This window comes from Papio anubis, chromosome 5 (assembly GCF_008728515.1).
Source record: "Papio anubis isolate 15944 chromosome 5, Panubis1.0, whole genome shotgun sequence".
Lineage (NCBI taxonomy): Eukaryota > Metazoa > Chordata > Mammalia > Primates > Cercopithecidae > Papio > Papio anubis.
In genome coordinates this window covers 138,905,539-139,049,717 of record NC_044980.1, presented here as the reverse complement: position 1 = coordinate 139,049,717, position 144,179 = coordinate 138,905,539, and the positions used below count along the sequence as shown (strand labels likewise).

At 40.2% G+C, this 144,179-nt stretch overlaps 2 protein-coding genes across 6 annotated transcripts in view; one reads left to right on the top strand and one right to left on the bottom strand.

The window, feature by feature from the left end:
* Positions 1 to 36,584: 36,584 nt before the first annotated feature.
* On the bottom strand, positions 36,585 to 123,492 carry RBM27 (RNA binding motif protein 27). 2 transcript variants are annotated; one of them, XM_021939834.2, is made up of 21 exons: positions 123,223 to 123,492; positions 107,563 to 107,681; positions 103,195 to 103,319; positions 97,356 to 97,447; positions 96,507 to 96,700; positions 95,386 to 95,646; positions 92,540 to 92,833; positions 88,885 to 89,019; positions 74,036 to 74,200; positions 70,805 to 70,954; positions 68,023 to 68,167; positions 66,029 to 66,182; positions 65,118 to 65,414; positions 63,281 to 63,421; positions 58,578 to 58,697; positions 57,058 to 57,132; positions 56,755 to 56,919; positions 55,303 to 55,407; positions 54,675 to 54,866; positions 41,349 to 41,459; positions 36,585 to 39,854 (listed from the first exon to the last, which is right to left on the bottom strand). In XM_021939834.2, the coding sequence occupies exons 1-21, from the start codon at positions 123,279 to 123,281 to the stop codon at positions 39,771 to 39,773; spliced, it is 3,183 nt and encodes a 1,060-aa protein (XP_021795526.2). In that variant the 5' UTR covers positions 123,282 to 123,492; the 3' UTR covers positions 36,585 to 39,770. The 2 variants fall into 2 exon arrangements, with proteins under 2 accessions (XP_021795526.2, XP_031522381.1); XM_031666521.1 differs by lacking the exon at positions 74,036 to 74,200.
* A 19,900-nt stretch (positions 123,493 to 143,392) lies between these two features.
* LARS1 (leucyl-tRNA synthetase 1) overlaps positions 143,393 to 144,179 on the top strand; it is a 69,060-nt gene continuing 68,273 nt past the window's right edge. For 3 of the 4 annotated variants that reach the window (XM_021939833.2, XM_003900299.5, XM_017960013.3), the window contains exon 1: positions 143,393 to 143,680. In XM_021939833.2, the coding sequence (XP_021795525.1) occupies positions 143,675 to 143,680 (6 nt within the window). In that variant the 5' untranslated portion in view covers positions 143,393 to 143,674. The remainder of the gene's footprint in view (positions 143,681 to 144,179) is intronic. The other variant, XM_009209326.4, reaches the window with a different exon arrangement.

Sequence of the window (144,179 nt, the reverse complement as noted above, 5' to 3'; positions counted from 1 at the left end):
AAAAAAAGGAAATATCCATGTGGTATCAATTCTCTCACGTATTGCAGGGTAAATAAACTCCAAGCCCACACACATTTTTGGGTAAAAACTTTCCTGGGCCTGTAAGTTCTTATCAGGGCTTCTGTATATAAAACAAGTATATAGGAAGAAAGGAATGCTCCTTTTATTTATTTTACTCTATCCTTATAAAAGCAACTCTTCTTCTAAACTAGGATCCTTTGGTGACTGGCCGGACCCCTGGAAAATTTTCCTTTATCTTTATTCTGAAAACAGGCAACTAAAATGAAAAGCAATCCAGCAAAGGCAGAAATAGCTGGAACCTCAAATTGTCACCAACAATGCCAAAGCCTAGGCGCCAGTGGAACAGCTCCCCAATCAATGGTTAAGTGCATGGGAATGACTGATCTTTTGCCCTGTCATAAATGGCTTCCAACTCTACCCCTCAAAGGGACTTCTGGTTTGCCTACATCTCAAGGTCTATGACTAAGGTCAAAGCCAGACCCTGGTAGAGGAGGAATGAGGGGCTTCATTGTTTTCAACTATTTTCTCATGAGTCCATGGTAGATCTCTGTGGCAGTCCTTAAAATAGCCAGTGAGGAGTAGGTGGACTGGCAGCCAGTTATTGATCATTCAACAGAGTGCTAGCAGCTGTCATTAGGCCAGAGTAATAGACCAAGTACCCGCCCTCCCCTGGCAGAATACATTTCCCAAATCCTCATCACAGGCCCAGAACTAAAAGCCCTAACTAATTTGCTACCTCAGCAGCACCATGACTAATAATATCCTCTGATAAATTGAGATAAATGATGTTTGGAAGATGGACTGTGCTTTCTAGATTGACAACCCAATCCTAGGAGACACAAAGGCGTCAAGCCATCATCTGGAGTGAAAGTCTATAAAACTATCAACAGTAGAAGCTCTTTTCCACCCTGGACCTGTTTCTAAGGGCCTATTCAACTGCTAAATCCATCCACCCATTCATCCATCAAAACATAGTTTAGTGTCTATCTGTGTTAGCTTCCATTTTTGGTTATGGGATATGAAAATGACCGAGATTCTGCCCTGGAGGAGGACACAATCAATGTCGACCACATACACCACTGGAAATAGAACATGGCCTAAGGTTTCTAGGGGAAAAAAATCTCTCTCCAGCTTTAATATGCCAAGTTAACTAGATGATGAAATAATTGATGAAGGTTAGATAGTCTTGTCCAGGAATGACCAATAGGTTTGTTTTATCTCCTGTGCCACCTATATTCAATCGGTGGTGGCTGCCTGAAGAATTGTGATAAGAATGATTCTGAGCATGAGTTCACGTGGTAAGAAAGAATACTGTGATCAATCAGTGATGTCTGTTACAGGTGAAGAATGAGAGAGTGACTACACATATCTGCTTTCCCTGCCGTAGTAAAAAGATAACAGGCTAGAAGCTTTTGCCGGCATACCTGGGAGATATTACGGGTTTGATTCCAGATCACCACAATAAAGTGAAGATTGCAATAAAACAATTCACACAAACTTTTTTGGTTTCCCAATGCATATGAAAACTGCATTTATACAATACTATATTCTATTAAGTATGCAATAGTTTCATGTCTAAAAAATGTACATAACTTAAAAATACTTCATTGCTAAAAAATATTAACGACTATCTGAGCCTTCAGCAACTCATAATCTTTTTGCTGGTGTGTGACCTTGGCTCAATGTTGATGGCTGCTTACTGATCAAGGTAGTGGCTGCTGAAGGTTGGGGTGGCTGTGGCAACTTCTTAAAATGAGACAACAATGAAGTTTGCCACATGCATTGACCCCTTCTTTCATGAAAAGTTTCTGTATAGCATGCAGTGCTGTTTGACAGCATTTTACCCACAGTAGAACTTCTTTTAAAATTAGAGTCAGTCCTCTCAAAACTTGCCACTGCTTTATCAACTAAGTTGATGTGATAGTCTGTAAGAAATTCCTGTGGTCATTTCAACAATGTTCACAGCATCATCACAAGGAATAGATTCCATCTTAAGAATCCACTTTGTTTGCTCATCCATGAGAAGCAGTTACTCATCTGTTAGTGTTTTCTTATGAGATGGCAGCAATTCAGGCACATCATCAGGTTCCACTTCTAATACTAGGTCTCTTGCTATTTCCACCACACCTGCAGTGACTTCCTCTGCTGAAGTCTTGAACCCCTCAAAGTCACGCATGAGGGCTGGAATCAACTTCTTCCAAATTCTTCTTAATGTTGACATTTTCACCCCCTCCCAGGAATCACAAGTGTTCTTAGTGCTATCAAGAATGGTGAATGCTTTCCAGAAGGCTTACAATTAACTTTGCCCTTATCCATCAGAGGAATCATCATCTTTGGGTAGCTATAGCCTTGTGAAATGTATTTCTTAAATAAGAAGACTTGAAACTTGAAATGATTTCTTGATCCATGGGCTGCAGAGTGGATATTGTGTTGGTAGGCATGAAAACATTAAACTTTGTGTACATTTCCATCAGAGACCTTGGGTGACTGGATGCATTGTCAATAAGCAGTAATATTTTGAAAGGAATCTTTTTTTGGGGGGTAGTAGATCTCAACAATGGGTTTTAAATATTCAGGAAACCATACTGTAAAAAGATGTGCTGTTGTCCACGGTTTTTTTAAATACAAGTCTTGCTACACTAACCAGTCTAGTCTCAAATTCCTGGGCTCAAGAGATCCTCCTCATTTAGCCTCCTGAGTAGCTAGGATTTCAGGCTTGTGCCACTGCAGCTGGCTCACCCAGGCTTTGTTGTTCCATTTATAGAGCACAGGCAGAGTAGATTTAGCATCATCCTTAAGGGCTCTAGGATTTTCAGAATGGTCAATGAGCATTGACTTCAGTTTAGCATCACCATCTGCATTAGCCTCTAATAAGAGAATGCATCCTTTGAAGCTTTGAAGCCCAGCATTGGTTTCTCCTCTCTAGCTATGAAAGTCCTGGATGGCATCTTCTTCTAATAGAAGGCTATTTCATCTACACTGAAAGTTTGTTGTTTAGTGTAGCCACTCTCATCAATTATCTTAGATTTTCTGGATAACTTGCCGCAGTTTCTACATCAGCACTTGCTGCTTTACTTTGCACGTTTATGTCATGGTGATAAACCAACCTCTGCTAGCTTCCAACTTTTCTTCTGCATAGAATTGAAGAGAGTTAGGGCCTTGCCCTGGGTTAGGCTTTGGTTTAAGGGAATATTGTGGCTGGTTTGATCTTCTATCCAGATCACTCAGCCTCTCTCCATATCAGAAATAAGGTTGTTTCACTGTCTCACCATTCCTGTGTCCACTGGAGTAGCACTATTAATTTCCTTCAATACTTTTTGAAGTTCAAGATGAGTTGTGTGGTTTATGATCAAATGTAGCCCTGGGGCCTTGCCGCACCCTCAGCAGCAGGGTTCTCTGATCCCCCACATCACAACAGTGGCTACTTTCTGTGATGTTGACAATGATGATGAAGATGAAGATAGTGATGGATACTGTGCCAGGCACTGTTCTAGAGACTTTACTGAGATTTCTTTATTTAATCCTTCCAACAGTCCTAGGAGGTAGATTCTACTATTATTCATAACCAAGAATTAAGAGGCTGAACAACACCCAAGTCCACAGTGTAGCTGCCTTCGTCAATGAGGATCATCTAAAAGCAAAGTCCGTTGAGGTCTCATCCTTTACACTCTAATACCACTCATCCTAGAAGTCTCCAGGTAAAGAAGAATTTATACCTCAGGTTGGGAGTTAGGTTTAACAATTCTACATGCCTCTATAGCTTGGAATTCTGTAAATTTAGGCCCATGAACACAGAACATTGGTGTAAAGGGCCATTGCTTTAAGCCGAAAGGTTTTTTTCAGGAACAGGCAACTTGATGGAACCAAAGTGAGCACAATCAACCCTAGAATGTTGTACTTGTATTATTAATAATTTTAAAAAGTATTTTGGATTATTAAGTTATAACAATGCAGCAAAAACTAGAATTTTCCCCCATTTCACTCTCATCACCTGTTTCTGTTCCCAGAACTCGTAAAATTTCCATTTTCTAATATCACATTTTACAGAGCCCTTGTCCATAATGTAGACCACATCCTTTTAGCATTTACATCCTAGCAGGTAAATAACATTAATTTTAAGAAGTTCCCATCATATGCTTCTTAAGAACTAGCTAAAGTCTATATATAGTACAAATGCTTGGGCCCGTCTAGACCACCAAAAGGAACTATTCTGACATAGAATATTGGGGAAAGTTTGTTGAATTGACAGCCCCCTTATATCCATTGTTTTCAAAATATCTTGTTGAAACTTCATATCTTAAACTGTGTCCATTTTGCCCGCAAAGCAGTTATAGAGACCTATAGATGGACAGCATGGGCAAATGGAGCTCAACTGTTCGGTCCCCATATCAGCTCAAGCCTAGGGGCCAGAAAGTTCTACCCTTGCTTAGGAAAGTTACAGAGGGTAATGTGTCCGCATTTATAGAATAATATTTAGTATCTAAGCATGGGGCTGTTTTCAGGGGGAAAAATAAATGTATATCGGCAAAGTGCTCAGTGTCCAAAACATTTAGGCCCTCAATAAATGGTAGTTGTCACCATTTTTGTGGTGGTGACAGTGGCTATCATGGGCATTTTTCCATAACATGGTATCTTTCCCTCACCAGTCTTTTCCTTGGCCATTTAATGACTGCATAGTATTCCCTTGTAGAGATATTTTGTAGCGTATTTATTCATCTGTATTTTCTGAACGTCTTCGAGTATTATGTATCACATAAATAATAACATATTTTTTAACCGGTACTTGCAGCCACTTATTCTTGCTACCAAAAAGATAATAATCAAATTGAAAAGTTATCTATTGAGTACAATGTTCATTATTCAGATGATGAGTACTCTAACAGCTCAGACTTCACCATGACACAATATATGCGTGTAAGAAATCTGTACCTGCACTCCCTAAATATATTTTAAAATAAAATTTTGAAAGATAATCAGATATTGTGGCCAGGAGCAGTGGCTCACGCCTGTAATCCTAGCACTTTGGGAGCTCGAGGTGGGCAGATCATGAGGTCAGGAGTTCAAGACCAGCCTGGCCAACATAGTGAAACCTCATCTCTACTAAAAATATCAAAAAAAAAAAAAAAAAAAAAATTAGCCACGCTTGGTGGCGTGCACCTGTAATCCCAGCTACTCAGGAGGCTGAGGCAGGAGAATTACTTAAACCTGGGAGGCGGAGGTTGCAGTGAGCTAAGATCACGCCACTGCGCTCCAGCCTAGGTGACAGGGTGAGAGTCCATCTAAAAGAAAGAAAGAGAGAGAGAGAGAGAGAGAAAGAAAATCAGATATTGAAAGTAAAGTACTCATGGCTGGGCTCGGTGGCTCACACCTGTAATCCCAGCACTTTGGGAGGCAGAGGTGGGCAGATCACCTGAGGTCAGGAGTTCAAGACCAGCCTGGGCAACATGGTGAAACTCATCTCTAGTAAAAATACAAAAAGTAGCCAGTTGTGGTGTTGGGCACCTGTAATCCCAGTTACATGGGAGGCTGAGGCACTAGAATCTCTTGAACTCAGGAGGCGAAGGTTGCAGTGAGCAGAGATCGTACCACTGTACTCCAGCCTGGGTGACAGAGTGAGGCTCTGTCTGAAAAAAAAAGAAAAGAAAGTACTCATTAAACATACACATTTTTAAATACAAATGTGCTATTTTTAGGATTATTGAAGAAAGTCTCACCTAGCTGATCTTTAAATAACACCAAATTTCCTACGTTGTTACTAAACATCTTAGAGAGACTTAGCACCGAGTGACACCCTTCTAAATTGAGAACATTAAATCTCTTTGTATATTCTTTGCAATGTTTAGCAGTAATCAGACTGCAGAGATTAATGTTATGCTGGTTAACTCATGTCATTAAGAGCCCGAGTGAGAATTTGAGCCTGAACCCTTATGTAAACATGGGGTCCTCAACAGTGTCTCCTATTCTATACCTGGATGGGCAAATGAGCTATTTGAGAACCCGCAGAGACATGTAAATAGGCATAACTATTTGGGGAATCATGAGGGCACTGAAAGATAGTTTCTTATCTATTTTATTTTGAAAAACATCTAAAATATCAAATAAACTTTTTAAAAGCACAAAATAATTTCAAAGCTATTGTAATGGATCTCTTTTCACAATATACAGGAGTTTTTTGTTTGTTTGTTTGTTTGTTTGTTTCCTGAAACGGGGTTTCACTCTTGTTGCCCAGGCTGGAGTGCAATGCCGTGATCTCAGCTCACTGCAACCTCCAACTCCCTAGTTCAAGTGATTTTCCTGCCTCAGCCTCCCGAGTAGCTGGGATGACAGCTGCCCGCCACCACGCCCAGCTAATTTTTGTATTTTTAGTAGAGACAGGGTTTCACCATGTTGGCCATGCTGGTGTCAAATTCCTGGCCTTAGGTGATCCGCCCACTTTGGCCTCCCAAAGTGCTAGGATGACAAGCGAGAGCCACTGCACCCAGCCTGGAGTTTTTTGGTTTGTTTTTTGTTTTTTGGCAACTGGAATATATCACATATCCAGCTCTAAAATTAACTAAAAGCTTTTATTTTTCACTGGAAGTTTCATTGAAGATTTTCTGCAAGCCATGTTTCTCTTCCAAATGTGTGAATAAGTAACAGCTTTGCTACACATTTTACTGTGCTTTCCTGTTACTTTTGGTGTGACATTTGCCTTGTTTTGTTTTGTTTTAAGACAGAGTCTTACTCTGTCTGGAGTGCTGTGGCACGATCTCAACTCACTGCAACCTACACCTCCCAGATTCAAGCCATTCTCCTGCCTCAGCCTCCTGATGAGCTGGGATTACAGGCGCCCACCACCACTCCCTGCTAATTTTTGTGTTTTTTTAGTAGAGACAGGGTTTCACCATGTTGGCCAGGGTGCTGGCCTCCCAAAGTGCTGAGATTACAGGCGTGAGCCACTGCACCCGGCCTGCCTTGTTTTAATCAAACAGTTATTTCAAAGCTTTTGAAAGGCACTGGTGTGGAAGGGAGAAACTTTTTAGCCAGCAACTCAAGCAACACTTTGCAAAGGGCCATTTCAGTCCACCGCAGAGGCCATGAGAGCATGGAAGGATTGTGCCATCACAGTGCATATATCCCTGCCCTTACCCACAGGATCCATTCTACTGTTTTCTAAATTAAAATGTAACTGTTATACACTTTGTCTTTGGCATTTCAGACTTGCGTCTGTGAAACTATGGTGTGACTTAACTCCATCTGTGTCATGAAGGTGTGTGGGGTAGTAATAAAGTTGGTGCCTGAGTCAAAATGGGATGTGAGAGAATCGACGTAGCCAACTCCTGAAAAGAACTTCAGATACAATAATAACCTCCAAAGAGTTTTTCAGTTCACAGATTTGGAAAACAGAATGTTTGGATGAAATGTTCACGGGCAGTTAGAGTTGTTCCCCACGGACCCATCCATGGATGTTGCCCACCGTAGTGGCCGGTGCTAAAAACTGCAGGTGTAGATAAAACTGGAGGGCCTTCTATCAAACTCTGGCCAAGAATCTTGCAGTTTGGGAAATGCCACATGAGGATGTGTTTGCAACAATTCAGAAATGGCAGACAAGAAGCAAAAAACAGACTTTTCCTACACAGCGGTCCAGCAGGTACACGCAAAACACATAGTGTTCAGAGGGGATACACACATCAGCTCCACTGGGAGACGGTCTGAGATATTGGCTTAAGAGCACCAGTTCAGGCTGGTCGTGGTGGCGCAGAGCTGTAATCTCAGCACAACTTTGGGAGGCTGAGGCAGGAGGATCACTTGAGGTCAGGAGTTTGAGACCAGCCTGGCCAACATGGTGAAACCTTGTCTCCACTAAAAATACAAAAAGTAGCCAGGTATATTGGCACATGCCTGTAGTCCTAGCTACTCAGAAAGCTGAGGCAGCAGAATCGCTTGAACCCAGGAGGTAGAGACTGCAGTGAGCCGAGATCATGCCATTGCACTCCAGCCTAGGCAACAGAGCAAGACTCTGTCTCAAACAAACAGAAAAGCGCACCAGTTCTAGAGTCAGAGGGACATGAGCTGGAATTCCAGGCTGTGTGACCTAGGGCTAATTAATTAATCACTCTGAGCTTCAGTTTCCTCATTTGCAAAACAGGAACACTATTAGTACCTGCTTCACAGGGCTAGGTGTGAGTGCTTATTACGATTGGCACAGACAAATAAGCCGAGGTCACATATGCAGAGGCTATTCCACCATTAGTCATGTCCCCCAGATCACACATGATAAAACGACAGCAGCGACAGTGCTGCTGCAAGAAGAAAAGTATGAATTTTAAAAGACTATAGGAATTTGTGAGGGCCACCAGAGAAGTTTGATGGACTCCCACAATCCCCAACTTATAATTGGAAAAATACAACTTTTCTCTATAAAAGTTATTTTTCTTGGCCGGACGCAGTGGCTCACTACGCCTATAATCCCAGCACTTTGCAAGGCTGAGGCGGGTGGATCACCTGAAGTCAGGAGTTTGAGACCAGCCTGGTCAACATGGTGAAACCCCATCTCTACTAAAAATACAAAAATTAGCCAGGCGTGGTGGCAGGTGCCTATAATCCCAGCTACTTGGGAGGCTGAAGCAGGAGAATCGCTTAAACCCAGGAGGTGGAGGTTGCAGTGAGCCAAGATCATGCCATGGCACTCCAGCCTGGGTACAAGAGTAAGACTTCATCTAAAAAAAAAAAAAAAAAAGTTATTTTTCTTACTGTATGTTTATTATGGAGACATTAGAAAATATTCAGAAGTAAGTCAGACATGGTGGTATATACTTGTAGTCTCAGCTACTTGGGAGGCTGTAGTGGGAGAATCTCTTTAGCCCAGGAGGTCGAGGCTGCAGTGGGCTGTGATTGTGCCACTGTACTCCCGCCTGGGCGACAGAGCAAGCACTTGTCTTTTAAAAAAAGAAGAAGGAAAGAAAAGAGGCCGGGCGCGGTGGCTCAAGCCTGTAATCCCAGCACTTTGGGAGGCCGAGACGGGCGGATCACGAGGTCAGGAGATCGAGACCATCCTGGCTAACACGGTGAAACCCCGTCTCTATTAAGAAATAGAAAAAACTAACCGGGCGAGGTGGCGGGCGCCTGTAGTCCCAGCTACTCGGGAGGCTGAGGCCGGAGAATGGCGGGAACCCGGGAGGCGGAGCTTGCAGTGAGCTGAGATCCGGCCACTGCACTCCAGCCTGGGTGACAGAGCGAGACTCCGTCTCAAAAAAAAAAAAAAAAAAAAAAAAGAAAGAAAAGAAAATATGGAGAAGCACAAAAAATGCAGGAAAAGCAATTCACAGTCTAAAATTACTCTCACATTTTAGTACATATCACTTCAATGTATTTTTTTCTGGACATCCATATTTATTCATACAACTGTTAATTCCTACTACCTTCTTTCGAAGGTCTCTCTGCCCTCAATGTTTCCTGTCCCCAAAATGGTACCACCTTTGTCTAGTTGCTCAGGATAGTATTTAGAAATGACTTTTGGTTTTTCCCTTTCACAAATCTCACCACCTCCAAGGACATCACTCATGTCCAGCCAACCAACATCTCTTGGCTTCTAACTGAACTCCCAACTTCTGCCCTTACCTCCCTGTGTCCCTAGTCAATTCTCAAAATAGCTAGAGAGATCCTTTTTAAAAGAGTTTCATCTCATCATACCCCTGACCAAAACCTTTCAATAGCTTCCTAGCACACTCGGAATAAAATCCCAAGACTTTCTCAGGGCCTACAAAGTCCTGCAGGTTCTATTCCCCTACTCCTCACCCCTACAATATTATCTTCCTCTCCACTTCCCAGTCCATACCCTGCTTCCTGTTCTCCAAGCACAAGAATTGCAGGACCCCCATCTGAGCTTGCACACCCCTCTGTCTGAAACTGTCTGCTGCCAAGATGTGCACATGACTTGTTTTCATGCGGGTCTCTGTTCTTCTGGTTTATTGTCTGTCTCCATGCCAAGAACAAAACTCTGAGAGAGCAGGGGCTTTGTTTACCTCATTCACTGCTGTGATTCCAGGTTCTAGTACCGTGTCTGTCTCATAAGAAATATACACCATAAGGAGAGACTTGGTGGCTCACACCTGTAATCCCAGCATTTTGGGAGGCCAAGGCAGGAGGATAGCTTGAAGCCAGGAGTTCAAGACCAGCCTGGGCAATACAGCAAGGCCCTGCCTCTACAAACATTAAAAAAAAAAAAAACTTAGCCAAGGCCAGGTGAGGTGTCTCACGCACTTTGGGAGGCCAACGTGAGTGGATCACCTGAGGTCAGGAGTTTGAGACCAGCCTGGACAACATAGTGAAACCCCATCTCTACTAAAAATATAAAATTAGCTGGGCATGGTGGTGGGGACCTGTATTCCCAACTACTCGGGAGGCTGAGGCAAGAGAATCTCTTGAACTCGGGAGGCAGGGGTTGCTGTGAGCCGAGATTGTACCACTGCACTCCAGCCTGGGTGACATAGTAAGACTCTGTCTCAAAAAATAAAAATAAAAATAAATAAATAAATAAACAAACTTAGCCAAGCATAGTGGTGCACAACTATACCCCCAGCTATTTGAGGTTGCTGAGGCAGGAGGATCACTTGATCCTAGCAGTTCAAGGCTGCATAGAGCTATGATCACCCCACTGTACGTCAGCCTGGGTGACAGAGCAAGACCTTGTTGAAAGAACAAAAAGAGGGAGGGAAGGAAGGAAGGAAGGAAGGAAGGAAGGAAGGAAGGAAGGAGAGAAAGAAAAAAGAAATAAGGAAGGAAAGAAAGAAAAAGAAAGAAAGAAAAAGAAAAAGAGAAAGAGAGAGAAAGGAAAGAAGGAAAAGAAAGAGAAAGAAGAAAAAAAGAAGAAAAGAAAGAAAGAAAGAAAGAAAAAAGAAAGACACCATAGATGAGTGAGACATTGACTCAGAATAGCAGATGTAAAACTACAACTACGGTAAGTGATAAATATGATAGACAGGCTGATTTATGCTACAGTAACTAGCAGCCCTCAAATCTCAGTCGTTGAAAATAACAAAGAATTGTCCCGATGCAGTGGCTCACGCCTGTAATCCCAACACTTTGGAAGGTCAAGGCAGGAGGATCATTTGAGCTTAGAAGTTCAAGACCAGCCTGGGCAACATGTCAAAACTCTGTCTCTACCAAAAATACAAAAACTAGCTGGATGTGATGGTGCATGCCTGTAGTCCCGGTGGAGCCCGGGAGGTCGAGGCTGCAGTGAGCCATGATCATTTTACTGTACTCCAGCCTGGGCAACAGAGTGAGGCCTTGTCTCAAAAAGAAGGAAAAAGAAAGAAAAGAAAAGAACAAAGAATTGTTTGTTGTTTGTCACAATACATTGCATCATACATCAGTGGGATGTGGGGCGGTCTCTGCCCAGGTCACCCTACTCAGTGATGAAGGTTGACTGAGCTTCTACCATCGCACAGTTGCCAGTCCAGGAAGGGGAAGAGATTCGAGCAGATTGGACTGTTCCTCAAAGGCTTCTACATGAACTGATACTTGTCATTCCTGCTCCCATTTCACAGGCCAAAGCAAGTCACATGACCGCAGTAACTCCCTGGAGGCAAAGGAGTATGATTCATGTGCCTGGAAGGAGAATTGGAAGTTCAGGGTAAGTCAGTGGGGACAATGTGAATGTGACCTGGGACTAGACATGGCTTTCTTGGCTGGATCCCTGGGTCCCCTATTAGGCCATGCCTACAGGTCCACAGCGCTGGTGGGTGGCAGGTGGCTCCAGCCCTGGCCTGGCTGGGGCTCCCTGATGCCTGGGGCCTCCCCACCCAACAGCAGGCCTGGGGCAAGGCACACTAGGATGAGTGTCAGCTAGGCAACATCAAACTCAAGCACAAGCATGGCTGAATCTGGCAGCTGAGCAGGCCATAAATGCCCGTGGGTCACGAGTCACTAGGCCATTGAGATGCATAAGGCTGCCACAAGCAGGACCCCCATTAAATCAATTTTCTTGCTTGTTGCTGCTTCTGCAGGGTGCTGGGGAGCAGGGGTGGCTTTTACGTGGGTGCTCCCCAGATTCTGTGATTGGCCCAAGAGGGAGCAGTTTGGGTAAGACAGGAAAGGGGAGTAGGAAGTCATTTCTTGGCAAGTCCCTTGTTATGCTTTTGAATTAGGAAGGATTTTGAACACACTCAACACACCACAGAATGGCACAATGAACCCCTATCTACTCAGTACGATGCAGTGCTGACCACCAACTGCCCATAGCCTGCCCTACCCCCTTGTGTGTTCCTTTGAAGCAAATCTCAGGCATTGGGTTATTTTTCCCGTAAATATTTGAGAATGTATCTCTCCAAGATAAAGACTCTTTAAAATATAATCACAACACTTACCACACATAAAAAAATTATTAATACTTCCTTAATATCAATAAATTTCTAGGCTGGGCACGGTGGCTCACCCCTGTAATCCCAGCACTTTGGGAGGCCGAGGCAGGTGGATCACTTGAGGTCAGGAGTTTGAGATCAGCCTGACCAACCTGGTAAAACCCCATCTCTACTAAAAAAAATACAAAATTAGCCAGCTGTGGTGGCACATGCCTGTAATCTCAGCTGCTTGGGAGGCTGAGGCAGGAGAATCACTTGAACCAGGGAGGCAGAGGTTGCAGTGAGCCAAGATCGTGCCATTGCACTCCAGCCTGGGCAACAAGAGCAAAACATCATCCAAAAAAAAAAAAAAAGAATTCTACTAAATGTTCAAACAAAAGAAGTATCCACGAAGTCTGAAAACAGGAGAATGCATAATAGTTTATTGATACTACAATTTGTGACAGAATTACATTATCTTACTACCAGAGTTTTGGCTACCTGGTATTTGGTGAACGGCACTAATGACTTTCTCAGTGTTGTGCAGAAAATGCCTGTCTCCTCCACGGGGACTCTGAGAACAAATAATGGAGATCCTGAATCCTATTTGTGGGATCACGCTTTCCTGAGAAAGTGATATTTGAGCTGACATCTGAAGGATGTGTCACTAAAGGGACAGAGAGAACTTCTTGGGCAATGGATCTGTGGTGAGGGGAGTCATTGAAAGAAGAATCAAGGGGACAATAATTGGAGACAGGGGAAGAGAGGCAGGCAGAACCAGGGTTCTGCGTTCTTGCACATTTGTGTGATGGTGAGAGTGCGCATGTATGTATTATTTTTACAAAGCAGATATTGAACCCAAATTGTTTCACAGCTTGCTTTTTTTTCTTTAACTTAACATTATATCATACACAACTTTCCTTGTCGTTATGAATCCTAATATACATTCTTCTTTTTTTTGAGACGGACTCTTGCTCTGTTGCCCAGGCTGAAGTGCAGTGACACGATCTCGGCTCACTGCAACCTCCATCTCTTGGGTTCAAGCAATTCTCCTGCCTTAGCCTCCCGAGTAGCTGGGATTACAGGAATGTGCCACCATATCCAGGTAATTGTTGTATTTTTAGTAGAGATGGAGTTTCGCCATGTTGGCCAGGCTGGTCTTGAACTCCTGACCTCAGGCGATCCACCCGCTTCAGCCTCCCAAAGTGCTAGGATTACAGACAAGAACCAGCACACCCAGCCCACATTCTTTTTAATGACAGCATATAACCCCATTATATAGTCAAGCCATGATTCATTTATCCAATCTCCTATCGTTCAACTTTGAAATAGTTTCCATTTTTTCACTACAGTAAATGACACTAAAGAGAAGACCCTTTGTAATTCAGTCTTTGCACTCTTCTACTATTATTTGCTTTGGATAAATTACTCAAACCACAATTGCTGGGTAAATGGGTGTGCACACTTTCAAATTCCTTTCTCTGTCTTTCCTTCTCTCCTTCCTTCTTCCTTTCTTTTTGTGAACTGCCAAATCAATCTCAGAAAAATCTTGCGCCTCTTTGTACTCAAAACCAATATGACTTTTCTTTAAATGTTAAGACAATGGAAAGTCACTTTATTTCACTATTTTCTAGCACAATACATTATACCAGAAATGAGGGAAAATGTTGGGAGGAAGAGATCTCCAGTTGCTCAGGGATATTTCATTGAGACAAAACAGCAAAACTCATCTGTCAGGCAATAGTTTCCAGTAAGTACCCATCATCTATCCACAGTATAGATCTCTCTGGCAGCAAACATTTAGGTGCCATATAATTCAGGAGTCATTGTCGAAACCGATCAATGGGTCTTGTACATGATAACAAGCTTTCACCCGCAATTGAGAGCTGAGGAGTCTGTGCCTCTCTGTAGAGCAGCCTGGACCGTGAATGGCAAATCACCATTCAGCCCTCGGTGAGAGGCAGCACTTTCCGTTTCAAGACCAGCCCTGAAGCAGCGGAAAAGGGAAGTCGTGTGGCTTTGTGGTTTGATTAGAGGACTGGGCCATTACAACTTCAAGTTCTCTTTGGGCTCTGCCAATGACTTCTCCGATGGCCTCAGTGCAGTCTGTCTCTTTTTTCTCAGCAGTAAAATGGAGACAAGAATGCTAGCTTCTTCCACATAAAGAATACAACTAAGTACTTGAAGACTTCTAACACATCTGGGCATCCATAAAGGAAACTGTTGCCCAAGACAATTCATTTTTTTTTTTTTTAAATCACCATTGTAGAGGTTTTGTTGCTTCGGAGAAATCTAAGTTTAATGGTTATGTATAAGAAATGGGGCAAGCTGGGCACGGTGGCTCACGCCTGCAATCCCAGCACTTTGGGAGTCGAAGCGATCACTTGAGGTCAGGAGTTCAAGACCAACCTGGCCGACATGGTGAAATCCCATCCCAACTAAAAATACAAAAATTAGCCAGGCAAGGTGGCAGGTGCCTGTAACCCTGGCTAGTTGGGAGGCTGAGGCAGGAGAATCACTTGAACCTGGGAGGCAGAGATTGCAGTGAGCCAAGATTGTGCCACTGCACTCCAGCCTGGGCAATAGAGTGAGACTCAGTCTCAAAAAAAAAAAAAGAAAAAAAAAGAAATGGGGCAAATTGTCTCTTCCCTGTCTCCACTATGACCAAGTAAGCATAACACTTTATATTAATTAATTACATATTAATGTTTTCATATTAAAATATGAAGCTCGTTGGAAGCATGAAAACAAGGTACAAGAAATATGTGTTTATAATTAAGGAAAGATAATAACTTATTGTTGAATGAAAAAGATAATGAAAGTTATATGATCATTTTTGAAAATTGTGAGCACATATATATGTAATACATTCACATAATTTTAAAAATCTAGAGGCATACAAAAAAATTTCAGGTGGTTGTCTGTGGATTTTCCATTTCTTCCATTGGCCTGTCTCTATTTTCCGATTTTTCTACAATGAACACTTGAGTGCTAAATGAATTACTTGAGTGCATGTGAATTACTTGAGTGCTAAAAATTATTTTGAAGTAAGTGATGAATATTTTAGAGGACAATGATCTTTGTGAACCTAAATAGAAAATAAACCGGGAAGCTTTTATATTATATATATGGACACAATCCAAAACTGAGTAATATGAAATATTTGTTTTCGTTGGAAAGTAAGTAAATCAAGAGGAGCAAGCATTTCCTGACTTGAAGTAGACATGTTCAGAGACCTGGTTAGGAACAATTACTGACTTTTGTATAACATCTTAGAAAACTCTGTCTCTAACTGTTGTTACAGATCAGGTTCTCCTTCTCTGCAGATGATGCAGATTTTAGTTCCAACCATAGACCTGGTTGAAGGTGAGACGGAGCATCTAAATACTCATTTCCTCTTCATATTCTAGTAGCAGTAGACAACCCAGCACCTAGCACCGTGAAGTCTCATGTAACACAAGACTCTCCTGCCAGAACACACGGGCCCATGTATACCCAGTGCAAGCCTATTGTGCTAAGTAACATGGAGCCACATGGGGTCTCCATTCATGACCACCACGATAACAAGCCTATATATGGTGGCTGTCATAGACTGCTTGCTCATACCACTCCGGGGGAGAGATCAAATACAATACTGAAAGGATAAAATAAATAACTGCTTTTAGCCTACCCCTTCTACCGGTATGCACTCCACTTTTGCTTTGAGAACCAGCGCTTTCTGAGTGGAGACAATCTTGGTGAGCCTGTCAATCAAGAGTCCTACCCTCTTCTGGCTGATGGTTTGACATAGGCCAGGCCCATGTTCTCTACACAGAAACAGGATCTTGAGTGCATTGACAAGAACTGCAGGAGTTCAACCTGAAAGTACAGTCCCAGCTGGGCATGGTGGCTCACGCCTGTAATCCCATCATTTTTGGGAGGGTGAGGTAGGTGGATCGCTTGAGGCCAGGAGTTTGAGACCAGTCTGTGCAACATGGCAAAACCCTGTCTCTACTAAAAATACAAAAACTAGCCAGGCACGGTGGTGTACTCCTGTAGCCCCAGCTACTTGGGAGGCTGAGGCAGGAGAATCATTTGAACCTGGGAAGCAGAGGTTGCAGTGAGTCAAGACCATGCCATTGCACTCCAGCCTGGGCGACAGAGCGAGATTTTGTGTCAAAAAAAAAAAGAAAAAAGAAAGAAAAGAAAGAACATACAGTTCCTTTATTCCTGCTTCTTCTGAACTGTCTGCTTTCTGTCGTTCCTTGAGATTTTCAGCCTTTCTTAAATTCTGTAAGCTACTCTATATTTCTAGTAAATTTTCTTTTTGTTTAAGTTACACTTAGTTCCTATTGTCACAACCAAGGAACCCAAAGAAATACTAAGCCTCATTTATGGACTACTTTCCCATCCAGCCCTTGGATTCACTGCAAAGTCACAAGATGACACCAGATAATTGCATGTGCATTTTAAAAATGTGTGCCTGGAGGCTGATGACAAGAGGTCAGAAAATATCTATTATTCACTGAAAATGCAATGAATGCAAATCAATGTGTATTATAATACTCAACTACAAAAATAGCACACTTTTGAGATGAAGATGAGTCCCCACTACTATAATCTGCCATAAGAAGAAAAACATTCTGAAGTGTAACTAATGTAAAATAAGCTGGAATCCTGCAAAACATCCCCCAAAGCAATGATGATGTAGTAGCAAAAGTTTTAGTAACCCCCAAGTAAAGAGTGCTGAAAAGAGAGAAGGGGATAAAAGAAGCAAAGATGGGGCAGCATATACAAACAACTCTAGGCTGAGAATCAACAGAGCAGCCTGTAGGATGTAATTGTGAAGCTGATGACTTCAGGAATTTCTAAACAGCATCACTCTGATTAAGAAGGGAGACAGCATATATTATTTCTCAGCTCTCTCTTTCTTTGTCCAGATTCTCAGAAGACAGTCTGGCTGATTCTACCCACTAGTGGTTGCTTTCCCCAAGGTTAGGTGTTCACCTACAGTCCAATCACCTGAGGCCAGAGAGGGACAGGGTCATGTAATATAAGAAGGTGCAGAGGTCAGCCCTGAGAGAGGAGAGGAGAGTTATGAGAAGTGATGGCAAGAGCCCAGAAGGAGATATCAATTTTACCTCTGTAGCAATTTTAGAACAAGAGGGGGACTAGAGAAGAGGTCCCCTGTTCAACTACCTGACCACGTTATCACCTATAATATAAACTTTAAGATAGAAAGGGTTGGGCCGGGCACGGTGGCTCGTGTAATCCCAGCATTTTGGGAGGCCAAGGAGGGCAGATCACGAGGTCAGGAGTTCGAGACAAGCCTGGCCAACGTGGTGAAACCCCATCTCTACTAAAAATTCAAAAATTGGCTGGACATGGTGGCAGGCGCCTATAATCCCAGCTACTCGGGAGGTTGAGGCAGGAGAATCGTATGAGCCTGGGAGGCGGAGGTTGCAGTGAGCCGAGATTGCGCCATTGCACTCAAGCCTGGGTGATAGGGCAAGTCTCTGTCTCAAAAATGAATAAATAAAATGAAGATAGAAAGGTTCATGTTAGATCATTCTCAAGACCCTGCCAGCAATAAAGCATTGTGGCAAAGTTTCTGCACAGTTTGAAGATTACTTTGTTAGTACACAAAGAACATTTATTCACAGCATGAATTTCAGTTGGGGCAGGCATATTGCATGGTGATAAATAGAGCATGGACTTTGGAGTCAGGCTCCCTGAGTTCAATCCTGGCTTACAGTGTACCTCTGGTTTCATGTAAGCACTCTAATACCACTTTGTATGTCTATCATGAGAGATCAATGAAATCACTGATGCAAAGGACTCATTGCAACGCCTAGAATTTTATTATTATGAGATATAAAAATCCCATTGTGAAGTTAGCAGGGAAAAAAAATGCATGAACAAAACCATTTCTCTCTTTGCCTGATTTCAGTGTTTAATCTTATCATGAATTCATAATCTGCTATCAACCTTTTGCGACAGAAATCAACGCAATCTCAGAACTCATTCTTTTTTGCCATGACCTTCATTTAGGCTAAATGAAGTGAACAAAGCAAAAATCTCTATTTTATCACAGAAACATTGATAATTGATTGTTTTTTAAGTGATGAGGGGAAAACAAGGGCATTTCTCACTAAGCCCTGGTTCACACAGGGAATGTGAACACTGACTCCCTCCCGCACTGCTCCCCCCACCCCTGCTCACACCCTTCCTGCCTCCTGCCTGCTGTTAGTATCTCTCTAGCACTGTCCTAGCTCCTGTGATGTACCCTCCCAGGACTAGCTTCAATAGAGGGAAAAAATACACTTTCTATTGATTTCATTTCATATACATTTATGCCATTGGTTGGCTGCTTTTATGTTACATCCAACCTTCAGAATTCAGGTTGGATATGTCATGTCATGATGTGCAGGAGGCATCGCGGCGTCAAAAAGAGACTGAGGCCTGCAGAGAAAGCGCCCCTGGACTTTAATGGGAGCCGAGTACATTCAAAGGGAGAATTTTGCTTTCAGTGTATTTAACACTGCTTGCCTGGAGTTCTGCCTCCACAGGGGCTAACATCTGTGTAAAGACAGCAGGGAGAGGAGCTCCTGACCTAGGCCCTGCTGAGAACAAAGCCAGGACACCTGAGAATTGAAGGGCTCCCATCCTTTAAAGCTTTCCTAAGACAAGCATTGCTTATCATTCTCCTGCATGTCTTGGTGCTTTTACTATCCATGCATGCATCACTAAACAATTTATCCATAGCATCATTGTGCAAGTTTATAAAGTTGATATAAATGGCATCACATTATATGCATTCTATTGCCACTTGCTCTTTTTGATCAACATTATGTTTCAGAGATTTATTCACATGGCTCCAGTTCATTCATTTTAATAACTGCATAGCATTTTATTGCTCATAATACGTTTCATTTCTTGAGTGATGGGTACCTTTGGTGTTTGTTATATCCTCTTCTAAACTTTATAGGAGTCTGAAATATTTCATGATATAAAAAATAAAGTGAGTGCTATCATTTGGGTTTTTGTGGATAACATAATACTTCTGGCTGTTCATGGCTGTCCGAGTAGGCAAGAACGTGCAGCTTCCCACACGTCCATACTCCTGGCTCTGTAAGCTTGAGCTCAGCCAGTAATCATTTTGTAATAATACCTAGTATTTATTGAACATTTTTGCTATGCGAGGCACTGTGCCCAGTGCTTTCAGAGGGTGATCTTGTTTAATCCTCATAACAATCCTACAGGGAGGAGGGTGTCATTATTATCCTTTGTTTATAGCTAAGAGAACTGAGGCTCAGAAGTTTGGTAACATGGCCAACTTCTCACAGCTAGGAAGGTGCAGAGTCAGGATTTGAAAGCAGGCCTCTAGGATTTGTGTTCTCACCACCATACCATTGCTTCCTAGTTGGGAGAGTGAGGGATGCCTTTCACTTGGTTTGGATGCTCTCGGTTTGCCTGTTCCCTCGCGCAAGATACTCTCAGCCAAACACCAATGGTAGGACGGAAATGTAAAAGGAGTGCTGGGATTGTAACCTTCATCCAAATCCTTCTTCATTACAGTTTCGGTGAAGAAACCACCCTTTCAGATGGTTTAATCTACACATTAAAATAGTTCCAGGAACCAGACACTACCCTAAACCCACTTTCACCCCACCGAATTTGCCCGGCCTCCATCCTTCCAAACAAGGCTCGCTAGGGCTTGGGACCTACCACAAAGGTTGGCTGACAGACTTTTTGGGGCCAGATCTTTAGATCTTTGCGATTTTTCTTAAATTAGGTTATACTTAAAGTCATTGTCATTCTTATTCTTTTCCCTCGTCACTTGTCTTCTTTTTTTGCTTCCTTTTCTTTAAATGCAAATAGTATTTACATTATTTAAGTTGAGGATCTAAAATATGCCAATTTCATAGTTTCATCTTAGTATTTTTTTAAAAAAATTTTGTATATATTAGGAGCCTTTAAAACGGACATGGCCTGGAAGACTGAGAAGGTTTACTTTGACTCTGGTGCAGAGGGAAGGTCCAGGGTCTTGTAGGTCCCACTGTGTGCTGAGAATTCCATCTGATGCCCTGGATAACCCTCAAGCCTTTGCAACAGCCAAACTAAATAAAGACTCTTGGATGATTCCGAACTCACTATCTGTGGAAGGCCTATTAAAGGGTAACATGAAGGGTATCAGTGCTTGTGTTTGTTTGTTTCACCATATGTCCAGTCCAAATTAGCACTGGCTGTGGATGAGTAACCACTGAAAACTGCTGTTGCTCAGCCAAGCTGACAGGTGACCCTTCTCAACTGCAACCTTCCTCCAAAACCTAATATTAATTCTATTCTGCAACTGTGCTACCAAAATCCAAACCAATCAGTGTAAAAACAATTAAACCTCATGCCTCTGAAAAATCATCGTCTGATTAATCAGACAAGATTGCTTTTGGCCAGGCACGGTGGCTCACACCTGTAATCCCAGCACTTTGGGAGGCCAAGGCCAGTGGATCACTTGAGGTCAGGAGTTTGAGACCAGCCTGGCCAACATGGTGAAACCCTGTCTGTACTAAAAAACTACAAAAATCAGCTGGGCATAGTGGCATGCACCTGTAGCCCCAGCTACTTGGGAGGCTGAGGCAGGAGAATTGCTTGAACCCAGGAGGCAGAGGTTGCAGTGAGCCAAGATCATGCCACTGCACTCCAACCTGGGCTGCAGAGTGAGACTCTATCTGAAAAAAAAAAAAAAAGGTTGCTTTCTAGCCAGGGATCTGATCTGCTATTTTAATAATTTCAAACATTCTGAGCAAGACTGCTGCTCCTTTTAAAGGACTGCTGTAACTTCAGGCACTTGTGACAAAACCTGGGTGAATTATTAGACAATTTCATGCTGGTTTGCAGAGTGATTAAAACAAGTGGCCTTGAATGATAGCATATGTTATAAAGAGATGGAGCCTTTCAGTTATAAAAGATGTATCAATCAGGGGAAAGCAAATACAAATTAAAGTTTGATGAGCAATTGGATATTAATTGGTACTAACTCTGCTTTTTATGTCACTTTGATATGGAGTGGATCATAAACATGGTAAGCGATACTAATAATGTATATTCACTTCAATACAACTTTATGGCTCCATTTATTAAAGAAACCAATATTGGGATTGAGTTGTGAATGCACGAGTGTGCACTTTTCCTGTTGTATACCTTCATCTAACTCTTGCCGGGCAGGCTCTCCACCACAATCTGCAGGATACATTACAGTTGCTTAGACATCTAAGAGTCATTGCCTAGCTTTTTCTTTATGCATCAGTTCTAAATTACAGTCGAAACAAATGTAACAGCAAACTAGGGCTTTATATTTTTTCTGGAGTTTTTTTTTGGTTTTAATAAGTTGCCTGCTCTTTACTGAATTTAGACAGCAATCTCAAGGGAAGGAAAGTCATCCTGATGTCGTTAAGTAGACATCAGGTAGACATCAAGTAGACATTGTAGTGTAGATCTATAAATAGCCAAAATGTTTTATATCAAATACAACCCAATTTTTTCTCAAATATAAAAGTAATTTTTTTTAATTTTAAAAATACAAAGATGACACATAATCAGTAGTAAAAAAAATAAAACCCTATCTTTTTCAAAATTAAAATGAAAGTTTACTGGATAATCAGTTTTATAATGTCCTTTTCTCCTTTAACAATCCATTCAGACCATTTTTAAATTTTTATGTTACCTGGATTCATAGCTCAGTTTCTGCCATGTCTTTACTATGTGATCCTGGACAAATTACTTAACCTCTCTGTGCTTCTGTTTCTCTTCTCGGGCATAATAATACGTGCCTTAAGGATCATTGTAAAACTAAATGAGACTTTTAAAAAACATTCTTTAAAATGATTATTTAACACTTAGCACTATGCCTGACAAGTCCTCAAAAAAGTTAGCTATTTTTATTATGACAATATTATTTATAATGGGTGGGGTCTATTCAATCATATTGCTCTCCTATAATTTATTTAATCAATTTGCTATTGCTGGCCCTTCAGGATGACACCAACATTTCTCATTAATACCTGGCATTATTACCTTGGGATAAATCCTCAGGAGCCAGTATGCCTAAGAGAACTTCTAGGAAATACAGCTTCTCTTTCCTGCAATGGTTGCCATTACTCAGAGTTTTAGCACAACCATTTGGGAGATATGATACTTTAGCACTACCTTTGAGGCATCTACTTCTGCATAATACACTTATCCTACTAGTTTAGTTGTTGTTTTGTTTTTAAACCATCCACAATTTGCCTTTGTTTGGGTGAAGTGTAGCCCAGTTCGGAGCTAGGCTGAACAATTTTCTTGAGATCCCTGAGAAGACCAAGCAGACATTCTGCTTTGGCAGGTAACCTTTACCTACTCTATGTGTCAGAACCAAACACATACTTATGTGCATTTGATTTTTTTTCTTGGAAGAAAACCTAACTATTAATTAGGCTAAAGCCTTCAAGCAAAATATTTCACTAGGCTATTTGCCTCAGAACCTATATTTTTATAGCCGGTCCATTAATTGTGAACAGATTATTTAAAAGGGATATATATTAATAAATATTAAGGGTGGAAACCAAAAAAGTAAACCAGGACAAAGGTTCCACTGTAAGTGTATCACCTCAGAGAGGACCCCCAACAGGCAATGAAACGGAGCTTTTTCACAAAGCAAAGGGAGGAGGGATGTCAGGGGCAGCACTAGGCAGGATCCTGGTGTTTTGAATCTGTTTGATTAAAAGGCAGGTTTGTGTAGAGAATTAGAGAAACAAATCATAGAACAGACACCTTGTGATGTTAAGCCCCTTCATAAACAAAAGACATGTGTTGCATCTCATTAAAAGAGGTTTTCTTTTATTGCCACTGATGGATTGGGATGTCATAATTTTCCCTCAAAAGTAAATGGCCTATTTTCAAAGTAGGCGGAGGGTCCGTGCTCCTTATATCTGTTCTTAATTCAAGAAATATATCTAACTGTAGTCTAACAAGAGTCAGTCTCAGAAGAAATTAATGAGGAACATCCATTAATTATTTATGCTCTGAAACAGTAGGTCTGCTAATGTTTCTGCTAATCACCAAAGCTAAACAGATGTATCTTCATAAAGACAATCTTGAAGAATAGAACGAGTATAAAAGAGACACAAATAGAAAAAAGATGTATATGTATGGCGATGACAGGAAATAATAGTGAGCATCACTGCTCCTAAGACAATATTTGTTTAAAGTGCAAAGCATAGGAAAATTGTCAGAGAGCGTTCTGTTCATGATTTCTAGCATTTAAATGTTATAGTAAGCAATAATGGTAAGAGTTAAGTTTATAGGGGCTAAAACTAATGCTAGAAAATGAAAAGAATTAGATTCCTACTTTTTAAAACAGCATTTAGAAAGCTGTCCAATTTCCATAAACATTCTAAAAGCAGCATATTTCATGGATGCTAAATGAATGGTAAGGTTGTAAATTTTAAAATCATCATTTACAAATACAAAATTATTCAAACCTTTATTTTTGCCTCCATACAAAATTGGTCAGAATTGAATCTGTCAGTCACTTCACGGAGTTGCAAAGATGGTGTTAACACGGCCCCCTCATGGTTCTGTGATCTGCAGTATGGAGTAGTAAAGTGGAGCCATTTCTGAAACCAGATCATCTGGACGTAAAGTTTGACTCTACATTTACTAGCTTTGTAACTTCGGTAAGTTAACCTCTCAGTATCTTAACTTCCTCACTGGCAAAATGGAATAATAAGAGTACGCACCTCAAAAAACAACAACAACAACAACAACAACAAAAACAACAACAAAAAAAACAGAGTACCCACCTCAAAACGTTATCAAATGAGTTCTTAGGACAGTCCAAAATAAGTGCTCAGTATTTGTGAGTTATTATTATTATCATGATGGCCTTATTATAGTCAATATATGAGAATGACAATGCTGGGTATGTTTCATAGAATTCACATTTTGTATGGCTGCAGCTTTCACGATGGAATGATAGTGACAGGCTCCATGTTGCCTCCTAATGCATATTCCCAGTCATGATGTTGCTTCTCACAGTCCTTTGAATATAATACAATTCCCTTCACAGTCTAAGGGAGATTTGCAGGATGGTTGGTATCAATGTGGTGATCAGTACAGGGGCCACAGGAGACACGGCTTGAAAACTCGGTCCTTTTTCCAGTGGTCTGCCTCCAACCCATGCTGGAGACCGGGGATTAGATCCTTTCAATGGCACTTTTATCACTCAGATCTTTTATCCAAATTGTCACAGGGGGATGTGCCTTTGCACTTCTTTGGAAAGGTCACCTATGTCCTGCCTGCTGTCATCAGTATATGACATCAGTGATTCTAGAAAATACTTCCCATTCTGCATGCCAGAATCACTTGGAGAAGTTTAATATATATATTTAATAATATATTTATTGTCCAGGCGCAGTGGCTCATGCCTGTAATCCCAGCACTTTGGGATACCCAAGTGGGCAGATCACTCGAGATCAGGAGTTCGAGACCAGCTGATGTTTTGTTGTTTAATAAAACACAGAAGTGACATAGAAAGCTTTGGCTGTATGTGGGTTTTGTTTTGTTAGTACAACTGATGGCATGTGGGCTTTGCCCAGCCCTGTGTATTTTCCCCACATTTTGTAAGCTACTATTCAAAGGCAGTGATTCTTAACATCTGGGTCATTGCACATTTGACCTAAAGAGTGTCATTTATGAAAGATCCACTGTCATAAATGAGGGTGGATTTGAGGTTATCCCTTCTAATGAAATCACTCTCCCTCACTTGCATTCTCTAATGCTTTCTTGCATGGAGAGGAGAGGCACTTCTATTGCTGTGCATAAACTGGCATTCTGTTTAATCTCTACAGCAGTCTAGGGAGTGAGTGCCACTGATAGTGCATTTAAAAAGGTGGTTGAAATATTGCTTTGCTTACCAGAAAAAATTCAGGGGTGGGGGGCTATTTTTAGCTCGTCCTGACCACGTATGCTCACATGATCGTGCAGTACCTACCGAGTAGGGTACAGCAAGACCCTGCTCTAGTCTCCAGCAGGCCAACGGCATGTTCCCCTATGAGCCAGAATGACTGTCTCACCTTTCAAGCTAGAACCCCTCACTGGCACAGGTCCTCCTTCATCCCACAATCGACCTCTCCCTAATGCCCCTGTGCCTTTTCCTCTCTGCCTGCTCAACTAGGATGGCCTCAGCCTCGGACTTACAGGAGGTTTAGAAGAAATAAAGACATGAAACAATACAAGAGTAGTAGATTCCTTTGATATTATCCTCCGTTTTCCACCCACCCCCATGAACATACCCCTTTAGCATCAATGATCCCAGAAGAAGTTGGTAGGAAGTGAAATTAAAATAGAAATACCACAAAGAGAAGACAGCCTATGACCAAAAACCACGCTCCCTGGAAGTAGCACATTAGCTCATTCATCCAAATGTGGGGAAAATACACAGGGCTGGGCAAAGCCCACATGCCATTAGTTATACTAACAAAACAAAACCCACATGCAGGCAAAGCTTTCTATGTCACTTCTGTATTTTATTAAACAACAAAACCTATCAGTCATGTAACAGGCACTGTTTTTTGTACAGAGAGCAACTGAATTCTAAGAGCTGCTCAGCTGTATGGCAACATTTAAGTCTTTCTACCCACACCGGCCATGTTTCTATTTCCCTCTCCACATATTCCTGATCTGCAGCACATGCTTATTTGCTGTATTGTCTGTAAAAATGTGTACGCTCTCGCAGAGCAGAATGCAATTCATCTGAAATAGAAATACGAACACTTTATAAACTAGGAAAATGAAAAAAACACGGGGGAGTGATGTATATTTTGATGACTACCAAAACTGGTGATACTGATGAGTTTTCTGCCACATGGTAGCAAAACTCTCTAAGGTGCCTATGCACATATTCAAAATTTCCAGACCACTTTTTCACTTATCACAAACTTCCTCTCGGGTATTTTTACTCTAGGACAGATACTATCACCTTAAAAAAGCAACATCCAGAACTGCACCTATTACTAAAATATCTACAGAGTATTTAAATAACAGATAAACCAGGTATGGGAGAAAGAAGAAAATTAAGCAGCTATTCTAGAATTTCTCTTCTTCCCAGTGTTGCCAGCCTCTGTCAGGAAAAAGGAGTTAACGTTCATAAAAACCTGAGCTACTAAGGTTATGCAAAATCAACGTGTATGGGGAGAAATAGCAAGGATGTTTCCTCTGTGTTTATCTTATAATTTATTATCCTCCTGAAACAAATGTGCAGATGACACTCATTTGTTCCTGACATAATGTGGTAGGTGGTAAAGTTCTTCAAAACTTGTGTAAGCTGCTTTTTAGTATTACTACCAATTCATGAAGTAGCAATAGCAAATTATCTTTACCCACATGAAAGTCCCAGTCTCTCATGCACTTTGTAATCTTAATTACAATAACTTTGTAATCTTATTTACGATAACTTTGTAATCTTTGTATTCTCTAGTAGGAAGTGCTAGAACAATGTAAAAGTTTGAATGATTACATAATCCTTATATTTGTTGCCTGAAAAAAAAAGTCTCCTGTTGGCTATAAAATAGGCTTACTTTTTTTCTGCAGGTGCTTACCCTTTAGGGTGAGAGTGGAGTGTTAGAATGGAATCCACAGGTAATATTAAAAAGTCCCTTCCCCTAATGCTCCAGATCTAGTCCAGATAAAGTCATTATTAAAAATTTCACACCTGTTATCCTGTTTTGATTTGAAATTTGAAGAACAACTTTGCCTCTGGCTTCTGGGTAGTCACATGAAGTTAATCACTGCAACAACAAGAAAGAAGAATAAAGCAGAAAACGAAGAGGGACTCCCTGTGAATTAAGCATGGTGCCCCTGGCTATCCCGGAGGAAATCAATGTGACCACGGCCTCCCTTCTTCTTAAAGGGGTATCCTGTGAAACCCCGTCTCTACTAAACATACAAAAAAACTAGCCGGGCATGGTGGCGGGCGCCTGTAGTCCCAGCTACTCGGGAGGCTGAGGCAGGAGAATGGCGTGAACCCGGGAGGCGGAGCTTGCAGTGAGCCAAGATCGCGCCACTGCACTGCAGCCTGGGCGACAGAGCAAGACTCCGTCTCAAAAAAAAAAGGGGGAGGGGGGAAGGGTGGGTATCCTTTGCTGTGGGGAATGGGATTTTAAAAAAAAGGTTTACAATTTTATGAATAGAGAGATGATGTCCTAAGGAAGTATAAAATTGAGATATAAAAACAGCCTCATAGAAAAGTCTTTCTCTGAGAAACTATTTGCAAACTATGTATCCAACGAAGGACTAGTACCTAGAATATACGAGGAACTCAAAAAAATCACCAAAAGAAACCACAAATAATCCCACTAAAAAGTGGGCAAAGGGGCCGGGTGCGGTGGCTCACACCTGTAATCCCAGCACTTTGGGAGGCCAAGGCGGGCAGGTCACTTGAAGTCAGGAGTTCGAGACAAGCCTGGCCAATATGGCAAAACCGCGTCTCTAACAAAAATATAAAAAATTAGCCGGGTATCGTGGCGCGGCACCTGTAATCCCAGCTACTTGGGAGGCTGAGGCGGGAGAATAGTTTGAACCGGGAGGTGGAGGTTGCAGTGAGCTGAGATCACACCACTGCACTCCAGCCTGAGAGACAGAGCGAGACTCCATCTCAAAAAAAAAAAAAAAGAAAGAAAAACCAAGTGGGCAAAGGTGGCCAGGCGTGGTCGCTCACGCCTATAATCGTAGCACTTTGGGAGGCTTAGATGGGCAGATCACTTGCTGCCAAGGAGTTTGAGAACAGCCTGGCCAACATGGTAAAACCCCATCTCTACTTTACTTAATAATTTAAAATAAATGTATAAAAATAATTAAAAAATTTTAAAGTAAGTAAAGGATATGAATAGACGTTTCTCAAAAGAAGATATACGAATGTCCAACACACATGAAAAAAACGCTTAACACCACTAATTATTAGGGAACTGCAAATTAAAACCACAGTGAGATACCATACCACCTTACTCCTGCAAGAATAGCCATGATTAAAAAGTTAAAAAACAATAGATGTGGCGTGGATGTAGGGAAACAGGAATGCTTATACACTGCTAGTAGGAACGTAAATTACTACAATCTTGATGGAAAACAGTGTGAAGATTCTTTAAAGAACTAAAAGTAGATCTTTAAAGAGCTAAAAAGTGGATCTAACAGTTGATCCAGTAATCCCCACTGCTGGGTATCCCAAGGAAAAGAAGTCATTTATATGAAAAAGGCATTTGCATACATATGTTTATAGCAGCACAATTTGCAATTGCAAAGATACGGAACCAATCTAAGCACCCATTGACTAAAGAGCTGATAAAGAAAATGTGCCGTAAATACACCATGGAATACTATTCAGCCCTGAAAAAGAATGAAATAATGTCTTTTGCAGCAACTTGGATGGAGCTAGAGGCCATTATTCTAAATGAAGCAACACAAGAGTGGAAAACCGAAAACCTTATGTGCTCACTTATAAGTGGGAGCTAAGCTATGAGTACACAAAGGCATACAGAGTGATATAATGGACTTTAGAGACTCAGAAGGGGGAGGGTGGTGGGGGTTAGGGATAAAAAACTACATATTAGGTACAATGTACACTACTCAGGTGATTGGTGCACGAAAATTTCAGAATTCACTACTATAGAATTCATCCATGTAACAAAATCCAAGTGTACCCCAAAAGCTATTGAAATTTTTTAAAGGGAAAAAAATACCAATCTAATAATAAAAAAAAAGTAAGTAAAGTCTCCCTCTGGTCACTTTAATAGTGTGGCATGTTAGAAGGGAAGAGGGGAAACAAGCACAGATTCATCATTTCCAGACAAAAAGTGTGTCTAGTTTCTATTTGCGTGTTTAAAACATTTTTGTCTTCCAGGGTGTTCAATAAATCAATATGCTTGCTTAAATGGTTATAATAGAACTCACTAAAAAAAGAAATGTTTAATCGTTTTAATAACGATTATTTTCACAGTGTGTATCATTTGAATACTTTTGTAAAAGTTACAAGATGAAGAAAATGACAGCTTGCTTTTAATTTTTTTTCTGCCTTTTATCCAGAAACACAAAATCCACGAATGACTTGTGAAGTTATTTCACATACTTTGTACTAATGATATATCTATTCAATAGCTATTCTAGTGTCCCCCAAACAAATCTATTCTATATACAAAACAGTTTCATCAGTTTTTCTATTTGAATTGTTTTCCTTTGGCCACACCCTATAACATAATTCATTGGCCAGCTTTTTTACACAAGTATACACATTTTACAGATTTTTTTTTTTTTTTTTTTTTTTTTTCTGTCTCCCAGGCTGGAGTGCAATGGTGCGATCTCGGCTCACTGCAATCTCTGCCTCCTGGGTTCAAGCAATTCTCCTGCCTCAGCCTCCTGAGTTGCTGGGATTACAGACGTGCGCAGCCATGCCAGGTTAATTTTTGTATTTTTAATAGAGACGGGGATTCATCATGTTGGCCAGGCTGGTCTCCAACTCCTGACCTTAAGCGATCCCACCGCCTCGGCCTCCCAAAGTGCTGGGATTACAGGCATGAGCCACCGCGCCCAGCCACAGAATAGTTAAGGAAATATCTCATTTTCTATAACTAAGGGATTCACACTAACGGATTTAATGGGCTGAAGCAGATCATGTAACAGACAACAGAACAGCCAGTAAGGGTCATCCTGAAGTGACTCTCTTAAATAAATACCCAGAACAAAGAGCCCAATACTAGGGAAGTGTTTATGCTTTTATGTGGTATGAGGAAAACTAGAAAGAAAGGATTCTTATTAGGAGAGTGAGCCCCTTCTACCATCTTGGGAAGTGATTTGTAAGACTGTTAAAACATGCTTTGACACACCTCATGACTACATGTAATGTGTACTTACAACTGATACGGATTAGAAAATGTCATCACCTATAGCTGTCTTTATCTAGTTGATTATCATGGTATACAGTATTATAGAAATACAGAGGTGCCAACTCAGGTATGCAGTATACCTTTCTCTTTTCTTCAACATTGCTTACACATTTATTTAGGTGGTTCCACAAGATTTAATAACCAAGGTAGAAAATTCAATTGCAGTTGAAAATAACTGGAGACCATTTGACGAAGCTTAGATCTGCTGATAGTGATGTACATTTCAAAAAATACTTTCAGTGAACTCCCATTTAATGTTCATTGCAACCCTGTGAACATTAAAAGGGGACTAACATTATAATGTTCATTTTATATGAGTAAACTGAGTCTTCTAAAGACTAAGAAGATCAGGGGCAGAGACTATACCTGTGATGCTAGTGCTTTGGGGGGCTGAGGCAGGAGGATTGCTTGAGCAAGGAAGTTGAGGCTACAATGAGCCATGATAGCACCACTGCACTCCCACCAGGCAGCTTGGATGACAGAGAGTGACCTTGTCTCCAAAGAAATGAAACAAACAAAACAAAACAAAAAAAAGACTAAACCCTGTTCACAGCTCACACAAGTAGCAAGAATTGAGATGTGAGCACAGTATCAGGCAATGGTAAAAAGCTCCATTTTGATGTCAGACATAACGTGGTTTTAACTGTTGGCTTTGCTTTGAGACCATAGGTGACACAACTGCTCTATGCCCAAGTTTCCTCTTGTACAAAAAAAGAAAAATAATAGTATACTTCAGAGTTGAATAATAATGTTTAAGAAACTTTCTACAAAGAGTAGATGAAACTTCTTTGACATACTTGGGGGCCTCAGGAGACCACACAGCACCATTCTATTGAGATGACTCCAAATAATTTTCACATGAATGGCTAGAGTGCAGAAATGTATAATTTATTAGGATTTAAATAAATCAGGGAGAAAAGTGCTTTAAAGTTATTGGTAGAAAATTTTCAGAAAATAAAGTTATAATTCTAAGAAACTAAGTTTCTACGTATAAAATTCTTCCTTCCCTATATTTAACATTTCAAAGCAAAATATGCTGAAAAACTCTTTAATAACATGCATTTTTTTAAGCATTCGATCACAGTAAAAGTTTTAAAAAACACACATGACATACTTCTGGAATCTTCACAGAGGAAAAAAAACACACGACATAATCCAATTTTATTTTTAGGGTGAAATACCTGTCTTAAAACATGTGCTGTGTGGCCAGCAGAATGTTATAATCATTCTCTTTTGTCTCAGCAATTTTCCTGATACAATTATCATATTGGAAATATTCCCTAATGCTACAAAGTTTGTCAAGAATATAAGACTTTTTCATTGAACCTCTTAGAACATGCCTAGTTTTCTCATGGGCTGTCAAAGAACAAAAAGTCCCCTCTTCTTCAAGGCCACTTACATCTTTTTCTTTTTTCAGATGACTATTACCATAACAACTACAAGTCAATAAACATTTCAAAGTTCTCCAAATAGCAAAAATTAGAAATTCGTAAAGATTTGGAATGATCTAAGAAATCTGAACATGTAAAAAAACAACTCCCCAAACAGAACAATGACATGAACATCAGTTTTATTCACTGAGAATAATTCTTTTTAAAAATCTATGGCATAAACATAACTATAAACGAACACTGCTATTCTCAGCACTTTTTGTCTAGAAAATTCAGTGTTCTATATGAAAACATCATTAAATTAAAGCATGTAAACTTATTTATGTACAACATGATTTTTTTTAATATGAAGGTTAAAAGGAAAAAGACACGAGAAATATTGAAAAACACAAAGAATCAAGGTAGAAATACTACAAGATTATCATAATTCAATTTGTCACAGGGAAAACATTTAAGATAAAATTGAAAACAAAATAACACAGGTTATGATATAGCTAAATTATTGTGAATGTATCAAATTGGCTGGCTGTATATTGTGGAGGTCACAGAAAATTACTACTTTAAAATGTTCCCCCACAAATTAACATAAATAAGCTGTTCTCTGTGGTTTCCAATATGCTACCTAAAAACACAGTGTTGCTCCCCAAGGGAGTCTGGTTCCAATCCAAGGCAGATGAGAAAGATGCAGCCAGAATGGTAGCGTTTGACAGACACTAATAAAAAAGACCAGTGACATTCTACAGACTTGGCAATATTCCGTTTTATTAGAAGCAGTGGAGCACAGAGGTTAAGAACTTGAGCTCTGGGGTCAGACCTGTGTTCAAATGCTGACTCCACCACTACAGGTTGTGTGACCTCAGGAAGGCAAATTTATCTCTCTGAAACTGTTTTCAAAGCTGAATAAGGTGGTAAGAACACCTTCCTCAAAGGCTATGGTAAGCACAGAATGTAGGCAAACGACTCACTCCACTAATTGGGTCACAGTCTGCATTCAGTCCATGGGTTATTTCTTCAAAGTGAGTTTAAAATTATCAATCAGGTTAATTCAAAGTATTTGTTTGGTACCATGGTATTATAAGAAAGTCAGGTTTTATTGCTTAAGGAATTCCAAAAGAAAAGTACATAGACAAGGGGGTAGAAATACTGAAATGTGTAACTCATAACTCCATGATGAGTTCTGATTTCACTACTTTGCAGACTTAATGGTTTTCTCCTTTGCATTTCTGAATATATGGGAATATTCTTATGGACATGTCCCCAGTCTTTCTTTTCGCACTTTAGAAACTGGGAAAGGTCAGACATGTAAAGAGACAAGTGACACACTTGCTCAAGAGTAAGAAAAGTGGCAAAGGCAGTTAGTTATGTTTTATATAGGGCTTATCTATTTCTTATATTTCTTATAAACTTATAGGGATATGTTTGAAAAAGGTGAAATTCAGTGGCACGTTAGAATATACATTTTTTTTTTAAGGTATCAAAATTGGTTCGTTTTAAATTGTTGATGGCTAAGGTGAACTCTAAGTGCAAAATTTAATTCAAAGCCAAATAATCTCTTACTGATTTATAGCCCTTAAAGAGTTGTAGTTGTGGGCCAGGCACAGCGGCTCACGCCTGTAATCCCAGCACTTTGGGAGACCGTGGCGGGTGGATCACGAGATCAGGAGTTGGAGACCAGCCTGGCCAATATGGTGAAACCCCGTCTCTACAAAAATACAAAAATTAGCCGGCGTGGTGGCACGTGCCTGTAGTCCCAGCTACACGGGAGGCTGAAGCAGGAGAATCGCTTGAACCTGGGAGGTGGAAGTTCCAGTGAGGTGAAATTGCGCCACTGACTCTCCAGTCTGAGCCACAGAGCAAGACTCCATCTCAAAAAAAAAAAAAAGAACTGTAGTTTTATGGACTTCACAGCTTTTTAAAAAATATACAAATAATTACTGCAGTGATTTGAATTGCATAAAATGTAGCACCAATATATCAATATTCCCATTCCCTTCCCAAGACAAGTAATGACAAAAATATAAAACCGTAGGCAAGTTTAAAAAGTCACTGAGAAGTTGTCTACTTTTAAAATTAAAAACTACAAAATACTCTTCAAGAAAAAACATCAAGTAAAAAAAAAAAAAAGGAAAAACAGAAGTAGTAACATTTTATATTCAAAATAGTTTCTACAATGTCACGGCAAGGAAGACAATGACTTTAAAATGCGCTCCATCATGCAACTCAATAGGCTAATTTTCCAAACTGTAATTTTGAAAGCCAAATAGTGGGAACCTGACAAGATTTTTATCTAATAGGATGAAAATATCAGGTGCATATTGGGTAGGTATTGTTTTGTAAACTTTCGTTTTGTGTGTGTATACTGGGTTCCAATGCAAAATGTGTCTCATTTTGAGTTGCTGTGAAAAAAGATTCAGTCCCTGCTCCAAGACTAAATTTTGCCTTTTGGAGCCCCCTGCAGGCTCTAAATGTTAATAACGTAAATCCTAAAGTAAATAAATAGCCCTACTGTTGGAGGGTGGTTCAGAAATTACCATTCAATAATTTATGCAGGAATACATGTTTACATAGATAAATAGGCAGCGTTTGGTCTAAGAACTCAAACTGACTATGTGAGTAGTCTCAATCTTGAAGCGAAATTATCCTCAAGAAAAAATTAATTTGGCAAGGTCTGTATTAGGCCTTACTAATTATTTAAAATTAGAAGAAATATATCAATACCTCACAATAATAGAAGTCTGGAGGCAAACTAAGAAGTAAAACCGCAAGGACTTTAGGAAACTATTAATAAGACACTCATCTTTATAAGGTTTTTACAAAAGAGTGTTAACAATTTAATCAACAGAAACGGCTAAGTGCTGAAAAGGCTTGTTTCCGCCCCTATACTTGCCTTCAAAGAATAGAGTAAATTACAATTTTGAACAATCAAGTGCTAAACCTGAACTCCAACTCTACATATTATTTTAAGAACTAGTAGGTCACCACATCAAACTAGTAAAACTATGAAGTTGGCTGGGGGTGGTAGCTCAAGCCTGTAATCCCAGCACTTTGGGAGGTCAAGGTTAGAGGATCACTTAAGGTCAGGAGTTCAAGACTAGCGTGGCCAACACAGTGAAACCTTGTCTCTACCAAAAATACAAAAATTAGCCAAGATTGTGCCACTGCACTCCAATCTGGGCAACATAACAAGACTCTGTCTCAAAAACAACAAAAAACAAAAAATACCTCTATGTAGTGGTTAGAAAACTGAAGTGGAAGTGAGGTCAGAAATTCAGGCTTATCTTTATCTAAAACAAGCTAAGGGGTCTTCTTTCCTTGCTGCTCTTTCACAAAAGATAATTTAATATAAATGCAAAGACAAAGTAACAGCAATGTTAATCATGCTTATGTTAATGAACACCACCACCACCACCACCACCACCACAGTAAGAAATGCTTGCAGAAGCTTAAGAGTAGATGCAAACACAAATAACTCACAATCTTCGAACACTATTCTGACCTTGATTTCACCCTGTATCAAATTGCCTATCTTAGAATGCTGGAATGGTTTAGTTAACCTAAGGTCAACTGCAGAACAGGGAAGAGGCCAAATGGTAGATGATCCTGTTGAAAGGAGAGATCTTGGCAATAAAATCAATTTAGCATAAATGAAGGTGATTCATAATACAAGCAGTAGCAGTAGATTGCCTTTTTTTTTTTTTTTTTCTTTTCTGGGTCAGTTTTGGTTGGTCTTTCAAATTAGGTCTTTGAGACTAAAAATGAACATAAAATGAGCAGCTCTGCACAGCAAGGTAATATTGGTCCATTTAGTCTAAAGCAACCCAATCATCCAATATCCCCACATGTTGATAAACACAATTGTATCTATGTTTACAGTAACATATCTAGATCCAGATTTGATTGTATGCTGGGGCTTATGATTCAAAATTTATCTTTGGCTTTAGTACAATTTACTTCAAAATCAGTAAAAATATCACATAAAATCATTAATTTCTGTTAATGAAAGCTCCATTTTAGTAAAACATTTGATTTGTTCAATAGATGTAACTATGTTCAGAATTATGCCTCCTCCCTCCAAAAAAGTCCCAAAACTAATGTTTATTGTAAATATATTTAGGATTAATTATGATCTATTCAAAGCAAATGGTGACAAACAGCTTATTTGCTATTTACATAATATATAAAATAAATTTTATTTGAAAAGAATGAAAATAAACTTTACTCTCATTCTTTGAGTATTTTCTTGTATAAGCTGAAATTTAAAGAATGCTCCTTCTTAAACAATGCATAATCATTGGAAGGGGAATTTTATAATAGCATTTTCTAAAATGGTAACACAAAGTGATACACTTCCCTTCTCTTTCTCATCACCACCCAGTCCTTAGTACATAAGATCACTACCTACTCCTGTTTGTCCCTTACAAATCTTCGTCACATTCATAACTGATTTATCTTTAAATCATCTCTTGTAGGTGTTTTTTCCCTTCTCCCTATTCTACTTAAGGAAAATGTCCCTCCTACAATTGGCAGGCATAATGAATATCCTCAAGACAACATTAAAATAATTGCTTTCATGAAACTGTTTTGTGCTTTTTATCTGGGATACCTAAGAACCATCCATGAACAAAATAATGTGGCTATCAAAGGTTACTTACAAATAGCATTTTAATACCTTCTCTTTCATTCTCCAGGTTACTCTGTTGAGAAAGTTATCCTATTTAATATTTAATAGCCAGTGACTTCAAACCCAACTTCATATTGAATGACATTCTCTCGTTTATGAACACAACATAAAACACACATACATGGCCACTACTCACCCACTCTCACAAGCAAGCATACACACACATTTTCTTTCTTTCCAGAACAAGCCAGAATTACAGCTCTTTTGGTGATTGTTATAATTTTTGGAATGGTTCATAAATTTTCCAAATTCTTTTAAATTTGTATTACTTTCATCTTTTTTTCTTTTTTTTTTCCAATTGTGAACCATTCCATATTGCATCTTTATTGCAAAAGTCAACATGCTTCTTAGAAATTCAGATTGTAATTGATAAAACAAACATTACATATATGAATTTAAATGTATAAACAGTTAGAAATTCAACAATATCTCCTATTATACTATTACACAAGATCACAATTTTGTAAAAACTATAATACAGGCATACTATACATCAAGAGGAACCACTATTCCTTTTCACATGATTTTTTTTCTTTTTTGAAAAAAATGACTCATCACCAAGGACCCTTTTCACCTTAACAGGACTGCTTTCCAATTTATCATCTTAGCTGGTAACAATATTTCTTCAATGTTATTCAATGAAATTGAGGGAAATTTTGCAATACTTGGGGTTACCTTTTTATCTTGGACAGTAATCCAGTAGTATATCAGGCTGACCTAATCAACTGGTGGCTATTATTGATACATATAAATGATGTCATACACATTAAGAGGAACAGAATTTGCCTTAGATGCTGTATGTTATTTCTGTAAATAAAGATGCCAAGAAAACATGTATGGCAGTTATTCACTTTTAAGTGAAATTCTAACAGCTGAAGATTCGATGGTGGAAGTAAAATATCCCAAAGGGGGCGGGGGATATATATAAACTATTTTACGCTAACCTTAAGTGTTCCAATATTATAATTAACTCACTTTAAATTCATCTTTGAGTCAAACATGTTTTAAAATTCTTTGAAAGCATACTTTTAAAGTATTTTTAGTCCTGTTTAAGGTGTACTGAAAACTTTTATAGAAAGGGCCTCAAATCTTACTGAAAAAACTGTTTTTCACTTTAACACATCTCTTTTTTATCCTCTGCCCCCAATACTAAAAAGTCAAATTTTCAACTTTTTACTGATAAGATGTTCATTTTGAGGTCAAAAAAATCATATGAAAAGGAATCTCATTCTGTTGAACTGTCAATCTACTGAAATTTTTCTTACAGTTCCATTTATTTACTGTAATTTTCAGTTTCCAAATACAAAAATACAACAATTCTTATTGAAATCTATACGCTGGTAGTTTTAGTACACAAAAAGAAAAAAAAAAAAAAAACACCCAAACAAATTATTTACAAAATTATACAGTTTAAGAAAAAACTTTGTACAAAAAATATATAAATCCTTTGTTCCCTCTATCACGATTAAACTGTCAGGACTCAAAATATTCACCACAATGAATCTTTCAAAATATATACCGACTGAGCCACAGACATCAAGAAAAATTTCATTAGAGATGATGGAGGAGTAAGGAGCAAGATTGTGTACTCTAGGTACACCATTCTAATGTTTTCCTTCTTTTATAAGCTTATTTTACCTTCAGTGTTACTAGAAATATAACAATAACCTAGAAAGAGGAAGTCCTTATTATTATGAAAGAAAATTATATGAACTTAAAAAGGACCCTGGTTTGACACATCAGTCCAGGAAAACACGCAGAAGAATAAAGATTATCAGAACATGGGATTTAACTTCTTATAGCTAAGTAAATCTAGAATCCTGATGGTTTTAAGTTCTTGAGTGAATAGTTTCTATTTTGAGAAATAGTCTTTACCTCAGCAAACAAACTCTTTGACATAGTGGTCACCAAGAATCTTTTGGAGCCAACAGGAGGTTTCAATTTTTCATACCACACATATATAAAAACAAAGATGCGTATATCCTTGAAAAAGTGATGGCCTATGTACATTAATCATTTTATTTTCCCAGGGGTCAGTACAGTGTAGTGTTGCTCCTCTGCTTTTCCATCTAACATTCAGAACACAAGGACATAAATTTACATATATATTTTACTTAACAGATACTCTACTCTATACAGTGTACAGTAAAAATGCACACAGGAAACTCTACTGAGGGATGCATATGTTCATGGATAGCAACAAACTACAAAATTATGAAAAAATAAGGTCATCTGATCAAAGTCATATATGACTCCCATTTATTACTAGCATACTCAGCCCTCAACCCCCTCCCACCCACCTCCCACCCCCAGTCACCTCACTATCATGGTTTAAATTTAGGAAAAGAATTTCAGACATTTTAAAACCCTTCTGTGTAACTATAACTGAACTGAAGCTTCAAAAGAGGGAGAAAAAAAAAAAGCTGGTGATTCTCTTCTCCCCAAAATCCTTTCATCATTCTCATCAAAACATCACTTATTTATCCAGGTACTGGTTTGAACCTTTTATTGGAGACTGCCTGCGGTTGCCCAAATGAACCACTTATATCAATGATGACGTAAGTCAGGCCTATTAATAGAAAGGCAAGAGGAAGAAAAGGGGGATGAGAAAGGGGCAATAGGTGAAAGCCTTTTACATTCTGAGTTATAAAAATTTTTAAAAAGACCAGCTGAACCAGCGCTCACTAAATATCAAAGCAAACTAAGAAATCAGTAGCTGGAAAAGTCCAGGAGTTCATATGACAAGAGAATGGAAATACTATAGAGCTAGCTACCACTGCTGTAGCATTTAAGAACACACAGTTTGTTGTGATTTTCACTGAAATAGTACTACCACACATAAAAACCATGAAAAACAAATTTAGACTGAATACAAATTGGGCTCCTCCAAAGTAAAAAAAAAAAAAAAATTAAAATAAACATATTTTTCTTCCAAGACCACTCTTGAAAGCAAAAGGGTATTTTAATTACAAATATTTCCTACTGTCTGATGACCCATCCATAATAACTGAGAGTTAAAAGATTACAGGTGATTTTGACATTTAATTAAACTTTATCAGTAGATTATAATCCAAAATAAAATTTCTGAACACCCTGTCATTTACATCATAATCCAACACCAATAGCAACAAAAAAAAGGTGGTGTGGAAAATAAGGCTCTAGAGATTATCCATGTCATTGCTGTGGATCTTCACAACTGTGTAAAAGTCACTAGGCCTTTGGTGCTTTAATATCATGTACAGTTATGAGATGTGTTTAAATAGCAAACTTGCTGTTCTTGAACCTACTGTGTTGAAAAGAAAAATAAAAAAAATTTTTTTGGCTCATTGACTTCTTTTAAATAATTTTTAAAAGTTGTTCTTCTAAACAATATTCCTAAAAATTATACAGCTAGCATCAGATTTCATCTTCGCCATGAGCGAGACTCATATTCATCTTCATCTTCATCGTCATCATCAGGCAAAAACAAATCTGAGGTTTCTGTTTCCTGAAGAAAGAGAGGTTAAAATCTGTTTAGTGGCACAAGAATGGTAAGTAAAATGCTTTTTACGCCAAAGGACAAACAGAGTAGTATATAAAGCCCAGGCTAGATTTCATAAGGGATGCATGCAGGAGTATCTTTCAGGGCAAAAAAAAAAAAAAAAACAACCCCAAAATATTTTTGTAAATGAATATAAATTCTTCTCCCCTGCTAATTTTGCTACTTTTAATAGGAGATTTCTACTCTAACATCATCAGGAAAATAATGTAGACATTTAGTACAGAAAATTAAAGACTATGAGATACATTTCTGATAAATTAAAATTAATTTTATTCTATTAAAAATTAGGAAAATGGGCCGCCGCGGGCATCTGACAAAACACACCAAGTTCGTGCGGGACATGATTCGGGATGGGTGCGGCTTTGCCCCATACGAGCAGCGTGCCATGGAGTTACTGAAGGTCTCCAAGGACAAACGGGCCCTCAAATGTATCAAGAAAAGGGTGGGGACACACATCCGCACCAAGAGGAAGCGGGAGGAGCTGAGCAAGGTATTGGCCGCCCTGAGGAAAGCTGCTGCCAAGAAAGACTGAGCCCCCTCCCCTGCCCTCTCCCTGAAATAAAGAACAGCTTGACAGAAAAAAAAAAAGAATTAGGAAAATAAATGACCAAACACCTAAATCTTTGTTTTTATATCCATCCAATCGTTTGTGAGAGGTGAATATACTAGCTTCCCCATGACACTGATATTCCAAATCTTACATAAAAATCTAAAATCTTAGACAAAGTAGATGTATCTGCAAACACTACCCAAATATCATGACTTTTTTTTTTTCTTTTAATCTGGGGAAATTTCTGCTTTTGCTGTGTAAAATTACCCATATAGTGAGAAGACACTTGATCAAACTATAAATGCTAGGCATCTTTTAAAACCAAGATTGTCATATAAATCAGGAAAACCTCGCAATGTAGCCTAAGTGTTCACTAAATAAACTAATGATAAATAACAGAAGTAAAAAAGCAAAATAAATTCTCATATATTTTAAGAAGTTGATTATTCAGTACTTTTGTTATTGAGGTCTTTAGTTTTCCAATTCTTTCCTCTATGTTCAATTTCTGCACACTCATTTTAACTAATTGTACACAGAAGGAAAATAAGAAACTCAAATCTATTACTATGGAACTTGAATAAAGAGAAACCAACCAATTAAAGCTTAATTTGTTTATGTAATCTCTGACTTTATTCATCAGAATAAAAATTTCTAAAGCCCAAATAAATCCAATATAAATGTAAATAAAAAAGAACAGTCTTTCCTATACCAGAAGAAAATAATCCCCAAGACAGCTTTTTATGTCTCTAGACCTGTTTTAATTCTCTAATAAACATCTAAACTGGTCTTAACCCAGTATTTATTTTTAAATTTATACTATTTAATATCATAAAAAATACACAATTGAAAAGTGATCTAATTCAACTCTTATTTCCAACCATTAAATTTACCTCCTCCTTGACTTCTTCTTCTTCAGTCTCAGTGGATATAGATGGTACCTTGGGCTTGTGCCATGATATCTGTAGCCGACGGTCTTTAAATTTTGGCCCTTGGTTTGCAGCCTAAAATATATATTAGAAGAACATACAAGTTTGCACTCCAATTACTAATGATTTTTGCAAATTCTGTGTTATTTAAAAAGTATAATATAGGGCAGGGGAGAAATCTGTTAAGGTGGCTCTACAATCTCCAATGAGAGCTAAAACACAAAATAAAGTCCCTTTTAATTAGAGCAACTATATATTCTGGTTTGCCTAGGATAACCCATGGTTTATATCTGTGTTAGGTACATGTTAGCATCTGTCTTGGTTGAAGTAATACTTTTTTTTCTAAGTACAGTTGCTCTACTTACAGAAGTCATGATGAGGACAAGAAATATTCTTAATACATGTATTGACTTTTGGCTTTGATATCTACATACATAGACTCAAACCTTAGAAATAAGTAATTTTTTTAAAGGTGAATCATCTGCTTATTCATCTCCCTGAATCTCTTACAGCCCCACCTATGTTCGATAAAGTTCTTCCTATTTCCAATTCTGAAATGCTATACATTAATAAGCACCTCCCAGCTCATCTATGCATTCAGTAAACATTAAATACACCTAATAATATCCTAACTCATAAAACTGCTCCGTTTCAAATGTGTTACTTGGTACTAATTTTTAAACATTTTTTTCTCCCCAGCAAATTCCAATAAGGGAAAGCATATTTTAAAGACAAAGCAACACAGACAAGGGAACAGGGATCCAAAGTTTCAAAAAAGTAAAAGCTTAGCCATCCCTAAAGCTTTCCTATCAAAGGTCCTCATTTATAGAACTGAGGGTTCTGAAAAACATAACAGAAGAGACTCTTTTTTATTTGGGCTTTCATTCTAGTCTATCTAGCAAAAATCATTGTTAAATCTCTTGAAGCATTTGCCAAATGTTTCCATAAAATACTTGGAGCATAGCATGGTGTGAATGTACATTAGGGCAGACTCATAAATCCATTACTGCCTGCACAGACTTCATCCTGTGTTCTAAGAGAAAAATTCCCACCATTCCTTGCAGGGTCTAAATGCTTATAACCTAACACAAAACATTATGACTCATGGGACATACCAAACTGATGTATCAAAATAGCCCTACCAAATATATATATATGTACCTTTTCTTTTCTTTTTGAGACAGAGTCTTGCTCTGATTCCCAGGCTGGAATGCAGTGGGAAGATCACACTCACTGCAGCCTTGACTCCCTGAGTCCACGTGATCCTCCCACTTCAGCCTCCCAAGTAGCTGAGACCACAGGCATGCATCACCTCACCTGGCTAATTTTTTTAGTTTTATAGACGGGGTCTCCCTATGTTGCCCAGGCGGGTCTCAAACTCTTAGGCTCAAGCAATTCTCCCACCTCAGCCTCCCAAAGTGTTGCGATTACAGGCATGAGCCACAGCACCTGGTCTATATTTACCATCTTTTAAAAATCAGGTAATGTATGTAATAGAGATCCTTTACCCTTCCTCTATCCTTTAACACACAGCTCAATTACAGAGAGGTTTTCCCTGCTTGTTTTGTTCATTTCTATATTATTTGAATTTCTAAATAAAAATATATTACTTTTATAATCAGAAAAAGTAATAAAGATTTTTAAATCTGTAATAACCGTGTTGCTCTCCAAAGAGGATAAGAGCTCTGTCCTCCAAAAGGAATAAGGCATTAAATGTATTGCATACACATTATTAAAGGAAGAACCAGAAATGTATATGCAGTCTGAAATTAAGAAAAATTTCTACTATCTAACTTAACAAATCAAATCAGCAATTAGAATAAAGATATGACGCTACCAAGTTAAGAATTCTCATACACAAATGGTGAGAATCTCAAACTGATTCTAAACTGGTAAGAATCTAAAACTGATGGGGTTCACTCCGCAATTCCACATACAGTCATCACTTGGTGTTTCTGGGGGACTGGTTCCAGGGCTCTCTGTGAATACCAAAATCCATGAATGCTCAAGTCATTTACATAAAATAGTGTAGTATTAGCATATAACCTACACACATTCTCCCATATACTTTGAATCCTCTCTAGATTATTTATAATACCTAATACAATGTAAATGCTATGTAAATAGTTGTTATACTATATTGTTTAGGGAATAATGACAAAAAGTGTACATGCTCAGTACAGATGCAACCATTCATTTTTTTCCTAATATTTTTGATCCAAAATTGGTTTAATCCATGGAGGTGAAACCCACACATATGAAGGTCCAACTGTATATCCAAGAGAAATGTGTGTACATGTGTAGTTAAAAACATGTATAAGATAGCAACACTGCTTACAAAAGCCACAAAGTAGAAATAACCCAAATATCCATCAATAAGAGGATGAGGCTGGACACGGCAGCTGGCACCTGTAACCCTAACACTTTGGGAGGCCGAGGTAGGCGGATCACCTGAGGTCAGGAGTTCAAGACCAGCCTGGCCAACATGGAGAAACCCCATCTCTACTAAAAATACAAAAATTAGCCAGGTGTAGGGGTGCATGCCCATAATCCCAGCTACTCATGAGGCTGAGGCAGGAGAATCGCTTGAACCCAGGAGGCAGAGGTTGCCGTGAGCCGAGATCGCGCCACTGCGATCCAGCCTGGGCAACAGAGTGAGACTCCATCTCAAAAAAAAAAAAGAGGATGAAAAATAAACTGTGGTATATTGATGCAACTATTATATAGTAATAAAAATGGCAAATTAATGTTACATGTAAAAACATGAATGAGTCTCACAAACATTAAACAGAAGAAGCCAAGCACAAAAGAATACACACTGTGTGATTCCATTTATATAACATTTTAAAAACAAGCAGAATACTACTGTAATATTTAGGAATGCTCATTTAGGTGATAAAACTACGGTCAATTCTCATTACGTGCAGTAGTTACGTTCTAAAAAGTTGATGCAAACATTTAATTGGCAAATACTGAGCCACTAATCATAGGGGAAATAGAATTAGATTCTTACGAGCCTCTAGAGCAACCTTGTCCAACCTGAGGCCCACGGGCCACATATGGCCCAGGATGGCTTTGAATGCAGCCCAACACAAATTTCGTAAACTTTCTTAAAACACTATGAGATTTTTACTTTTTTCCGCTCATCAGTTATCATTAGTGTTAGTGTATTTTATGTGTGACCCAAGACAATTCTTGTTCTTCCAATGTGGCCCAGGGAAGCCAAAAGACTGGACACCCCTGCCTTAGAGGGTCACAACATTTTTGTCAGCTTATCAACACATACTTTGGTTTTATGTGTTTCTGTTGACAGACATCTTATTTAATATGTATTACTGATTCATTAACATTGAACTCATGGCCAAAAGCACTGACTTATGCCTGAACAAAGCTTAACTAATACAGGTATCTTTGTAAGGCACATCACAGCCTTGCACTTAGGAACACTAGACAGGACTTTAGAACTACATTCAGGGGCCATTTAAAATAAAACAGTGTAATCACCAAGAAAACAAAAAAAATTGAGAAAAATGTGGCACTAAATAGACTACAAAGGCCGGGCATGGTGGCTCATGCCTGTCGTCCTAGCACTTTAGGAGGTTGATGTCAGGAGTTTGAGACCTGCCTGGCCAACATGTGAAGCCTCGTCTCTGCTAAAAAATACAAAAATTAGTGTGGTGGTGGGCGCCTGTAATCTCAGCTACTAGGGAGGCTGAGGCAGGAGAATCACTTGAACCCGGGAGACGAAGGTTGCAGTGAGCCAAGACCGCGCCACTGCACTCCAGCCTGGGAGACAGAGCGACATTCTTTCTCAAAAATAAAAAATAAATGAATAATAAAATAAATAGACTGCAAAAGGGGCATTTGTTTACAGTATAAAAGCTTAAACAAGAAGGCACAGCGCCACCTTATTTCTATCTCAGCTGAAAACAGGCACATGAGGGGACTGGCAACTGTGTGTGTGTCTGAGAACGACCACGAAAGCAGAAGTATTGATTTTGGGGTTACAAATAAATTTCAGCGAGTAGATGAACTGGCAAATATGGAATCTGAAAATAATAAGGATTGACTGTATAAAGAAAGCAAGGTGTTCTTCATAAAGTGAGGCTAATGGTTACTGCTCTGAGAAGGAGAGAAGGTAGATAGAGGCTGGGAGAAGCAACAAAGGGGATTGGGGTATTGGAAATGTTCTATTTCTTGACCTGAGGAATAAGTATATTAGGTATTTGTCTTCTGATAAATCACTGAACTGTATGTTTATGATCAGTTTAGTTGGTTTTTATAAACTTTTTTACGTGACTATAGGTATAACCTTTAAAAATTTTAAGGAAATAGGCTGGCTGCGGTGGCTTATGCCTATAATCCCAGCCCTTTGAGGCTGAGGCAGGTGGATCACCTGAGTTCAGGAGTTTGAGACCAGCCTGGCCAACATGGTGAAACCTCATCTCTACTAAAAACACAAAAATTAGCCGGGCGTGGTGGCGCATGCCTATAATCCCAGCTACTCGGGAGGCAAAGACAGGAGAATCCCTGAACCTGGGAGGTGGAAGATGCAGAGGGTTGAGATTGCACCACTGCACCCGGCCTGGGTGACACGTGACTTGAGACTCTGTCTCCAAAAAAAAAAAAAAAAAAAAAATTAAAGAAATATCAGATAGCTAAGATTTTTATGTGAAAAAGGCAAGGTTTGGAACACAGCCCTGTATTTATAATATGATCACATTTTGGTAAATGTTTTTAAAGTAAGAAGCTTTATATATGTATTCTTACATACGTAGTATTTTTCTATAAAGATACCTAAGAATAGTGACTATCTTTTAAGAACGGACAAAGATGAATAAAAGGGAGATTTTAGTTTTATTAGTCATACTTTTTTTTTTTTTTTTGGGAGACAGAATCTTGCTCCATTGCCCAGGCTGGAGTGCAGTGGCGCAATCTGGGTTCACTCCAACCTCCACCTCCCGGGCTCAAGCAATTCTCATGCCTCAGCCTCCCGAGTAGCTGTGACTACAGGCAGATGCCACCACATCCGGCTAATTTTTATATTTTTTGTAGAGACAGGGTTTTGCCATGTTGTTCAAGCTGGTCTCGAACTCCTGAGGTAATGTGATCCACCTGCCTCGGCCTCCCAAAGTGCTGTGATTATAGGCATGAGCCACCATACCCAGCCCTAGTCATCCTTTTAACCATTTGCATATATTATATTTTTATAAGGTTTTTTTTTTTTTGAGACAGAGTCTCGCTCTGTCTCCCAGGCTAGAGTGCAGTGGCACCATCTCGGCTCACTACAACTTCCACCTCCCAGGTTTAAGCGATTCTCCTGCCTCAGCCTCCTGAGTAGCTGGGACTACAGGCGCATGCTACCATGCCTGGCTAATTTTTTGTATTCTTAGTAGAGACGGGGCTTCACTGTGTTAGCCAGGATGGTCTCAATCTCCTGACCTCGTGATCTACCCACCTCGGCCTCCCAAAGTGCTGGGATTACAGGCACGAGCCACCGCACCCAGCCCTAAAAAGTACTTTTTAAAAAAATCTAGGATTAATCTCTTAACATATCTGTTACTTATTAAAGTACCTAATTGTTCTACACATACACATATATTCTCTCATATACACATCTAAATATGGTTAAAAATGATAAAATATTGGGAAAAAATGGGATGTCCATCAATATAGGGCAGTTCAAATGTAGTACGATACATCTGTGCGATGAAATACCACGCAGTCATTAAAAAGAATGAAGCAACACCACATGCACTAGCATAGAACAATCTAGCATATATGAAGTAAAAAGTACATATGGCAAAAGGGTGTAATATAACATGAAGTAAATATATATGAAGTAAAAAGTACATATGGCAAAAGGGTGTTGTATAACATGCTACCATTTTTATAAAAGAGAGAACAAACGATATACATATATAGAGAGAGTATCTTTAAGCAGATATATGAGAAACTGGTAACAATAATTGTCTACAGGGAGTGAAATTGAGTGACTGGAGGTAGAAGGGAATCTTATTTTTCATTGTATACACTTTTACTCCTTTTTCATTTTGTTTATGTGTGTTGGCCAAGGAAATAATTCAAATAAAAATATATATAAGTGAATATGAGATCAACTATATATACCATAAATTAAAAATTATATGCATATTAGGGTTCTTGGTAGAAGCTGCTCTAAGAGAAATTCATGTAGTCCAGCCATTTTCCCAGATTAGAAATTGACGCCCAATCTATGCTAGTCATCATATATCAATCAACTGACTGGCAGATAAAAAAACAAACTTCAAGTCTATATAAGGGAGAGCAAACAGGTACTCTCATCCAATATCACTACAAGTATAAATTAGTACAACAGTCTGAAGGGTTATTTGGCGAGCTGTACCAAAATTTCAATGCCTGCCTTTGATCCAGTTATCTCCTTCCTAGGAATCTACCTAAAGCAGTGGTTCTCAATTGGAGACATCACTCTAGCAGGTATTTTGGTAGTCACAGTGACTGAGACGCACTTATTGGCAATTAATAGGTGGTAGCCAGGGGTGCCAGAAGTTTTACAATGTGCAGCACTGTCCCACATAATGAAAAATTATCGGCCAGGCATGGTGGCTCACGCCTGTGATCCCAACGCTTAGGGAGGCTGAGGCGGGCGGATCACGAGGTCAGGAGATCGAGATCATCCTGGCTAACACAGTGAAACCCTGTCTCTACTAAATATACAAAAAATTAGCCAGGGGGTGGTGGCGGGCAACTGTAGTCCCAGCTACTCAGGAGGGTGAGGCAGGAGAATGGCATGAACCCGGGAGGCGGAGGTTGCAGTGAGCCGAGATCATGCCACTGCACTCAGCCTGGGTGACAGAGCAAGACTCCATCTCAAAAAAAAAAAAAAGAAAGAAAAATTATCCCAGTAAATATGCCAAATCTAACACGATGTATATAACATTGTTCATAACAGTGAAATAGTAAACAACCTACCTAATTCATCAATAGGGAGTTGTACATAAAGATTATGGCATATTCTTACAATAGAATGCCTTCAAATAAGACAAATATATACCTATATTCATAAACATGAACAATTCTCCATGATACACTACGGATGAAAAAACAAACTCCAAAACAGCATAGGTAGTATGTATACGTATGACAGATACAGGTGCTAGAAAGATGTTCATAAAAATGTAATTGATAAGATTTCAAATTCGTTGTGCCTTCTCCTTTATAATCTGTATTGTTTGAATGTTTTAAAAGCATTATCTTTGTAAAGAAATTTTCAAAATTCAGAGAAAAAAATTAAGGCAGTTTAGAGTTTCAATGTCTTTGTGGGTCATAGAATTACTATTGCCATATTTCACTCCTAGAACTAGCTACGAAAATTATATTTTCACCTGAAGAATCCTGATCACAGTAAAGCGTGCAGAAAAGGTAAACTCCTGATCACTTGTGACAGATAACAACAGTAAATGGTCATGGCTCACAAATCACCTATATTATCTTTTAATTTTTAAGTTGTTTTGTAAAGATAGGGTCTCACTATGATGCCCAGGTTGGTGTTGAACTTCTGGGCTCAAGCAATCCTCCCACCTCAGCCTCCCAAAGTGCTGGGATTACAGGCAGGTGCCACCACGCCAGGCCTACATTACTCTTTTAACAAGGTCTGAGGAACGGCAATCAATGAAGCACTATCTAAAAAACTTTCTCCACATGTTAAATACAAAGAAAAGGCTAATTTTTGTTGTGGAAAGCACAAGAGAAAACTATTTGCCTAACTATAAGGTATCATTTCCATGTACAGTAACATTCTCAAGTATATTTTTCATATACTTGGAAGGTGGGGGAAAATCCCTGTCTAGAGAGGCTGTGGGGAAAAGCTAACTATGTGCGAAGTCTTTAGTAATTACAGCAGAAATACTCAGTTGCCTTATATGAAGTTTCAGGAATGGCAGGAGTGAGAAATTAGAGGTTTTATCCAGTAAGAATATAAAAATTATAACAAATTATATAAATATTGTGGGAGCACAGGTTCTAAACAGTACTTTAGAGATAAACCTCTTTCTTAACACTCAAAGGGACTTCTGGCTAAAGATGGGGAACTGACCATCTGTGGTATGCAATTTCATACCCTTCCCCAGACCCCCACTGAAATGACAGTAGAATAATTTATATTTTTAAGGTATAAATTTGTAAGAAAAAAATAAAACACAACAAGGTAAAAAAAAAATGGAGCGGTGGGAAGCAGAAAGACTAATGGGAAGTCAATATATAATGCTTAAAATTTAAAAATCAAGAAGTAACAGTAAAAACAGGAATTTAAAAAAAGAGAAAAAAACTGCCCAGGTGCAGTGGCTCACGCCTGTAATCCCAACACTTTGGGAGGTCAAGGCAAGAGGAAAAAAGCCTAATAAAAGGCAACATGGTAGGATAGAAGAGAAATATGTAAATCTGAGCAGCTGAATTTCTGAACTGATCAATCCTAAAACCTAACTTTAGACTTCTTCAAAAGAAGGAAAAATTCAAAATTCTTAGTTAAATGAGCCATACTACTTGAAAAATATCAAAGTACAGTCTATATATTCCAAATATTTAGAAAAAATAACTTTTCCTTTTGTATCTAGCCGAACCTCCCTTCAACAGGGATGAAGGAATGTACTTTAGTTTTTGTCCCATCTGTGCCCTTGGCAAGGCTGTTAAAATTTTCAACTTCTGAATTAAACTTCAATTATAAATATTTAACATTAACTTCATTAAGATATTAAAAATCTTAAGATTTCTGTGAAAAAAAAGATATATAAATAAACATTCTTCTATTAAACAGTTCTTTCTGGGCCAGGCACAGTGGCTCATGCCTGTAATCCTCACACTTTGGGAGGCTGAGGCAGTGGATCGCCTGAGGTCAGTAGTTTCAGACCAGGTTGGCCAACATGGTGAAACCCGTCTCTACTAAAAAATACAAAAAAAATTAGCCAGGAGGTATACACGCCTGTAATCCCAACTACTCTAGAGACTGAGGCAGGTGAATCACTTGAACCCAGGAGGCGGAGATTGCAGGGAGTCGAGATCACACCACTGCACTCCAACCTGGGCGACAGAGCAAGACTTCCTCTCAAAAAAAAAAAAAAAACAAACAACTAGAAAGTTCTTTCTGGATTCGCTGATTTTGATCTTTAAAATATATAAAATTAGGCCGGGCGCGGTGGCTCAAGCCTGTAATCCCAGTACTTTGGGAGGCCGAGACAGGCGGATCACGAGGTCAGGAGATCGAGACCATCCTGGCTAACATGGTGAAATCCCGTCTCCACTAAAAAAAATACAAAAAAACTAGCCGGGCGAGGTGGCGGGCGTCTGTAGTCCCAGTTACTCGGGAGGCTGAGGCAGGAGAATGGCGTAAACCCGGGAGGCGGAGCTTGCAGTGAGCTGAGATCCGGCCACTGCACTCCAGCCTGGGCGACAGAGCGAGACTTCGTCTCAAAAAAAAAAAATATATATATATATATATAAAATTATATTTATATATTTCAATTAATTATGTTTAACTTAAATATTTTATATATAAAGTAATATAATAACATACTAGGGTCTGCATACTACAGCCCTCAGGATAAATGTAGCCCAGCACCCTGTTTTTTTTGTTTTTTTTTTTTGAGACGGAGTCTCGCTCTGTCGCCCAGGCTGGAGTGCAGTGGCGCGATCTCGGCTCACTGCAAGCTCCACCTCCCGGGTTCACGCCATTCTCCCGCCTCAGCCTCCGAGTAGCTGGGACTACAGGCGCCCGCCACCACGCCCGGCTAGTTTTTTGTATTTTTAGTAGAGACGGGGTTTCACCATGTTAGCCAGGATGGTCTCGATCTCCTGACCTCGTGATCCACCCGCCTCGGCCTCCCAAAGTGCTGGGATTACAGGCTTGAGCCACCGCGCCCAGCCCCAGCACCCTGTTTTTAATGACCTAGGAGCTAAGAATGGTTTTTACATTTTTGAAAAGGTTATTAAAAGAAAAAAAAAATGTTCATCCACTGAAGTACAAAGAAGAAAAAAAAAGAAAAAGAACTAGAAAGGAAAGAGGAAGAGAGGGAAGAGCAGGTGAAAAAGAGAAGACAATGTATTTACTATCTAGTCCTTCAGAGAAGAAGTGTGCTGATCTCTGATACATATTATTAATATATTTATATATTAATGTATGTTTTTATGCTGTTATATATATAACCTGCAGTATAAATTAAATATTCCATGTATTTTAAATTTGTATATGCTTTAATCTATATATACCTTTCATGTATGTACCTGGGACCAAAAAGATCAAGATCAACCAATATCCTCAAATTTGGTTTTAAAATACACAACATAAAACACTGATGCTTCATCCCAAAAGTGAATGTGAAGTAAAAAGTCTGATTTTAAAAGTAGTTTGCATTGGCCGGGCACAGTGGCTCATACCTGTAATCCCAGCACTTTGGGAGGCCAAGGCGGCCAGCGGGCGGATCACTGGAGGCTAGGAGTTTGAGACCAGCCTGGCCAACATGGCAAAACCCCATCTCTAGTAAAAATATAGAAAAATTAGCTAGGTGTGGTCATGCATGCCTATAGTCTCAGCTACTCAGGAGGCTGAGGCACGAGAATCGCTTGAACCCAGGAGGCAGTGGTTTGCAGTGAGCTAAGATTGTGCCACTACACTCCAGTCTGGGTGACAGATGGAGACTGTCACCAAAAAAAAAAAAAAAAAAGATAACTACCTATTTAAAAAAAAAAAAAGGAGTATGTGTTCCTCAGGAACTATGGAAAATAGAGAAGTGCTAATACTACTACCACTAAAAATACAAAAATTAGCCCAGTGTGATGACTAATACCTGTAATCCCAGCTACTCAGGAGGCTAAGGCAGGAGAATCACTTGAACCCAGGAGGTGGAGGTTGCAATAAGCCAAGATTGTGCCATTGCACTCCAGCCTGGGCAACAAGAGCAAAACTCTGTCTCAAAAAATAAATAAATAAATACGTTTTTAAAGGCAGCAAAACAGTCAAACATTTACACGGTTATCATTTTTCACTATTACATGCACTATAATGAGCATATTTATAGCTGCCATTTGTATACAACCATAACCCACTTATGGTAAGTTCTTAGACTACTGAAGAGCAAACTCTGAAGGACTCCAGAATTCGATTCCGAATAACTTCATTAAAATCCATCCATCATTTTTTCATATAGATACGGCTCACCCATGATCCTTTCATAATCATTAAGAATAGAAGAATATTGAAAATACAGATTTTACCTTGGCCTCTGTGAGATACAAAAGACCTTGAAGAACAGTTTCCTTTTATGTTTGCTAACTCTATTCACAATAATGCCTAAGCATATGTATTTCTGTATTTCAAAGAAAGCATACTATATTGCCCAAGTAGTTATTATTAGGGAAGCGTGCTCCTCGTACTCAAGACCCTATCTGATAGCACGCTATCAAACAAGAAAACAAAAGAGCCATCCAAACCAAAGGAAGTGTTTTGTTCCTAAGTTACCTCATCTGCCTTAGCTTTGCTTGCTCTTTTCCTAAGTGTCAAGACATAACCACATCTGCCAACTGAATGCCACACTGCAGACTTATCAGGTACATGTACATAAAAATTGGTTATTATTAGATGCTTTAGAATGGTTCTACTTTTCAGAAGGAAAGAGATCCATTTGAGCATGACTTCTCGGTTAAATTTTAAACATCTACATATAGTCTCCAGTGACCACAGGAATGAACATGTAGCTGTCTTCCTAGTAAGATTAACTATTTTTTGTAACTGAAACTTTCTGCAATGAGTCAAATTTATAGAAATTCTGCTTCACATAATCCAATATCACCTCACCAGAACTGGTATTCGTTCTACATGACCAATTTATTTGGCAAGGAGATTTTAATTTTATAAACTAAACCTTAATAGACAAAAATCAACATTCGGGCAGCCTTCACAAAAATACCCTGCACTTGTATAGTGCTTCGCCATCCTCTTTACTCCTCAAGAAGTCACTTAGAGCTATCCTCCCACTTTACAAAAATGGCAAATAAGGGTTACACCAGGGAAAGAACTGGGTCAAGAGTGAACCATTCATAACCCAGAGGACATTCAAATGGGGAATGTCCTTTTCGTAACAGCCTATCTTCCCCAAGAATCAGGGTGAAACAAGGTTAATGGGCATCAAACTAATAAGAACACTTGAAGTGAAACCTTGCTCTTTATGATTTCCCTCACTATCTTTAATATTTTTTGTTTTCTTTTTGAGATGGAGTTTCGCTATTGTGGCCCAGGCTGGAGTGCAATGGCACTCTCTCAGCTCACTGCAACCTCTGCCTCCCGAGTTCAAGCAATTCTTCTCCCTCAGCTTCCCAAGTAGCTGGGATTACAGGTGCATACCACCACACACAGCTACTTTTTGTATTTTTAGTAGAGATGGGGTTTCATCATGTTGACCAGGCTGGTCTCAAACTCCTGACTGACCTCAGGTCATCCACCTGCCTCAGCCTCCCAAAGTGCTGGGATTACAGGCATGAGCCACTGTCCTGGGCCATCTTTAACATTTAATAGGGCTAAAAATATTTCCTCTCAAAAGAGTTGTTCGAGGAATAGGGAACCTAGTTATCTTGGTTCCACTATTTATTAATTATATGATTGCTGTTGACATTTTAAGTTGTGGTGTTCACATCTGTTGTACACATAGGATTTCACATGTATACCGTTTTACATGTATTTCACATTTATACAGTCATTTAAAATTAAATGCGATCATGTATGAAAATGTTCTAGCACAAATAATGCTCAATAAAATATTTACTGAATGAATGAGTGCCTGGAAAGAGTATATACTGCATATGTCCAAAACAGTAAAGACATTTGCCTGTAGCAAATCTATTTGCATGTTTGCCTAAAAGTAAGGGGTTGTCACTACATACAGAATATAACTAAATATACCTGTTATCCTAATAAATTCTTTCTTTGAATTTTGCCTCTATCCCAGACTGTTTCACTATTAACTGTAAATACCTGGTAAGCCATGTAATAAACCTAAAACAAGCATTAAGTATAGCTTTGAAACAACTTGTCACTACAAATGCACTTAAGTGGAGTATTACGGAATCAAAAGCAAGAGCTGCTTCTTGACTTTTAAATATATTAAATAGGCATTTGGTAGTATTCATGTTTTTTACAACTGATTTTTCTAATCTACAAAACATTTGACATTTATACACACTGCAGCAAGGAAAATGATGAACACAGTGTTTTTAGAGTTAGCATTTGCTGTTTTAAAAACTTACGGAGAAATGTTGAAGCAAGTCTTCTTTTTCTTCCTCAATGAATCCTCCAACTGTTAGTGCTTTGGGGCGATGGTCCACCACCATGTGATTTAGTGAGCCCCTTCCTCTTCCTCCACGCCCTCGGCCTCTTCCACGACCTTGAGAGGACATGGTCTTTCCTCGACCCACAGGTAAAATACCTAACCGTGCAGCCTGAATAACAACAAAAAGTAGAATGCAGCATATATTGTTAGATTAAACCTTAAAAACAAAGGAAAACTTTTTTTTTCTTTTATTTTTTGAGATGGAGTTTCACTCTCGTTGCCCAGGCTGGAGTGTGATGGCGTGATCTCGGCTCACTGCAACCTCTGCCTCCCGGGTTCAAACGATTCTCCTGCCTCAGCCTCCCGAATGCCAAGTAGCTGGGATTACAGGCATGCGCCACCACACCTGGCTAATTTTGTATTTTTAGTAGAGACAGGGTTTCTCCATGTTGGTCAGGCTTGTCTCAAACTCTTGACCTCACGTGATACACCCACCTCAGCCTCCCAAAGTGCTGGGATTACAGGTGTCAGCCACCATGCCGGCAAAAGGAAAACTTTTTTGAGATGTTAAATGTGGTGGGGCACTAACTCCTTTTAAATCTCACCTCAACCTGTAACTGACTGAGTTTTTTCCGTAATTCTGTGGTGTCTTCTCCTGAGGACAGCCTCTTGTGGAGGTCCAGTTCAGTATCTAATAACTCCTTCTGGGCCTTTGGAAAAATTGAAAATAAAAAGGTATTTTTTAGATAACTTACAAGATCTTCTCCAGAACATTATAGTTACACAATGACACAGAGAATGAGAGGATGCAATAAACATGGGTGTTTTGAAAAAACTAACTTTACAGATATAGTAGTGTCAACATGTAAAAAGTAAATGGGTATCAGTGAAAAATAGTAAGCATTAGACGGCTTAAAAATCAGATCCTAGGAACAGACACCTGAGATGAGGGAGCTCAGAATAACTGTCACATAATAAAGTATCACAAATGAAACACAAAAGAGCAAAATAAATTATATAGTAAAAATGTATTTATAGTACAAAAGTAACAGCTACATAATTACTACCAGATTGGAATCCATAACTACTGCCATTCGCTTTTTTATTAGAGACAAATTATTTATCAGTCTTTAAGAGACATGACTGCCAGTGATATTTTTCACCTCTTTAATTTTTAAAATGTGCATATATATTTTCTATTAATTAGAAAAAAATTCAATAAAAAACATTTTTATTATACTTTTAAGAAGAAATCTTAAACATTTTATGTTTCTATACTGATAGAGAACCATAATTTCAAATTTAATGTAATATTGCATATAACAATTTACATTCTACATATCTGACAAATTTATTACCGGTTCTGAGAGGACTAGAATTGTCTATAATCACACCACAGAACTGTGGTATAATGGAACCACTGTCTAAACCAAGTACAGGCAAGGAAACAGAGAGAAATTAATAAAATTAGACTTAAATAGATCTAGAACTTCTGATTATTCTTTTTAATAACATGCCACATTTTTACTCATATGAATAGGCCAGGCTACTTTTTTAAAAGGATGGTTTTATTACAATACTATTACAGCATTAAAAAAAACACAGCTGAAATGGGAAATACCTCTTTCACTACCATCACTCTAACAGTGTCATCTTCAGCAGGGAACCAAAATATTCAGTTAAAAAACACATCTCTGTTCAAACAGGGTATTATGAACCTCTTCCCAAAAAGGGTACAGAGAATCTGTACAAACACTTAAAAAAAATTGTGGCAGCTGGGTGCAGTGGCTCACACCTGTAATCCCAGCACTCTGGGAGGCCAAAGTGTGAGGACTGCATCTGAGGCAAGCCTGGGCAATATAGTGAGACCTTGTCTCCTTAAAAAAAAAAAAAAAAAAAAAAGTACTATAATCAGGATATATTTAAGTACAATAATTGTTTGCCTATATTCCTATTAGGATATTAGCTACCTAAGGGTTCCATTGTACTTTCAAGGTGCCAGGCACATGGCAGATGTTCAATAACCCTATGTTAAATAAAAAAATGCAAATAGATACCTCTGTTTTTGTCTTCACTTTAGATGGTGTGGAGACTGCAGAAGATGTTTTTAATTCATCTTTTAATTGTGAGATCTTCTCTCCAAGCTCTTTCAAAGTCTTCATTATATTTGCTCTTTCTTCTGGTTTCATGTTTTTGTTTTTTTCTAACTTGGATATTAACATCTACGAAATAAACAGAAAAAGGTAAAACCATGCTTAATAAACTTTAATATAAAGAAGACTTTAAAAATCACGAATAATACTTTTAAAATCAATTCTATACATCAATTCTAGCATGCAAATAATGAGTTCTTGTTTTACCTTTTGGCATTCTATTTGTTTTTCTAACACTTCTTGTCTTTTTTTCCTCATATCTTGTTGTAACTTCATTGCTTCCTATATAAGTGAAAAAGAAATTAATACAGATAAGATAATTTGCCACCATTCTCAACTCATTTTTTCTGGGTCCTCCCTGAGACAGACTGTCCCCCTAATAAAAAAATAGCTGACACCAAAGATGAAACCTTTGAGTATATTTTCTCTAACACTTTCAACATAATAGAGTTTATAACTGTACTTAAAAAATATTTAAAATATTGGACCTAATTAGCTATCTCTATGAGATTTATTGACTTGAATGACCTGAATGTCCTTATGAAGAAAAACAAAAGTTGTTTTCACTTGCCAATGTAATAAGCTAAATCCTTATTTTTGAAGTTTAAAGTTTAAAAATGTGAGGCTAGGCATGGTGGCTCAACCTGTAATCCTAGCACTTTGGGAGGCTGAGGTGGGAGGATTGTTTGAGTCCAGCCTCAGCAACAGAATGAGACCCTGTCTCTACAAAACAATGAACAAAATTAGCCGGGGCACGGTGGCACATGCCTACTCAGCTACTCAGAAGGCTAAGGTGAGAGGATCATTTGAGCCTGGGACATCAAGGCTGCAGTGAGCCATGATCATGCCACTGTACTCAACCTGAGCCACAGAGACCTCGTCGAAAAGAAAAGAAAAGAAAAAGAAAAAAATGACATGCAGCTATAGGTTAGAAATGATAAGAGTAGGCCGGGAACAGTGGCTCACACTTGTAATCCCAGCACTTTGGGAGGCCGAGGCAGGTGGATCACCTGAGGTCGGGAGTTCAAGACTAGCCTGACCAACATGGAGAAAATCCGTCTCTACTAAAAATACAAAATTAGCCGGGGTGTGGTGGTGCATGCCTGTAATCCCAGCTACTCTGGAGGCTGAGGGAGGAGAATCGCTTGAACCTGGGAGGCGGAGGCCGCGGTGAGCTGAGACCATGCCATCGCACTCCAGCCTGGGCAACAAGAGCGAAGCTCTGTCTCAATAATAATAATAATAATAATAATAATAATAATAATAGAGTAAAATCTATGGATTTCACCAGGAAAATTGTGCCTCCCACCCTCCTGTTAAATCTCTAATTATACTGAGATAGTACATATAAATATCTATTTAATTTGGAAAACCCTATGTGAACTTAATAGGATGACAATGAAACTCAGAACTGAATCATATAGATAATAATTACAAAAGTGTTATATTTTATATGAATTATCATCTACCTAGGAATTTTAAAAAAGAAAATAAACCCTAGAATTGGAGGGAATAATAGTGTATTTTTAAAAATTCTGAATGGCAATTGTGAAACATTTTTTTCTGTATGTCCATCCTTTTTTTTTCCAAGTGTATATTAGAGAAGCTATATGAGCATCATGATGTCATGCCCTACCGACATGAACTGATTTAAAAGTGATAATGTAACCACTTAACAATTCAACGCATCTTTTCTTCTGTAAGGCAAGAAGAATCAAGAGTGTTACCTGTTTTTTTTTAAGCACTTCTTGAACATCATGAGATTTAGACCCTGAACAGAGCTTTGAAGGTGTCTTTAAGTTTGAGGAGCTGTAAATCAGTTTTGGATGGCCTGGAGTTGAAAATATCTAAAAGATAAAGAAAAAAAAAAAGCACACACAAATATAATTATATCTAAAGAAAACAAAAGCACACACAAATATAATTATATCTAAAGAAAAAAAAAGCACACACAAATATAATTATATCTTAGAAATGCTTAGAGTAATTTTTTAGAAACGATGCATATATTTCTACTCTTCTTAGGATTTAAATTTTCTTTCTACATTTAAAAACTTCATTATAAAATCTAGTTCTTTATTCATAAATTTGTCACCCAAAAGATAAAAACAGCCTTACTGCCCTCCTGTTAAACACAATTTCACAAAATACCAACATCAGACAAAGCTGCTCTTGTGACCATAACAGATCAAGACAAAATGAAGACCACTCCCTAATCATGACTGAACAGAGACAAAAACATGAATGCTATCCAAACCATAAAATGACTAAACATAACGTTTATGCCAGGAATGACTGCTGCTTCTTTACCATTTACTACTTTAGCCTCATTCCAGGTAAGATTTAGTAAGATATCCTATTACAGAATTTATGCCTGTTTCCTTAAATCCTTCTAAATCATCTAACTTAGCCGAAATCCTAAAATAAGTCCTTTTGGCACACACAGTTGCATTGTGTATACCTGTCACTGAATAATAAGTTGAATTTGTTTGGCTACAGGTGGTATCTGGCTGGAGGGTATCATAAGTTGTTTTTTGTTAGGTGAAGTGCCGAACAAAAACCCTTGTTTCCAATAACTGAAAAATCCTTCTAAGAATTCAGCTACGTTTTTTTTTTTTTTTTAATTTTTCCTTTCTTCCTTTTTTTTTAAAGACAAGGTCTCACTATGCTGCCCAGGCTAGAGTGCGGAGGTGCAATCACGGCTTGTTGCAACCTCAATCTCTTGGGCTTAATCCCACCTCAGCTTCCTGAGTAGCTGGGACTATAGGTGCGAGCCACCACACCTGGCTGGTTTCTTTTCTTTTTTGTAGAGATAGGGTCTCTCTATGTTGCCCAGGCTAGTCTCAAACTCCTGGGCTCAAGTGATCCTCCCACCTCAGCCTCCCCAAGTACTAGGATTAGAGGTGTGAGTCACTGTACCGGTCTTCTTTGAAACTTTTTAATTAATTTTGAATAATATAAGAGAGAGAGAAAATAATAGTAAGAAATCCATGGAAAATTCAATCTCATAAATAATATATCCAAATGTAAGACTTCTCTCAATCACCACAACACTTAATTATCATCAAAACTAAACTAGTTTACACAGGAAAGTCCTGCATGTACCATAAGAACCTTGTATAGCTGATGTTCATGTTATCATTTATTTTATTAAAATGGCAACAACTAAAATTTACTGAGCACTATTTATGTGCTACACATTCCCCTCTTGGGCTTTTTTTTATTAACATAAAATTAACATTAAAGTTTTAATTCCCATAGCAACAGCTAGTAAGAGGCAGGTTAAGTCAGTTAGGGCCATCTGACTTGAAACTCTTTAATCACTTTTTTTTTTTAAATAATGGAATTTTTGAAACACACAAAAGTACCAAGCAGCAACAATAATCAATATATAAAATAATCTTCTTTCATTTATATCCCCAACTAACTATATTCTTATCCCAAATATCATATGATCCGTAATATTTCAATTATATCTCTAAAAGATATGGACTCCTTTCATTTTTCAACATAACCACAATACTATCACAATATATAGTTAAAAGGCAATAACACTTCTTTAATATTAAATATTCACCTCTCCAGTTCCAGCTTGTAATTTTCTAAACAATTTCCTCCCATTTGAAATGGGATCTATTAAAGTCCATGTAAGTATAACTTGTTATATCTCTTTGAAGTCTCCTTTACTTCATAGTTTCCCTCTCCATCTCTTGCTTTTCGTTGCAAATTGTTTGTTGAAGAAACCAGGTCACTCATCCAGTAGTACTACCCCACAGGATTCTATGGTACCCTTGAAGATGTCCCTCTATACCCCAAATTTCTTTTAAATTAGTGGGTAGATCTAGAGGTCTGATCAGATTCGTTTTTCTCTTTGACAGAACTCTAGTATTCTCTGACACTCTCCTTACTTTCTAGTTTGATACCATATTCTAGGCTCATCTGCAATACTGCCAGTCTCAGGTCTGGAGACAGCTATTTCTTCAAGGTTCCCTGGATCCCTTTGAGTGCTAGGGATGCTCAATGACTGGGCTGGTCATTGTTTCTAGACCTTTTCAGTGAATAGAATTGGGAAACGTTTGGGGAATATTTTGTTGCCTTTCTTTCCCTTTAAGATAAAATACAACCTGAGTTTATACTGATAGTTTCTATTCAAATGCAGGACTACTGCATATTTACTTAATCTTATCTATCTTCTATCTCTCTTTTTCAGCCACACTGAAAATCTCAGTTGTCAAGGACATCAGCATAATTCCTCATTTTAATTACCCTACAATGCTCACAGATGGGTTTCAGAATATCAACAATGCCAATGTTGATATGATTTCTTTAAATCGTTTTTTGTCCTCAGGGTATATCACACTAGGAATATATCATCAAATCACTGTTTTAAAGCACTCAATGCAGATATGCTAGTTCATGGGTTTCACTTTCCTTTTCACTTTTTAGGGATTACTTCTATTTCATTTAATTTTACTTTATAATTACATTCAGAATTTATTTACATGGTTCCAAGTCAAATCTACAAAACAAGACATAATCAAAAGTCATCTAGCTTCTTCTATACTTGCCATAACCACAGGATTTAAATAATATGAATTATCTTTTTGGTTTTTTCCTGTTATAAGCAAATACTTCTCTGTGTTCACTGCCTCTACTTTTTCACACCAGCAGTAGTAAACTATGTATTTTTTCTTCCATTTTGCTTTTTTACTGAATATATTCTGATAATCACTCCATAGTACATATAAAAATATTCTTCATTCTTTATATAGTTGTATATTTACTGTATAGATATACTACATTTGCAGTAACCAGTCCCCTACAGATGGGCATTTGGGTTGTTTCCAGTCTTCTGTTATTATAAAGGGTATATCATTACTAGCCTTGCACATATGTCTATCTATATTTTGGCTAGTATACCTTTGACATAGATTCTTAGAGGGAAGATAACTAGTTTAGTAATGCATATACATAATTTTGGCAGATACTGTACTGCCAAATTTCCTTTCATGAGGGTTGTATCATTTAGTTTTTTCAATCAACATCTAAATCTCAGATCCATTTGGAATTTATACTGGTTTATGATATAATAAAAAAAAAGGATCAGATCTTATTTCATCTTTTCCCTACTGGCTATCCAGTTATCCCAATACCATTTATCAACATGTCTATAACTTCCCCACTGATCTGGGACACTTTGTTATTATATAATAAACTCCTATGTGCAATTGAGTCTATTTCTAGATTTTCTATTCTGTTCCACTAGTCTTGTCTATTCATGAGTCAATATCAGGTTGTTTCAGTTACAGAAGCTATATTGTATTTTTTGGGATAGCATGCATTGCTGCTCTTCCTCTGCAGTTTTCTTTGCTTTTTCTGCTTATTTTTCTTTTTATTTAGCTCTCTTTGTAATAATCACCATGCTCAAGAGTTACAGTATAGATATATTACTAAAAATAAACTACTTAAAACATATTTCAAAGTTTGGTTTTTTTACTATGACAGAATACCCTTCACTAAATTCTTAAAAGATGAAATTAAAGAAATTAACTAATAAAGACACGTATCTATTAATAAATATCTAAAATTCGGCTGGGTGCAGTGGCTCACGCCTGTAGTCCCAGCACTTTGGGAGGCCGAGGTGGGTGGATCACCTAAGGTCGGGAGTTCGAGACCAGCCTGACTAACATGGAGAAACTCCGTCTCTACTAAAAATACAAAATCAGCCAGGCATGGTGGCGCACGCCTGTAATCTCAGCTACTCAGGAGGCTGAGGCAGGAGAATTGCTTGAACCCAGGAGGCAGAGATTGTGGTAAGCCGAGATTGTGTCACTGCACTCCAGCCTGGGCAACAACAGCGAAACTGTCTCAAAAAAAAAAAAATTTAAATACATAAATAAATAAATATCTAAAATTCTCAAATTCCTACTTCACTTTGTTTTTGTTTTTGTTTCTTGAGACAGTCTTGCTCTGTCACCCAGGCTGGAGTGCAATGGCGTGATCTTGGCTCAATGCAATCTCCGCCTTCTGGGTTCAAGTGATTCTCGTGCCTCAACCTCCCGGGTAGTTGGGAATACAGGTGCCTGCAACCACGCCCTTCTTATTTTTTTTGTAGTTTTAGTAGAGATGGGGTTTTGCCATTTTGGCCAGGCTGGTCTCGAACTCCTGACCTCCGGTGATCCACTCACCTTGGCTTCCCAAAGTGCTGGGATTACAGGCGTGAGCCACCACGCCCAGCCTCCTACTTAACTTTGAAAAGGAAAAAAATTTCACTAGCAAATTTCTGACTGCAACATGGAAATTAGAGAGGTATACCTGCCACACTTAGGTTAGCTGTCACAACTGTCTTGACTGTCTGGCTGATAACTAATTTATTTTGTTAATTCATTGAATGATTCTAAATATATCTGAAGCTCCCAAAAATGCCTACCTGGCAATCTTCTCCAGCACCACCAGACTGATTCAATAAATGTGATGCATCACTCTGGTTACCACCTGCATGTCCAAGACGATGTTTAACAGGAACTTTGTTAAGAACATATGCACCTGATGTCTGTGGTTTGTTCATCATCTGCATATACAAAATAAACACTTATGTGGCAGAAGTTTAAAAACATGCCTAGGAATGATACAAATTTAAGATGATTACTCTAGGGAAGAAGATAAGAAAATGGGAATGGGAAGGTGCTTCCATTATCCATAAGGCTTTATTTTTTAATGACACTGGTGAATATACAAATGATTGATAGATTATTCATACTTTTTGGAATGTCTAAAACATATCACAACAAAATGCATGCACCTACACACAAAAAAACAATTTTTTTTAATGTTTCCTCTGGTATGCAATGCTCTGAAAGAATTAGAGGGTCTTGGCTGGACACAGTGGCTCATACATATAATCCCAGCACTCTGGAAGGCCAAGGCAGGCGGATCACCTGAGGTCAGGAGTTCAAGACCAGCCTGGCCAACATGGTGAAACCCCGTCTCTACTAAAAATACAAAAATTGGGCAGGCATGGTGGCATGCACCTGTAGTCGCAGCTACTCGAGAGGCTGAGGCGGGAGAATAGTTTGAACCCAGGAGGCAGAGGTTGCAGTGAGCCAAGATTGCGCCACTGCACTCTAGCCTGAATGACGACAAAGCGAGACTGTCTCAAAAAAAAGAAAAGAAAAGAAAAAAATAAGAAGAATTAGGGGGTCTTAACTGACAGTGGCTTAATATGAATAACTGTGAAATGATCACCTCAAAAACATAATGCAATATTGGGCTGTACTAACAGAACCTGTCTAATGATCACCATGAAGGTGATAGTACGAACTCTTTTCTACAGTATTCATCCAACATCTAGGGGAAGCATTCACCTTCGGGCCCTTACATGAAGTGGGATACAAGTGGGATAACTGAAAGAGAACTTAGATGCAAATGAGCAGGATGATAAATGGAGTTGACACCATGTACTATAAGGAATACTTTTTAAAAATCTGAATGCATTTACTCTAAGCATGAGATTTATCTAGGTCAGTATCTGAATGGCTCTGATGTGTGGTATTTTGTTCTTTTGTTTTTTCCTTCCTTCATCTATTCAATCAAATATGTTTTGAGCAATATGTACCAGGTATTGTTTTAGGCACTAGGGATAGAATGGACACAACAGGCAAAATTCCAGTTCTCTTGGAGCTTCTATACCCATTTTTAGAAGGAACGTATAATTTTTTTTACATGAGAAACAGGAGGGCAAATGGGTAGACACAAAAAAGACTGATTCTAATACAAAATAAAGAAATAGCTCTACAGTCAAAGTTGCTCAGTGGCGGATGGTTATTACACTTTAGTGTGCGTAACAATAACTTAAGAGTAGTTGTTAAACATGTATATTTATAGGCCCCATAGCTAGAGACTGACTCTACACAGGTTTGAGAAGGTGAAGCCCAGGAATTTGCACCCAGGTAAGTGATTCTGATGTAAAATAGCACGTCTCAAACTTTAAGGTATGTAAGAATCACCTGGAGAGCTTGTTAAAACACAAATCCTTGGGCCCCACCCATAGGGATTCTGATTCAGTAGGATGGAGTATGGCTCAAGAATCTGCAATATTTCCCCCAAGAATCTGCATTTCTAATAAGATCCCAGGAGACCAGATGCTGCTGGTCTGCGGTTCAAATTATGAGTAGCTCTTATGTAGAAGACCCAAGGACCAGGAACTGAAAAATACTGATCTAGAGGGTGTAACTAAAAGACCTTTAATTCCCAGTGAACCAGATTACCTTCTGGATACCTCCGTGCACTGTTGAAGGAGTGGACTGGGCCACTAGCACCTGCTGCTGATGAAGATGCTGTGGCAGGTGATGATGCTGCTGTGAGAGGTGACTAAGTGTTTGCTGTTGTTGCAGGAGCAGCTGTGCTGAGGACTGTAGTGTTGGTTGCTCATTATTTTCCCTATGCCACAAGACTCGAATGAATCGGTTGTTTAGAACTGCTTCTGTGCTAGAAATGGCTTTCCTGGCCTCCTCATTGGTAAGATATTGGATTAGGGCTGCTTCTGGATCACCCTTAAAAGCAACCTTGAAGAAAATAAAACAATATAAATTCCCAAAACCAAAAAATAGTCAAATAAATTATGACCCATTGCTATGTAATGAATGTTTTCCCCAAAATACATATGTTGAAGCCCTAAACTCCAGTATTACTGTTTTGGAGACAGAGCTTTTAGGATATAATTAAGGTTAAATGAGGTCATAAGGGTGCATCCTAATGAATAGTATCAGTGGCCTTAAAAGAAGAGAAAGAAATCTGCCCCAACCCCCTCTTTTTCTTTCTCTGTCTGCCATGTGAGAATGCAGCGAGAAGCCAACCATCTGCAAGACAGGAAGACAGCACTCCCTAGGAAACGAATCATCCAGCACCTTGATCTTGGACTTCCCAGTCTCCAAAACTGTGAGGCTACCCATTCTCTTTCAGGAAGAGATTGCAGAAAAGAACCAAATGAATTCACAAGAACAAACATGGTTTAACAAGTCCATCATAAAACTGGATATACAGATATATGGTGGCATTTACAGCACTTAGAAGAGATGATCAGAATAACCACTGACTCATTTAAACAAGGTGAGCTAATAGAAATTTTCCCAAGACCCATAAAATGCCTGGCTTCTGTCACTGACATAGCCACATTTACCTGGATATTAACAATAGTTCCAAATTTGCTGAAGTGTTCATTGAGCTTGGTAATGTTGTTCAATTCCTGAGGGATTTTCTTGACTTCTAATTTGGTGTTTGTATACTGATTCTTTCGTAAGAACCCTGGTTTATTTTGATTGTTATTTCCTTGCCTAAAAGGAAGATTAATACATCTTAGTTAATTCTCCTACTTCATGCCTAGCCAAGAGATAAAACCACAAAGAATTTAGGTTTATAATTTTTTTAAGTGCCTTTTGTGGATGAGCATGGTGGTTCACACCTATAATCCCAGAAAACTTTTTCAAAATCCCATGAAACATTATATTCAAAATTCAAACCACAGAAAATATCTTAAACAACAAGAAACAGGTTACAGGCTGGGCGCAGTGGCTCATGCCTGTAATGCCAGCACTCTGAGAGGCCAAGGCAGAAGGACTGGTTGAGCCCAGGGCTTCCAGACCAGTCTGGGGAACATAGTAAGACCACATCTCTATACAATAAATTTATTGCATTGATTAATTTGTTTAAAGTGCCTTTTGTGAGCCCTTAACATTCTTCAGAAATTACTAAGCAATTTTCACATTATTCTTTTTTTTTTTTTTTTGTAGACAGAGTCTCACTCCATTGCCCAGGCTGGAGAGCCGTGGCATGATCTCGGTCCGCTGCAACCCCCACCTCCTGGGTTCAAGTGATTCCCCTGCCTCAGCTTCCTTAGTATCTGGGATTACAGGCACACACCACCACGCTCGACTAATTTTTGTATTCTTAGTACAGTCAAGGTTTCACCATGTTGGCCAGGCTGGTCTCAAACTCCTGACGTCAGTGATCTACCCGCCTCGGCCTCCCAAAGTGCTGGGATTACAGGTGTGAGCTACTATGCCCGGCCGACATTATTCTTATTACGTGAGAATAGGAAAGGTGAAAAGAAAGGTGAACAGCAATAGATTACAAAAAGAAAAGGCCCAACTAACACTTAAAATCATATGCTAAAAAGATCTAACATAAAGATCTACCATAATTATCAAGGACTCTAACATCATTAAATTAAATTAAGGCTAGAACATCATCTTTTTTTTTCTTTTTTGAGGAGTTTTGCTCTTTTTGCCCAGGCTAGAGTGCAATGGTGAGATCTCGGTTCACTGCAACCTCCGCCTCCAGGGTTCAAGTGATTCTCCCACCTCAGACTCCCAAGTAGCTGGGATTATAGGCATGCACCATCACGCCCGGCTAATTTTGTATTTTGGGTTTCTCCATTTTGGTCAGGCTGGTCTCGAACTCCTGACCTCAAGTGATCCGCCCGCCTTGGCCTCCCAAAGTGCTGGGATTACAGGCATGAGCCACCGTGCCCGGCTAGAACATCATCTTTAATGGCATATTTTCAACTTCTGCAAGGGTACTAAGCTATTTTCTTCACCATTTATTTCATTTTTTTTCTTCTTTTCTATCCATTGCCAGTGTGTCAGTAATTTTTAATATTGGGTTAAGTATAGAAATAGGTAGGTACAAATTAGAAATACCTTTTATGGGCCGGGTGTGGTGGCTCACACCTGTAATCCCAGCACTTTGGGAGGCCAAGGTGGATGGATCACCTGAGGTCAGGAGTTCAAGACCAGCCTGACCAACACAGTGATACCCCGTCTCTACTAAAAATACAAAAAATTAGGTGGGCATGGTGCTGGCACCTGTAATCCCACTACTCAGGAGGCTGGGGCAGGAGAATCACTTCACCCCGGGAGGTGGAGGTTGCAGTGGGCTGAGATTATGCACTCCGCCCTGGGCGACTCCGTCTCAAAAACAAAAAACAAACAAAAAAAAACCCTATTATAAATATTGTTAACTTTTTAATTTTTACAACATTCTAACGATGTCTTCTAGAACCCTAACTTCAAGATACCTAGTTTGAAAATCATTAATGACAAATCTTATTTTTATGAATTTACTAATGCAAACAACAATAATAATTAGATGCTACTAATTAGCAAATTATCTTACTTTCCCAGCCAAGGTTTCTTTGTGAGTGGCCCGTCCAAACCACTCATAGCTCTTTTTCGACTATCTGGTTCAAGAACTACTCTGGTTATGTTGCTGTTAATCGAAACAGGAACTGGTGGTTCAGTCTGGATCACAATGTTAGCAGCTGTTGGAAACAAAAATTCAAATTACTGAGTTTTTCAGGAGTCTCAATGATTAATATATTTAGTCTAAAAGTTAAAAAGTACTATTAATAGCTCAATTACTTTCATTTCTCTTTTAGAAATGCCTAACAGAGAAAAGTTACAAATGCCTTTTTCTATAAAAACTAGAAATCCATGTTTCAAAACTCAAAGTTAAACTCGATGTAATAAATGACTCAGGCATGAATGATCAATAGATGAAAAAAATACTGGTGAAAGGTTGTTGGAAAACAAGATACTTATGGTGCCAAAGTAACACTCCAAAAATTACATTTACAATGGAGAGCTCTGGGCCGGGCACGGTGGCTCACGCCTGTAATTCCAGCACTTTGGGAGGCCAAGGCGGGTGGATCACCTGAGGTTGGGAGTTCGAGACCAGCCTGACCAACGTAGGGAAACTCCGTCTCTACTAAAAATACAAAAAAATTAGCCAGACATGGTGGTACATGCCTGTAATCCCAGCTACTCGGGAGGCTGAGGCAGGAGAATCACTTGAACCCAGGAGACGGAGGTTGCGGTGAGCCAAGATTGCACCATCGCACTCCAGCCTGGGCAACAAGAGTGAAACTCAGTCTCATAAAGAAACAAACAAACAAAGAAACAAAAACAATGGAGAGCTCTAACAATGATCACCTTATGCAAGCAATCAAACTTAGCACCATTAATGGACATTATTTGCCTCCTGGTGTGATTCAACAAGAAGTTAACCACATCATAAGAATTACATATTATTATGGAATTATGGTTTTATGTGTGGCAATAATACTGTGCTTATATAGGACTGTCTTATTCTTAGATATAAGGTAAAGGAGTTAAAGTTTCACAATGTCTACCACTTACTTTCAAGAGATTCAACAAAAAAAAGTGAGTGGAGAGAAGAAAGAAAAGACAGCATTCATGCCCAAAGGTAATAAAATATTACTGGTAAATCTAAATGAAGGCATTCAGATGTTTACTGTGTTTCTTTTGATTTTCTATAGGTTTAAAGGTGGGAAGAAAATCCAAAGCCAATACTATAAATTGACAGAAATATTCTAAGAATCTGTCCTTACAATAAATAACCTGTCGGTAGGAAGAGGTGTACTGAACAAAACAGAAATTAACAACACAAAACTATGCCTATTAAATCCTGAGTATCTCTCTTAACTTTAGCAACTCCACCAAGCAAAGAATAACCCAGAGCTGAATGCCGGGGTAGGTATATGGTTAGGAGTTGGTACATTTCATTTCATCTTTGTCAGGGAAATTATGATGTAAAGATTCATTCACTTGACATTTAGCTATGTGACAGCTCAGCAACTATAGCAGACCTTGGGTATACATTGGTGAATAAAATAGACATGATCCTTGCTCTTGTGGGACTTGTGTTTCAGAAGGCTAATGAAGAAGACAGCAACTGTGATGGCATAAAACATTCTAGAATTTGAGATGCCATTATGTTCTCCTTAAATAGTTTTTATCATTACCAGCTAACACTGCCTAATGCTTTTTTTTTTTATTTAATGAAGTGTGTCATATTAAAGGAAGGAGATATAACTAAAGGTTAAATGACTTGCCCAAGACAACAAAGAAATCCTGTTGTATACAAAACATGACTTCTACTCTGAATTCTAGTTCTGGCACTTAACAGCTGTGTGACGTTGGGCAAGTTCTTTAAACCTCTCTAAGCCTCAGTGTCTTTACTTGTAAAAGGGGAGAATAAAAACAGAAACATGAGAGACAATAATATATATGAGGCTGGGTATGGTGGCTCATGCCTGTAATCCCAACACTTTGGGAGGCCAAGGTGGGATCTGGATCACCTGAGGTCAGGAGTTCAAGACCAACCTGACCAATATGGTGAAACCTCGTCTCTACCAAAAATACAAAAATTAGCAGGGTTGTAGTGGCGCACACCTGTAATCCTAGCTACTCAGGAGGCTGAGGTGGGATAATCGCTTGAACCCGGGAGGTAGAGGTTGCAGTGAGCCGAGATCACGCCACTGCACTCCAGCATAGGTGACAGAAGGAGACCTTGTCTCAAAAAATATATACATATATATAAAAATATATATATATGAGAAGGCATTTGGTGTAGTCTTCATATAAAACTTGTTATTCTTATAGTGGTAAGAGTGTTATTAATGGCAGGAAAAAAAGAATTAATAAAGCTAGGATAGAAAGAAAGATCAGGAAAATGCTAGGCTGGGCACAGGGGCTCACACCTGTAATCCCAGTACTTTGAGGTGCCAAAGTAGGCCCTTCAATGATCAGTTCTTTGAGGAGGAGATCAGTAATTTCATCTATCTATACACAATACCTAACACAGTGCCTAGCAACAAAACTAAAACAGCCTAAAGTCCTACTAAAAGAAGTAGTTAAGTAATACTAGTGTGATTTGTATGTAAAAATAAATATATTCTAACTATAGCTTTAAAATAAACTTTGGAGATAAAGTTATTTAAAAACATCTGAGATTAATACATAGTACCCTTCAAAGAGATGATATATAAGTAATTTGGACCTTAATTTCCTCAAGCGAGGCCAGAAATGCAAATGTAATAACTATATCCAACTACTGCATAACACTTAGCATCAGAAAAAGTTCAAGGTATTCTCACCTCTTGGATTTGCATCCATATCTCCAGATGTTAGGCCAATCAGATTGGGACGCTGTGTCTGTGTTCTTGAAAAGAACTGTCTGTACTGAGATCTACCAGAACTAGTAATACTAGGAGCTTCTGGGTTGTAACCATCTGGTTCATATGTATCTGAGGGAAAACAAAGCAACAAAACACACAACAAATCAGAGAGAGGTTAAATCATCTCTCATTGTTCTAAAATAAACACTTGCTTAAAAAACATATATTCTCCAACAAATATAAATACATCAACCTACAGTCACCTCTCAGTATCTGTGAGGGACTGGTTCTAGGACCCTCCCACAGATATCGAAATGCACAAATGTTCAAGACTTTTATATAAAATAGGGTGGTGGTATTTGCATATAACCTAGGTTAATCCTCTTGTATACTCTAAAACATCTCTAGGTTAATTATAATACATAATATAAATGCTATGTAAATAGCTGTTATGGATATTGTTTTTAAAACTTGCATTATTTTTAATTATTGTATTGCTATTTTTTATTTTTATTTTTTCTGAACATTTTCAATCTGTAGTTGGTTGAATCTGCAGATGTGGAACCTGAGGCGAAGACTGCATTTCTCTTTGTGTTACAGTATCTAGACACACCTTTTGAAACTGAAAAAAAAATGCTCCTATTACAGAATATAGATACATGCATCCATTCTTAAATACTGGTATTTTCAGATTCACTCACCTACTCATTTCTGCTCTATATATTAATTACCTTATCCAAATGTCAATGCACATTTTTTTTTAATTAAAAAAAAATAGAGATGGGGTCTCGCTATCTTGCCCAGACTGGTCTTGAACTCCTGGGCTTCAGCCATCTGCCGGCCTCAGTCTACCAAACTGCTGGCACTACAGGTGTGAGTCACCGTGCCCAGCCCAATGCACATTTGTTAATACAAATTTTTACAAACACAAACACCATATGTGAAGGACTGAGTTTCCTCTGTTATCTATCATATCTCCAATTTCTAGGCACCTTTTTAATTGAGGTGAAAAGAAAATGTATTCATTTGGTTATCTGCACTTCTTCAAACTAGAGACAGAACAGCTGGTTTCACACATAAACCATATTTCAAATAAAACAGCACACGCGCTCACATACACGTCAGTCACTTCTATGATTTAGAGTATGGAAGTGATTCAGAACATAAGATCAGCAAATTATCCTCATTTAGGGGATCCTCCTGGCCACTACAGGCATTTGAGTCAACGGTCGATAAATAGCACAACTAGGATTCAGAAGTCCTCAATCCAGAAAATGTCTCACCCCCAATACTCTTAGATTAAACCTCTCCCATGAATATTATGCTTCTCCCAACTTCAGATTCACAAGCTAACTTCCTTCTTGCACAAAACATCCACAAGCTACAAGGAGGCAATAACAATAAAATGCTATTAAAGCACAGGTGATTCTGAGATATCTAATATAAGAACTAGAACTGCTGGATGGCATTCCTTCTCTTCCCCCCACCCCCACGTTTCCCCTTTTTCCAGGTTTTGAGAACAGCTCATGGAATTACACAAAAAAGACATCACTAGATTAAGAACTGTCTCCCTCTAATAAAACGTTAAATTATGTTGAAAAGTAATCATTTGGGGCATTTGTACTGTCCTCCTCAGAGAAGGATGGAACAGAAAATTTAATAAATTATTATCACAACGACATTCCTATTAGAGATTTTTTATTTCATTCCTAAGGCTTGCATTCAGTCTCAAAGTTTCCTGATGATGATTAATAAAACCAAATAATTGGGTCAGGTGTAGTGGCTCACGCCTATAATTCCAGTACTTTGGGAGGCCAGGGTGGGTAAATCATGAGGTCAGGAGTTCGAGACCAGCCTGACCAACATGGTGAAACCTCGTCTCTACTAAAAATACAAAAATTAGCTGGGCTTGGTGATGCACGCCTGTAATCCCAGCTACTCAGGAGGCTGAGGCAGGAGAATCGCTTGGACCCTGGAGGTGGAGGTTGCAGTGAGCCAAGATCACACCCTTGCACTCCAGCCTGGGTAGCAGAGTCAGACTCCGTCTCAAAAAAAAAAAAAAAAAAACAAATAAAAACAAATAATTTTGCCTCAATGGTTACAGGACTATGATTATAGTTATCTGCCAAAGAGTATTTTGGGGGCTTCATACTTAATTATTTTAGCTTTTGCTCTAACTTCTCTATAATTTTTTGTTTCTTTAAGACAACTAAAGACAGTATTTAATTGTGAGCATTCCCTCCTGATGGAAACACACTGTAATATGTCTAGCTTAAAAGTAAATCTAACATAGTTTCTTATTAAATTTCAACGTGTTGAAGAATGATACAGTTTGAAAATGATATGTAAAGTAACAACTTCCCTGGTTATGCCAACTCTAAAAATTACATGCAATATAACATACAAAATGAATACTGCTTTATCTTTTTAAAAATGGATCAGCAAATTATGATTAAAAATTTTCAGTTACCACTTGGCACTACTGACAGAAAATCTCCTATAGTTAAGACTGCAGAAAGTTTTAAAGAAGTTACATAATCAAATGACCTTGTGCTATAAATCCTGGGAATACACAGACCACCAATTAACTTAAAAGCCCTTTAGTTAATTAAGATGAATAAGATCTAAAGGCAAAGTGAGAAAGGGTTAAAAACACCTCATGAAACACCCACAAAGCACTCCACAGATCCTTCAAAATACCTATGTCAATAGGACAAAAGAATTTTTAAGAATCGTTACATTATACACACATACAAGGGGCAAAAGGACCATACAAGGGGCAAAAGGACCATATAAGGGGCAAAAGGGGAAAAAAGACATGATCGGCAAGAAACCAGATGTTTATTTTCATTTTGTTTCAAAGAAAAATTAACCTAGTTTATTACAATGTATAACTAATCAGAAAACATTCAAGTAGATATTATCTTCCTATCTACCTGATTAGAAACTAGCTCAAGGAACTAGCATCACTTTGTTACCGAGGCACTGAAAGTAAATATAGAGGACACCAGAGATGACAGATACACAGGCCTAATCATCTAGCAGCCACTAGAGACAAACCAAAGAAGCAAAGGAACAGAAAATAAAACTACCTATGAGCTTTAATGGGACTTTATGACAGCAGATCAGGATGCCAGGTCACTGCTTAGGCTGGCCAGCTTAAGGTAAAAAAGATCAGTGAGGTGGATGGCCATCTGTAGCAAAGCTTACCTGGAACCAGAGGGGTAGGGCTGGAGACTGAGGTATGGTACCCAATGGAGGATCCCATGAGGTTTCGAGGTGGCACCAAACGAGCTGCCAACAGAGGAGGCGGTGTCCCCAACTGAAGTCGCTCAGATGCAGCAGCACCATGTTCACGAGAGTACATGGGCTGTCCTATAGAGGAAAGAATAGGAGGGCAGCTGGGAATGAGAGTCATAAGCTTCTCTTAGGTGATGATGTGTTTCCTGAGACTTTGAGCCAAAAACAGAGAAATTAAACCAACAGGAATAGAAGTACAGAAAGATGTTCCTGGGATTCTTTCTAACTCAAGAAAGAACAGACATGCAACTGGTTAGGATCCATTGAGGTATAAAGAAAAGAATAAGAATTAGGTAGTATATATAATCTCCATCTTTTCTGATCTTAAGTGGAGAACACTACGTGCTAATTGTATCCAAAGCTGAACAGTGAACCATATCAGGTTATTAGAAAAAGGAGCCCTGAGCTACTAATTATACACAATTTTTCTATCCAATGAGATATGCAGGTATGAAAACTGTCATATCCATTAAAAAGAAAACCACCCCCCTCCAACCAACCCACATAATTTCAGGTTTGCACAAAATATGCTTCCATATCTAAGGACAGAATAAAAGATAAAGGCATTAAGAACAAACCACTACATGCATACCTTCACAAAGAATAAGAAATGCTCCAAAGAAAAAACTAAAGATAGTGAAAATGTGTTATCTCTGTGAGCACATGGGTAACAAAAATTGAGAAAGGGAAAAGGACAGGCCAGGCACAGTGGCTCACGTGGCTCACGCCTGTAATCCCAGCACTTTGGGAGGCCGAGGCGGGTGGACCACGAGGTCAGGAGTTCAAGACCAGCCTGGCCAAGATGGTGAAACCCAGTCTCTACTAAAAATACAAAAATTAGCCAGGCATGGTGGCAGGCACCTGTAATCCCAGCTACTAGGGAGGTTGAGGCAAAGAACTGCTTGAACCCGGGAGGTGGAGGTTGCAGTGAGCCAAGATCATGCCACTCCAACCTAGGCGACAAAGTAAGACTCTGTCTCAAAAAAAAAAAAAAAAAAAGACAAACAGACCAGCACAGCACTGGACACATGAAATCATCCTGGATATTAAGAAGCACTTTTTGAAAGAAAACACATTTAGGATTTATATATAGGCTGATGCAAGAATGCACACACAATGAAGCCAAAATCTGAAGAACGGGATTAGAAAAAGACAAGGTGTCAAGGAGCAAAATCCCTTTGGGTGTCCATTTAATAGTATCTTTTTCACTGATAACCCCATTTGAGACGTATTTATAAGATTTAGTTATTATATATGTCCAACATCAGACATTTACTATGTGACACAAGACAAAATAAAGTGGATTTTGAGGTTTTTTTTGAGACGGAGTCTTGCTCTGTCGCCCAGGCTGGAATGTAGCGGCGCTCACTGCAAGCTCTGCCTCCCAGGTTCACATCATTCTCCTGCCTCAGCCTCCCAAGTAGCTGAGACTACAGGCGCCTGCCACCACACCTGGCTAATTGTTTTGTATTTTTAGTAAAGACAGGGTTTCACCATGCTAGCCAGAATGGTCTCGATCTCCTGACCTCGTGATCCACCTGCCTCAGCCTCCCAAAGTGCCACCGGGCCTGGCGTCCAGCCTTGAATTTTTTTTTAATACCTGGTGAAATGTCCTTAAAAGCTGTAAAATCCCTAAATATTTTAAATGCACCTTAATAAGACAGGAAAGGAACCACTTGGTTTCATAGTAAGTCTCTAAAGGGAATATAGAGATGCTAAACTTCACTACCCTTTTCTTCCTATATAAGAAGCAAAAGAGGAAGTAACAAATCATCTGTATAACTGTGCACTTAGCATTAACCCTTTTAAAATTTACATTTCTAATGGATGTTGGGCTTAATACCTAGGTGGTAGGTTGATCTGTGCAGCAATCCACCATGGCACACATTTACCTATGTAACAAAACTGTACATCCTACATATGTCCCCTGCAACTTAAAAGTTGATGGGGAAAAAAAAAGTACATTTAAAAAGAATCAGCTAAGTATTACACTGCAAAGCAATTTAACGTATTTTTTTTTCTTTTTCTTTTTTTTTTTTTTTTTTTGAGTACTGCATGATCTGGGCTGCATGATCTGGGCTCACGGCATGATCTGGGCTCACGGCAACCTCCGCCTCCCAGGTCTAAGCAATTCTCCTGCCTCAGTCTCACTCTGTCACCCAGGCTGGAGTACTGCATGATCTGGGCTGCATGATCTGGGCTCACTGCATGATCTGGGCTCACGGCAACCTCCGCCTCCCAGGTTTAAGCAATTCTCCTGTCTCAGCCTCCCGAGTAGCTGGGATTTCAGGCGCCTGCCACCACGCCCAGCTAATTTTTTGTATTTTTAGTAGAGGCGGGGTTTCATCATGTTGGCCAGGCTGGTCTCAAACTCCTGACCTCAGGTGATCCACACATGTTGGCCTCCCAAAATTCTGGGATTACAGGCATGAGCCACCATGCCTGGCCCAGTTTAACATATTCTCAACGAGGGGAACAAATAGTTGTAAGCACACAATCAATGGCAGAGAATTACTTGTGAAGAGTGACCTATCAGCAGAATGAAGTAGTATGTTAAAGAGAAAAACGGGGCCAGGTGCAGTGGCTGACGTCTACAATCCCAACAATTTAGGAGGCCAAGGTGTGAGGATTACTTGAGCCCAGCAGTTTGAGACCAGCCTGAGTAACATACCGAGACACTGTCTCCACTAAATATTTTAAAAATTAGCCACGCATGGGGGTGCACGCCTGTAATCCTAGCTATTTGGGAGGCTAAGGCGGGAGAATCACTTGAGCCAGAGGGTCGAGGCTGCAGGGAGCCACGATTGTGCCACTGTACTCCAGCTTAGGTGACAGGGTGAGATGCTGTCTTTAAAAGAAAAAAATTTAATTAAAAAATAAAAATACATAAATACATAGAAAAATGGGAAGTACAATCTTAGTCTGTATGACTACTTTAAACGTATGATACATCACTCAATGTACTGAGTATATCTAATTAATAATAGCTGTCTCAAAGTAAACTGGAAACCAAAAGGCTACTTTGCCAAATGTCTGTTTTTAAAACTACTGACAAAGAACATACAATTCAAATACTTTAGAAAGGCCGAGCACAATGGCTCATACCTATAATCCTAGCACTTCGGGAGGCCATGGCAGGTGGATCCCTTGAGCTCAGGAATTTCAGACCAGGCTGGGCAACATGGTAAAACCCCATCTCTACTAAAATTACAAAAATTAGCCAGGCATGGTGGTGCACATCTGTAATCCCAGCTACTCTGGAGGCTGAGGCACAAGAATCACTTGAACCCAGGAGGCAGAGGTTGCAGTGAGCCGAGATCGCGCCACTGCGCTCCAGTCTGGGTGACACAGAAAGACTCTGCCTCCAAATAAAAAACAAGGCCGGGTGCGGTGGCTCACGCCTGTAATCCCAGCACTTTGGGAGGCCGAGGTGGGTGGATCACGAGGTCAGGAGTTCAAGACCAGCCTGGCCAAGATGGTGAAACCCCATCTCTACTAAAAATACAAAAAAATTAGCCAAACGTGGTGGGTGCCTGTAATCTCAGCTACTTGGGAGGCTGAGGCAGAGAACTGCTTGAACCCAGGAGGCAGAGGATGTAGTGAGCCGAGATGGCGCCACTGTACTCCAGCCTGGGTGGCAAAGTAAGACTCCGTCTCAAAAAAATAAAATAAAATAATAATAAATAAATTAAAATAAAAAAACAAATACCTCAAAAAGATGGCAATTAATTCAAATGTAGCCTGACTTTCTTAAGCAATTCCTACTGAGTCTCTAAATACTACTTCTAAAAGCAACAGAGTTCTTTAGACAAAGGGCCAATTCTAGGTCAGGGCAGAAAATCTGTAAGATGAGCCTGGTACTTCCTTGGTATACCTTGTCCTTCCAGACGCAAGAGAGTTACCAAAGACTGGCATGTCAAAAATTTAAAAAAAAAAAAAAAGATCAGAAGCCAACATGAAGAGGCTCCCACTGATTAAAGATGAGACAATCTGAACATTAAAAAAGACTATAATGGAGTGAAACATATCAAGTGTTAAAAATTCATGAGTTCATAATGATACTTAAAAAGAAAAAAACAAAAAACCAGGAGTTCCCTTTGGAAAAAACTAGGCAATCAACTCATTCTTTAAATTGATAAATGAAAGAGAATACATATATCATATCTCTTCTGTAAAAACTGCATTTCAGGTTAACCAAATGGTTGTTACAGTCAACTATATGGAATGCCAGCAATAAATGCAGAAGAAACTATACATTTAGAGTTTCATATACAACGGCAAATCCAGGCGATGATCAAAAATGGCTGTTGAAACCATCAAGGAAGTTTTAAAATGAATGGATCAGGATGAAAACACCTCTACACACTAATCAATATTTATAATACAGAAAAGAGACAACCAGACATCATGAGCATTATAATGTACTGTGTAGGAAGTACATAACGCTATCTATAAAATGTTCTTGCCAAAAAAAGAAAAAAAATAAATCTTATCAAATACCTAGCTCTAACTTCCAATTTACAGGGAATACAGGGGAGAGAGGAATGTGTTAGATGACCCCAGAACATGAATCTGCCAAGTCTAAAATGTGAGAAAATTCTTCAGGACAAATGATCTGTTTCTTCAACAAATAAATGCCAAGGAGGGGGGGAAAAAAAAGTAAGGAATATTTCTATAAAGACTTAAGATACCAACTAAACGTAAGGTATAACTCTGTTTGGATATAGCTTCAAATAAACCAGGTATAAAAGGGCATTTATGATACAATTGGGAAATATGAAAACTAACTGGATATTTCACAAGCAATAGTAAGCTGTTACAAATTTTGAGGGGACTGTGATAATAGTACTGTGTGTATGTATGATTTTGTGTGTATGTATGTTTAATTCTTATCTTTAAAGATACATAAGTTGTTACAGATAAAATGCTGTTATGTTTGGGACTTATTCTAAAACAATCATGTCATTAAGCTAAATTTTGAGGAGTCATAAAAGAAAAACCAAAAATAAGAACTAAGGTCGGGTGTGATGGCTCACATCTGTAATCCCAGCACTTTGGGAGGCTGAGGCTGGAGGACTGCTTGAGCCCAGGAGTTTGAGACCAGCCTGGGCAACATTGGGAGCACTCATCTCTACAAAAAATTTAAAAATCAGCCATGTGTGGTGGCATGCATCTGTGCTGCCAGCTACTCATGAGGCTGAGACAGGAGGACTGCTGAGCTCAGGAGGTCAAGACTGCAGACAGCCAAGATTATGCCACCGTACTGAAGGCTGGGTGACAGAGCAAGACTTTGTCAAAAAACAAAAACAGAAAAAACAAACCCCACAGCACTAAAATAATCGTCAGGAGTAGATTATGGATGAAGCAAGATTAACCACATTGATTAACTGTTGAAGCCAGAAATAAGTACATGGAGATTCACTACATTATACAGTCTACTTTTATGTATGTTGTATTTGAAATTTTCCATAATAATATGTTTTCTCTTTTAAATTTGAGATGAGGTCTTACTATGTTATCCAGGCTAAAGTATAGTGGCTATTCATAGGTGTGATCACAGCTCACTGCAGCTGGAACTCCTGGCCTCAAGGGATCTTCCCCTGCCTCAGTCTCCCAAGGGGCTGGGACTACAGTTACATGCCCACACGCCCAGCTACATAATAAAAAAATGTTCAATATCAAATAGGTTACAGTAATGGTGAAGATCAGTCTGTCAGAATTTATATTCATTCAGTTTAGTTTTGGTCAGGGTAGAGAGTTTCCAAACTGCAAACATCCCAAGTTCATGTTCCCATCTTAAATTGTTAATATAGGTAACATGCCTAATATCAATATTTTCAACTTCTTAATATTAACTCTAGTCAGAATAAAGACAGTCTTTATTCAACCTAAAATTTTACCCACTCTGTATAATTCTCCTGATTTTGTCTTTAAGAGTATTCACAGGAAAAAAATCATAAGTTTTAAGCTAAAAACTCAACTCCAGAAAAAATAAAAAGCTACATCTTCCCAATACTGGCCATATTTATGTGTCTTCTCAATTAGAATACAAGGTTCCTGGTACACTTGGGAAGTTCCAAGGCCTAAACAGTGTCTGATGCATAATATAAATCAAACAGTCACTTAAAGAAAAAATGAGAGCTTAAAGTACCCAAATGACAATTAAGTATTTCTTTGGATGAATATCTGTATGTTGAAACAGACAATATCACAACTAATACAACATGAATCAGACCAAACACAAGGGGGAGAAAGCCTCTAGACCAGCAGTCCCCAAGCTTTCTGACACTAGGGACCGGTTCCATGGAAGACAATTTTTCCACAATTGGCGGGAGTGGGTAGAGGTGATGACTTTAGTTTGAAACTGCTCCACTTCAGATTATCAGGCATTAGATTCTCATACAGAGTACGCAACTTAGATCTTTTGCATGTGCAATTTACAATACGGTTGGTTCTCCTATGATAATTTAATGCCACCGTGACCTGGGGGGTGGGGACCCCTGCTCTAGACAATATACAAGGACTCTATTAGACACTGACTTACTTTTCTAGCCATCAAATCCATTATTCTACATAGAAATATTGTGTATGCCACAGAATTAAATGAGCAAAACTCAAATTTAGATCTATAGTGTTTTAACAATTTTATACAGTTAGTAGGAAAGTATTTTCTGAAAGATAAAGATTTATGTGAATTTATATTAAGACTGGACAGTTATCTTCAACCTAAGAATCGGTCTCTAGAATCCAGGATGTTACCTACTACTCTTACTTTTTCACACATCCAGTACAATGAACAAACTTAGCAGTTAGAAAATATCTTTACTATGCTTCTTCAAGAAGCAGAACAGACCAAAAGCAAGGTAGAAAAGAGAGTATATCTTACTTAATAATAGTCTTGTAAAAGCCAAAGTATATACTGAGTTGGTGAGTTAAAACTTGGAGGCTGCAGTGGTACAGCTCTTTAAGATTTTATCTAGCAAGTTCTCTGGTCTCCTTTCTAGCAAGTTCTCTGGTTCTTCTTTCTCTAAGAAACCCCCACGCAAAAAAAAAAAAAAAAAAAAAAAAATTAGGGGTCCAAATGCAATGCCTCAGGTCTGTAATCCAAGCACTCTGGTAGGCCAAGGTGAGAGGACTGCTCCAGGCCAGGAGTTTGAGACCATCTTAGGCAACACAGCAAGACTCTCTACAAAAAATTTCAACATTAGCTGGGCATGGTGTGGCATGTGCCTGTACAGTCTAGTTATTTGGGAGGCTGTGGTGGGGTGACCACTTAAGCCCAGGGGTTCAAGGCTGCAGTGAGCTAGAATCACGCCACTACACTCCACCTTGGGCAACAGAGCAAGACCCTGTTTCTAAAAAAAAAAAGTAAATAAATAAATAAATGTTTTTAAAATTGGGGTAAGCTGGGCGTGGTGGCTTATGCCTGTAATCCCAGCACTTTGGGGGACTAAGATGGGGGGACAGCTTAAGCCCAGGAGGTCAAGACCAGCCTCGGCAACACAGAAAGATCTCATCTTTATAAATAATTTAAAAAATCAGCTGGGCATGGTGGCGCATGCCTGTGGTCCCGACTACTCAGGAGGCTGAGGTAGGAGGATTTCCAGAGTCTGAAAGGTTGAGGCTACAGTGAGCCATGATGCCACCACACTCTAGCTGGGCAGCACAATAAGACTCTGTCTCAAAAAGAAATAAAGAGGGCGGGGGCATGGGAAAATTTTAAGTACTTCAGAGGAAATAGTTGATTTTAACAGTTGACTGCTGTCTTTACACAAAATTCCAAATACAGTTAGTTATTTAAGTTATTTTCACAGGGTCTATGACATTTTAACTCAAGAAAAGTAACAAAATTTCAAAGTCTTTTCTAAATTATAATCAATTTTTTTTTTTTTTTTTTTTTTTTTTTTTAAAGACAGGGTCTTACTTCTCTCTGCTGTCCGGACTAGAGTATAATGGCACTATCTGCAACCTTGAACTCCTGGGCTCAAGCAATCCTCCCAACCTTGGCCTTTGAATGTGCTGGGATTACAGGGGTAAACCACTGCATCCAGCCAATATTAACTTTACCAGGAACTGTGTATATCCTATTCAGTTTTACAATCAGGTAATTCTATTTCTTATTTTAACATCCAACTTTTCTTTCTCCAAAACAAGTGACAACCGCAACCTAAATGAGTGCTTTATTTCTCACAGAATTAGTTCCTTTGTTATCTGGGTTTTTTTTTTTTAGCTGTAATAGCAAAATATAGTGTAATGAGTTTTCATTTTGTGGATTTTTTTAAATCTATTTCTTTCCCACTATTAGATTTTTAGATTCTTGGATGACCATTTCTTATTTATCTGTATATTCCTAGTACCTAACATTGAGCAGACTCCAACTCCTACCTTCAAAAATCCAGATTTCGCTTTTCTGTGTTTATTTTGGGTCCTTATTGACATAATTTGTACAACTAAACACCATTTGATATGCATTTTCACCTGTATTTTCTGGCTGTGAATTTTAATATTAATTTTAATAACAATAAAATATCCATGACTTAACAAACTTTCCCAACTTGTTAAACTCTTAAGATAGCTCAAGTTCTCATTACACACTGAAAACATACATATAGCTTTTTACTTTATTTGAACCAAACTTCTAATCTTTTTGAAATTACCAATTATAGTATAAGTTGAGTATCCCATATCCAAAAGGTTTGAGACCAGAACTGTTTCAGATTTCAGATTTTTTCAGATTTTTGAATCTCTGAATTATAGTTACTGGCTGAACATCACGAATCTTAAAATCCAAAATCCAAAATGCTTCAATGAGTAATTCCTTTCAGCATCATACTGGCACTCAAAAAGTTTCTAATTTTGGAGCATTTCAGACAGGGAATGCTTGACCTGTATTTAGAAAAATAAACTTGAACAATGTGAAGGATTCAATTGTCTGACTTAAACACAAAAATATTTTTAAAACTATTTTATTTTATTTATTTTTTTGAGACGGCATTTCGCTCTTGTTGCCTAGGCTAGAGTGCAATGGCGCAATCTCAGCTCAGTGCAACCGCTGCCTCCCAGGTTCAAGTGATTCACTGGCCTCAGCCTCCCCAGTAGCTGGAATTACAGGCGCCTGCCACCACAACCAGCTAATTTTTGTATTTTTAGTAGAGATGGGATTTCACCATGTTGATCACGCTGGTCTCAAACTCCTGACCTCAGGTGATCTGCCTGCTTTAGCCTCTCAAAGAGATGGGATTACAGGCATGAGCCACCACTCCCAGCTCAAAAACTATCTTAAAATCAACTGAATAGAAAAATATTAAAACCTTATTAGAAAAGTTAATAGAAGGATATTAAAAACTGAGGCCAAGAGTGGTGGCTCACCCCTGTAATCCCAGCACTTTGGGAGGCTGAGTCGGGAGGATCACCTGAGGTCAGGAGTTTCGAACCAGCCTAGCCAACATGGTGAAACCCTGTCTTTACTAAAAATACAAAAAAAATTAGCCGGGCTTGGTGGTGTGTGCCTGTAATCCCAGCTACTGGGGAGGCTGAAGCAAAAGAATTGCTTGAAACCAGGAGGCGGAGGCGGAGGCTGCAGTGAGTTGAGATCGCACCACTGCACTCCAGCCTGGGCAACAGAGCAAGACTCTGTCTAAAAATAAATAAATAAATAAACTTATGCCTGACAAACTATACTACACATCTCCCCCTTTTTAATGTTTAGATTATCAGGAACTCTACTAGTTTTCAAAATTTCTCTATAAATTTTAGAATCAGATTTGACAAGAAAGAAAACCACACATTTCTCTGCATAGCAGACTTCTGAAGTGTTCAATATGAATATTCTATAACTTTCAAAATATTCAGTTGCCAACCAATCAAATCTGTTTATCAATACTGACGCAGCATAGAAGACAATCCTCTAAAGCAGTAATTCACAAATGCTAATGGGAAATTATCACCTTTTATTGGTCTAAGACAAAAATGGGGGGAAAATGTAGTGTTATTTCATGAAATCAAATATTAAAAGATTGAGTCAGGCATAGTGGCTCATGACTATAATCCTACCCACTTTGGGAGGCCAAGGCAAGAGAACTGCTTGGACACCCAGCCTGGGCAAGACAGCAAAACCCTGCCTCTACATACAAAAGATTTTTTTTTGTTTAATTAAAAGATTGTCCTTGAGGTCGGGTGTGATGGCTCACACCTGTAATCCCAGCACTTTGGGAGGCTGAGGCGGGAGTATCAATTGAGCCCACAGTTTGAGACCAGACTGGGCAACAAAGCAAGAACCTGTGTCTACTAAAAATTTCAAAACTTTTAAATAAATTTTTTAAAAAATTGTCCTTTATTCTGAGATTATGTCCTTTCTTCAGTTTAAAAATGTATTTTTAAAATTAAAGTAAGATATTTTCATATACAGACCTTAACCTGGCAAAATAAGAAACTGCTAACTGTACTGGTCCCAAGAATTTTCTTAGAAATGTTACCAGTCTTAAATGAGTTTAGAGGCTGGGCACGGTGGCTCACACTTATAATCCCAGCACTTTGGGAAGCTGAGGCAGGCAGATAACTTGAGGCCAAGAGTTTGAGACTTGCCTGGCCAACATGGCGAAACCCTATTTGTACTAAAAATACAAAAATTAGCTGGGCATGGGGGCCCACAACTGTAGTCCCAACTACCCAGGAGGCTGGGGCACAAGCTTAAACCTGGGGGGTAAAGGTTGCGCCACTGCACTCCAGCCTGGGCAACAGAGCAAGACTGTCTCAAAAAAAATAATAATTTGGAAATACAGTTCTCAGAAGCCTTTACTCATCTATCACAAAATAGTCTTACTTTTAAATAAAACAGAAAAATGGATTTCAAAAAACATGAGATCTAATTAATCTTATTCACCTTGGCTCCCTAGTGTCTGGCATGATGCCTGACACATAGTAGACATTCAATAAATATTTGCCAAATTAATTTATTTATTAAGCTAAGTCACTGAAATAAATGGCAACTGCCAGATTTTTAAAAATTAAAACCAAATGGAATATTTATAGAGTGAGTCACAATGTTAAATTTAACAATATAAAAATAAATGGTAATTGCCAGATTTTTTTAAAATTAAAAACAAGATGGAATTTTTATCATGAGTCATAATACCAAATTTAACAGCATAAAAATATGCCATCTGCTACACACTCTGGAATAAATAGTCCACTTTTTCATATTTACAAGTCCAAAAGGCAAACAATATTAAGAGCTGATTCAGGGGGAAATAGATAAAAGAGGCTTCGCTATAAATTGATAACGGCTGAAACTGAGGGATAAGTACAAAGAACTTCATTATACTGGGTACACCGGAGTTCAATATACTGTCCTCTTTACTTTTATATATATTTGAGATTTCCCATAATTAAAAAATAAGTAACAAACATGTTCTATGAAAAGATACTATAGCCATCAGAATAGAGAGAGATACTAAGTATGAAACAGGAAAAACAATTACTTAAGTATCAAATGTGATTTCTGTTCTGTAGAAGCTCAGTTGAATGTAAGATTTACATATATTAAAAAAAAAAATCAAACAGTAGGCCTATATATATGTCATTATGTAATAAATGCTTTTTGGTATTGTAAGAGTTTAAAACAGAGCAATAGGCAAGGCACAGAGGTTCATGCCTATAATCCCAGCACTCTGAGAGGCCAAGGCGGGCGGATCACCTGAGGTCAGGAGTTCGAGACCAGCCTTGCCAACATGGTGAAACCCCATCTCTACTAAAAATACAAAAATTGGCCAGGTGTGGTGGTGGGCACCTGTAATCCCAGCTAACTGGAGGCTGAGACACAAGCATCACTTGAACCTGGGAGGCAGAGGTTGCAATGAGCTGAGATTTCACCACCGCACTCCAGCCTGGGTAACAAAGTGAGACTCTGTCTAGATAGATAGAAAGAAGAGAGCAATAATGTCTTCCAAGTATACTTAGAATTTGGGTCTAGAAAGAGGTAAAGACAGAGTATATTGGTAGGAAAGAAGATGGGGGCGGGGGGAGTTGAGTCATGACATGGGCACAGAAAGGGTATAATTGGCATGACCAGAGAAGGTGCATGTTGAAGAACAGTGGACAAAGATTGCCAAGAAGGAAGAGGTAGATTATTGAAAGAGTTAAAGGCCAGTAATGGTGGCTCATGCCTGTAATCCCAACCCTTTGGGACGCTCAGGTGGGAGAAACTTGAGCCCAGAAATTTGAGACCAGCCTGAGCAACATAGTGAGACTCCATCTCTATAAAAAAATTTTTTAAATTAGCCGGGTGTGGTGCCACATGCCTGTGGCCCCAGCTATTTGGGTGGCTGAGGTAGGAGGATCACTTAGCCTGGAAGGTTGAGGTTGCAGTGAGCCAAGATGGCAGCACTGCACTTCAGCCTGGGGAATAGAGTGAGACCCTGTCTCAAAAAAAAAAAAAAAGTCCAGGAGTGGCAGCTCACACTTGTAATCCCAACACACTTTGCAAGGCCAAGGCGGCCAGATCACTTGAGGCCAGGAGTTTGACACCTAGCCAACATGACAAAACCCCGTCTCTACTAAAAATACAAAAAGATTAGCTGGGTATAGTGATACATTCCTATAATCCCAGCTACTTGGGAGGCTGAGGCATAAGAATTGCTTGAACCCGAGAGGCAAAGGTTGCAGGGAGTTGAGACTGCATCACTGCACTCCAGCCTGGGTGACAGAGCAAGACTTTGTCTCAAAAAAAAGAAAAAGACAAAAAAAAAAGGAGTTAGAAGCCCTAGAGAGGGGTTTATTGATGGCTCAGAAAGAAATGGTAGCCACCAAAAAGTTCTCTTAAGGAACTTTCATGGTTGGATTTCTCAGGAAAATTAGCTCAGTAGCATTATGTGGTATGACTTAGGGAAGTTAAACATAAAACATAATGGTGTGAAGTAGGATGCAGAAGTAGGTGATCTAGAGTGGATGAGGGCACAGGCCAAAGAAGGAATAGAAACGGATACTTCAAAGAAAAAAGATATTTTGATTAACTAGATGTAAAAAAGCAAAGCAATAAGTCAGACCTGTGAAGGTTTCAATTCTAGACATTAGGTGGGTGTTATTCCATTGACAAAAACAGGGATGGTCGAAGGTACAGATTTAAGAAGTTAATATATTTGATTTCAGAGTCTGAAATTTCAGGAAACAATAATAACTACAATAATATACTAATGAATCCTTATAGCTTACTAGTGGCTAGGCACTTTTTTAGATGCTTTAGATGTATTAATTTATTCCTCAAAACAAGCTTAATGAGGTAATATTACTCTCATTTTAAAGAAGAGGAAATTGAGCTACAGAGAGGCTAAGCAACTTACTCAAGGTCACAAAGATGTAAATGATAAAACCAGGATTTGAAACTGGGCTTAACAAGTTTGCTGAATTGCCTCTCCAAGACATGAAAGACATACAGAAATGTTTAGGATGCAAAACAAACTTTATGATAAACATAGTTACATAAAAGATGAACATATCCATAAAGTTACCTGGCCTTGCAAAAAAAAAAATCTTCTAATTTGACATTTTTAACAACCAACTACCTTTTAAAAAAATGTTTTTGAAGAAATTAATTTTTTAAAGCTTTAGTAAACAATAAAACACCTAAGAAATAAAAGAGAATTAGGATTCAAGAAAAATGGTTTTTTGTTTGTTTGTTTTGTTTTTTCCTGAGACAGAGTTTTGCTCTGTCACCCAGGCTGGAGTGCAGTGGTGCGATCTCAGCTCACTGCGACCTACGTCCAGGTACAAGCGATTCTCCTGCCTCAGCCTCCTGAGTTGCTGGGACTACAGGCATGCTCCATCATGCCCAGCTAATTTTGCATTTTTAGTAGAGACAGGGTTTCTCCATGTTGGTAAGACTGGTCTCGAACTCCCAGCCTCAGGTGATTTGCCCACCTCGGCCTCCCAAAGTGCTAGGATTACAGGAATGAGCCACTGTGCCAGGCCCAAGAAAAATGTATAATTACAATCAAATGTGAATGTCACAAACAGCCTAAATACAGAATATTACAATTTAAATGATGCTCTCTATCTTCATTTCAGTATGCAAGTTAATTATTAGGCATATTTAACCCGCTCTTTTGTATACTCCTTAGGAGATATATCTTACATTTTAGAAAATCAATAGGATAAACAATTTTTTAAAAAAGCATCAAAATAAATTTCCTTTAGAAGGACTTGACATTAGGCTGGGCACAGGTGATTCACACCTGTAATCCCAGCACTTTGGGAGGCCAAGGCAGGTAGATCACCTGAGGTCAGGAGTTTGAGACCAGCCTGGCCAACATGGTGAAACCCCATCTCTACTAAAAATACAAAAATTAGCTGGGCACGGTGGCACGTGCCTGTTGTCCCAGCTACTTGGGAGGCTGAGGCAAGAGAATCAGTTGAACCTGGAAAGCAGAGGTTGCAGTGAGCAGAGACTACACCACTGCACTCCAGCCTGGGTGACAGAGAGACTCCATCTCAAAAAAATAAAAAGGAGAGAATAAATGTTACTACTCCATGGCAGAGTAAAATTCTCCGAAACAGAAAGCCCTGCCTTTCTCTCCCATATCACACAAAATTAAAATATGTCTATATAGCACAAACACATGATAAACTGTATTGTGAATACAAATATAATTTTTAGAATCGATAAGAACAGAAACTATTTACAATGTTTTAAAGGGTAATACTGATATGAGACAACTTGGCTTTTCTATACCCTGTCAATTTTAAGTCAAACAACATGTACTTACGTTCTGAAACTGTGTAAAGGAGGTTCTGGGGCAAAGGAGGAGGTAGTCTTGTTCCCACTGATGCAAGATTGGGCACTGCACTTGTCCCAGGCTGGTCACGGCTGTTTATCAAGCTTGATTGTGTTATGGGTGGTCCTACATACAGATAACAAAAAGTGAAAAGTACAGCATTAATATTTCCTCATACAAGTACCAGGCCAGGAGCAGTGGCTCACACCTGTAATCCAGAACTTTGGGAGGCCAAGGCAGGCGGATCACCTAAGGTCAGGAGTTCAACACCAGCCTAACCAACATGGAGAAACCCTGTCTCTACTAACAATACAAAAATTAGCAGGGCGTGGTGGCACATGCCTGCAATTTCCAGCTGCTTAGGAGGCTGAGGCAGGAGAATCACTTGAATCTGGGAGGCGGAGGTTGCAGTGAGCCGAGATCGCACCATTGCACTCCAGTCTGGGCAACAAGAGCAAAACCGTGTCTCAAAAAATAATAATAATAAAAAAAAAATACCATCGTAGGCCAGGCATGGTGGCTCATGCCTATAATTCCAGCACTTTGGGAGGTCCAGGCAGGCAGATCACTTGAGGTCAAAAGTTCGAGACTAGCTTGACCAACATGATGAAACCCCATCTCTACTAAAAGTACAAAAATAAGCTGGGTGTGGTGGCATACGCCTGTAATCCCAGCTACTTGGGAAGCTGAGGCAGGAGAATCACTTGAATGTGGGAGGTGGAGGCTGCAGTGAATCGAAATCACGCCACTGCATACCAACCTGGGCAACAGAGAAAGACTTCGTCTTAAAATAAAGAAAAAAATACCATACTAGTACTAACTTGGATGCTCATTTAAAATACCTAATTTGGCTCTGAACAGAATTAAGGAATTTGATATATGCAAGCTTAAGCACTGCGAGTTGTATAATTAATTAAAAGAACATTACTTGTTCTAGAACAGACAAATCTAAGGTGAAAAAAGGCAGGACAGGTTGCCTCTATGGGTGAAGGTGGAGAATGGCTGAGAAGAGGCTTCAGGAAACTTTCTAGGGTGATGGTAAAGTTCTACAGAATTCAAGTTAATGATAAGCATGCTTATTAAGTGTACTGATGTCTGCAACATACTGTGAAAAGCATGAACAGTAAAAATGAGAAACGGAAAAGTATGTGCTAACATAAATACAGTAAATGCTAATTGTAGAACCTAGACGGTAAGTACACAAGTACAATTCCTTCAACTTTTCTATTTGTTTCAAACTTTTCATAGCAAAATGTCGGGAGAAATGGTATTCTTGAATTTAACTTTTAAATAGATATGTTCCCACATTGAGATAATGTTCTTTATTTTAGAATTTCCATATATAAAACGATGTTGCTTTATCTGGGAAATAAAATCTCACCTTGAGCTTCACAATTATACTGTTTATGTGATTATATTAAATATTCACATATGGGCTGGGCATGGTGGCTCACGTCTGTAATCACAGAACTTTGGGAAGCTGAGGAGAGCAAACTGCTTGAGACCAGGAGTTCAAGACCAGCCTGGGGAACACGGTGAACGCTATCTCTACAAAAACGTCCAAAAAACTTTAGCCAGGCATGGTGGTACACGCCTGTAGTCCTACAGGAGGTTAAGGTGGGAGGATACCTTTAAGCCTGGGAGGCAGAGGTTGCAGTGAGCTGTGAGCCAAGATCTCCCCACTGCACTCCAGCCTAGGGCACAGAGTGAGATCTTGTCTCAAAAAAAAAAAAGAAAAGAAAAGAAAAAAAAATCACAAATGCTACGTTTAAAAAAAAAAAAAACATGTTTCTATAAGCCAAACATATGCATTAAATCCCTCCAAACATTTACCAACTTTAATAATAAAACATATTTGTTTATTTTTTTGGGACAAGGTCTTGCTCTGTCATACAGGCTGCAGTGCAGTGAGGCCATCACAGCTCACTGCACCCTTGACTTCCTGGACTCAAACAATCCTCCCACTCCAGCCTCCCAAGCAGCAGAGACTACATGCACCCCCCGACATGCCTGGCTAATTTTTTGTGTTTTTTGTAAAGCCAGGGTTTTGCCATGTTGCCAAGGCTGGTCTCAAACTCATAAGCTCAAGTGATCTGCCAGCCTCAGCCACCCAAAGTGTTGGAATTACAGGCGTGCACCACCGTGCCAGGCCATGAAATGTATATCCTACAGAAAACTTTACTGCAGGGAAGCTCAGGATCATGCTAAACCATTTTTATAATTTCTGTAATTATAATTCTATAATAGAGTCTATAATTTCAAAATAAAATGTTAAAAAGAAATTCATCAAAAGTACTGCTTAAACTGAACAGCGATATTTCTAAAAATAAAAATTTGCCATCTTTATTTATTTTTGAGACAGGGTCTGGCTCTGTCACCCAGGCTGGAGTGGAGTGGTACAATCTCAGCACACTGCAAACTGTCTCCCAGGCTCAAGCCATTCTCCCACCTCAGCATCCCAAGTAGCTGGGACTATGGGTACACACCACCATGCCTGGCTAATTTTTCTATTTTTTCTAGAGATGGGGTTTCGCCATCTTGCCCAGGCTGGCCTCGAACTCCAGAGTTCAAGTGATCCACCCACCTCAGCCTCCCAAAGTGCTGGGATTACAGATACAAGCCACCATGCCCAGCCTAATTTGCCATCTTTTAATGTTAAATGTCTTCAAGCAGATAACGTTTTATATCTTTGCATACATGAAAACAATTCATTCCATAATTTTTTCAATTACTTTTTAAAAATTTAGTCTTACTTCTATTTCTACTATGTTGGCAACTGTTAATAATGCTTTTTAAATGACCATTTTAAAACATTTCTTACTCCTAATTTTGGTGGACGTGATAATGGCATATTGATTTTTTTTTTTTAATAACAAAAACAAAAAGTCCTTATCAGAAAGGAAATCCATACTGAAGTACATACTGGTGAAGTGACATGACATTTAGAATTTACTCCAGCAAAAAACCAACCAACCCAAAAAAAGTGTATGGGAGAGAAGGGAAAATAAATGAGACAAAACAGCAGAATATTGATCATCATTGAGGCCGGATGATGGTACATGCAACACACATACTATTCTACTTCTAAAAATGTCCTTAATAAAAAAATTTTTTTTTAATATTATTTCAATATTCTTGAAGGGATTTTCTTTAGAGACTGGAAAATTTCGTAAAATTGCTAACATGTTTTTTCTCTGACATCTTAAAAACTAGCTTTCTTGGCCAGGCGTGGTGGCTCATGCCTGTAATCCTAGCACTTCGGGAGGCCAAGGCGGGAGAGGATTGCTTGAGGCCAGGAGTTCAAGACCAATCTGGCCAACATAATGAGACCCTGTCTCTAAAGAAAAACTAAATAAAAATAAACAAATAAATACTGGCTTTCTTAAGATGAGAACTAGATTTGACTAGAGGTCAATACAGGTTAGGCCACTACACACAAAATTTACACTGTGGTAATACAAACAATACTATGCAATAATGGATGGAAAAAAGAAAAAAATAGCATCTTAATTATGGGAATATATTCCAAATTATATTATTACTCTATTTCTCAAACACTTTAAAGAAGTGTCAAGTTAGCTAAAAGGGATGGGGTTCTTCTAAATAGAACACTAAAGAAAGAAAAATTCAACGAATATATACTTACTTGGTATGGGAAGCACAACGGATGGTGGAGGCTGACCATGTCCTTGGGGAACAGGAAGTCTCATACTATGGCCAGGACCTGGACCTGGGCCCGGGCCCGGGCCTGGACCTGGGCCTGGGCCTGGGCCTGGACCTGGCATTGGAGGCATTAACATTCCAGGAGGTGGTGGAGGAGGAAGCCCAGGAGGAGGGGGTGGGAAAGGAATCATACTTGGCAGAGCAACTTCATCAACAACTAGGGGATCATTTCCATGATCAAACTGACAAAGGTCACCAAGTACACAAAATCCTCTTTCTGTGGAATAAAAAATAAAAAAGGAATCTTATTATCATCTACTTAGAGTTCAGAAAACAACAAAACATGTCCCTGAAAAACCCACCAATCTCATTTACAAAGTGGTTTTCTCCAAGGAATCCAAAGTCTCAGTGTTACTCTGTTAAGCATCACATATCCCCAAGGTAGAGGCAGATGTACTCTCTACTTTTTATACTATGATACTATGACTTGTTGAGACGGCAAATAAAAGAGTTAAGAACAGGTTACCAACTACCATTATACTAAACCATTTGCAATTAAGTTTTCATAATAAAAACTCAGATATTTTAAGTGAATATCAATTTAGCAAAGGCTTGGGGTAGGGGAGAATAAGGGCATTGATCTAGATTATTTACTCTCAATCTATTCTCATTACATTATTCTAAAGCAACCATTATTGCTGCATCTGGAAGCTGAAACTTTCAAATATTCAGGTGGACATTATGTACCAGGTTATCATTTGCAGTACTGTTCATAGTAGAAAAATAATAGAAACATCCCAAACATATATCAATAAGGAATAAGTTAAACACGTTTGTACATAAAGAATACTAAGAAGTAGGGCTGGGCGCAGTGGCTCACATCTGTAATATCAGCACTTTGGGAGGCCAAGGCAGGCAGATCACCAGGTCAAGAAATTGAGACCATCCTGACCAACATGGTGAAACCCCATCTCTACTAAAAATACAGAAATTAGCTGGGTGTGGTGGCACGCGCTTACAGTCCCAGCTACTCAGGAGGCTGAAGCAGGAGAATCGCTTGAACACAGGAGGTGGAGGCTGCAGTGAGCTGAGATCACGGCACTGCACTCCGGCCTGTTGACAGAGCAACACTCCATCTCAAAAAAAAAAAGAGAAAAAACAGAATACTAAAAAGCCTAAATAAATATTGAGGAAGCTCTTTATGTTTTAACATAGGATGAATGCCAGGAAATACTGCTAAATGAAAAAACATTATGCAAAGTATGAGTAGTATACTAGTATTGTTAAAAATGTGGGGAAAATATGTGTATGTATTTGCTTACGTACATATGCACAGACTATGTTTGGAAAGATAAACAACAAATTGATAACATTACGTTGGCCTTGGGAAGGAGTACTCTGTGGCTGAGAGATTAGGGCGAGAATGAGGTAATTCTTGAATTATAATTTGACTCTATTTCCTACTTTAAAATAAGTAAAATGTAAAAACATATGCATTCTATATTTATAGAAAAAAAGTATGATGTCTGTGACTTGCCTGAAATAATACAGGCCACAGAAGTGAGTGGGAGTATACATTAAAACAACATTCCCCATGAGTTGGTGCCTATTTAAATGATGTAACAGATACGCTGGGGTTAAGCATACCATTTTGTCAGCGTTTATGAATATATAAATACTTCCATAATAAAAATTTAAAAGAAATACACACATACCAATTCATTCATTCAAATGGAAAGTTGGCAAATCAAACTTGTAAATAACTTCTACAAATTCCCAGCACCAAACACTACTCAAAAAAATGATAATTCCTGGCTAGGCATGGTGGCTTACATCTGTAATCCCAGCACTTTGGGAGGCTGAGGCAGGTGGATCACCTGAGGTCAGGAGTTCCAGACAAGCCTGATCAATATGGTGGAACCCTGTCTCTACTAATACAAAAATCAGCCGAGCATGGTGGCTCATGCCTGTAATCCCAGCTACTTGGGAGGCTGAGGCAGGAAAATCGCTTGAACTTGGGAGGCAGAGGCTGCAGTGAGCCAAGATTGTGCCACTGCGCACTAGCCTGGGGGACAGAGCAAGTCTGTCTCCAAAAATAAATAAATAAATAAAATTTTTTAAAATTACAATTACTAGCATCTACGAAATTTTATGGTATACTACGGTATACAGTGTTTGAAGTAAAAATGAGAACAAGAAAACAAACAAACAAAAATCTAAAAAAGGGTAAAATTTAAATATTCTCTCAATGAGAGCCAAACCATTAAATCAAACAAGTAAATAAGCATATGGCAAAAGAGATTCTCCTCCCCATTCATTCCTTTTAACAAAATTTGGACTACAGGCACGGCACAGTGGCTCACACCTATAATCCCAGCACACTGGGAGGCTGAGGCGGGCAGATCACCTGAGGTCAGGAATTCGAGATCAGCCTGACAAAAATGGTGAAACCCTGTCTCTACTAAAAACACAAAAGTTAGCCAGGCATGGTGGCACACGCCTGTGTGTGACTTGCTGGAAATAATACAAGCCAGTGAAGTGAGTAGGAATACAGATTAAACAACATTCCCCATGGGTTGGTACCTACTTGAGAGGCTACTTGGGAGGCTGAGGCAGGAGAATCACTTGAACCCAGGAGATGGAGGTTGCAGTGAGCCAAGATCAAGCCACTGCACTCCATCCTGGGCGACAGAGCGAGTCTCTGTCTCAAAATAAATAAATAAAATAAAATAAAATAAACTGGACTATAACTAAAAGATATGCAATATATGCAACGTTTGCTTTGCTAGTACTTTTGGGCACAATATGAGAAAAGGTGTTGATTTTTACCATCATAATCTCTGCATCGCCTCTTTGGTGGTAGGTTTCGACCAAAAGAATTGGAAGAGCTATGATTGTTATAGTAATTAGACCAACTCTCAGTTGTGTTTTCAGAGTGGTGAGCAGGTGCGATCACTGTAACAGTGCTGGGAATAGACTGTGCCCCAGAGGAATACTGCTCAGAAGAGTTTGGAGGTGGTGCAGACACAGGTACATAGGAACTCTCCAAGTCATTCCTTTCGCTCTTAAATTTTGATCTTTCCCTGTGCTCTGTTTGGAGACAAAATTAAAAACAGAAAACAAAGAGATCAGATATTTCATGTTCTTAAACTATGCTTATTTTCTCACATAGAAAACATGAGAATGTTGGGTGCAGCACACCAACATGGCACATGTATACATATGTAACAAACCTGCACGTTGTGCACATGTACCCTAAACTTAAAGTATAATAATAAAAAAAAAAGAAAACATGAGAATGTTGAATTAAACTTATCTAGCTATCCACATTTCGCACTGCTCTCTTTATTAATATATCCTAAAAGTGAGGACATCAACATGTGACATATCTTGGGCAAGAACTTATACAAAATCATCTTTTATAGTATCAACATTAGTCACACTTAAAAAAACAGTCAGCTTCTCCACAGATATTTAATAAGAAGGTTATCTAAGAACTGACTTCCAAACTTGTATCTCAGAAAATGAGTGGCTGGGATCCCAATAATCTACTTATTTTATCTTTTTAATTTTATCAACTTCAAGCACCCTTCCTGCATATCAATTACTTTTAGAAAACCAAATGAACAAAAAAGAAAAGCAGGCAACCCTCTCCCTCACATGATAGCTTTATTGATTAAAGGACATTTGTATCCATTAAACAAAATGAGTTAAGTCTAGACATGTACAATACTTGAACAGCTCCTTTTTAATCAAACTCCCTTGATTCCATCCCCAGAATAGAGCCCTGTTTTCTAACAAAATGAATATTGAGTTTCTTGAGACAATTCCAGTTTTTACATTGCTTAGACATATTAAAGGTACATCTTTCTTAAGAGAATTTCTTGCACCCTTGTGATAGAGACAGATAAACAACTACAGAGTTTTTAGGGGGACACTCATCTACTCACCAACATTCCTATTTGGATCCCGGTCTTTGCTGCGCCCCCTACTTCGGCTTCTACTACGACTCAGGCCTCGGCTCTTACTCCGACTCTTACTCCTGCCTCTTCTCCAGTCATACTTCTCACGGTACAATTCATTCCGCTCATAGTACCGGTCATAGTCTCTCCACTTCCCGTCTTCTCTTTTTTTCTCACGTGTCCTACAATATACAGATATAAAAGCCATATGCAGGCGATAGAAACCAAGTCTGCAAACAAATCTATAGTATAATACTACTCTTGAGTCATAATATCTACGCTTTTTTAGAAAGTTGCAAAACTACCACATAATTCCTCTAATCAAATATATACAGAGAAAAAAAAATCCCTCCTGCAATTATGGGTGGGGAGAAATGAAAAAAAGAGATGAATCCAAAGTATGGGGAGAGATGAGCAGAGGAAAACAGAAAATTTGAACTAGAAAAGAAAAAAGGCTCAAAACAATGTGTTCCTAAACAAAGACCAATTTTTGATGTTAGGTTGATGATTCAATATACAAGTTGTACTACTTGTCATAAAAAATGCCATGGATGATTTTAATACTGAGCACCCCTAACCAAATGGAACATTTCATTAATATTCTCTAAGGGGACTGCTCCCACCCCTGAGCTCTTGGGGAAAACACATAATAATGACTGTTTATAAAAGGAACAGAAAGTAAAACAAAGAAAAAAAACAGAAAGAATGAAAGCAAGAAAGGTAACATCTTTCTTTAATGAGTTTACAGAGAGGAGTTAGTATATATATTAAAAATCCCTTGCAAGGCAACTAAAAAGTGAGTCATCAGTATCTTCCTAATTAAAGATAAACACAAACCTTCGTTCACTAGATTCTGAACGAGTCTTCTGGGGACTAGGATACTTCTTTTTTCTGCCATCTCGTTCTTCCTCTGCTGGCTCCTGAAATACCTATATGAAAATATTGATTAGAAATAAGAGTAGGGCCAGGCACGGTGGCTCACACCTGTAATCCCAACACTTTAGGAGGTCCAGGTGGGAAGACTACTTGAGGCCAGGAGATTGAGACCAGCCTGAAAAACACAGCGAGACTCCATCTCTACTAAAAATAATAAATAAAATAAGTTAGCTGGGCATGGTGGCATGCACCTGTAGTTCCAGCTATTCAGGAGGCTGATATGGGAGGACTGCTTGAACCCAGAAGTTGGAGGCTGCATTAAGCCATGATCACACCACTGCGCCACAGGCTGGGCAAGAGAGTGAGACCCTTCTCAAAAACAAACAAAAAAAAGAAATAAGAATGGTCCCTCTTGGTTGGGCACAGTGATTCACACCTAATAATTCCAACACTTTGGGTGGCTGGGCAGGCGGATCACTTGAGGTCAGGAGTTCCAGACGAGCACGGCCAACATGGTGAAACCCCATCTCTACTAAAAATACAAAAATTAGCCAGGCGTGGTGGCATGCACCTGTAGTCCCAGCTACTCGGGGGGCTGAGACAGCAGAATCATTTGAACCCAGGAGGTGGAGGTCGCAGTGAGCCAAAATTGCACCACTGCACTCCAGCCTGGGCAACAGAGCGAGAATCTGTCTCCAAAAAAAAAAAAAAAAAAGGATAGTCCCTCTATAAATTATGAAATATGTCCATCTACCTGATAATATTTCTGGCGCAAGAGAGGGCACAAGTAAATACACTGAAAAAATAAAGTCAAATCATACCCAAAAGAGTTAGGCAACAGCAGAAATAAAAAAGATGCTCAGATTACTTCAACAAGCAGTAGGTTAATTTTTTAATGTTAAAGTAGGGAAAGGTAGTGTAGGAAAAGAATAAATAATTCATTCTTCAAATTAAAATAAAACAGCAAATCTCCAAGTACCATATAGTAAAATGGTTATGTTTTCCTCATTATGAAATACATATACATATATAATTAATTTTAGTAGCTCTTCAGATTTTTTTCATAGGAAATGTTTTAGGAAAAAATGGTTAAATTAATGAATGCTATAAAACTAAGTAATTCATGTAAACTATGGAAAAATTGTATAGGAACTAATGGAAATATTAAGGTTTTCTCTCAAAGCCTAACAGTCAAAATTGACCAGAAATACAAAGAGAACAGTAATTTTTTTTTTAATTTAATTTAATTTTTTTTTTGAGACCAAGTGTCAGTCTGTTGCCCAGGTTGGAGTGCAGTGGCGCCATCTCGGCTCACTGCAACCTCTGCCTCCCAGAAAACCAGTGATTTTTATTATTGTACTTGAACAAGTTTATCTCAAACCAAATATACAGTCTTTACTAGAGAAAGGTGAAATAAAGTAATTTGCAAGAGTTAAACAAATGCCCATCTATGGAGAATCTCACTGACAAATACACAAATCGGGAAGTGAGTGAATGGACTTAGGAGATAATTTAATAAAATTCAGGCAACATAAAATGGCAGCCACAATATGGCAACCATATGGCAGCAAAATCACTACACAGTCACTAGACTACATTTAAAAATCATTCTCTATCCTAATTCACAGGAAATACAGAGGATGTATTATTCCACTGGGATGCAAACAGCAAAATCCAGACAGTAAAAACTCTACAGGACAAATGATTGAATTTCTTCACAAAATAAAATTTAAGGAAAAAGATGAGATAAAGAAAAGAGGAATGAAGGCAGTGTGCTTCATTAATCATGGCACATGTCTATCACGTTGTTTTTCCAGAAGCAGGATGAGTTGGTGCCAATGATCCAAATTCTTTTACCCTGGTGATCAATAGTCTAACCAGAAAACCAGTAATGGAACCCAATATAGCCAAAGACCAAGGAAGAAAGTTAAAATGGGTAATCCCTAGATTTGCTTCTCTATACCCTGTTAGAGCAACTAAGCACAGACCAGAAAAAGACAATTAACCAAAGATGTGTGCCACCTCAGACTCCTTTCCTACTCTATTATCTAACAGAAATACTATAAACAATTATGTTTATGCACTCTTAAATGAACTATAATTTATTTCAGTAATTGCAATTAAGTTATGTATAAAACTCAGAAAATGAGAAGTGCCAAAAGTTGTCATTTGGGGTAGCTCTACACAGAAACTGGTATTATCCATTTTTCACAATTCTCAAAATTGTATCTACAAAGACACAAATAAGATAGTATAACGGTTTTGTTTTGTTTTTTAACTGTTCTTTCAAAACTCAAGATAGGCTGGGTGCGGTGGCTCACAACTGTAATCCCAGCACCTTGGGAGGCCAAGGCAGGTGAATCACCTGAGGTCAGGTGTTCAAGACCAGCCTGGCCAACATGGTGAAACTCCGTCTCTACTAAAAATACAAAAAAATTAGCCGGGAGTGGTGGTAGACACCTGTAATCCCAGCTACTTGGGAGGCTGAGGCAAGAGAATTGCATGAATCCAGGAGGTGGAGGTGGCAGTGAGCCGAGACTGCACCATTGCACTCCAGCCTGGTCAACAAGAATGAAACTCCATCTCAAAAAAATAAATCAATAAACTCAAGATAATGCAAATTTTCTCTTATATTCAAATCAGCTGCCTCTCAAACAGATACATCTATACCACTGAAATTCAATGACTGTAAAAAACGTCACAAAAAATTTTAACTTATAAAAAACATAATCTATACCATAGACCAAAAATTATATACTATAATGTACCAACGAAAAATTTCTGTGAAAGTTCTCAAGAAAGATTTCTTCCAGCCCTGGCGGAGTGGCTCATGCCTATAATCCCAGCACTTTGGGAGGCCGAGGCAAGCAGGTCACTTGAGGTCAGGAGTTTAAGATCAGCCTGGCCAACTTGGTGAAACCCCATCTCTACTAAAAAAAACAAACAACACACACGCATGCGCGCGCGCACACACACACACACACACACACACACACACATAAATTAGGCAGGAGTGGTGGCAGGGCCTATCATCCCAGCTACCCAGGAGGCTGAAGCAGAATAATTGCCTGAACCTGGAAGGTAGAGGTTGCAATGGGCCGAGATCACAACACCGCACTCCACCCTGGGCGACAGAATGAGATTCTGTCTAAAAAAAAAAAACCAAAAGGTAGCCAGGCACGGTGGCTCACCCCTGTAATCCCAGCACTTTGGGAGGCCGAGGCAGGTGGATCACGAGGTCAGGAGTTCAAGACCAGCCTGGTCAGTATGGTGAAACTCTGTCTCTACTAAAAATACAAAAATTAGCCAGGCATGGTGGCACATGCCTGTAATCCCAGCTACTTGGGAGGCTGAGGCAGGAGAATCGCTTGAACCCAGGAGGTGGAAGCTGCAGTGAGCTGAGACGGCACCACTGCACTCTAACCTTGGGCGATGGAGCGAGACTGTCTCAAAAAAAAAAAAAAAAACCAGAAAGGTTTCTTCCTATTTCCAGTACTTGAAGACACATTAAACAAGCCTCTCCAATTTTGAGAGAACTTGATGAGATAATTACAGGGCATGATATTAAAAAAAAAAAAAAACAGACAGCATTCTCAGTTGATCTTAATTAAATATAGCCACGTTTTTTTCTTTTAATGTTGGATCAGGTCAATCAGCCTAGCATTTAAAAATGAATTGGAAATAACTAAACGATACCTAATCCTTAGAATCAATCCTGAAAATGGAGAGGAAAAGAACATGCTATAAAAAAGAAACACTTGGGACCAGGTGCAGTGGCTCATGCCTGTACTCCCAGCACTTTGGGAGGCCAAGGCAGAAGGATTGCTTAAGCTCAGGAGTTCAAGACGAGCCTTGGCAACATAGTGAAACTCTGTCTCTTTAACAACAACAACAAACTTTTTTAAACGGAAATAAAAAAAGGACATTGCCTGGTAAATTGATAAAACTGAATACAGATAATACATTAAAATACTATACGGATGTTAAATTTACTGAACTTGATCACAGTATCATAAGTTACCTAAGAGAATATTACTTATTTGTAGGAAATATACATTGAAGTACTCTACTTAGGGGTGAAAAGACATGAAGTATGTGACTTACTACTCAAATGACTAAGAAAAAACTCATACGGATATTTAAAGAGAGCAGATGGGGCAAAGTTTCAGTAAATATATCTAGAACACCTATAAACCCAGAGCTTTGGGAGGCAGAGGTGGGAGTTTGAGACCAACCTGGGCAACATAAGGAGACTCCATCTCTACCAAAAAAAAAAAAGTTTATCTAGATAGATGTCATATGGGTGTTTTGGATACTATTCTTGTAATTTTTTTTTTTTTTTTTTCTGAGGCAGAGTTTTGCTCTTGTTGCCCAGGCTGGAGTGCAACAGCATAATCTCGGCTCACTGCAACCTCTGCCGCCCCAGTTCAAGTGATTCTCCTGCCTCAGCCTCCCAAGTAACTGGGATTACAGACGCCTGCCACCATGCCCAACTAATATTTTGTATTTTTAGTAGAGGCAGGGCTTCCCATGTTGGCCAGGCTGATCTCAAACTTCTGACCTCAGGTGATTTGCCCACCTAGGCCTGCCAAAGCACTGGGATTACAGGCATGAGCCACCATACCCGGCCTCTTGTAATTTTTATTTAAGTTTAAAATTATTTCTAAATTAAAAATTCATTTTACCTTCAGAATAAATGTAATAAAAAAAATTAGGAAATATTTCTGCATGATAACCAACATTTATGTGCCAGGCACTGGACTAGAAACCATATATATACACACATATAATCTCACCTAATCCTCCATAGGTACTACTCTGATCCTCATTTTACTGATATCAGAGTGAGACAGAGAAGTGAACTTGTAGAGTTGTTATTATAACTCACACAACCCGATTCCAGAATCCACATTTTTCTATGCTATATTGTCTGTATATAAAAGGAAGTACAAAGAACTCTGTAAAATTTCCTTCTTGGCTCAAACAATTAGGTTACCATCTATAACCATGTTTTTACACTTCAATATTATAAAAACATTTCTAAAGTCCTCTTTCCAATATTGACACTGATGTTCACAATTAAATTAACTATTTTTTAAAACTCTATATAATAAAAAAGTGTAACTGGTTTCTCCATACACATGAAAATGTGTTACCTAATGATTTCTCTTGAGGATTTGTTAACAGTTCACTTTCAGTCAATCTCTCTATATTTAACCAAGTTTTCTTTTTCTAAAAGTCACTAGATAAGATTTCTCTGACTTCCTCAATATTGCTAAAATATTTCTTGGATCTCTTTTTTTTTTTTTTTTTTTTTTGAGACGGAGTCTCACGCTGTCGCCCAGGCTGGAGTGCAGTGGCGCGATCTCGGCTCACTGCAAGCTCCGCCTCCTGGGTTAACGCCATTCTCCTGCCTCAGCCTCCTGAGTAGCTGGGACTACAGGCGCCCGCCACCGCGCCCGGCTAATTTTTTGTATTTTTAGTAGAGACAGGGTTTCACTGTGGTCTCGATCTCCTGACCTTGTGATCCGCCCGCCTCGGCCTCCCAAAGTGCTGGGATTACAGGCGTGAGCCACCGCGCCCGGCCATTATTTCTTGGATCTCTAAACAAGCTATCTGAAACTTTTCCAACTCTTCAGTCCAAGCAACTACGAAATCCTGATGAATAATCTGTACCATGCCTAAAATCCAGAAACTTGAATCAATACGCAATTACTTTTAAAAGGCTCAACTTCCAACTAAGGATACTGGTGACAGAATCTAAGAGGCCCCCAAGAGCAGGAAAAAAAATTTGCATTACCTCTTCTTTAATGTCTTCTTTTTCTTGGACTAGTGGTTTTGGCTCAGGCTTAACTGGTTCCAAAGGTGGAAGGTAGTTCTTAGTATAGAGACTTTCGAATAGTTTGTCCACAAAACCTGAAGTTTCTAAGGAGAAGAAATAACATTTACATATTGTGCAAACAAAAAACAAAAATTTGACAACACATTGTCAGCAAAGCTTAGGAAAACAGGGCATCTTGCACACTGCTGGTAGGACTAAAAATGAGTCCTACCTTATGGAAGAGAATCCCACTTCCAGGTTTTAAAATCCTTCTGACCTACTTGCAAAATAATATATAAGATTATTTGTTGGAGTATGTAATAGCAAAAGATCGGACACAACTCAAATTTCCATGAATAAGAGACTAGTTAAATAAACTATGGGATATCTATACAATAGAGTACACGACAGCTATAAAAAGAAAGAATACTAATAATACCTGATCTCGAAGATATAAGAGTATACATTTATATGTGTTTCTATCCATCTGCATAAAGAAACTGAAATAAAATAAAAACTGACAAAATTGTGTACTGTAGGTGGGAACGCGGTGGACGTAAAACAGTAGAAGACTTTTACGGTATACCTCTTATTGTTGGATTAAAGGCACTGCCAACTCAAAAAACTTAACTGAAAATTGTTTTAAATCAGTTAAATATTTATTGATATGAAAATGATACAAAACTAACTTTTTGTGTTTTACTTAAAGGGTGCTCTGTTTGAAACTTTCTCAGACAACTGAATGGGAGAACCAGATGAATTTACTAAAAGTATTAATGTCAAATATTTATACTGCCTTTTTTTTTTTTGAGACAGAGTCTTGCTCTGTTGCTCAGGCTGGAGTGCAGTGGTGCAATCTCAGCTTCAATCCTCCTGAGTTCAAGTGATTCTCCTGCCTCAGTCTCCTGAGTAGGTAGGATTACAGGCATGTGCCACCACGCCCGGCTAATTTTTGTATTTTTAGTGGAGACGGGGTTTTACCATGTTGGCCAAGCTGGTCTCGAACTCCTGACCTCAGGTGATCTGCCTGCCTTGGCCTCCCAAAGTGCTGGGATTACAGGCATGAGCCACCACGTCTGGCCTATGCCTTATTAAAACCAAATCTAATTAACTTTGATTGGTCCTACCCTAAGAACAGCTAAAGAGCATATTAAAAGCACAACACAAACTCTGCTTACATTTCAATTATTACATCTTTTACATAAAACCTATTTCTAAAATGTTACCTTTTCTATAGAAAAGTATCTTCTTATAAATTTCTTTATACTACTGATTTGTGTAGTAAGCATTTTTCCATGATTATAAAACTGTTAGCTCTCATTAACTATTACATATAAACTTAAGATAATCAGACCCTTCAAAGCCTCTATAATAAGAATACTTTCACTTATAATTATTTTTTAAAACAATTTATAACACGTTATTATCTTTTGTAATCTGAAAGACACATAGCTCAATTTGTAAAAAGCAAAGACAAACATCTACTATTAAACAATATTCTCTGGGAAACCAAAGTTTGGAAAAAATTAAAAATAAAAAATAAAAACAATATTCAAGGTACACTATTAAATTTTTAAAACATTATATATCATTATAAAAGAGTATGCTCACTTAATACTATTTTAAGAAACAATATAAACATAATTCTACAGTTGCACTGTCCAATATAGTAGCCACTAGTCACATGTAGCTCTTTAAATTTGAGTTTAAATTAATTAAAATTAAATTTAAAAATCAATTTCTGGTCAGACGCAGTGGCTCATGCCTGTAATCCCAACATTTTGGGAGGCCAAGGCGGGTGGATCACTTGAGGCCAGGAGTTTGAGACCAGTGTGGCCAACATGGTGAAACTCTGTCTACTAAAAATACAAAAATTAGCCAGGTGTGGTGGCGCGTGCCTGTAACTCCAGCTACTCAAGAGGCTGAGGCAGGAGAACTGCTTGAGCGCAAGAGGTAGAGGTTTCAGTGAGCTGAAATTGCAGCACTGCACTCCAGCCTGGGCAACAAGAGCGAAACTCTGTCTCAAAAAAAAAAAAAAAAAAAAAATCAATTTCTCTGGCCTATTAACCAGATTATCAAATGCTCAATAGCCACATGTGGCTAATGGCTACTGAAATGGAAAGTACAGATGTAGACCATATGCACAAAGTTCTATTGGACAGTGCTAGTCTAGAAAGACATATACAAGCTGATAACAGTGATATAAATTTATCTCTGGTGGCAAATTTATGGTTACTTATTTTCTTATCCTTTTAAAAATGTAGTGTGTAGTTCCTTCTCATACATATTACTTATGTAATTTTTTAAAATTACTAAAATCCTTTCTAACTTTTTTTGAGATGGAGTCTTGCTCTGTCACCCAGGCCTCCCAAGTAGCTGGGACTACAGGCAACCATCACCACTCCTGGCTAATTTTTCTGTATTTTTTTTAGTAAAGATGGGGTTTCACCATGTTAGCCAGGATGGTCTCGATCTCCTGACCTCGTGATCTGCCCGCCTCAGCCTCCCAAAGCGCTGGGATTACAGGCATAAGCCACGGCGCCCGGCTAATCCTTTCTAACTTTTTATAACAAAGAATTCTTAGACGTCTAAACATTAATTTGGCCTTTTACCCCAAATATCTTTACCATGTTTTGCTTTCTCTTTTATCATGGTTCTGCATTTCACAAGATTCATCTTTAACGTAAATTAAGTAATGTAAATTAACACATTTAGAAAAGAAAACATCTGTACTGGGGAGGAAATTAAATAGTTGTTATACTGGGAAGAAATTCTGTCAGTATTGTTTTGTTTCTAAAAAAAGAGCTGTAAAATGCATGAAAAAATATGTAATCCTATGTTTTAGATTGAGAAGCCATACTTACTTTTCTCTTTCACAGTAAATACTTATTTTAAATGATATCTTCTCATCACCAATAGCTAAATCAACTGATAAACATATATATATATATATATATATATTTTTTTTTTTTTTTTTTTTGAGTCGGAGTCTCGTTCAGTTGCCCAAGCTGGAGTGCAGTGGCGCGATCTCAGCTCACTGCAACCTCCGCCTCCTGGGTTCAAGCAATTCTCCTGCCTCAGCCTCCCGAGTAGCTGAGACTACAGGCATGCACCACCACGCCCTGCAAATTTCTGTATTTTTAGTAGAGACAGGGTTTCACCATGCTGGCCAGGATGGTCTCAATCTCTTGACCTCATGATCCGCCCGCCTGGGCCTCCCAAAGTGCTGGGATTACAGGCGTGAGTCACCACGCCTGGCCCATTCAACAATATTTACTGAACATCTTCCATGTACCAAGTACTGTAGGTTCCAAGTCTCCACTCTCAACCAAATGAAAGGCAAACAAAGGGCAGAGAGACAGATAAACAGGGAAATAAACCTATGACAGGTGGTGACAAGTGCCATGAAAACAACAAAACAGGAGTCAGGCACAGGGGCTCATGCCTTGTAATCCCAGCACTTTGGGATGCCAAGGTGGGGCAGCTGCTTGAGGCAAGAAGTTCAAGGATCAAACTGGGCAACAAAGTGAGACCCCAACACTACAAAAATAAAAATACACAGATATAAAAATAAATAAATAAAAAAGTAATAAAACAGGGTTGGAAGGAGGAGAGTGGATGGAGGCATGGAGTATACTATACTACACTGTATGTAGAGCACTCAGGGGAAACTGCTTTGAGAAGATGACATTTGAAGAGACCAGAAAGAAGTGAGGGAAGAATCCATGTTTCAGGCAAGGGTAAAACGAGTTCAAAGGGCCTGAGTTGGGAACATGTTTGCCATAATTCAAAAAATAGGTGGTAAATGTGGCTAGAGTGGAACAAGTGAGGGGGAATGATAGGAGATAAGGTCAGAGGCAACAGGGGAAACCTTGAGGAAGATCTGTAGACCATGGAAACGGATTTGGTAAGATGAAAAGTTAAAGGCACAAAGAGAAGAGGATCATGCACATCTCTTCTTGGATATTAAGAAGCCCCATCCAAGGGGGGGAAAAAAACTGATGAGCTCATCATCTTAATGAAAAGCAAGAATAAGCAGCTTCATTATCCTTAAACTGTTATTCCTCAATCATCAAGTAGGCTCCATCAAAAGCTGCAAAAGACCTAATCATCTAAAAAGCATTAGAGCTGCCATTGCCTTAATAGAGGAAAGCAGCAAAGAAGAAAAGGGAAAAAACCAGTTCTAACAAAACATGATAAATAATTAAGTATGAATGGGTATATTCAAGTATTCAAAGGACTCTGACTACTTTCTTTCCTATCAAGCTTATATCTCCAAGACTTTTCAGGGAGTTTTAAATTTAAAATCTTTACTTCAATACTTGATTGAAGGCCCATAATAATTACCTTTTTGTAAAAAGACATCAAGTTGATCAGCACAAAAGGCTTTTAATTCTTTCTCAGGTTTGTCCTTCTTGACCAGTGCTACAACATAGTTGGCTAAGGCTGAAGGATCAGCATCACATCTAGTTAGACAAAGAGAAAACAAAAATTTTAAAAAACACTTTTTTTTCAAACAGTTGTGTCATTAATGAAGTAACCCTTATTTTGGAAAATGAGAGATCAAAACTATTCTAAAAACTGACCACAAACACAGGCAACTTTTATAATAAACATATACATACTGCGAGATTTTCCTTTTGCATTTATTTCTACAAAATGACTAGTATGTCTTCTATTTTTGAGGTTCTAATTATACCAAGGATCTTGGGTGAACCCGAGCTCTACATTTATTTGTTCTCTCATTGATAATAGGGAAAGAGTGGCAACTGATCCCTAAGTTGCTGTTTGGCTCCCAGCTATAGAAGCACTGTCAGTAACACCTTCAGGAACTATCTGTTCCAGGTGATTGATGAGCAAAAGGAAGGGAAGTGATGGAAAAATTTTCTCCTCTCCTCAAGACACCTCTCCTGACACCACAGGCACCAGTATCTAAAAATGGCTATCAGCCCTTTGGCTAATCTCAATGAGTATCTTAAAGATCTTTTTAAAAAATAAGAACATGAAAAGAATGGCATTTAAATATTATTGGCAAATGCTTTAGCAGCTATAAGAAAGAAAGATCTAGGAGTTAGAAACAGAAAGGAAAAGAGAAGTGGTGAAAGGACAGCAGAGATAACCTTTATCTACTTCACATTTTTTCTAGTAAGTAATCCAACACTGACACTCAAAATCATCTCCTATTCCAGGATAGCTCATAATCCTTGGGTTGTCAACTCCTGATGGATAGTAATCTGTCTGAATCAAGGTTTTATGTACATCACATGAAACTAGAAGTTTTCTTGTTGTAAACATATATATACACACACAAATATAAAATATTCTAGACTTTCTGATGAATACATAATTAACACATATCCTTCACAGTATGGTTATGGAGGTAAAATGAAAACATTCAGGCTGGGTGCAATGGCTCAGGCCTGTAATCCCAACATTCTGAGAGGCTGAGGCAGGAGAATCACTTGAGCCCAGGAGTCCAAGACCAGCCTGGGCAACATGGCAAAACCCTGTTGCTACAGGAAATACAAAAATTAGCCAGGTGTGGTGGTGCACGCCTGTAATTCCAGCTACTGTGGAGGCTGAGGTGGGAGGATGCTTGAGGCTGGGAGGCAGAGATTGCAGTCAGCTGATATCACACCACTGCACTCCAGCCTGGGTGACAGAATGAGACCCTGTCTCAAAGAAACAAAAAACAAACAAAAAATTCAGAATAACAGTAAGTAAAACTATTACGCAAGCAAAGTGATTATATAACCTAAAAAACACTATTCAAATCTAACTAATCTTGCTCTATAATTCTCGGGCCTTCACTGCCAGCCAGAAAGTTAAAAGATTTCAGCTCACTTGGGAGGCTGAGGCAAGAGGACACCTTGAGCCCACGAGTTGGAGGTTGCAGCAAGCCATGATCACGCCACTGCACTCCAGCCTAGGCAACAGAGTGAGATCTTGTCTCCAAAAAAAAAGAGGCTTCAGCTCAAGAATATCAATCACGTTTCCAATAACTTTGTGAGATTAGTAAACAAAATAAAAATCAAGCACCAGTACTTTTACTTCCTTCTAGTTTTTATACTTAAAGTTCGTAATTCAGTAACACAGGTTTTTTTGTTGTCACTATTAACATTGTCATGGGAAAGGCTGGTTCTTTAAACATTCATGTGCCTGGCCGGGTGCAGTGGCTCATGTCTGTAATCCTAGCACTTTGGGAGGCCGAGGCAGGTGGATCACCTGAGGTCAGGAGTTCAAGACCAGCCTGGCCAACATGGTGAAACCCTGTCTCTACTAAAAACACAAAAATTAGCCAGGCAAGGTGGTGGGCACCTGTAATCTCAGCTACTCGGGAGGCTGAGGCAGAAGAATCACTTGAACCCAGGAGGCAGAGGTTGCAGTGAGCTGAGATCATGCCATTGCATTCCAGCCTGGGCTACAGAGCGAGACTCCATCTCTAAATACATAAATAAATAGACAGACAGACAGATAGATAGACAGATAGTCAGTCAAGGCTGGGCATGGTGGCTCATACCCGTAATCCCAACACTTTGGGAGGCCAAGGCAGACTGCTTAAGTCCAGGAGTTCAAGAACAGCTTGGGCAATATAGCAAGACCCAGTCTCTACAAATAATATAAAAATTAGCCAGGCATGGTGGCACATGCCTGTAGTCCCAGCTACTCAGGAAGCTGAGGCAGGAGGATAGACTGAGCCTAGGAGGTCCAGGCTATAATGAGCCATGATCACACCACTGCCCTCCAGCCTGGGATACACAGTGAGACCGTGTCTCAAAAAATAAAAAATTAAAGAAAGTAAAGATTTTTCTTAAGTAAAAAATAAGTTACATTTTGGAGAATTATGAACAGATAACCTTAGTAAGTCCAACTGCTAAATTCTAAAATTTATATATATATACGTGTGCCTGTGTGTGTATATATATATATACAGAGAGAGAGAGAGAGTGTGAGAGAATGTGTGTAAACTTGAATTTGCTAAGAGAATAGATCTTTTTTTTGAGACAGAGTCTTGCCTGTGGCCCAGGCTGGAGTGCAGTGGCTCAATCTCAGCTCATTGCAACCTCCACCTCCCGGGTTCACGCCATTCTCCTGCCTCAGCCTCCTGAGTAGCTGGGACTACAGGTGCCCACCACCACGCCCAGATAGTTTTTCGTATTTTTTAGTAGAGATGGGGCTTCACCGTGTTAACCAGGATGGTCTCGATCTCCTGACCTCGTGATCCGTCCGCCTCGGCCTCCCAAAGCGCTGGGATTACAGGCATGAGCCACTGTGCCTGGCCTAAGAGAGCAGATCTTAGGTGTTCTCGCCACACAAAAAAAGATAGCTATATGAGATGATTATGTTAATTAGCTTTTGATATATATGCACATTTCAGCATTTGTATGTATATCAAAACATCACACCTTAAATGCATACAATTTTTATTAATAAAATTTTAAATTAAAAACAAAAATAGTGAACATATAGCCTTTCTATCTTCAAAAAATATTATGGTCCAGTGTGGTGGCTCACGCCCATAATTCCACACTTCGGGAGGCCAAGTGTGGGGATCGCTTGAGTCCAGGAGTTTCAGACTATGGCGAAACCCATTTCTACAAAAAATTAACCAGGTATGGTGACATGCGCCTGTGGTCCCAGCTACCCAGGAGGCCGTGGTGGGAGAATCACGTGAGCCCAAGAGGCAGAGTGTGCAGTGAGCCAAGATTGTGCCACTGCATTCCAGCATGGGCAACAGAGCAAGACTGTCTCAAAAATAAAAATAAAATAAAAATTACACATGCCAGCAGGGCGCAGTGGCTCACCCCTGCAGTCCCAGCGCTTTGGAAGGCCGAGACAGGAGGATCAAGAGGTCAGGAGTTCAAGACCAGCCTTACCAAAATGGTGAAACCCCATCTCTACTAAAAACACAAAAATTAGCCAGGCGTGGTGGTATGCGCCTGTAATCCCAGCTACTCGGGAGACTGAGGCAGGAGAATCACTTGAACCCGGGAGGCAGAGGTTGCAGTGAACAGAGATCACGCCGCTGCACTCCAACCTGGGTGACAGAGCGAGACTGTCTCAAAAAAAAAAAAAAAAAAAAAAAATACACATACCACGCTTACCCTGATTATTCTATAAACACCTTAAAAAACAGATGTGTAGTCCAACTTAATTTCACCCCTGAGAACAGTAAGAAATTTTTGATCAGTGTAATTCTAGTCAACACTCATATGGAGGAGAGAAGGGGAAAAAATTATATTTCCACCTTTATGTAGAAAGTTTAGTTCTTGGATAAGGATAGTCTAACACAGAAGAGAAAGACTTAGAAAAATAAATAAGAATGGCACAAAATGGTAATGTTATTTTCTCTGGTGTTATAGGAATCTTCAAGGAGTCTAATGATTTGATAGATTTAGTGCTGGGTATGGATAATAAGGTTTCTACATGTGAAGAATGGGCAAAACATTCAGATATTGGATAACTGAAATGGGTTTAAGAAACCCAGATAATGGCTGGGTGCAGTGGCTCATGCTTGTAATTCCAGCAGTTTGGGAGGCTGAGGCAGGAGGATCACCTGAGGTCAGGAGTTCGAGATCAGCCTGGCCAACATCGTGAAGCCCCGTGTCTACTAAAAATACAGAAATTAGCCAGGTGTGGTGACATGCACCTGTAATCCCAGCTACTTGGGAGGCTGAGGCCGGAGAACTGCTTGAGCCTGGGAGGCGGAGGTTGCAGTGAGCCGAGATCATGCCACTGCACTCCAGCCTGACCGATAGAGCGCAACTCAAGTCTCAAAAAAAAAAAAAAAGAAAAAAGAAGAAGAAAAGAAAATAAACCCAGATATATTTTACATATATTTAGTATTCAGACTCTTAAAAACACACATTTTGATACGATAGTTTTAAAAATCAACATGAGGCCGGGCGCGGTGGCTCAAGCCTGTAATCCCAGCACTTTGGGAGGCCGAGATGGGCGGATCACAAGGTCAGGAGATCAAGACCATCCTGGCTAACACGGTGAAACCCCGTCTCTACTAAAAAATACAAAAATCTAGCCGGGCGAGGTGGCGGGCGCCTGTAGTCCCAGCTACTCGGGAGGCTGAGGCAGGAGAATGGCGTAAACCTGGGAGGCGGAGCTTGCAGTGAGCTGAGATCCTGCCACTGCACTCCAGCCTGGGCGACAGAGGGAGACTCCGCCTCAAAAAAAAAAAAATCAACATGAATATACAGAAAAGTAAAATAGAGTAGAAAAGGTTAGACTCCAGGAGAAGAGAATGATCACAGATTCTAAACATTTGTTTAATGTGAGGAAACAAATGATTGTCAATAACTGACAGAAATCTGCACCAAATACAACAGCATGTTTACAGCCAAAGGAATAGGACCATTTAAATTTAACGGCTCCTAACATGTATCCATAAAGTACGCTCTTAAGAAAATTACAAGTCTAAAATAATAAGTCACACTAATTGAATAGTGAAACTTAAATACATTGGGGAGTTTTGTGCTTTAATTTTCTAGACCTTCATAATTATTCTTATTCTTTCACCCATTGATTCCTCACTATATAATCTCTAAAACACAGCCATGATAGTGTAGCTACAGTATCAATGCTAACTACTCAACAAGACTTCCAGAAGTATGTCACAAAAATCTGAGTACAACTAAGACTCTTGAGAATATAATACAAGTGCGGTATCCCCTCCCTTTCCTGAAAATTCATCACTTCCTTCTTCTCATACCCAGGAAAAGTACTTAAAATCTTTTAGCTACTTTATTTGGAACCAAAGCTTATGGGAATCCACTACTGCTTGACTATAAAAACAAGCATATTTGGGGATGAAAGAGATCGTAAAATTTGGGATCCACGACTATGCTAAATAAACATGTCTCTAGACAAAAAGGGACTTCTGTTATAACATGGAGATTAGAAAAGACAATAATACCCATTTTAAATTACCATTCTACTATAGATTTGTAAATCTGTAAAGATAAATTAAGTGATCCATTTAAGATCAGGCAGACAGCACATCTGTGGAACTAAAAATCAGCTGCAATTCCACACAAGTAAAATCTGTTTCACAAGCATGTCTTTTTCTAATGTATATCTGCAAGAAAAATTAACATATCTTAAGTATCAACCAACGGTTACCTTTTAAAGAATCAACAAAAGAAATTTTCTAAAGGTTAATGTTACTTACAAATAGGACTCCTTAAAATTCACACCTTGTATAATAACGTTTTAAGAACACATCTCAATTATCTTTTAAGTTATTTTAAAAAGTCAACAAATTTTTATCAGAGTAAGCTAATAGAAACATTGCCCTAAAAATGCCTCATCTGTAAAAATCTCAAATTTGTCTTTTTCCCCTTTTAATGAAATCTCTATTGCACGTATATTACACAACTGCTGAGCCAGTACATAAGCTTCACAGAAAATTTCAGACATACAATCATAAAATCAAAGAGTAAGGTCCTATATCTTTGGCCCCAAGCCAAAAAACACTACTGAAAAACCATTATCATTTACTGGCTTTAGGAAAAAAGCCAAGACTACCTAGACCTTTTCCACTTTCAGAAAAATTTACATGTTTCTGAATATGGATCTAATTTTAAGTTCCATCTTAATGTGCTCTTTCTTTCAGAGGTGAAATAGCTAATACATGTGCTTCTGAGCCACAGGTAAAAAAAATTGTATCTCCTGATCTCAATGTGTATGAACAGTCATTAAAAATATCCATATTCTCGGTGGGGCGTGGTGGCTCATGCCTGTAATCCCAACACTTTGGGAGGCTGAGGCAAGTGGATCACCTGAGGTCGGGAGTTCAAGACCAGCCTGACCAACATGGAGAAACCCCATCTCTACTAAAAATACAAAATTAGCTGGGTGTGGTAGTACATGCCTGTAATCCCAGCTACTCGGGAGGCTGAGGCAGAAGAATCGCTTGAACCCGGGAGGCAGTGGTTGCGGTGAGCTGAGATTGCGCCATTGCATTCCAGCCTCGGCAACAAAAGCGAAACTCCATCTCAAAAAAAAAAAAAAAAAAAAAATCCATATTCTCTGACCAGTAGTTACACTTATGAGAAACCAGACTAAGGAAATAAAGGCAAATATAGAAAATACTACTGGCACCTAAAGCTACACACACATAAAATGTATTTATTATATAAAAACAGCATTACTTTTTAACAAAAAAAATAGTGCCAAGGTAACCATTCTCTTATTGTTGGATGTTTGTGAAATATTAGACATCCAAAGTGATGGTTATTAGCTGCGCATGGTGGTAGGCGCTTGTAATCCCAGCTACTCAGGAGGCTGAGGCAGGAGTATCGCTTGAATCCATCCAGGAGACAGAGGTTGCAGTGAACTGAGATCATGCCACTGCACTCCAGACTGAGCAACAAAGCAAGACTCCATCTCAAAAAATATATATGTAATATAAAATACAATATAATAAACAAATGTTTTTTTAAAAAATTATGGCTATGGCCAGGCACAGTGGCTCATGCCTGTAATCCCAGCACTTCAGGAGGCTGAGGTGGGAGGATAGCTTCAGCTCAGGAGTTCAAGACCAGTCTGGGCAACATAGTGAGACCCCCATCTCTAAAAAAACAAAACTAAAAAATTAGCCTGGTGTGGCGGCATGCGCCTATAGTCCCAGCTACTTACGAGGCTGAAGCGGGAGGACTGTACGATCCTGGAAGGCTGAGGCTACAGTGAGCTATGACCATGCCACTGGATCCTGGAAGGTTGAGGCTACAGTGAGCTATGACCACATCACTGCACTCCAGCCTGGGTGACAGAGCAAAACCCTGTCTTGATAAAAAACAAGGGCCGGCCGGGCGCGGTGGCTCACGCCTGTAATCCCAGCACTTTGGGAGGCCGAGGCGGGCGGATCCTGAGGTCAGGAGATCGAGACCATCCTGGCTAACACGGTGAAACTCCGTCTCTACTAAAAATGCAAAAAATTAGCCGGGCGAGGCGGCGGGCGCCTGTAGTCCCAGCTACTCGGGAGGCTGAGGCAGGAGAATGGCGTGAACCCGGGAGGCAGAGCTTGCAGTGAGCCGAGATCGCGCCACTGCACTCCAGCCTGGGCGACTAAGCGAGACTCTGTCTCAAAAAAAAAAAAAAAAAAAAAAAAGGGCCGGGCGGGGTGGCTAACGCCTGTAATCCCAGCACTTTGGGAGGCCGAGGCAGGCAGATCATGAGGTCAAGAGTTCGAGACCAGCCTGGCCAACATGGTGAAAGCCCGTCTCTACTAAGAATGCAAAAATTAGCCAGGCGTGGCGGCACATGCCTGTAATCCCAGTTACTTGGGAGGCTGAGGCAGGAGAATCGCTTGAAACCGGGAGGAAGAGGTTGTAGTGAGTCGCGATCACACCACTGCACTCCAGCCTGGGCGACAGAGCAAGACTCCACCTCAGGGGTGGGGGGAATAACAAAAAACAAAAAAACCAAAGTGACGGTTATAAAAGCAACATATACATGTGAAAAATGCTTCTAATGTAATGTCAAAGAAATCAGAATTTTACAATGAGTTTGACTGTAGCTATATAAAAATTTATACACAGAAGAGAAACTGAAAATAAATACTAATAATTTTGTTTTCTCTATTTTCTATACTGTCATAATGCAATAATACTTTTATTTTTATTTTAAAAGAATGAAAGTAAATTTTTTAAAACAGTCTGACTCTGAGATCTGTGTTCAGATTATTCCTTTGATAAGACCATACTGGGCCAGGCCCGGGGGCTCACACCTGTAATCCCAGGGGCGGATCACCTGAGGTCAGGAGTTCGCGACTAGCCTGACCAATATGAAGAAACCTCGTCTCTACTAAAAATACAAAATTAGCCAGGCGTGGTGGCGCATGCCTGTAATCCCAGCTACTCAGGAGGCTGAGGCAGGAGAATCGCTTGAACCCAGGTGGCGGAGGTTGCAGTGAGCCGAGATCGTGCCATTGCACTCCAGTCTGGGCAACAAGAGCAAAACTCCTCTCAAAAGAAAAAAAAAAAAAAAGACAAGACCATACTGGACAAAGTAAGTAAAAATGGAGTTGACTTTCACATTTGTTAATACCTATTAAAGATATACATGTATTGGTACTTTCAAATGAAAACTTTCTGTCTTAGTCTGTTTGGGCTACTATAACAGAATACCTTAGACTAGGCAATTTAGTATTTATTTATTTTTTGAGACAGGGTCTCATTCTGTTACCCAGGATGGAGTACAGTGGCATGATCATGGCTCACTGCAGCCTCAACGTCCCAGGCTCAAGTGATCCTCCCACCTTAGCCTCCCAAGTAGGTGGGACTACAAGCCTGCACCACCATGCCCGACTAAGGCTATTTTTTTTACTTTTTTGTAAAGGCAGAGTTTTGCCCCGTTGTCCAGGCTGGTCTCGAACTCCTGGACTCAAGTGATCCACCCACCTCAGCCTCCCAAAGTGCTGGGATGACAGGCATGAGCCCACAGTTCCTAGCCAACTAGGTAATTTATAAACAGAAATGTGTTGCTCACAATTCTGCAGGCTGGGAAGTTCAAGATTAAAGCATCAGCAAACTTGGAGTCTAGTGAGGGCCCATTCCTCATAGATGGTACCTTCTATGTCCTCTCATGGTAACAAGCAGGCTCCTTACTTTTTTTTTTTTTTTGAGATGTCCAACATGAATTTTGGGGGGACAACAACATTCAGACCATAGTACTTTCATCTTCCTTTTAAGTAATTAGGGGCTTTCATGAATGAACATGATGTGGAAGAAATAACCCTAGGTTTATTTGGGAGGAAAACATATACATACATTCATCAGTTGCAAATACCATTTGGGTATTTGGACGATAGCTCCTGGTATAGTAACCACCAGCTAAACATATGCACAAAATTAGACTACTAAAAACTTCTTTCTTTTCTAATTGTCAATTACCTATATATACATATGAGAATGTTCATTCATTTAAACATATACTGAATGTTTACTAAGTGCCAAGCATATTGCTTGGTAATGGAATTACTCTGAACAAAACAGACCTTGCCCTGCACTCCCATGGCCAAGAGGTAGACATGCAAACAAATAATTACAGTACAAAATAACAAATTGTATAAAAAGATATTAATAAGGAAGTAAGTAGCAACATTGTGAGAGGATAAGAGAAGACAGTGGCAAGAAACATAGGGCTATAAAAGCAACTTCTGGCTTCTAGCCTATAGTTATCGGGCCAGGAAGGATGAAGTCAGACATCTTTAAAAGGCAGACCAAAGGACATAAGAATAAATACATTCTTAAGTTAGTGGACTAAAACTTGCCAAGAAGTCTTCTGGCCAAAGTTCTTTTCTATGAAATCGTGAATGGTATCCTTAAGTCCTACAGCACTTTAGAGGCACACTAACTCTCTGAAGCCACTAAGTACACTTAGAAAATTACCAATTCTTCCCAAACTTAAGAATATACCTCAAAATACTTATTTAACCCATAGTTTATTTACCAGGTGGTCAGGTCTAACAATTGCTAGATGATTATTTTTCCTCCCATTTGGGCAACTGCAGAGATTACCATCCAGAGTTCAATTTGATAAGGACTGCCAACATAAAGCAACATGTAAACTCTAGAGTTCAACCAAAGTATACGCATCATGATCACTGAACCCATAAATGTGAACCAATGAAATAAACTTATTCTATTAACCTTATTGCTGCCTTTTCTATCACACTCCAAGCTGACAACATATTCAGTCTCCTAGTGCACTTTAAAAGACACTGATATGGCCAGAACTCACAAAAACCGCACATCAAGTCTATGACTTTGACTAGCAGTTCCTGTTGCTACCTATAGCACCTGCAATGAGACTCTAGATCTGCCTTGTAATAGACTGATTATTATTATTTAAGTGGCAGTGGTGTTTAACAGTAATAAGCAAAATACTTTTGCAGACAGTTTCACGTATTTTCATATTCCAAAAACCATAAAATGTTGTTTATATTTATAGAATGATTCAAAGGTACACAAACCACTTAGTCTACATTTTTAATACTCATAACAGACTTGGTGAAGTAGGTAAAAGGCAAATAAAATTTAATTCTGTTTAACAGAAAAAGGTAGACAATTTCTTCTGTCACAGAGTGAATCAGAAATAGATATGGAACTAGAAATTAAATGCCCTGATTCATACGTCTATTAAAGTAAGATAGACAGATGCAAATTGTCCAAAGAGTTTACAAATTCCACCATGCTTTTTAAAACATACACCAAGAGAAAGTTTTACACTAAGCCAAACAAGCAGCAGTGAATAATACATATTTATACATTTTATATAATATAAATAAAACATTCCCCATTAAATACAACATGTTTTGATAGAAATGCAGGTTACTGAAAAATGCTTGCCTGATCTTTTTTTAAACTTGCAGAAATTTATTTAGTGATGCACTTATCTCCTGAATTTAGTAGAACCGTACTTTAAAGGGGTTCACATACTTACAATGAGCAGTTATTTCTGACAGAAAGAAACCATGACATCTCTAAATTGTGCATGATCCCTACACAGTCTCTATGACTGGGATATCTAGGATATTTTGAAAGTGAGGAAAGATGAAGGCCCCAAACAAGAACTGAGTCTAGTTTATTCATACAGCTGTAGGGAAAGAGAGAAACTTCTTGACTGAGATATTGGTTTCCCTCCCTTTTACTGCACTGCCAACAAAAATGGTGGTACTAGTTTATTCCAGCCAGTTAAGGTGTCGTTTCTTCCTGTCTCCCTCCTGTCTTTCCTCTAATAAAAGTAATAGATGTGTTTGCTACCTACAAAGGGAATGGAAGATGACAGTTATAAGCTCTACTAGCCCATGACATTACTAACTAGTCCATAGGGAATAATCAACTGTAAACTAGATTGGTTTAGAAATACCTCCTGTTAGGCCGGGTGCGGCAGCTCATGCCTGTAATCCCAGCACTTTGGGAGCCGGGTCACCTGAGGTCAGGAGTTCAAGACCAGCCTGACCAACACGGTGAAACCCCATCTCTACCAAAAATACAAAAATTAGCCAGGCAAGGTGATGCATGCCTGTAATCCCAGATACTTGGGAGGTTGAGGCAGGAGAATTGCTTGAACCCCGGAGACGGAGGCTGCAGTGAGCCAAGATCGTGCCACTGCACTCCAGCCTCAGCAACCGAGACTCTGTCTTGAAAAAAAAAAAAAAAAAAAAAGAAATACCTCCTGTTATATGCATATGTTTCACTAGGGACAAACTGTAACATTTTAAAAATCCCCCAGGAATTGGAAGTTTTTATAAATTTAATTTACTGTAAACTAAGTTAAATAAGAAAATGTGATAGAAAATCATGTGCACACAGGCCGGGCGCAGTGGCTCATGCCTGTAATCCCAGCGCTTTGGGAGGCCGAGGCAGACGGATCACAAGGTCAGGAGTTCAAAACCAGCCTGGCCAACATAGTGAAACCCCCTCTCTACTAAAAAACACAAAAAATTAGCCAGGCATGGTGGCGGGCACCTGTAATCCCAGCTACTCAGGAGGCTGAAGCAGGAGAATCACTTGAACCCGGCAGGCGGAGGTTGCAGTGAGCGCCACCGCACTCCAGCCTGGGCGACAGTGTGAGACTCCATCTCAAAAACAAAAGCAAAAGGAAAAAAAAAAAAAAATCATGTGCACAGCTATAGTTTTGATTCCAACCTACCCAGTGCAACTATACTATCTCAAAGCCTAGCAACTGCTCTGAAATGCAATGTTGTAGCAACATGCCAATCTGCCATGAAAATTTTCTTGAATCTGGAATATGCAAAAAAGTAAATTTACAAACACAGCCCACTTTAGCATATCATTTATTACATTTTAGGATATCTAAACAAACAAAAAATCTCCCATGATGACATACTAAGGATAAAAATATACATAGTATCTGCATTTACTTTATTATTATTAATATCTCCATTCAAAACCGTTACTTAGGCGAGTTAAAAGTAAGTATTTTAGGCCAGGTGCAGCGGCTCATGCCTGTAATCCCAGCATTCTGGGAGGCTGAGGCGGGTGGATCACCTGAGGTCAAGAACTGGAGACCAACCTGGCCAACACGGTGAAACCCCCATCTCTACTAAAAATACAAAAAACTACCCGGGCATGGTGGCAAGTGCCTGTAAGCCCAGCTACCAGTGAGGCTGGGGTAGGAGAATCGCTTGAACCCAGGAGGCAGAGGTTGCAGTGACCTGAGATTGCACCACCAAACTCCAGCCTGGGCAACAAAAGCGAAAGGCCATCTCAAATAAACAAACAAACAAATAAATAAATAAATATTTTAGCCTTTTTTTTACCCTAAATAACAAAAATTAAAAAAAAAAATAAGCATGTGAACTTTAAGTTGAATATATAACTCAAAAGGAGAAACTAAACTCAAGTAATCATTTTGAAAGATAATTTTTACTCATGAAAATTACAGAATGATCATACTTATGAGTCTAAGTAGCTTTAGAAAAAAAAAAAAAAGCCTAAGCAAGATGAAGCTCCCACCCAGACTAACTTTCAACATTAAGGGGGGAAAAAAAAAACCAAAAAGCACTACTCAGAGTAAAACATCTTAGGGAGCTTTAAAAAAAAAAAAAAAGAAAGAAAAGAAAAAGCAAGTAACTACAAGGCTAAAAGTTGTTACCTTCTATCCAAGACATAAAATGTATGTTTAATACTTCTTAAAAGGATATCTACTAACAAAATTAAACTTGTATGGAAAGTAGGTTTTTTTTTTAAAGGCATCAGAGCAGCAGGAATACAAAATAAAGAGATGTATTTTTTCTTTTTTAATCTTAACATGAATAATACTTTTCTTATTTTTATTATTTTGAGATGGAGTCTGGCTCTGTCGCCCAGGCTGGAGTGCAGTGGCACCATCTCGGATCACTGAAACCTACGCCTCCTGGGATTCAAGTGATTCTTCTGCCTCAGCCTCCCCAGTAGCTGGGACTACAGACACGCCCCACCACGCCCGGCTAATTTTTACATTTTCTGTAGACACGGAGTTTCCCCATATTGGCCAGGCTGGTCTCGAACTCCTGACCTCATCATCCGCCCACCCGGGTTTCCCAAAGTATTGGGATTAGAGGCGTGAGCCACTGTGCCCGGCCACATGAAGAACACTTTAAACATAAAGATATTTTTCTTTTTTCAAGCTTTTCCCATATACGGTCAATTTCACTACATTCATTTTATTTCCCACCTTCACCACAAACCATTTCCATCTTTGTGCCCAAAACTTCATTGTAGGGGTGAAAAAACCCCTATTCAAGAGACCTATATTCTTCTAAAAAACCTTCGAATGTGTTCAGAAGTCATTTTCACTGAAAGATTAACAGGGAAGTAGCTTGACACTGTTCCCCAAAAGCTCCTTTATCATGCCTCCACACCTCCCAAACTACTCCCTATCTTCACCTCTGAAAAACACTCAATTTTCCACTAATGCAGTCTGACCTAATGAATCGAAGCCTGCACATCTCTTCTTCTATCCCTTTCTTTCACGCAGAAAGCCCTAACCTTCAATAAGAGAATAAGCAGAAGCAAGGAGGAGGCAGAACATTATCCTTTCCTTTCCAGTAACTAGCCATACCCCATTCCCCCAAATAAACACTCCACAACCCTAGCCTTTAAAATGGTTATCAAACATGGCCAGGTCCAGTGGCTCACGCCTGTAATCCCAGCACTTTGGAAGGCCAAGGCGAGCGGATCACCTGAGGTCAGGAGTTCGAGACCACCCTGGCCAACATGTCTCTACTAAAAACACAAAAAATTAGCTGGGCGTGCTGGCGCGCGCCTGTAGTCCCAGCTACTCGGGAGGCTGAGGCAGAAGAATCGCTTGAACCCGGGAGGTGGAGGTTGCAGTGAGCCGAGATCGAGCCACTGAACTCCAGCCTAGGAAACAGAGTGAGGCATTGTTTCGAAAAAAAAGGTTATAAAACAAACAAAATGTTGATACCTCTATTACCTCTTTCAAGCCTCCCAAGAACATTTCTACTAACACTACCCAAAATATTTTTAAAAGACCGGTCTCATTCTTTTGAGTCCCTCATCCTACACCCCAATTATCTTCAGGTGTCCTCTCAATCTTACAAAAACACTTACAAAACTATCCTCTCAATGGCACAAGAATATTTACAAATCTCTTATTCTTTCTACCGCTCCTTTTATTCCTCCAACACCTGTATCTAAAAATCCCTATATGCTGTTAGGTACACTCCCCCACCAATAAATGCTGCATACCAGTGTAGCCCTTTCAACCCTCAACTAAACTTACAAAAACCTATTTTTTCCAACCTTCATGTTTCTAAAAGTCATCAGTTCCCCTAGCACTATCGAGTCCTCAGTAATACTTTAAAATCCCTTAATATCTTTGCTACCACACTTATCACCTCCCCAATAATTTCTAAAACCCTTCAAATGCCACACATCCTTTCCATCTACTCCACAGTATTTTTCAAATCCTTCAATATTCTTGATCCCTTAGAACTCACCAATAATCGCTATATCGTTTCAATGTCCCTGCTATCCGCTTCTGCCCTCATATTTCGAAAATGCCCTCGATATTTTGCTTGTAGACCTTTCAGTCCCAGAATAATAATGTTTATCAAACCCTTGATGATATTCTGCTATTCCCTTCGACATCCCAACATTCACATTTCAAAAATTCCTCAAGAGCCCTGCTACCCCTCTCTCAGTTCTCAAACAGCAATGTTTTAAATTCCCTTACTGCTCCTGCTACCCCTTCCAACACCCCGATATTTGCGTTTGAAAAGCCCTCGCTGTCCTTGCCTGCCCCCCCCCAGTCCCACATCCACGGTGCCTCTCCGTCCCCAGCGCTCCTCTTCCACCCTCAGCCCCACCACAATGGTGATAGTACTACAGGGAAGGCGTCGCCGGGACCTCCCGGCCGCGGCCCCTCAGCGCCGCCCCCCACGCCGCCTCCCCTCCCCCACGCCCCCGCGGGCCCCCAACGCCCACGTTCGCCGGCCCCGGCCCAGCCCGGCTCACTCACATCGGCTCCAGTAACTTGGCCAGCCAGGACTTGAGGGCATCCACATCCTCTATGAGCATGGTGCAGGGAAGGCGGGCTCGGCCGCCGCTCTTCTTCAGGCCTGCCGTGGGTCTCCACTACGCCGCCTCCTCACGTTCCCTTCACAGCTCCCGGTGCCCCAGCCCACCGGGCATCTTAGGAGACTTCAACCTACTCCCCCGGCCGGGGCCTAACAGGAACTAACCCAAGAGCCCTCACTCAACCTAGCCCGAAGGTTGAGGTGGGCGGGAGACAGTGCCGAGTGGCAGGCCTAAGAACCAATAAGAGAGAGAGGGCCCTGAGGGCAAGACCAATGAAAAGGCTCGCTCGCCCCGCCGGCAGGCCGTACCCAGTCAGGGAGGAGAGATATAGCAAGGTAGGTGGAGAGCTTACGTGAACTCCTGGTGCAAGATGGTATCTTGGAAAAGGTGCTTTGCCTCTTAAAGGGGCAGCGGCGCCTTTTTTTGACCACGCCGCCGCCCGCCGCGGAATACTGGTGTCTGCTGCTGGGAGTGCCTGGGGGAACCCGGCGAGCCCCTCAGCCTGGTTCCTTCCTCCCGTTTTTCCTGGAAACACACACTCGTGTCCCGAAATGACTCAGCTGTAGTAAATCTGCAACACAACGTGCAATACGTTCACGTTCGACACATTGCACAGAATGCAAAATTTTACTTTTTTTCTTTACACACTCATGTTGATCGGCACTCACGTTTGTATTTTTTGCTGCTCTGCTTTAATTACGCAGAATGTTTCTGACAGCCATGCCTTGGAATCCAGTAATCGTCATTTTTAAAACGTGGCGCACGGATGTAAAAGGCTGAGGCCATTTCAATTTTGCTAGTATTATTAATACATGTTGCTTTATTTAGAAAGAAAAACGACTCCAATAGTTTGGTTCTAATTATCTTTTCATTGCATATCTAAAATTCAGTGGTTGGGGGACGGGTAGGGAGAATTTTAATCAGCAAAGAAGGATTAAAAAAATAATTTTAAAGAAAAATTAGACACTACCGATATAGTCAACTTAACTTTCTAGTAGGTGAGAAATTCCTTCTGGAGTTTTGAAATCACTGATTTAGCACTGATGTTAAAATGCTTACCCAATAACATATACTGAGTCCCTGCAATTGCCAGCACTGAGTAAGGCACTGGGAGTCCAGTGGTGAGCAAAACGGAGCTTCTCCTCTTAAGAAGATGAACAGTTTTATGGGGTTATGCATGTAATAACATTTTGAAAAATACCTAATGAGCACACACCTCATATAAAAGAAATGGATCAACCTCAAATAAACAGACATACCATATATATACAGAACAGGTAGAGGCACACTTCTGCAAAGGATCAGACACTAAATATTTTTGGTTTTGTGAGCCTTGAGGTATCTATGGCAACTACCCAACATACAATGTCTTGGCATAAAATTAAACATGGACAGTATGTAAATAGAATGATTGTGGCTGTATTACAAAAATTTATAAAAATTATATAAAATTTTAAATTTATATAATTTTCACATACCATTTTTTTCACCATTTAAAAATGTAGGCCGGGCCGGGCGGCGGTACCTCACGCCTGTAATCCCAGCATTTTGGGAGGTCAAGGCGGGTGGATCACCTAGAGTCAGGAGTTCGAGACCAACCTGACCAACATGGTGAAACCGGTCTCTACTAAAAATACAAAATTAGCCAGACATGGTGGCGCACGTCTGTAATCCCAGCTACTCGGGAGACGGAGGCAGGAGAAACGCTTGAACCTGGGAGGCAGAGGTTGCAGTGAGCCAAGATCGCGACAAGAGCGAAACTCCATCTGAAAAAAAAAAAAAAAAAAAAAGCGGGGCGGGGAGGCCGGCGCGCAGTGACTCATGCCTGTAATCCCAACATTTTGGGAGGCCAAGGCGAGTGGATCACCTGAGGTCAGGAGTTCAAGACGAGCTTGGCCAATATGGTGAAACCCCGTCTCTAGTGAAGACACAAAAATTAACCAGGTGTGGGACGGTTGTGGGCCGGGCGCAGTGGCTCACGCCTGTAATCCCAGCGCTTTGGGAGGCCAAGGCAGGCAGATCACGCCAACATAGTGAAATCCCGCCTCTACTAAAAATACAAAAAATTAGCTGGGTATGGTGGCGGGCGCCTGTAATCAATCCCAGCTACTCGGGAGGCTGAGGCAGGAGAACCACTTGAACCCGGGCGGCAGGGGTTGGAGTGAGCCAAGATCGAGCCACTGCACTCCAGCTCTGGTGACAGAGGGAGACTCCGTCTCAAAAAAAAAAAAAAAAAGATTATGGCTGGGCGCGGTGGCTCACGCCTGTAATCCCTGCACTTTGGGAAGTCGAGGCAGGCGGATCATGAGGTAAGGAGATCGAGACCAGCCTGGCCAACATGGTGAAACCCCGTCTCTACTAAAAATACAAAAATTAGCCGGGCGTGGTGGCACATGCCTGTAGTCACAGCTACTCAGAAGGCTGAGGCAGGAGAATCACTTGAACCCAGGAGCCAAGATCGGGCCACTGCACTCCAGCCTCAGCGACACAGCGAGACTCTGTCTCAAAAACAAACAAACAAAAAATTAGCCGGCCGTGGTGGCACACGCCTGTAATCCCAACTACTTGGGAGTCTGAGGCAGGAGAATTGATTGAACTGGAGAGGTAGAGGTGGCAGTGAGCTGAGATCATATTACTGCCCTCCAGCCTGGGCAAAAGAGCAAGACCCTGTCTCAAATAAATAAATTAATTAATTTAATTTAATTTAATACAAACAAAAATGTAAAGGCCATTGTAACCTCACAGGTGTACAAAGCAGATGCCAGCAGGGTTTAGTTTGCTGGCCCCAGTATATAAATCCCTTACATAGAGTAGTAAAATCAGAGGTGCACTTAAAACTCATCTAATGAAACTCTCTCACCAAACCCCTCCTCACAACTTTGCAAATGAAGGAAAAGGCCCAGAAAGGCAAGTGATTTACTCAGAATTACACCTCTGTGGAGTAGAAGTAGCATCCAGAAGTTCTGACAGCAAGCCAAGAGCTTTCTCACTTGCAACTCTTGCCTCTTCTTTTCTCTCTCCTCTTCCCCCTCCTTTTTTTAAGTTTATCCACATTTTCCCTTCACTTCGAACAGCTACAGAAGTTAGCTAGGTGTGGTGGCACATGCCTGTAATCTCAGCTACTTGGGAGACTGAGGCATGAGAATTGCTTTAACCTAGGAAACAGAGGTTGCAGTAAACCGAGATCAAGCCACTGCACTCCAACCTGGGTGACAGAGTGAGACTGCTGGAAAAAAAAAAAAAAAAAAGAAACAAAAACTAGCTCCCGCCTTTGATCTCTTGCTCGGGGGAAAGCTAGTCATCATGTTTCAAGACATTCTAGCAGCCCTATGGAGAGGCCCACATTGAGAGGAACTGAAACAACTGAGACCCCTTCCCAACCCAGGGAGAGTGAGTGTGGTTATGAAAGTGCAACATGAGGGACACTTTTGGTGTTGGAACTGTTTTGATTCTTGACTGTGATGGTGGATGCAGGAACTACAGGATGGTAAACTGAATAGAACTAAACATATATAAAGTCAAGTTGATGGCTGGGTCAAAAAAAAGAAAAAATAGAACTAAACTTACATACATATGCACAGAAGAAGGGACCTCAAAAAGTTCATGGAAAAGGGCAATTAAAAGAAAAATAAGGCCAGGCACGGTGGCTCACGCCTATAATTCCAGCACTTTGGGAGGCTGAGGCAGGTGGATCACGAGGTCAAGACATGGAGACCTGGGCCGGGCGCGGTGGCTCAAGCCTGTAATCCCAGCACTTTGGGAGGCTGAGACGGGCGGATCACGAGGTCAGGAGATCGAGACCATCCTGGCTATCCCGGTGAAACCCCGTCTCTACTAAAAAATACAAAAAACTAGCCGGGCGAAGTGGCGGGCGCCTGTAGTTCCAGCTACTGGGGAGGCTGAGGCAGGAGAATGGCGGGAACCCGGGAGGCGGAGCTTGCAGTGAGCTGAGTTCTGGCCACAGCACTCCAGCCTGGGCAACAGAGGGAGACTCCGTCTCAAAAAAAAAAAAAGACATCCAGACCATCCTGGCTAACACGTTGAAACCCCGTCTCTACTAAAAATACATACACACACACAAAATTAGCAGGGTGTGGCAGCGTGCGCTGGTAGTCCCAGCTGCTGGGGAGGCTGAGGCAGGAGAATGGCACGAACCCGGGAGGCAGAGGTTGCATTGAGCAGAGATCGCGCCACTGCACTCCAGTCTGGGTGACAGAGCAAGACTCAGTCTCAAAAAAAAAAAAAAAAAGAAAGAAAGAAAGAAAAGAAAAGAAAAGAAAAAAAGAAAAAGAAAAACCACAAACTTTATTTCTCAACATAAGCTTTATCAAGTTCCAGACACATTGAGAACACACAAGTGATATCACACAAAAGATACTGGGCATTTAGTTCATCCCTAAAGAACTGAGAGTCCTGGGAATTTAGCCATGTCAATGCAGTCTTTTTTTACATTAAGAAGTGAAGAAAAATGGGGGCCCTTTACATATTTTTTAAACATTAGGAAACAAAAAGAAGGCAGAAGGAGCTAAATTAGGACCACAGGGTAGCTACCTAAGTTTTTTTTGTTTTTTTTTTTTTGTTTTTTTGGTTTTTTTTTTTGAGACAGGGTCTTGCTTTGTCTCCCAGGCTGGAGTGCAGTGGTGCAACCTCACCTCACTGCAAACTCCACCTCCTGGGTTCATGCCATTCTCCTGCCTCAACCTCCCTAGTAGCTGGGACTACAGGCGCCCACCACCATGTCCGGCTAATTTTTTGTATTTTTAGTAGAGACAGAGTTTCAACGTGTTAGCCAGGATGGTCTCGATGTCCTGACCTCGTGATCCGCCCTCCTCAGCCTCCCAAAGTGCTAGGATTACAGGTATGAGCCACCACACCTGGCTGTTTGATGAGATTAATGAGCAGGACCATTGCCAAGATGGAGAAGGAATCTCTGGTGTAACTTTCACAGATGTGTTTCTGCTGAAGCTTCAGCTAATTTTCTGAAAACACTCTCATAATAAGCATATGTTATCATTCTTTAGCCCTTGAGCAAAATGCCTTGAACATCCAAAAAAAACTGTTGCCGTGACCTCTGCTGCTGACCAGTCTGCTTTTGTTTTGACTAGCCCACTGCTATTTCTTGGTAGCTATTGTTTTGATTGTGTTTTGTCTTCGGGATTGTACTCCTAAAGCCCTGTTTCATCTCCTGTTACAATTCTTTGAAGAAATGCTTCAGGATTGTGATCTCACTTCAAAATTTCCAATGAAAGCTACTCTTGTCTGCAGCTGATCTGGTTGCAGCAGTTTTGGCACCCATTTAGTGGAAAGTTTGCTCAACTTTAATTTCCAGTTAGAATTGTGTAAGTGGAACCAGTTGAAATGTCTATGGTGTTGGCCACAGTTTCTGCTGTAAATTGTTGCTCCTCTTCCATTAGGGCACAAACAAGATTAATTTTTTTTTTTTTTTGAGACAGAGTCTCGCTCTGTCGCCCAGGCTGGAGTGCAGTGGCCAGATCTCAGCTCACTGCAATCTCTGCCTTCCGGGTTTACGCCATTCTCCTGCCTCAGCCTCCTGAGTAGCCGGGACTACAGGTGCGCGCCACCTCACCCGGCTAGTTTTTTGTATTTTTTTTTTTTTTTGTAGAGATGGGGTTTCACCGTGTTAGCCAGGATGGTCTCGATCTCCTGACCTCGTGATCTGCCCGTCTTGGCCTCCCAAGGTGCTGGGATTATAGGCTTGAGCCACCGCGCCCGGCCTTTTTTTTTTTTTTTTTTTTTTTTTTTTTTTTTTTTAGCAAATTGATGTGGATGATCTGCAGCTGTGGAGTTCATAGTCCACACTCTCTTGTCCCTTCTTATAACAAGCTATCCCTTTGTAAACTGCTGATTTATTTGGGAGCAATGTTCCCATGAGGTTTTTGTAAAGCATGAATAATTTACATTATTCCACCCAAGCTTCACAAAAAGTTTGATGTTTGCTCTTTCTTCAATTTTAGCAGAATTCATGTTGCTTTAATAGGGGCCCTTTTCAAACTGATGTCTTATCCCTCTTAGGGCCTCAAACTAGATCCTGTTTAGAAATGTTATAACAAGTTAGTATGAGTTTATTTTGTTAAAAAAATTTGAAATCCATGCATAGTGTTTTCATACTACACATTTTCCATAAACTTTTTGAAGACTTCGTGTGTGTGTGTGTGTCTTCTAAAGGCTTATGTGCAGACACACACACACACACACACACAAATGAACAAAAAACATGTATCAATGTCAATATTCTGGTCTTCAAATTATACTACAGTTTTGCAAAAAGTTACCATTGGCTGGGTGTGATGGCAGGTGCCTGTGATTCCAGCTACTCAGGAAGCTGAGGTAGGAGGATCTCTTGAGTCCAGGAATTTGAGACCAGCCTGGCCAACAGAGCAAAACTTTGTGTCAAAAAAATAAATGCTACCATTGGAGGAAACTGGGAAGAGTGTGTGAGGGTTCTTTCTATATTACATCTTACAATTGCATATGACTCTAGAAGTATCTCGATTTTTTAAAAAGTTGCTTCAAGGCTGGGCACAGTGGCTTACGCCTGTAATCCCAGCACTTTGCAAGGCTGAGGCAGGCAGATCACTTGAGATCAGGAGTTTGAGACCAGCCTGGCCAACATGGTGAAACCCTGTCTCTACTAAAAATACAAAAATAAGCTGGGCATGGTGGCACACGCCTGTAGTCCCCGCTACTTGGGAGGCTGAGGCAGGAGAATTGCTTGAACCTGGGAGGCAGAGGTTGCAGTGAGCCAATATCACACCACTGCACTCCAGCCTGGACAACAGAGCAAGACTCTGTCGGGGGAAAAAAAGAATCAGAATGTTGCTTCAAGCCAAGCATGGTGGCTCATGCTTAAAATCCAAGCAATTTGGGTGGCTGAGTGGAAAGATCACTTGAGCCCAGGAGTTCAAGACCAGCCTAGGCAACATGGTGAGACCCTGTCTCTACAAAAAATGAGGCGGGAGAATTGCCCAGGAGGTCGAGGCTGCAGTGAGCCATCTTTATGCCACTGTATTCTGGCTTGGGTGACAGAGAAAGAACCTGCCTTATATAAATAAATAAATACAAAATTGCTTCGCACGACCACAGTGGCTCGAGTCTGTAATCCCAGCACTTTGGGAGGCTAAGGCAAGAGGATCTCTTGAGCCTAGGAGTTCAAGACCAACCTGGGCAAGATAGTGAGACCCCGTCTCTACAAAAAATTTAAAAATTTGCCAGGTATGGTGGCGAATGCCTGCAGTCCCAGCTACTCAGGAGGCTGAGGTGAAAGCATCACTTAAGGCGGGAGGTCATAGATGCTGTGAGCTGAGATCGTGCCACTGCGCTTCAGCCTGAGTGACAGAGTGAGACCCTGTAAGACAAAAATATTGCTTCACATGTTAAGAGCAGTGTCACCAGGGAGAAAAGATTGAGAACAGCATCTTTGGGTGTGTGGTTACTGGAAATAGTCCTTGCCCCAATTCCCCAAGATCTTTATGTGTTCCCATTGGACCTGTGTGGAGACCCAGATCTGACGTCCTTGCAGATTAGATAAGCATCCAGGAGAAATGTGGAAAGCTCCATGTCAGTAGTGACTGTTGGGGTTTTTTGGGCAGGGAAAGGGGGGGAATAGAAAACAGCAGTAGTGGACTGACAAGACTCTCATTCCATCTTGTTATCCCTCTGATGTTAGAAGAGTCCACTCTGGCCGGGCGCGGTGGCTCAAGCCTGTAATCCCAGCACTTTGGGAGGCTGAGACGGGCGGATCACAAGGTCAGGAGATCGAGACCATCCTGGCGAATACGGTGAAACCCCGTCTCTACTAAAAAATACAAAACACTAACCCGGTGAGGTGGCTGAGGCCTGTAGTCCCCAGCTACTCCTACGGGAGGCTGAGGCAGGAGGAATGGCGTGAACCCGGGGAGGCAGAGCTTGCAGTGAGCTGAGATCCGGCCACTGCACTCCAGCCCAGCCTGGGCAGGCAAAGACCCGTCTCAAAAAAAAGAAAGAGTCCTCTGATGTTTAAGTATCCACTCATCTTTGGATTAAATAAGCCCCTTGTGATTTAGACATATCAAATAAAAATAACTCCTCACGGGCGAGGCTGGTGGCTCGGCCTGAAATCCAACTTTGGGAGGCCGAGATGGGGGATCAGGAGGTCAGGAGTGGGACATCCCTGGCTAACATGGGTGAAACCCGTCTCTACTAAATACAAAAATAACCCGAGGCTGAGGTGGGGAGGCCTGTAGTCCAGCTACTCGGGAGGCTGAGGCGGAAGAATGGTGAACCGGGGAGGCCGGAGGAGCTGCAGTGAGCTGAGATCCGACCACTGCACTCCAGCCCTGGGCTACAGGCTGAACTCCGTCTCAAAAATAACTCATACCCCTGTGTGCCAGGCACTCTGCCATGCAACTTTACACAAATCAGCCTCTTTCAGTTCCTGCATTCAGCCTTCCTTACCTTCACGCAATATTGATTGAAAATCTATCATAAGTAGAACACTATTATAGGCCCCGGGGATACAGCAATGAAGAAAATAGGCATTCTGTCGGAGATCTATTTTAGTAGCAAGATAATAATGACAAATAAATAACAATATAATATGTCAGGTCTAATATTCTTAGAATGTATCCTAAGAAGGAAAATGAGGCAAAATGAGGAGATCGAGAGTTATAGGGAAGGTAAAAAGACTGAGCAGTGGCTTGAAGGTAGTGTATGTGTTAGCTGTGTAGATATCTGGGACAGGGGCTTTCCAGGGAAGTGTGAAGACCCTGAGGCAGGAGCCGACTTGGCACGTTTGAGAAAAGGAAAGAGGCAGTGGGGCTGGAGCAGAGTGAACCAGGAAGAAACCGATGGTAGATGAGTGAAAGAGGTAGTTAGAGGCCAGATCAAGAAGGACTGCGTCATGGTAAGGACTTCAGATTTTACTTGTTGGCCAGGTGCAGTGGCTCACATTTGTAATCCCTGTATTTTAGGAGGCCAAGGCAGAAGAATCACTTGAGTCCAGGAGTTTGAGACCAGCCTGAGCAACATAGCAGGACCCCATCTCTACAGAAAATGAAAAAAACTAACCAGGCATGGTGGTGCGTGCCTGTGGTCCCAGCTACTCAGGAGGTTGAAACAGAAGGATCACACCAGACTGGGAAGTCAAGGCTGCTGTGAGTTGTGATTGCGCCATGCCTAGCCTGGGTGATAGAGCAAGATCTTGTCTCAATAACAACAAAAAATTACTTCTGAGATTGGAAGACACTGAAGGGTTTTGTTTTTTGTTTTTTGAGACGGAGTCTCACCCCATCACCCAGACTGGAGTGCAATGGCGAAATCTCGGCTCACTGCAACCTCTGCCTCCCGGGTTCAAATAATTCTCCCGACTCAGTCTCCCGAGTAGCTGGGATTACAGGTGCCCACCACCATGCCTGGCTAATTTTTGTGTTTTTTTGGTTTTTTTTATTTTTATTTTTATTTAATTAATTAATTTATTTATTTATTTTTTGAGACAGAGTCTTGCTCTGTCACCAGACTGGAGTACAGTGGCCGGATCTCAGCTCACTGCAAGCTCCGCCTCCCGGGTTTACGCCATTCTCCTGCCTCAGCCTCCCGAGTAGCTGGAACTACAGGCGCCCGCCACCTCGCCCGGCTAGTTTTTTGTATTTTTAGTAGAGACGGGATTTCACCGTGTTAGCCAGGATGGTCTCGATCTCCTGACCTCGTGATCCGCCCGTCTCAGCCTCCCAAAGTGCTGGGATTACAGGCTTGAGCCACCGCGCCCGGCCTAAATTTTGTGTTTTTAGTAGAGATGGGTTTTCACCATGTTGGCCAGGCTGGTCTTGAACTCCTGACCTCATGATCTGCCTGCCTTGGCCTCCCAAAGTGATGGGATTACAGGTGTGAGCCACAGTGCCTGGCCAGACACTGAAGGTTTTAAATAGAGGGATGAAATAACCTCCTCTGCTGTTTTTTGTTTGTTTTTTGTTTTGTTTTGTTTTGTTTTGATGGGATCACTGTGGTTGCTTTATGAGTATCAGACTGAAGGGGGCAAAAGAGGAGGTACCGAAACAAGTTGGGAGGCTACTACATTAATCCAAGCCAGCATGATGGTTTGGACTAGACTCATAGTGAGAAGTTGGATTTTGGGTATATTTTGAGAGTAGAGTCAACAAGTTTGGCTGGTAGATTGTGGATATGAAAGACAAAGAGGAATCAAGGATGACATCAAAGTGTTTGGCCTGAGCACTGGCTTGAGATTGGGAAAAATGAGGGAGGAACAGATTCAGCAAACAGCTGGTAGATCCAGAATTCAGTTTTGAACATGAGAAGTACGAAATGGCTTTTAGACATTGTGGTAGCCAGTCTCAAGATGGCCCACAATTATTTTTACCTCTTATTATTCACATTCACTTGTACTTTCCTCCCACACTGGCTTAGGGATCGTAACTTCTAACTTGGATCTCTTGTTCTGGGAAAGACAGTCGCCATATTGCAAGGCTCTCAAGAAATCCAGAGGCCCACACTGAGCGGAACTGAGACCTCTTTCCAACAGCAAGGACTAGCTTTCCAGCCTTGTGAGGGAGCCATATCGGAAGAAGACCCTCCAGCCCCAGCCAAAGCTTCAGATAAATGTTTTCCTAGCTAAAATCTGAATACAATCTTATGAAAACTCCTAAACCAGAACCACCCAACCAAACTGCTCCAAAACCTCTAACCAACAGAAACTCAGAGATAATAAATGGTTATATTGCCAGGTGCAGTGGCATGTGCCTGTAGTCCCACCAACTTGTGAAGCTGAGGTGGGAGGATTTCTTGAACCCAGGAGTTTGAGTCCAGCCTGGGCAACATAGTGAGACCCCCATCTCTTAAAAAATTGTTGTTATTATTATTATTATTTTTTTTTTTTGAGACAGTTTTGCTCTTGTTGCCCAGGCTGGAGTGCAATGGCGCGATCTTGGCTCACTACAACCTCCGCCTCCTGGGTTCAAGCGATTCTCCTGCGTCAGCCTCCCAAGTAGCTGGGAGTACAGGTACATGCCACCACACCTGGCTAATTTTTGTATTTTTAATAGAGACGGGGTTTCACCATTTTGGCCAGGCTGGTCTCAAACTCCTGACCTCAGGTGATTCACCTGCCTTGGCCTCCCAAAGTGCTGGAGTCACCATGCCCGGCTCTGGTTATTATTGTTTTTAGCCACTAAGTTTTGGGGTAATTCGTTAGGCAGCAATAGATAACTAATATAAAAATTCAAGTGGAGATGTCAAGTAGGCAGTTGGATCTTAAGTCTAAAGTTCATGAGAGGGGTTGGGCCTGTACTTAAAATTGGGGACTCATCAGCATGTAAATTGTGTTTAAAGCCATTGGCCTGGATAAGATCACTTAGCATATGAGTATGTCTAGAAAGGAAGGGCCATTAGAGAAAAGGTGAGGAATATTAAGTAAATTGAAGAGGTATGGCCAATAAATCAGGAAAGAATAGAGAGTGAAGAAATATGTTTCAAGAAAGGAGTTTTCAAATATGTCAAACGTAGTTCATAGGTCAAATAAGATGAGAACAGAGAATTGGCCATTGGATTTGGCAGCATGGAGGTCAGTGATGATCTGGACAAGTCCATGGAGTAGGGCAGGTAAAAGGTTGAGGAAGGCTGGATGCGGTGGCTCATGCCTGTCATCCAGCTCTTTGGGAGGCCAAGGCAGGAGGATCATAAGGTCAGGAGTTCGAGACCAGCCTGGCCAATATGGCGAAACCCCATCTCTACTAAAAATACAAAAATTAGCCAGGCATGGTGGTGGGCACCTGTAATCCCAGCTACTCGGGAGGCTGAGGCAGGAGACTCGCTTGAACCCGGGGGGCTGCAGGTTGCAGTGAGCTGAGATCACGCCACCGCACTCCAGCCTGGATGACAAAGTGAGACTCCCTCTAAAAAAATAAAAAATAAAAAATAAATAAAAGGTTGAGGAGAGACTGGGCATGGTGGCTCACATCTGTAATCCTAGCACTTTGGGAGGCCGAGGCAGGAGGATTGCTTGAGTTGACGAGTTTGAGACCAGCCTGGGCAATATATTGAGATCCTCATCTGTACAAAAAATAACAAAATTAGCCGGATGGTGCACGCCTGTAGTCCCAGCTACTTGGGAGGCTGAAGTGGGGGGATCACTTGAGCCCGGGAGTTTGAGGCTGCAGCGATGTTGCCACTGCACTCCAGCCTAAGCTACAGAATAAGACCACATCTCAAAACGATTTAAATAAATAAAATAAACAAAATAAAATAAAAGGTTGAGCCGGGCGCGGTGGCTCATGCTTGTAATCCCAGCACTTTGGGAGGCCAAGGCAGGTGGATCACCTGAGGTCGGGAGTTCAAGACCAGCCTGACCAACATGGAGAAACCCCGTCTCTATTAAAAATACAAAATTAGCCGGGGTGGTGGCACATGCCTGTAATCCCAGCTACTCGGGAGGCTGAGGCAGGAGAATCGCTTGAACCCGGGAGGCGGAGGTTGCGGTGAGCCGAGATCGCACCATTGCACTCCAGCTTAGGCAAAAAGAGCGAAACTCTGTCTAAAAAAAAAAAATAAATAAAATAAAATAAAATAAATAAATAAATAAATAAAAGGTTGAGGAGAAGAATGGAGAACACGAATTAGAGAAAGCGTGGCAGTTCTCCTAAAGAGCTTTACTGTAAAGGGAAGTAGAGTAATGAAGGTACTGGACAGTACTGGAAGGGTATTGTGGAATAGGGCAAAGGAGAGGGTTTGTTGGCATTTTGTTCAGTTTGGTTTTGCTTGCTTATCTGCTTGCATTAGGTTAGAAGATATGTGTGAATGCAGACAAGTATGATCTAGAGAGAAAAAATCTGATGCGAGAGGTGAATGAGAAACTGTAGGAATAAAATCTCCTAGTGGGCAAAAGACAATGGGGTCTAATGTACAAATGGAGCATAGGTCTTAATAGGAACCCTAATTGTTGTTCACTGTGACAAAAAGAGCACATATTAGTAGATAGACGTGTGATAGCAGATGTAGTAAAAGGAAATCATGAAAGTTGTGTATTGATTGCTTCTGTGCTGTCAGTGAGTGAAGAAGCTATCCAGTAGAATGTGAGAAGGCGATGCTGGATGTTTGAAAAGAGAGGTATGAGGAGAAAAGCATATTTGGTTTTTCAAACATTTTAAGTTCACTTGGGAGGCTGAGGCGAGAGGATTGCTTGAGACCAGGAAATCAAGGCTGCAGTGAGCCATGAGTGCACCATTGCACTCCAGCCTAGGTAGCAGAGTGAGACTCGGTCTCAAAAAAACAAACAAACAACAAACAAAAAAACTAGGTTCTTTCCCACTTCATGCCTTTGCACTTGCTAGTTCTCCTGCCTGGAACTATTTTACACATATCTTTGTGTGCCTGACTTTTTTTTCTCAGCTCAAGTATCACCTCTTTGGGATGACCTTGACCATCCAACCTAAACTGTCACCTCACTTCCCTCCCCTAGTTACTCTCTATTGCATCATCCTGCTTTATCTTCTTCATAGCATATCTCACTATATAAAATGTTTTTTTCATTTATTTGTGCTCTCTCTGCCCCACCCCACATAGAATATAAAGTTTCATGAGGTCAGGAATTTTGTGTTCTTTGTTAAGTTTGTTTTTTTGTTTGTTTTGTTTTGTTTTGAGATGGAGTCTCTTTCTGTCGGCCAGGCTGGAGTGCAGTGGTGCAATCTCTGCTCACCACGACCTCCGCCTCCCGGTTTAAGTGATTCTCCTGCCTCAGCCTTCCAAGTAGTTGCGATTTCAGGCATGCACCACAACACCTGGCTAATTTTTGTATTTTTAGAGAGACGGAGTTTCACCATGTTGGTCAGGCTGGTCTCGAACTACTGACTTCCAGTGATCTACCTGTCTCAGCCTCTCAAAGTGTTGGGATTACAGGCATGAGCCACCGCGCCTGGCCTTCTTTGTTAAGAAAGAGCACTGAGAAAGAGATCCCTAGGATATAATGGAAGCTTGGCAGGGCACAATGGTCACACCTGTAATCCCAGAACTTTGAGAGGCTGAGGTGGGAGGATCACTTAAGAACAGACGTTCGAGACCAGCCTGGGCAACATAGTGAGATCCTGTTTCTATAAAACATTAAAAAACCACCTGGGCATGGTAGTGTGCGCCTGTAGTCCTAGCTACTTGGGAGGCTAAAGTGGGAGAACTGCTTGAGGCTGGGAGGTCAGGACTGCAGTAAGTCATGATCATCCCACTGCACACCATCCTAGGTGACAGAGTGAGACCCTGTCTCAAAAAAAGAAAAAAAAAAGATGGTTAATAAATATTTAATAGATAATCTAACATAATCCTCTATTTATTAGAGATGATTACTAGATAAGTACCATGATTATCACCATGCTACAGGTGCAGACAGGTCAAGGTCACACAACAAGTTATGGATGGGGGTGGGATTCATGATTCAAAGTCAGGCAATCCCACTCCAGAATTCACAGTCTCAGACTCTATATGGAATAGGATCTAGAGGAAGATACTAGACTTCTGGCTAATAAGATATTAGGGATCCGACCAATTATTAGGGAATAAAAGGGTATGACCATGGTTGCTTCTCCAGTTCATATAGTTTAGACCAGTCTAATCTCATTGATACAATACAGACAGGCATCTTAAACCTTGTAAACACACAAAAATAAATTCTAAAAAACCTCAATGACATTGGAATCTTGATAATGTATGATTGGCTGTCTTTTTTTTTTTTTTTTAGACAGAATTTCACTATCGTTGCCCAGGCTGGAGTGCAATGGTGTGATCTCGGCTCACTGCAACCTCTGCCTTTCAGGTTCAAGTGATTCTCCTGCCTCAGCCTCCCAAGTAGCTGAGATTACAGGTATGTGCTCCCATGCTTGGCTAATTTTTGTATTTTTAGTAGAGACAGGGTTTCACCATGTTGGCCAGGCATGTCTCGAACTCCTGACCTCAGGTGATCCACCCGCCTCAGCCTCCCAAAGTGCTGGGATTACAGGTGTGAGCCACTAAACCCGTCCTACCTGTTTCTTTTTCTCCCTTCTTTTCTTCCTTCTTTTCCCCTTTTCCTTCCTGTCTCCCTCTTTCCTTTTCTCCTTCCCTTCTTTCCTTTCTTCCTTCTATTTCTTGTAGAGCCTTTGGACTGCTCCATAATGGTGATGCTAATGGTGGAAACATTAACAGTAGTGGTGGGTAGGTTGGCTATTTAGAAACCACAAGCTGTGTTTTGATGACTCAGGTGTCACGTTTCACATATGAACCCATGACACAGCCTTCCATCCTCTGTGGAATGTTGATGAGATGGCAGGCTGAATCTTGTGGGTCCTAAGGCTGGAGTAGTATAGCATGAGTTAGTGATTTTTAATTTCTGGGAGTTACAAATATATCACTTTAGAAGAAATCTAGAAAACAGGGATTTCTCAAAAATTTGGCAACTGAGAAGTACAACTTCTTTAATTTGGTTACATTTATCTAAATAAAAAGGCAGTTTACCTAATTATCATGGTTACTTGTTCTTGTTCCTAGCTCATGTTAATTAGATTTAGAATTTTCATTAACTGACCAAACTGGCTTCCCGTAGTTTTAACCTTTCCCTTCTTCCCTCCCTCTCTTCCTCCCTCCCTCCCTCCTTCCTTTCTTCCCTCCCTCTCTCCCTCCCTCCCTCCCTCCCTTCCCTCCTTCCTTCCTTCCTTCCTTCCTTCCTTCCTTCCTTCCTTCCTTCCTTCCTTCCTTCCTTCCTTCCTTCCTTCCTTCCTTCCTTCCTTCCTTCCTTCCTTCCTTCCTTCCAGCTTAATATTTCCTGAGCACTTACCACATTCTAGGCACTGGGCTAATCACCTTGGCTTAGCTCCTTTTATTCTCATAGCAAGCCTAAGAAGTAGGTATTATCGTTATCTCCTGATTCCCATGATAATCCAGAGGTCCAAGGTTTGAAGGAACTCGCCTAAAGCCATAGAGCTAGCCTGGAACACAGCATCAATGCAAACCCAGTCATCTGACTCCAAAGCCCGTGAATGCAACCACCACGGCACCCTGACCCTGCCTTCCTCTGCTGATCCATTAGTTTTGTCTAAAGTTTTATGCAGAGCGACCCCATCATCAGCTAAACCCGTAAGTCCTAAAAAATGCTACCTTCGGGCCGGGCGCGGTGGCTCACGCCTGTAATCCCAGCATTTTGGGAGGCCGGGGAGGGCGGATCACGAGGTCGGGAGATCGAGACCATCTTGGCTAACACAGTGAAACCCCGTCTCTACTGAAAATACAAAAAATTAGCCGGGCGTGGTGGCGGGCGCCTGTAGTCCCAGCTACTCGGGAGGCTGAGGCAGGAGAATGGCGTGAACCCGGGAGGCGGAGCTTGTTGTGAGCCGAGATCAGGCCACTGCACTCCAGTCTGGGCGACAGAGCGAGACTCCGTCTAAAAAAAAAATCGACCCTCTTCTCTTTATTCTTCTACTCTTCGCTTGTGTCAATTAAAATAGAAATCTGTTTGCCATCCAGGAAGCATACAGGTAAAGGCAGAACACAGATGTAGAAGAAAAAAAATTGAAAAACAAAAAGTCCCTAAAAGGATAGGGAAATAACGCTACTCATTGAATGCCATACACCTCTTAGGAGCAGAAGCATATAAAGAAGTTCCCACAATTTTTTCCTCAGAGAACCTTGTCATCTGAAGGTAGGGAAGCTAGGTAAATATGCACGAAAAACAAATACAAAAGGACTCAGAGACAAGCTAAAACTAATTATAGCCTTATGGATCTAAATTTAGAAATGCTGACAAATTACCAAATTGAGCAGAGTGACCAGTGGGTTGGGTTTTAAAAAAATGGGGGCCCCAGGACAGTGGCTCATGCCTGTAATCCCAGACCGAGGCAGGTGGATCACCTGAGGTCGGGAGTTCAAGACCAGCCTGACCAACCTGGAGAAACCCTGTCTCTACTGAAAATACAGAATTAGCTGGGTGTGGTGGCACATGCCTATAATTCCAGTTACTCAGGAGGCTGAGGCAGGAGAATCCCTTGAATCTGGGAGGCGGAGGTTGCAGTGAGCCAAGATCGTGCAATTGCACTCCAGCCTGGGCAACAAGAACAAAACTCCGTATCAATAAAATAAAATAAAAAAATCGGAAGGCTGGGCATGGTGGCTCATGCCTATAATCCCAGCACTTTGGGAGGCCAAGGCAGGTGGATCACAGTTAGCAGTTCAAGACCAGCCTGACCAACATGGTGAAACCCTGTCTCTACTAAAAATGCAAAAATTAGCTGGGCATAATGGCACGCCCCTGTAATCCCAGCTACTCAGGAGGCTGAGGTGGGAGAATTGCTTAAACCCAGGAGGCGGAGGCTGCAGTGAGCCAAGATTGTGCCACTGCACTCCAGCCTGGGTCATATAGAGCGAGACCCCATCTTGGAAAAAAAAAAAATTAAATAAATCAGGGAGGAATTGAGTTTTGTTGTGAGGTTTTGAAGAATGAATGCGATATGGTTTGAAAATTGTAAAAGGTATAACACGCAATTACATTGTGGTAACTAGCTCAGTTAAGCCAGGGAAGACATTATTATGGGGAACAGGTAAGCTTTTTCCATTTTAATCAGACTAATGTTTATAGACAAATATTAAAAATAGCTGACATTTTAAAATGCTTACTATATGCCAGACATACACATATACATAAACAGAGTTTATACACATATTATTTCTTTAATCCTCATAGCAATCCTATGAGTTACACATTATTATTATCCCTATTTCACAGAGTGGTTAGCTGAATTGCCTGAGGTCACCTGGCTAGTAAATGATGATCTCTGTCTGAATCACAGCCTAAGCTCTTATCCACTATGACACTTTTCTAACTTCATTTACCTAGAGGGCATTTTACATAGGCTAGCAAATAATTGACAATTCCCAATTAAGAAGCCATGTTACTAAGCTGTAACACATTTATTTTCTAAGTATCTCTTGAATCTGTCTACCTTTCTCTATCTTTACTGTCACCACCATAGTCCAAGACCCCATCACATTTCACCAGGACAATTGCAATACCCTTCTGTTTCCACTTTTGCTCTTTTCCATTCTTCCTCAGAATGATTGATTTTTATAAAATACAAATAGGGGCCAGGCACGGTGGCTCATGCCTATAATCCCAGCACTTTGGGAGGCCGAGGTTGGTGCATCATTTGAGGTCAGGAGTTCGAGACCAGCCTGGCCAACATGGCGAAAACCCATCTCTACTAAAAAGACAAAAATTAGCCAGGCGTGGTAGCAAGCACCTGTAATCCTACCTACTCAGGAGGCTGAGGCAGGAGAACTGCTTGAACTCGGGAGGTGGAGGTTGCAGTGAGCTGAGATCGCACCACTGCACTACAGCTTGGGGGACAAGAATGAGACTCCGTCTCAAAAAAAAAAAAAAAAAAATACAAATAGGACCATGTCCCTTCCTTGCTTAAAATCCTTTGATGGCCTCCCATTGCTCTCACTGGTTTAATGTCTGTCCCTTCCACTAGACTCGAAGCTCTCTGAAGGGTGTGGCAGTGCCTGTCTTTTTCTTTTTTTTTTTTTGAGTCTCACTCTGTCGCCCAGACTGGAGTGCAGTGTTGCGATCTCAGTGCACTGCAACCTCCGCCTCCTGGGTTCAAGCGATTCTTCTGTCTCAGGACTATAGCTAGGACTACAGGCACGTTCCACCACGCCCGGCTAATTTTTGCACTTTTAGCAGAGACATGGTTTCACCATATTGGTCAGGCTGGTCTCAAACTCCTGACTTCAGGTGACCCACCTGCCTCGGACTCTCAAAGTGCTGGGATTACAGGCGTAGCCCACTGTGCCCAGCTGTGCATGTCTTTTTCTTTTTTGTTGTTTTTTAGACTGAATCTCACTCTGTCGCCAAGCTGGAGTGCAGTGGCGCGATCTCAGCTCACTGCAAGCTCCTCCTCCCGGGTTCTCGCCATTCTCCTGCCTCAGCCTTCCGAGTAGCTGGGACTACAGGCGCCCGCCGCCACCACGCCCGGATAATTTTTTGTATTTTTAGTAGAGACGGGGTTTCACCGTCTTGGCCAGGTGAACGCCTGACCTCATGATCTATCCCCTCTTCGCTCTCAAAGTGCTGGGATTACAGGTGTGAGCCACGGCGTCGGGCCAATCTTTTCTTTTTTCTTGAGACGGAGTCTCACTCTGTCGCGCAGGATGGAGTGCAGTGGTGCCATCTCGACTCAGGGCACCCTCCACCTCCTGGGTTCAAGCAATTCTCCTGCCTCAGCCTCCCGAGTAGCTGGGACTACAGGTGCACGCCACCATACCCAGCTAATTTTTCTATTTTTAGTAGAGACGGGGTTTCACCACGTTGGCCAGGCTGGTCTCAAACTCCTGACCTCAGGTCATCCACCCACCTTGGCCTCCCAAAATAATGGTATTATGGCCACCGCGCCTGGCCCTGTTTGGTAGCAGTCTAAACAGTCTCAGCCAGGCAATGGGACCAGGTAGGCTTTCAGTCTCTCGCTTAAAAATGGAGATTGTTGGCCGTGCACGGTGGCTCACGCCTGTAATCCCAACACTTTGGGAGGCCGAGGCGGGCGCATCACGAGGTCAAGAGATCGAGACCATCCTGGCCAACATGGTGAAACCCCGCTTCTACTGAAAATACAAAAATTAGCTGGGCGCGGTGGCGCGCGCCTGTAGACCCAGCTACTAAGGAGGCTAGGGCAGGAGAATCGCTTGAACCCAGGAGGCGGAAGTTGCAGTGAGCCGAGATCGCGCCGCGGCACTCCAGCCTGGGCGACAGAGCGATATTGCGTCTCAAAAACAACAACAATAACAAAAAGGAGATTGTTAATACGCGGTTATACAATGTCTAAATGCTGGGCTGTTGAATGCCACTGACAGTAATAAATATCTGTGCATAGTGGCAAGCCATAAGTAGCACCTCAGTCACCGAATAGTAATTAACTGCGTTTCCTGGCATCCCGAGAGGCAACCAGCTCTACCGGGTGAAAAAGTTGATGGCCAAGGCACTCCAACCTAACCAGGGCACACTCGCGATGTTCTGAGATCCCACACTGCATCATGGACTTTGTAGTTCCACATGCCAGTGACGTCACTGCCGGTTCCTCTCTGAGTGGGCCTATCGGGCAGACTTCCGATAACCCGTTTTTCTCTGGGAATTGTAGTCAGTAAGCGCCTGCTGGGCCTCTGCTCGAGTGGTCTGGGAACTACACTTCCCGGCGGGCTGTGAGATGCCTTGGCCGTAGTTGGTAAGGAGCCGGATGATTGCCTCAGCAGGTGTGAAGCGTGTGCTTTAGTTTCGTGGGAGGCCTGGCATCCTCGAGAGGGAGGGGAAAGGTTGTAACCACTGCTTTGTGGAGATCGCCAGGGTCATTGTCGTGGATTTGTACAGTCGACTGGGTGGTGCAATGGCGGTGAGTTTGAGCGGGAAGAGTCCACAGGGGCCCTGGAGCCGGACTGACCAGTTTCTAGGGGCTGTCCATGTGCTGTCCTGAAGGGAAAGTCCTTTTCTAAAAGAGAGCCACGCTTAAGGCGTGCCTGTCGTAGAGGCTTTGCTGTTTCTTGCTAGCTCATGAACCAGGAACTGATGTCTGTTAACTTTACTTAGTACTTGGATATCATATTTGTTATTTCTCTGGCGTTTCTAAAATCAAGGTGGAGAGCCGGACACGGTGGCTCACTGCTGTAATCCCAGCACTTTGGGAGGCCGAGACAGGTGGATCATTTGAGGTCAGGAGTTCGAGACCATCCTGGCCAACATGGTGAGACCCCGTCTCTACCAAAAATACAAAAATTAGCCGGGCATAGTGGTGCGCGCCTGTTAACCCAGCTTTTCGGGAGGTTGAGGCAGGATAATTGCTTGAACCCGGGAGACGGAGGCTGCTGTGAGCCGAGATCGCGCCACTGCACTCC

Coding starts and splice junctions, on each gene's coding strand:
- RBM27 (XM_021939834.2), bottom strand. CDS start 123,281: ATGCTCATAGAGGATGTGGATGCCCTCAAGTCCTGGCTGGCCAAGTTA. Junction 103,320..107,562: donor TGATGTCTTTTTACAAAAAG/GTAATTATTATG, acceptor TCTTCTCCTTAG/AAACTTCAGGTTTTGTGGAC. Junction 89,020..92,539: donor CGTTGTGCTTCCCATACCAA/GTAAGTATATAT, acceptor ATCTGTATGTAG/GACCACCCATAACACAATCA.